Source organism: Crotalus tigris, unplaced genomic scaffold (genome assembly GCF_016545835.1).
Source record: "Crotalus tigris isolate CLP2741 ecotype Arizona unplaced genomic scaffold, ASM1654583v1 scf7180000024439.5362192, whole genome shotgun sequence".
NCBI classification, from domain to species: domain Eukaryota; kingdom Metazoa; phylum Chordata; class Lepidosauria; order Squamata; family Viperidae; genus Crotalus; species Crotalus tigris.
Genome location: NW_024100609.1, coordinates 664,744 through 808,922, shown reverse-complemented (window position 1 = coordinate 808,922; position 144,179 = coordinate 664,744). Strand labels below are relative to the sequence as shown.

Here is a 144,179-nt window from a genome sequence, read left to right as displayed (position 1 = left end):
TTTATTCCAGTTCAGTCATATTAGAAGATCTCCTTTATTTATTTATTTTTATTTATTAAATTTATATGCCCCCCCATCTCATCTAGAAATGACTCTAGGCGTCCGCAAAGCATGGGCCACAGCCCACACAGCCCCATTTGTGTGAGCGGCGGCACTAGCGCTTGCAGCCTCACTCTTATGAGCAGTGGGCACGCTCACCCGCCTCTCACACAAATGAAGCTATGCTTGCGCATGCCTGTGCCTGCCCCTCACGCAAAACCATCCCCTCCCCCCAACATACTGAACTGAACTGCCATCCTGGAAAGGTTGGGGAACACTGCTCTAAGCAGCTTATAACCAAGTAAAAGAAAGAAGATTAAAATAATAAATATTAACAAGATTAATATTGATAATATTTAATATTAATGCTTGACATCACTTCACCCTATCATAATATCCAGGCACAACTGTTCTGATTTTTTGTAATGTTTGACATAGGCTATTTCCACCCCAGAAAGTGGTTTTCTTTGAGTTTGGCTTAACTAGTTATGTGAACATAGATATTCCATAGATAAATTGTAAATCCCAATTTATGATGTTTTTTTCATGTAAACCCCATCAGCAGCAAGTTATTTGATAAATCATGACTGATCAAGTGAAGGCTTAGCTCAGTGGCTAAATCCAGCCATTAACTTCAAGTACTCTTAAAACAGTAGATGAACTTGCTGTCAATATCTTGGCTTTCATGTTTCTTGAAATGCATTGTATGTTAGTCATGTTTCATTGACTGTGTCTTAAAGTTACTTGTGCAGCTTCAGCATTTACAATCCTTCAGTAAAAACATCTGCATGACTTAAGAGAAACAATCTGCCAAAGGAGAGGTGCTGCGTAGCAAGTTCTAACGAAAGTTGATGACATCCTTTTTAAAAGCAAAAAGAGAAAGACAAATTCAAAATATGTTAAACCTGTGCATTTGTTACATTATTCTCCCTGGCAAGGTGCTATGTGCCAGTGGCTGTTAAACATGCTCCTGCCAAGGCTCTGCAAAAGCATCTAATTGGTGGTCTTAGCCTAACACTCTGTTTATATGTTAATGAATCAGGTAGCTAAATTACATGCATGAGAACCTGCAGACTCATATTTGAGACAGGTCAGGTGACAGCCATTACCACTGCAATTCACTTTGCCAGTTATATTAAGAAATGAACATTGCCTCTGAAGTAGTGTTGTATATTCCCTGTTCCTGAGGTTAGACAAAGTTGGGTGAATACTGGCTGCAAACACAAGACACGTTTTCTATGACTTCCCTCTGGAAACTCATTAGCAATAATAACATCAGCATATTCTTCTTCTAAATGAAGTATTGCTTCAGGGTCCTACAAGGCTCTTGCAAGCACCAGCAGCTTTGGTTTATCTGCTCTGATCCTTCCCCCCCCCTCCCAAAAAAAATAAAATACAGATAGTCCTTGACTTGTGACCACAATTAGGACAGGCGAACTCGTTGTTAAATAGTGCAATTGTTAGGTGAGGCATCACATGATTGTGGATTTTAGAACCTTTTTGCTGCAATTGTTAAGGGAGTCAGCCCATGATCCTGACTTGTGACTTTCCCTGCCAGCTTCCCAATTGACTTTATCTGCCAGAAGCAGGCTAGACAGCTCACAAATGGGCAATCACATGACTGCAGGATACCACAAACCTCGTAAATGTGCAATGGTTGCCCAGTGGCCAGTCTATGATCACATAGTTGTAGAAGTGCCGCAGTGGTTAGAAGTGTGAGCACCATCCATGAATCAATTTTTCCCACACCATTGTAACTTCAAATGATACCTAAACAAATGGTCATAAGTCAAGGACTACCTGTATGAAGAGAAGGGAAACTTGAGATGAGCTTCACTGAGAATACAGTGGAGAAAGAGGCTTCGGTGGAGATGCTATGGACCAGATACAGCACTCTAAATAACTCAATACATTCAGTTAAGTGGAAGTTGTCTCCATATTAAGCACATTGCAATCATGTAGATCAGGAGTAGGCAACCTTGGCTCTTTTATGACTCGTGGACTTCAACTCCCAGAATTCCTGAGCCAGCCAGCTCAGGAATTCTGAGAGTTGAAGTCCACGAGTCATAAAAGAGCCAAGGTTGCCTACCCCTGATCTAGATCATAGGTGTCAAACTCGCCATGTCACATGACATGTCACGACGTATAACAATGTTTTTTTACATTACCAGAGTAGGGGTGGGCGCAGTCTCTGTATGATGCAACTGGCCCGCGGGCTGGCAGTTTTGACAGCCCTGATCTAGATGGGAAGTTACCAGCACTTGAACAATTATAGCTAGACTGCATCTCTGCAGGAAAGAGTGCATCTGAAATACTGATCAAAAATGACAATATGCACACCTAGCCATGGAAGCCACTTAGGCCTCCAAAAAGAATTATCATTCTTGAAGTATCAACAGAAGCATCAAACTACATATCTGTTCTTCTGCCTCATTTAGATGGGCAAACTCCCCAGTTTCCAAATACAAAAAAGTTTCTGTCTTGAAGGGATTCAGGTACAATGTATTGGATCTCATCCATGTAGTGATACAGGAAGTAAATAGCTGTTCCTGATTGAGCAGTTTTGAAGAAATAGACTGGAAAGTCATTTGCATGCTAGCGCCATAACTTCCAAACAAGTCCAAGCATTTTCATGTAACAAATGTCCAGAGCACGGCTGCCAAGGAGAGAGTAATCCAATTCTCTGAGCCCATCCCTGCAAGTAGTAGTGGCATGTGTACAACATAGTGCTCCAAATTTCCAACTTATAACAATGGTCCAAAATACAATGGTTAGTGATATTGAAAGCTATTGAGGGATTAAGCAGGTTTGATAGAATTACATTCTCTCTTTCTTCCTATAGACTAGCCAAAGCAAACATAGCTGATTATGTCCCCAAACCAGGCCTCAATCCAGACTGAAAGGGATCAGGATAATTGGTGTTCTCCCATTCCAGTACCTAGTCTCTCAAAAGGAATATCTGTTACTTGATAGTCATTAACAACAGTGAGACTTTCTTCCAGAGTTGATGAATTACTGCCTCTTTAAAGAGGATGGCACTACCCTATGGTGCATAGCTTGGGACTAGGATATTTGCTAGGGCTGTTCCCAGTTACATCTACCCAGTCCATCACAGCAGGAAGGCAGGACACATTGTGTATCCCTTCAATTAAGAAAGTATACCTGATGGGACCTAGAAGGGCCTTCTCTGTAGTGGCATTTTCCCTTTGGAGCACCATTCCCTGAGAAATAAGATTGGCCCCATTTCCCAGAAGGTCCTGAAGACATGGCTTTGTCAGTGGGCCAAGGGGCCCCAAGTTGATTTGGAACCGATCAAGTGGCTTATTTGATTGCGTTTTCCACTGCCGTGAGAGGTACGGGTTTCTGGAGTTTTTATATTGTTGATTTTTAATGCTGTACATCAGCATTCCCCAACCTTTCTGGCTGGGTGGACCGGTAGAGGTGGCAGAGGCAGCGGGGGGGGGGGGAGAGGATTGCTTCACAAATGCAATTTCATGCCCGCCCACACGTCTACACACACACACACACACACACACACACACACACTCACCTGCCACTTTCGTGGCCTGGTTCCAAATGGGCTGCAGCCAGGCACCGGATCACAGACCAGGAGTTGGGGACCCCTGCTGTACACCATTGGGAATCACCATGTGTGAGTTGGGCTGCCATATAAATTGTTTTAATATATAAATGAATGAATAAATATATATTCATCATTCCCTGGATCCATCCAATCAATCCCCCCCCCCTTCCCTTTAGAAAGCCAAGATGGGAGGCATCAAGAGAGCATAGCCATATTCTCAGGCCTGATCAATTGAAAGCTGGACTGGTCACTGTATTGAATACCATACCATACAGATGTGCAATATGCGAATCTAAAGCAAGGAAGATGCTTTGGATCTGGCATGGACACCTTGGTTACACCATCAGCTGCTTCCTAAAGGAGCCATGCTTTTTCCTGGCTCACACAGAAGCTGCATGAACTCAGAACAATATATGTTTGAATTCAGGAGGTGACGACAGGACCGTATATTATATCAAAAGCACTGTTCGCATCAGCACAAATCTGAGAGATTTATCTTAAAGTGAATGGAAAATCTGTAGGGATGGGATTTGGGGGATGGAAAGGGATTTTATTTATGAGTTAGTTTTATAGACCCCATTTTCTACAAGACCTGAAGGTGGTGTTCATAGTTTTTCATCCTTCACATTTTCCCCCAGAGTAATAACCCTTTATGAACTGAGAATATTTGCCCCAAATTCACCCAGTGATTTTCTGTGGTAGTCAGTACACTTAAACCTAGGTCTGCCTAGTCCTAGTCCAACCATTACTTGCTAACTGCACTCACACACACACACACAAAATACCTGTCTGTCCATCCTGATGTTGCAGTTCCTAGAATCCTAATGCAATGTTTTGACGAAGAGTTTGCATATCTCCATATAATTCTAGTTCTGGATGATTTTCATTAAACAATTGTGGGTTTTTGTCCCCTTGCACTTTTGCCTATGGTTTGAAGTGATTCCCTTCCTAGGAAAGTCCTGTATTTTTGATAAGATGGAAATGCAAGATCAGCATGTGAAAGTTCTGAGAATTATATTCTACTGATCATTAACAATGTTTCTGTGGATGACACATTGATCCAGCCCAATTTAAAAAAAAATATTTTGAATTTCAGTATTTAAACTGTATTCCAAAACACTGGATCTCAAAAAATGCACTAATGAATAGAAGAGGAAAAACTCAGCTGGCTGAGATTATAAATAAAACTCAAATAATTCAAAATACTGAGAAAAATCTAAAAATAAAATTTGAACTGAAACCATACATATTTTTATTATGTGCAATACCCAAATATATATAGAGAAAAAAATCACAGTTCACTAAGATTCAAGTTAATAACTGCAAGATTAAAGTTGGTCCAATATTGGAAAAAAGAAACTTTCCCATTAATATAAAATTGGATTAAATATAAGATTAATTCTAATTCAAATGGTGATTTTCCATACAGCTTCAGATCATCCATGGAAGGAAGGTGAGATAGCCTGGTAGATATTTTTGATGTTTGCTAGCCGTGGTCTGATTTGTTCAATATTGTTGGCAGAGGAATCAATGCAATGACAAACAGTAGTGGTCATAGTGAGTCTCCGTAAAAGATTCTTGTGTTGATATTAACCTTTCCCAGTTTATCATCATTGACCAGCAACTGCATCATCCATTGTATTATTGATATTTGCACAAAGTTTCTGATGTTTCTATTGACTCCTGTTACTTCTAGCCACTTGACTATCCAATCATGTGGCAGGGAATCAAATGCCTCCCTGTAATCAATGCAAATTACATACAGGTTGTAAATAATTCCAAAATTATCTGTCAATTAGGAGCTGATCTTTTGTTCATCATTACATTGTTTATCATTACAGTTGGCTGAACAGTCAGCCAAATTATTATGATTATTAATAGAATACAATGTTCTGAATATAAGAGAAACCTCCAGAACAAATCTCTAGATCAGACATGTCAAACTCATGATGTCACATGACGTTGCGCAACATATCAGAGCTTTTTCTCCATTGCCAACAATGGGGTGGGCGTGGCTTCCGGATGATGCATCCGGCCCACAGGCCGGCAGTTTGACACCCCTGCTCTAAATCATTTCTTACAGTGATATATCTATTTTCTTATTTTTCAGATGTACCTTATCTGAAACAGTGAGTATCACCTGTAGAGGAGGAAAGGTGACCAGTAAATCTTTAGAACCGCTTTTATTTAACTTGAATTGATTGAAAGATGAACTAAAGGTTCTTGCATATTAAAATATGAACTATTTCACTTGCTCTAATTTCTGAGACTGGTTGCTCTACTGAAATCGTGTTACTGAAATTGCATATTTATTTCAGTGTAAAAATATTTTAAACTTACACTTCTGGGTCTGGGCTGCAAAAATCCGAAGAACCACAAGATGCTAGCTTTGGTGTCTCCTTGATGTCATCTAGGAATTATCTGAAATTGTGTACCCTACATCTAATTAAAAGGCAGATGATTAAGTAACTAAATTGTTTAACTGGTGAACTCCATTTATTCAAGTGAATGCAAAAGCTTGCAATGTATTTCTTTGATTACTCTACTACTCACTGATGATAGAAGCATACACACAAGTGTGTGTGTGTGTGTGTGTGTGTGTGTGTGTGTGTGTGTGTGAAAAACTGACTTTCATATTCATTATTCCCTTGGTAAAGGTGTTGGTGGAGATTGAGGCTCAACTCTTGGATTTAAAAGCAGAGCCAAATTCCCTTCAGGGTTTTCTAGAAATATTGGCTTCTCAAGACTTCAAGAAAATTGGGTTCTAATGTGTTTTTCTTTCACAGGGATAGCTATTTTGGCATGAATGAGCTTAAATACATAACCAAACTTCTTCTTTTTTTTATTCATCATAGAACAGATACTGTGAAACAGAAACAAATGTTCTGTGATGCACTCTTAGGTTATTTAGGATTATTAGTTATCAAGCCTCAGAAATAAATCTGCACAAATGTCTTTTGTTTAAAGGGACATGGAACTGCACAAAACAAAGCAAAACAAAATGCCTCATTAAAATTTGAGTCACAACTCCTTTTTGCAGAAAATCTATGCACAGCCATCTGGCCCTTGTTTTAACATGATCAGGGCAAAGATGAGAAGTGGAAATTAAAAGCCTTCGAGGAAAGTTCATCTCAGGAAGCATTTTAAGTTAAAGTCAATTGTGGGGTTGACTGTACTAATATTAGCAGAAAATAAATCTGAACAAATTCATTGATTATGGTCCAATGTCACTTTTTTATGTCTTCACATAAGAAAATTTACAATTATATTTTGTTTTCTCTATAGAACTAGTTTTCTTTAAAAAAAAAAAAGTATTTCCAGGCCACATCAGCTAACCAAACTATTTAGGAAAAGATAGAAGGATCAGAAATAAAACTACGGTATTCATATACAAAACACATTACAATAATACACCCATTACAGAATTAAAAAGTACTCCCCTTACAAATACTTCACAATTAAGAAGCTGGTCTATTTGCATATTTTAAATACTTGCAAAATAAAATATTTAGACTGACTGGGGGAAAAAACAAGTAATGCTAGCACTAAGGATTGCAAAACCAAATTCTTTGGAATACCTGCTGTTTGCATGGGATCGGGTCCCAAACCATAAATCAAAATAATGGAATACAGAAGCAGTGCCTACATCAGCACTTTTGTATAAACATGTGTCTAAACAAGACGGTTATGCAAAAGATGACCAGGTTAGGAGCCAACTGAATCTCCCAGAGTAAGCTATTCCACAATGATGGGAGACCACTCAGAAGGTCTGCTTCAGGTGTTGCTGGCTTTACCTCATCTCAGGGGAGGATGCTAGTATCTTCTTCTGGTATGACCACATAGGATGGACAAAGTCCATCTGGAGCAGACATCCCAAAGCTAACATAGGCTTTATAGGTTAATGTCAACACCAGCAGCTAGGTCAATGTATTCCAAATCAACTGCAGCTTTCAAGTTGTCTTCAGAAATGGGCCCAACCATTCCAGAATTTAATCATCTTATGATAAAGTCATGAGTTATTATTCTAAGGGCTTTCTGGTCTTAAAAAGACTGCAGTTGATTGGCAGTTGACTGTCAGCTTGAGCTGCTCTCTTAGCTGGGAGTGAAACCATCATAAAATAATGATCCCAAACTCCAAACTTTGCATGTGGCCTAAGTGGTTATCATATCTGATGGTATTGAGCACCATTGAGAGATCTCTCCATCCATGTCCTGATGAAATTTATTCAAGAAGGCAACCAATGCGCTTTGGTCCCAAACCCAAATTTGAACCTGGATAGGAAAGGATACAGATACACACTTGATCTAGCTCCTTTTATAATTGATGACATATTCACCTTGGCCAGCTATCCAGAAACTGACCAGAGAGTGATCTGATCACAGCAAAAGTGTAATTAGATTTTATTCCAGATCAGGTGATATCTTTTCTGATGTTCACATGGCATCAGTGTCCCAGAATTCATATAGCCAGCTTCTAGCAACTGGGTAGGGATGACCAGGATACACTAGTCCATGCTCTGCTAAATTTCCATTTGGAATACCGCAACACAAAATATAATTTGAAAATAATCTGGAAACTGTAGTTAGTGTAGAATATGGCATCAGAACTATTATTTGGAAAATCTTTTCAGAGATCACATTCTGCTTGCCCTAAAAGAACAAACCAGTTGTCTAAGATAGTAGCTAATAGACTTCAAGATTTTAATAATGCTGCTGAAGGCCCTAAGTTTACAACACCAATATTTGAGGAAGTATCTCTCCCACTACTGATCTGCAGGAAGGCTGGCAGAGGAGAAAATTCTTGGTTGTGAGGATGCCTTTCCTCTGGATACTTGTCAGGCAATGCTATTCTCTCACTTTTAGCATCTGTTGAAAATTTGGATTCTTTTATTCTTACACTTGGAAGTTAGTGTTAACAGCTAATTATGCCTTTTGTCTTTTAATCATAATCATATTATGTTTATCAATGTTATGTACAAGTTATTATTTGCAAACTTTTCCTTATGGATTGTCTACCATGAAATTGTCAGGTCTATAAATAAATAAACAAAGAAACAAACAAACAAATATTCATGTTTTTGTGACTCAGTGTCAGGCTAGAAAAACCAAGAAAGACACACTCAGATTTTTCTAAGCAGATTTCTTTATTGTGCCTCACCTATAGATTGAAATCTTTACAAACTAAAGCAATGAAAAGTGTAGATGTTCAGAATATTAGGTTGCATTAATGTCCTGTAAGATTGTTTTGCAGTCCTGGATATACTTTTTATGGATAAGCAGGACAGAAACATTGAAAAAAAAATAAACACTGCAAATGTACAAATGATACTAAAAGTTATTTATTGAAACTAGCTGCAGAAAAGTTAGCATGCTTTCAGTGAAGTGCCTTTGTGCAAAGAAAATTCAAAGTGCAGCATCAGTTTTAAAATAAAAAAGCATAGTAAAAATTGCAACAGTTCCTCTCCAGTCTTATGTGTCAGGTGAACAGATTTTATAAGATCATGTCACTCCACATTTTGAAAAAAAAGCCCTAATGAAAGTTATTAACCAAGGCAACTAATGAACATCTATAGAATTGGAAATATTATTTCTGAATCCAATAACTGCTTTTGATATTTTTTTTTCCAGAAAAGAAATATAAACCATGGGGAAAGTGTCTGTCAAATCACTTTCTAATTAAATGCATATATGTGTTGCCATTTTTAAAATGGCCACATTGTCCATCTGCCCAGGCAAAATGTTTAATATTTCCAGCCAAGCTCTTCAAACAAAACAACACACCTCACAAGCATGATATTTGATTACTGAAATAACATAGACTGCATAACGAGATGTCTATCAAGATTTTTGTTTTTAAAAAGTGCATACAACTATGATGCAATTCCATTGTTTTAAATAAAGTAAGGATAATTTTATCCCCCCAAAAAATGGTAAAGAAAGAAGATGCAGAAAGAAATAAGCATGAAAAATATTCAAGAAAGAGTGAGTAATGTTATCTGAAATGTATTCAAGCTTAAGTATGCATTGGTTTATCAGTCATTGCCTTATGAAAGATTTCCAGACCAGGGCCAGTGGAGAGTGGACTAAGAAACCAAGAGGGCAATTATGGTCAGTTTACTGCTCCAGATTTCTTGTACAGGTAGTCTTCAACTTAACAACCATTTGTTTAGTGACTGTTTGAAGTTACAATGGTATAGAAAAAAGTGACTTATGACCAGTTTTCACCCTTGTGACCGTTGCTTCATCCCCATGATCACGTGCTCAAAATTCAGGTGCTTGGAAACTGATATGTGTTTATGACAGTTGCACATTTCACATGGTGGTATTCAAGATGTAATCAACAGATGACCCCGCATCTTAAATTACAAAAATCATGTGGCTCATTTTTGAATAGTATATACATCATGAATAAAATGGCATGGCATGGCATGGCATGGCATGGCATGGCATGGCATAGCATAGCATAGCATAGCATAGCATAGCATAGAATAGAATAGAATAGAAGCTGGAAGGACTTCTAGTCCAGCCCCCTGCTTAAGCAGAAGAACCTATATCATTTCAGACAAATGGCTATCCAATCTCTTCTTAAAAACTTCCAGTGCTGGAGCATTCACAACTTCTGGAGGCAAGTTGTTCCACTGATTAATTGGTCTAACTGTCAGGAAATTTCTCCTTAGTTTTAGGTTGCTTCTCTCCTTGATTAATCTCCATCCATTGCTTCTTGTCCTGCCTTCAGGTGCTTTGGAGAATAGCTTGACTCCCTCTTCTTTGTGGCATCCCTCTAACTATGAATCCCTCTAGCTCAGGGGTGTCAAACTTGCAACATCATGTGACGTGTCATGACGTATTGCAACTTTTTTGCCATTGCCGGCAATGGGGTGGATGCGGTTTTGCTATGATGCATCTGGCCGGCGGGCTGGCAGTTTGACACCCCTACTCTAGCTATTCAGAGTTAATACCAGACCCAACTATCTCAAGCATCACCAAGTCATTATAATCCCCCAAATTATGGAAACCTGAGATAGGATTCACAGAATGATCCAGAGGTAACCAGGACTTCTGGATACAGCCCTTTTTAAAAAGCTGACGTTTTAAGGATCAGCTGTTTGAGAGGACTTAGAGGTAAGATGAATGCAATTCTCTGAACTGCCAATTGGTGGATTTTACATTCATTTAAATTTCAGAGCCTTTACACCAGGGATAGGCATGGTTGGCTAAGGAATTCTGGGAGTTGAAGTCCAGAATCCTAAAGGAACCATATTTGCTCACCTTTGCCCACTGTCTGCAGCTATAAAGCACTGCTCAGCCCTCTAGATTTTGCAAAGAGTGCATGCTGTAGTCAGGGTGTCAAACTTGCAACATCATGTGACATGCTGCGACATAGCGCAACTTTTTTGCCATTGCCGGCAATGGGGTTTCGCTATGATGCATCCGGCCCACAGGCTGGCAGTTTGACACCCCTTCTCTAGGTTCTCTCTATTAAATCATGTTTATATCATGCCTTCTCTGTGGAACAGATTCCCTCTGGAGATCCAGATGGCCCTGATCCTTTTAGCCTTTCATAAGACTCTAAACATTTGGCAATTTCCTCAGATGCATGGACAAGGAGGTTAAGCTAGCCTTATTGTCAATGCATTTTTATAATTGGAAGGCATTATACAGGTAGTCCTCAACTTATGACCACAATTGAGCCCAAAATTTCTGTTGTTAAGTAAGACATTTGTTAAGTGAGTTTTGCCCCATTTTACAACCTTTCTTGCCTCAGTCGTTAAGTGAATCACTACAGTTGATAAGTTAGTAACAAGGTTGTTAAGTGAATCTGGCTTCCCCCTTGATTTTGCTTGTCAGAAGATCGCAAAAAGGGATCTCAAGATCCCAGGACACTGCACCCGTCATAAATATGAGTCAGTTGCCAAGCATCTGAATTTTAATCACATGACCATGGGGTCGTAACTGTGGTCATAATTGTGAAAAATGGTCATAAGTCAGTTTTTTCTCCGCCATTGTAATTTTGAATGGTCACTAAATGAACTATTGTAAGTCGAGGACTACCTGTATACCTCAGGAATCATGGATTATCATTTTCATTGTTGAGTTTTAACCTTTGCACACTGCCTAAACTCACTATTGTGAGATGGACAGCTACATAAATTATTTTAAAAAATAAAATAAATACTCCCCTGATGTAGAAGGCATAGAGAGGGGCATTGGAGGACAGGAAGAAGAAGCCACCACCAAGACAACAGTCAGATCAGAAAGGTCTAAGGCCAGGCCAAGAAAATAACCTGTTTCAGACAAGAAGGTAAGGTAAAGTGAAGGAGAAGGAAGGAGAAGGAAGCACATTCAGACTTATTTTGTTACTATAACTATTACAATAAAAGTAGTATTGGCCTACATGACATTGGTTCCTTAGTCTGGTCTACTTTCTCAGAACTGCAGTAAATGTATCCACTTGCTTCTCCCTCTGCAACAAGAAAGGTCAATAATCTTGTACAAAAGCAAAGAAATCAGAAGGAACAGTAGGATGGATAAACCAGGAGAAACTGAAGAGAGTCTGCATGTCCACTCTGGTGTGTGTGTGTGTGTGCGTGCGCGCACGTGTAGAAATTATTTGGCTATCTCAGGTTGTAGTTTAAGTCCTGTGCGCATACAAGTATGTTCCTTGAAGGGTATCTATAGCTGTCCCTCCCCAGATTTACATGCAGCCCTTGGACCCAAACCTTGCCTACTTAGCCTGTTTTAGAGAGTTGTGGATTTTAGTTGATGATTCAGAAGCAGCCAGTGGGGGGATCCTGAAGAGCTGCTGTCAATTAAGAGTAAGCCTTTTGAGTTACAAGGACTTGCATTTGCACATTACACTAAATCATATTTTGTCTGTGGGCTTTCGGCTTAGTTCCTGCATAGTAGTAAGCATAAAGATGGCTGCCAAAATCTTAATAGCTGAGAACCCACCAATCGCACTAATCCAGAACAAAGCAAACCATATAATAGCTTAGCATTATGCTTGAATTCAGGCACAGCCTGATCTGGCATAAGGCAGGCAGGGCCATAATTATGTGTGCAGCACCTGCCTGTGGATACAATTCCCCATCCCGCTAAATATGCGCGCACACACAAAGAAATCTGCTGCTGCATTTGTATAGTTCTTTGTTGAATGGTGGCACATGTGGTTTGCTAGACTTAAGGAAGCATAGGGCACAACTTACCTTCAGCTAGCAATCACTTGTATCTCCCAAGATGTTATGTTTACTGAACAATTGTTTGTTTTGAGCATTCAACTCCCACTCGTCAACCCACAAACAGGTTTTCAGAAAAGACTCATGAGAATTTACAACAATAAGAGAAACACAAAACACATTAAAAATATCAGAGCAGGAGCAGATCATACTTTAAATAGTAACATTTGGTAAGGTTACTAGATGTGGCCTGCAACAATCCAGACACCTGCTGGAGAATAGCAAAAAGCAAAGTTTTCTTTATTATCTTTTATTTACTACCATATTATGTCATCAGGAGCCCACATCCCGAGGCTCCAGTATTTAGGAAAGTAAGAGGAACCAATATAAACTCTCAAAGTAAGAGGAACCAATATAAACTAAATACTTTACACTCAATTTCTTATGCAAAATAAGAATGCATTTGTTTAGAAAAACAAATAAAATTCAGAAGCATATTGGAAAGTGAGGCAAGCTGAGTTTTATGTTTAGGCTGCTATGTCCTCCTACCCTTCCCTATTTATTTTAAAAAAAATATTTATTAAACAAATGTATATGGCTGTATTAGATCATTTTCTTAAATCCAGGGATATAGAGTTAATGATTTATTTAATTCCTAGAAATGATTGATTCTTCACCTAAACAGCAGGTCGGAAGACAACATGCAGTCATATCAAAAACATAGCTAAAGATAAATGTATTACTGACAGTAACAAAGATTAGGAACAGCAAAAATAACACTAGCTACAACATTGCACATCAACAGGGGAGCAACAAATGAAAACACTGGGGGGAGGGGACAATAATTAAGATTAAGATAACCATTATTATATTTTTTTTACTGTGAGCACACTGGCACACATTAAAAATGAAATTCTGTTGCCTGCTCTCAAAAGAAACTATGTTATCTACCCCTGCACATACATAGCACACATATGCACTTGCTATATACATATAGATATATACATACACACGTACATACATATATACATACACCCATATATACACATACACATATACATAGTCTGTACTCGTCCCTGTTTTTAAACATTTTATATGCAAAAATAAAATTATCTCTGCATCTTGGATATCTCTTGCTCACACTATATATTTTAAGCTATACAAGTAGTCTTCATTTAGCAATCGCCATTGGAAGCAGCAATTTGGTTGTTAAGCAAATTGGTCGTTAAGTGAAATGGAGATCGGTGCTTATGATCTTATTTCAGCTTTCCTTTGCTTTACAAATCTGCAAAGGTCAACCAAGTAAGAATTTGTCATGAAGTTACTTTTTCATCACTGTTGTTAACTGCTAAGTGAGGCAGTTGCTAAATGAGGCCTGCTTGTACAGGTAGCCCTTGATTTATGACTAGGTCAGGGATTACCTCTCCATTTTGGTCATAAGATGTGATGGTCTTAAAGCAGGTCAACATGTGACCAGGCCCATTTTGATGACCTTCTTTGTGCTCGTCATTAAGTTAATGCCATGGTTGTAAAGTGAGCACTACAACTATAAAGTGAATCCATTGATTGCTATGGGCTGTTTTGTCGAAAATCAGACATAAAAACCAGTTTTCAGCAAAAATGGAAAATATGGTAATGTAATCCTATGATGCTGCAAATGGCCGTAAATGCAAGCCTGTTGTTGGTCATCTGACATGTGATCACATGACCCACAGGGAGCAGGGCCAGCCATCAGAACTTCAGAACCAGGTTGTAAGTACGCTAAACGATCCATCATAAATCATGGATTATCTGTATGGGTAGTCCTCCACTTTACGACCACAAATTTCCATTGCTAAGGAAGGCTGTGGCTAACTGAGTTTTGCCTCTTTTTATAACCTTTTGCCAGAGTTGTTAAGCAAATCACTCCAGTTGTTAAGTGAACCATGCAGTTATTTTAAGTGAATTTGGCTTCCCTCACTGACTTTGCTTGTTGGCTGGGAAGGTTACAAATAGTGATCCCATAAATCCGGGATGGTGCAATTGTCCTAAATGCATGTCAGTTGCCTAGCGCCCAAATTTTGATCACGTTACCATGTGGAACAGTTGTAAGTATGAAAAACAGTCATAGGTGACTTTTTTCCAGTGCTATTGGAACTTCAGTCACTAAACAAATGGTAGTAAGTCAAGGACTACCTGTAATAAACGAAGCCTCAGTTTGTTCTACTGTCAAGGCTCCCCCCAAAAGATCCAGTGTTTTGCTTTTTTGAGGGAAGGATCCCTTGATTATAGTTCTGTTCAGAATCATTCCATTAGTGGAGGACTAGAAACATATCGGGGGGGGGGGACATTTTGTGGCACCCAAGAGTCACAGCGAGCATACTCAGAGATGCCATGTCACTGAAGTAAGGAGAATAACATTTGTGGTTTTTTTTTTACTCTTTCTGGGACAGTTGAGGATTATTAGAATAAAAAACAAGTGCCTTAAGTCTTGCTGTGGCTGAATGCACTTTTCTCTTAATCTATTACCCATGGGGGAAAAAAATCTGTCCTTTTGCATAGCATTTGGGGACTGTAAGAGGGGAAATGGGCCATGACTGTGCTGAGGAAAAAAAGTGCAGTTGCTGGACAATAATACTGCAGGCTGCCCATCATTTGTTGAGGAATCAGAAGTCTCCCCTCCAGCTATCCTGCTCAAGATGGTAGGGAAAAGATAAAATTAAGAAATCCCTGGGGGTCTCTGACAGCCAGACAAAGCAAGACTGCAGATGAATATTCACTAGCCCCTCCTAATAACATGACATATATTTGCACTTCCAAAGAACTGTATGGTATACAATTACTCCTCGACTTACAGCCATAATTATGATCGGAATCCATTGTTGAGCAGTTGATAGTCATTAAGTAAGTCAGACCTGATTTTACAGCCTATTTTGCCACAGTCATTTAAGTGAATCATGTAGTTATTAAGTGAATCTAGCTTCCTCCGTTGATTTTTGCTTGGGGACTGGGAAGGCCACCAACAGAGATCACGTGATCCCAGGAAGGCCCGTAATGATCGTAAATACATGCCAGTTGCCAATTTTGATCACAGGGACATTGCAATGGTCATAAGTGTGAGAATTGCTGATGGGTCATTGTTTTTTTCCAGTGCTGCCATAATTTTGAACAGTTGTTAAATGAAAGGTTGTAAGCCAAAAGCTACTGCACCTGTTGAGAAGCCAGGTTAGAAACCAAAAGATTCTGACTTCTACACCTGCCTGAGTCATAAAGCCAGTGGAGTGACCTTGAGCCAGTCACTCTCTCTCAGCCCTAGGCAGCAGGTAATGGCAAACCACTTCCCAAATAGCAAATCATGAGCCCCCACCCACCCAACCCCACTTCTCTGTCACCTGAGCTTTCAATGGGACCAGAAGCACCAAGCAGAAGCAGGACATATACTGTATCTGCATTTAGCCCTCTGCAGTTTACTTTCGTCACCACCAGTGCCGCCACCCTCTACATATGGTTGGAACATATAAAGATACAGGTGGCTGCTGCTTTTGTGTTCTACAGTTGCATCTAAGAGCCGTGGTGGCACAATGGTTAGAATGCAGTACTGCAGTAGTGCAGTACCCCTGGACTGCAAGGCGATCAAACCAGTCAGTCCTAGAGGAGATCAACTCTGACTGCTCTTTAGGAGGCCAGATCCTGAAGTTGAAACTCAAGTACTTTGGCCAGCTAATGAGAAGGAAGGACTCACTGAAGAAGAGCCTAATGCTGGGAAAGATTGAGGGCAATAGATGAAGGGGACGACAGAGAATGAGGTGGCTGGATGGAATCACTGAAGCAGTAGGCGTGAACTTAAATGGACTCCAGAAGATGGTAGAGGACAGGAAGGCCTGGAGGAACATTGTCCATGGGATCACGATGGGTTGGACACAACTTCGCAACTAACAACAACTGCAGGCTACTTCTGCTGACTGCCAGCAGTTTGGCAATTCGAGTCTCACCAGCTCAAGGTTGACTCAGCCTTCCATCCTTCTGAGGTCGGTAAAATGAGGACCCTGATTGTTGGGGGCAATAGGCTAACTCTGTAAACCTCTTAGAGAGGGCTGTTAAGCACTATGGGGCAGTATATAAGTCTGAGTGCTATTGCTATCTTTTGGACACAAACATCCTTAAGCAAAAGTTTGATTAGAATCAATAAAGAGCAACTCATATATCCCTAAGTTTAATTCTTATGAACTAAGATATAGCTTAATAGGAAAAAAAATCTAGGCAGTAAATCTTCCAGCTATCTGACTAAAGCCTAATCCTATTGCCAGCAGCTCTCCAAGTTTTACTAAAACTGTTTTTTGGATCACCTGCTATTTGACTTTTTTAAAAAAAAAAAACAAAGTAGTATCAAATACTGAATTTGTAGCTTTCAGCAATAAGGCATGAATTCTGCCACTGAACTGGAGTCTGTTGTACAGTTAATCCAGTCCTGTATTGGGTTTGCAGCTCCAGAATTCTGGGCCATCAAGGCCAATGGCATAGAATTTTGGAAGTGTTGGACCTAACATACCCATCTACAACAGTAAGACGGAGGCGTATATGTTTAATTAATTAATAAATTGTATGTCTATGGGGTAGAAATAGAAAATATTACTTCTCTCCCCCATTGCATCATAAACTTTACTTAGCGCTTTCAGATAGTCACCCGCTTTTAGAGCCCTGGTGGCGCAGTGGTTAGAATGCAGTATTGCAGGCTACATCTGCTGACTCCCAGCTGCCAGCAGTTTGGCAGTTTGAGTCTCACCAGCTCAAGGTTGACTCAGCCTTCCATCCTTACAAGGTCTGTAAAATAAGGTCCCAGATTGTTGGGGGCAACAGGCTGACTCTGTAAACTGCTTAGAGAGGTCTGCAAAGCACTATGAAGCGGTATATAAGTCTAAGTGCTATTGCTATTTTAAGAGTTGCAACTATGCTTATAATCAAATCAGAACTCACCCATTTCTCCTCAGCTTCTCCATGGTAGAATGCCCATATCTCAGCTGCAAAATGTTAAGTGACCATTAGGTGGCAGCAAACAGCTTCAGAAAATTATAGTTCTTTGCTGCCATCTAGTTATAGGCCAGATATGACAGTCCTTTTCCATGAGTTTTTAAATTAAAAAAAGGGGAGATGATTGGCCTGGAAAGCTATTGTTGAAAGTCTGATTACAAGAAATAAGGTGGCAGACTGCAGAAGCTGTGACAGAATGAGCAACAGACTCCTCGCAGACTATGCCAGCTGGCAGCTTTTTCAAGTGTGAAGGCAGATATTATACCAAATACTCATCCTGATGCTCAGAAACCATACATGCCACACATATTCTCCTCGGATCATTCTTCCATAGTGCTATGAACTGGTTGATGATGCAGTGTGCATGTATGTGTGTGCGTGTCACATCCGTTTGTGATAATCAGCTTAATTATGCTACTTTGAAGGAAGGGCTATCTGATTTAATGGTTGCTTTAAGGGAATGCTTGAATAATACATACCATTTTAATGCCACTGTAATACATAAGTGTGCTGAATTAACGACATCAGCAGGCAAACCTTCCAATTTTAACTCGGTCAAAAGTTAAGATTCTCAAAGAGAAAGGGAAGTCAATAGGCAATGGATGATTTGATATGGCTTGAGGCATAATGATCAGGTTACACTTAGTACAATTGTGGTAAAGGGCTTTACAAACAGTTCAGGTCACAGCTATCAAATAGATACCATACATGATTTGCAAATAGCATGAGTGCATGATCCAAACTAAGGTGTTGCTGTGAAAAATGATTTAGTCAAGACCTTCTAAATAGGAGCTCTGAATCTGAGAAAAGAATCCACATCCTATTTGATTGTTGCCTTTATAAGAGGGTGAGAGACAGGTACCCCAGTCTATATACCAAACAAATGACCCATTGGGATCCTCATATCAAAACAACTTATCTTATGTCCAGCCAGAATCTGAAAATAATATTTAACACAGCACAGTACTTAAGCAAAATGGTTCAGTTGAGACTGCATATGTGGGGCTGATTGAGGTAGATTGCAGGGGTGACACCGAAATATAATTTTATCATATTTTATCTATATTTTAAATTATTGTATTCTATTCCAATTTCATTTTAGACTGTATTTTATCTAATTCCTTTTTAAATTGCTTTTATCAAATTTTAGTAATAATTTGTTTCTGGAAGTTTGCACTTTGATATGGCCCAAGGGATAATCAATCAATCAATAAATAAATACAAGTAAAACAAGGAGAAAAGAATCCAAAGCAAAGCATGACTGAAGCTGATGGTAGTTTGAATTCAATGACATCCGGTCAAGGTTCTCTTTGACTCCAATCTACACAAAAGGGTAAAAAACTTCTATAGCACGGCCTGTCATTATAACTGAGAAAGGAAATAAAAAGGGTCACTTCCTTATCCCCTAATGGAAGATATGGAAAAGGAAAAGAAAAGATGGCAAGAACAAGAAGGAAGGAGCTCTCAACAGAACATTTAGAGGAGAATCAACCAGTTGGAGGGAGGAGGGATGCATGAATATAGATAGCTAGGTAGATAGGGGTAGGGAGAGAAAGAGGAAAAAATAGATAGATAGATAGATAGATAGATAGATAGATAGATAGATAGATAGATAGATAGATAGATAGATAGATAGATAGATAGATAGATAGATAGATATAAAGGGGGGGGAGAGAGAGAGAGATGTTATTCTCATCTTTATACAGGATCACAAGAGGAGGATAGGTTAGCTGAAAGGTACATAAATCACAGGCATTCCAACTTCCCACAGCAGCCAGGAATGTGCAGGTGGTATCTGTCTGTTGAATGACCCTCCTGTATGGATCATCAGACATCCGTACTCTCCCACAAAAGACTTATTATAGCAGACTCAGATCTACCATAATACACAAGACATGCTGAAAGGAAATTGAGTAGATGCTTAGTTAGACAAGAAGCAACTTGAAGAAGGAGCCGGGTCTATAAATTATTGAAAGGGACTAAATTCCCTTTAGAGAACAAGATTCATTCCCCAGGATTAAAATAGGAGTTCTCCATTATTCATCATATTAGAGGCCCATGGACTGAAGTAAAATGGCTAGAATGTTCCTGAAATGTCCATGCTGAATGGATGATCCCTATTCTAACAGTAAATAAGAAGATGAGAGACTGAGATTGTTTGGGACTTTGGCTTTTTTAAGACAAGGTACAAAACATTCCTTGTGTAAGAGACAAAACCCCAAACTGAAAGAAAAACAATTTATGTTTAAACTATATATGTGGTGTGCTCTGCAGGCTGTTACCTTATAAATTATAATTTGTTAACAAAATTCTAAAGTCTCTGTGGATGTCCTCTATAGAATGCAGATTTGGAACGTCAGATTCTGCATACTTTTTAAGGTATACGTATGTCAGTCTTCAATACCTTGCAGCCCACCAACACAAACAACCTGTCCACTGTGCCTGGTATTCCAGAACTTCAGGATAATGTTATAAACGAGGAATAGGAAACGTGTAGTCCACCTGATGTTGCTGAACTCCACAGTTCCCAACATCTTCCCTACCCTACTGTAGTTTCTGGTATGTTATGACATTATATCAAGGAGCAAGTGAATACTAGGCATTGTTAAGGCTATCAAAATCAATTGCATGAAGAATACCAAGTCACACACACACACACACACACACACACACACACACACACACACCAAAAATCCAAATGGAAGTAGAAATTTTATGCTACTTGTAATCTGTTTGTAATCGAGAAATGATCGTAATGTAATTGGAATTTTGCTGAGCTTTTGAATAATAAACTAAAAATAAGCTAGAAATTTTTAAAAAATCTTGTGTTGCTCACTTCCAAAATGAAACAAGTATTAGGATTGAAGAGATTGGGCCTGGTCTGAATTGGAATCTAAGCTAGAAACCCACTCTGCTCCCACCAGCAAGCAATGCAGTAGCTAAAGCAGTAATCACAGAAGAGACAGTAAGAAGATGGGGAAATTACCTTGCCCTTCCTGGTACCTGGAGGAACTTAACTTTCCAAGATCCTGAGATATAATAGCCAACCATTGAAATTATTAGTCGTGATCCTACTGTAGCAACTTACCAGTAAGCTCAAAAATAGTAAGACAATATGAAGTCTTTTCTTTGCGGTTGCTCTTCTGCTACTAAGTTGAAAACTGGAGTAAGGTGAGGCTTGAGAAAACTGTAGGAAGTATTTGAGCAATTCCTTTCATGAAAATGTATGTCTTCTCTTGAGCATCAGCAGCTGTTTCTGGGACTGAGAATTATCCAATGTGATTTTGATTGTTAAAAAGAAATCAAGCAGTGATAAAGAAAAAAAAACTTAGCTTCACATTTGCTGCAGGGGAATATGATGAAGGAAAAAAGAAATGAATAAACATAAGGAAAACAAGCTTTGGTTTAAAAAGTACCTTCATGGCTTTTATACAGGTAGGTCTTGTCGCATTAACCTTATCTTATAAACATATGAAGAACAGTTGCAGGAATTGGGCCGTTCTAGTTTAATTAACAGAAGGATTAGGGGTGACATGCTAGCAGTGTTTTAATATCTCAGGGGCTGCCACAAAGAAGAGGGGGTCAACCTATTCTCCAAAGCACCAGAAGGCAGGAGAAGAAACAATGAATGGAAACTAATCAAGGAGAGAAGCAACCTGGAATTAAGGAGAAACTTCCTAACAATGAGAACAATTTACCAGTGGAACAGTTTGCCTTCAGAAGTTGTGGGTGCTTCAACACCAGTGGTGGGATTCAGATATGTGAAAACCGGTTCTCTGTGAGGATGCTGCCTCCGGAAGTGCATTCTGGGCCTGGACAACAAAAAATTAGTTACCGGTTCTGCAGAAGTGGTACGAACCAGCTGAATCCCACCACTGTTCAACACCGGAGATTTTCAAGAAGAGATTGGATAGCCATTTGTCTGAAATTGTACAGGGTCTCCTGCTTGAGCAGGGGGTTGGACTGTAAGACCTCCAAAGTCCCTTCTAGCTCCATTCTTATTGACTGACCTCACTAACTTTTCCTCCCTAAACATATCTCAGTAAACTAACTAGAGATTTTTTAAGAACACATAGGGAAGGATGAGCAATATATATATTGTATTGTTGGATTTTGAAAAAGTCCTTGATAAAGTCTTTCACCAAAGACTCTGAAAAAATTCAGCTGCCATGAGACTAGAGGAGAGGTGCTTTCATGGATGGACAAGTAGCTTAAATGCAGAATTTAGTAGAAATAAAGGGGCAATTTTCAGAGTGGAGAAATGGACAAAAGATCCCCCAGTGGTGCTTTTTAAATTTCTATATAAAGGTTAGGGCTGAGCATTGAAGAAGGGGAAAAAAAGGATCTAAGCTAGTAGTGACTGACCCAAAATGCAACTACGAAGTCACAGTGGACAGCTTGATGAAAATGTCAAGCCAGTGTAGAGCTGCTGTAAAAAACGACAAACTGCTGGCAGCAAATTCCAGAGTTTAATTATGTGCTGGGTGAAAAAGTATTTCCTTCTGTCAGGCCTGACTCTCCTCGCATTTAGCTGGAATGATGCCCTCCAGTCGAGGCTTGCAAGCTTCCCAAATGGCCCCTGCCTGACCTGCAATGTTGGGCTATGTTGGTTTATGGCCTGATTCACAGAGCCCTTCTTAACCATGAAAATACAGGGTGAATTGGTTCTCAAATACATTACTAGACTCGGAGGGAAGCAGGATTATCAGATGGAAAGAATGGAAGCAACAGGATTGCTGAGTCAAAATGAGAGATGCTTCTTCCTTTCTTCCACCTTTTTTGCAGCTCTTTTCAATTCTCTTGAGTAGCTGTCCAAATGCATTTGATATTATAAATTATTTTCTTGCCTTTAAAAATCTCTATTTGCTCTGTTGATTTTTATTTGTCAAAGAGATTTTTTCTCACAGAAATAGATGTAATTTTTTTCTTGATAAAGCTATTTGGTAAAGCTACTATTTCAAAAATGGTTGTTGAATGGATGAGGGAAATACTACAGAAATAGCAAAGACTTCTCTCTGATAAGAATTCCTGAAGTGCAGAGGAGGCCTGTTAAGAATAAAGCATTTGGAATCATTGTTCATTGTATGCTGTTTGGCGATGCTACACTCCATGACATTCATCATGTAAAGGATAAGAGCAGGACCACATCATTCATTCATTCATTCATTCATTCATTCCAATTCATTCCAATTCAATTCAATTCAAATATAGGTAGTCCTCAACTTACAACTGGCTATTTAATGATCATTCAAAGTTACGACAGCTATGAAATAGTTGCTTTACACTCAGAAAACACCTCCAGATGTTATAAATGTTTGTGTTATCTGTCTTGGGGTCATGGGACCACATTTCAGGGAGAACAGCTTTACAACTGAGATACCTGGTAATGTCCAGATGTTTTTGCATTCAATTCTTTCCAGCCCAATAGATCTGTTGTATTCCAAAATATTTCCATGAAAATGGAAAATGCCTACCTGAAGACTCTTCCATTTCCATTTTTTTCCTGCATTCTTTCTGTTTTGGAACCAACTCACATTCTGCAAAAATATGAAAACATAATAGCCATAGCAGCAGCAACAATGACAGGAATAGAATTGCACCAAGAATTGCAAATGATGGCACCATGAATAGAAATATAACAGATAGTAATTTGATAATGGTTTTTTAGTTGTTGTACATTTTTTTAATATTTGCAGGGAGATACCTGTACATTGTGATTCTTTGTGTTTAGTATGATATATTACTCCATTTATATGACATGATAGCTTTTGACTACATATAGAAAAATGTATGCAACCATTAATATTCAGGAAGCATCCATGCTGGCACAGAAATGGAGCATATTATTTTGAGTTCCTGGAAATAAGTGGTGCTAAGTAGTAATTTGAAATGTACATTCAGTGAAACTTTATTTCAGTGGATAAATTGGGGAGAGGAGTATCCATTGCCCCTAAAGTCCATTAAATGCCAATGTATATCACTGCAGTGATTTATGTCATTTGCATAATGACATCACTATACAAATGATATAAATCACTGCAGATGTTTTAAAATTAAATTGAAATTAACACAATATACATGTAATTGCCTTGTCCATACCATACTACTTTGGATATAGCAGAATTGCCTAGTGTTTCAGGCAATACCCAGGCATAAATTTGGTCCGTTGTATCTAAAGTTTGCTAAATGGCCCAGCCAATAAACATTTCACTATAGTAGCACAATACCGCACCCTAGCCATTCATTTCAACATCTAAAAGCAACTAATTGGCTAAGTCAGAAATGGTATCTCCCAGCTACTCAAGCCTCCCTTGTCAGTCCCCAAGACTGGCCCTCAAGAAAAGATCAAGAAAAAAACCAGAGTCACCTTGTGGCAAGATGGGCAGCAAACAAATTTAATAAAATGCGAACAAATTAAAACAAAAGCACAAAAAAAATAGCATCTTACTCTGGAGTATAAGGATGCATTTGTGGTATTAGGGAGAGATATAAAAGTTTATGCCTCTAATATTCAAAATTTCTGACCAAAAGATTTTTATTGATGGAAGTTATCTATTAAAATGATTTTAATGGAGTTAAGAAATGGAGTTCAAGTGAGAATGAAAAAATCTTAATACTGTCAGGTTGATGTTTTAACCATCACTAGTAGTCACGCTGTCCAAAAAAGTGCAATATTTTTCCACTTGAAAACAACAGTACAAAATTGAATGAATTTCTTTGTATTAAAAAAAAACCTGGAAAATGGACAATAAAGCAAAACTAGACCCTTCCTGAGGAAGACGTTATGTGCCGTTTCAGAAAACATTCCATAAAGATACCTTATATTATTATTATTATCGATCATCGCACAGTCAGCCAGATGTTCAGACTGGATTTGGCATTTTGTCTACCTATCGAGTCCTTACCCAGGACCTGGGATAGGCAGATGTGGATGTTTGATGGTATTACAGATATCGTCGCAGGATGGAAGCAGTTCCTAGTAAGGCCGCCTTTTGCAATTGACTAATAGCGAATTTGTCAATGCCAATGGTGTTCAAGTGGTGCTCCAGTTGTTTTGGAATTGCACCCAAGGAGCCTATGACTATTGTTATTATTATTATTATTATTATTATTATTATTATTATTATTATTATTATTTAAAAAACATAATTACTGAAGGATGTTAGAGGGTAGGGGCTGTAGATGACTGACACATTGAACATCCAAGTGTCCAGAACTATGTTGAACAGGCCGGATTCCTCCCATCTGCTGTCTCCTGCTTCATTGACCATTTAAAGCAGATGTTAATTTGACTTCATTTAATTACTTCTCTTGGTTTAAGCATCTTCCTTTTAGGGCCCATTAAAAGTCTCACTTTGGGGACTATTTGGGGAAGGACCCTGGAACAGCAACACCGGTTTTTCAGGGGACTGCAGGTTGCCTTGTGGCCACAGGTTTTGGATGCCGTAATCAGTCTGCTATCCATTCATTCTTTTAAATTCCTTGCCTTGGAAGCTAGGGAAGCCAGAAGAAATTCTGCCAAGGAAGCAGATGAAAGGAGAACAGTGCATCAATCTAGAGGAATAAAAGCAAAGAAACTTCTTTAATAATCTGAGTTTCTCACAAGGCTGGCATCCTTGTAGACCAGGGAGTAAGGGTGGGGTACCGGGCTTCTCCAGATTTCCCAAGAAATAGTTCAGAGTGGGTTTTTATGGGGTCATAAATGTAAATTTGGTTTGACATGCCCTTGAATTGTATTTGCGATAGCCTCTGAAAAGACATGTTATCCTCTGTTCCAAATATGTGAGAAAATACTCTCCCGGTTTCACATTTTTTAGTGCTGCCTCATTTGTATGGTGTGCTGTTGATTCATCTGGTGCAGTTAAACCTTTTCTCAAAAGCCACCTGTTGATAACAGCTACCTTTGCAACTATCTACCAACTCAAATTTCCTGTTACTCATTATCTGATCTGAGCTATTCACCTCTCCCTTAGCCTCTGTCTCTCACGCCCTTTCCCTTCTCCTGATCTTTGCTTTTTGGTTCTCAAACACACACTCACACACACAAACACACATACACTCATATTGGTTCTCAAAAACAGGCACACTCTGCCTTAATTTCCTCTCTACGCAACCTCTCTGAGTCTGCTGGGTTAAAGGGGGGGGGGGGAGAGAAGAGGAAAAATGGAGAAGAAACTAGAGCAGACCAAACCACCAGGCCTATATTTACTAAGGCAATAAAGAGGCTGAGTCATCCTTGGCTTCTGATTTAGTCCCTCTTCTCACACATCTTTGGAGGAAAGCAATCTCATGAATCATGAACAAAAATCAGCCTCAGGGAATCCAAAGCAGAAGCTTTAAAGACAGGCATCACTGTTCAGAGAGGGTGCCCTTTGGCAAAGATTTGGATAAAGAAGGGCCTCTGGAAAAAAAACAGCCTTGTGGCTTTTGAAAAGGAAATGACCATCCATTAACAGCAATTTGGTGAGCCCCCAGATAAATATATCAGGAGATTCACTGGTATAGTTGAGATAGCTCTTGCTTTGGCTGTTGTCTTCAAATCTGATTTTATCTTCCCTCCGCAAAGCTACAGTATTTGACTTTCTGACTCACTGACAGCACTTAGAACTTGTGACCTGGCCAAGGGCTAGAATCTAGATGCCACCAAAACACTGACAGATCTTTTAGTTTATTGTCATTCAATTCTCTGATGGCTTAAGGAACCTACTGATGGGGTTGAGATAATATAGCAAATGCAAATAAAATGTTCTTGTGATTCTGAAGAGCAGGGAAACAGTTTGCTGACTGCTAATTTCCTTCTTGACCAAGAAATCCATCCTACAGGATATGGAAACCTTACCATTTTGAGATAGTGTGTTGTGCAAACAAGCACACTGTAGCAATAAACAATATAAATAATAAACCATTGTTAATATAATATTGGTCACACAGACTTAATAAAAAATATAAGGGAGGCTTTAATAAATAATCCAATTAAGATCAAAGCCTCTGATATATAACAAATATTTTGATGCATTTTGATCTTTTTCAATGTTATAATCAACTTTAGATGAAAAGACTAAAAAAATATGCTTGTAATATTGCCGTCCTAAATTGTAATTAACATTGAGGGATTTTTTTCCTGTTTATTATTCTCAACATTCTAAGCTATTTCAATAATAGAATGTTATTGTTTGCATGTTAATAATTTTTAAACATATTATACAACAATACAATGTACTAAGATTTATAAAAACAGAACAAAAAGGAAAAAAATGAATTTTAAACAATGCCTCTAGCATTAGGTTTAAGTGCAGCCAATGTGTTACACTTTTGTTCTGATTGTTCTGTTTCTTTTTATTCAGCTGATGTATTGTACTGAGTTGTGCTTATTTTATAATGGGCTCTCTTGATGTAGATGTGGGTGTGGGTGTGTTTCTTTTTTTAAATTACAGCAGCTTTTAGACAAAGCTTCCCTAAAGCAATTTTTAAGGTTTTTTTTTTAAAACAAAACAAAACAATAAAATATAGGATACACATTAAAGAAGTAGCATAAAACATTTAAAGTATCAGTATTCATTTATTCAAAAGCAGCCCCATATAAAAATTGTCATGCAAACATCTCAGCTAAGGAGATTGTGCTAGTATTGATACTGGCAGACAAAATATGCATTAGTTTAATGGGTTAATTAAACATATGCTTTGGTTTTATAAGTGAAACAGAAATTGCAAATCTGAGTTTTTGAGAAGCCCCAAGGAAAAAAATTAAAAGTGGCAGAGATCTACTGGCTATGCATTTCCAGCTTATTTGTACATTGCTAAATCAACAGGGGGGAAAAACTGAGACTGTATCTTAATAAAACCATTATTTGATCTTTGTTCAGCCCCAGATTTCCCACAATGGAACTGATGGGGAATTTATCATGGGGATACTAGTAGTAACATAATGTCTAGACCAACTCATAACTTCATTGAAGTGATGCCCCATAGTCCAACAAGGAGAAGTATGACTCAAAAACAGCCACCAAGGGAGAAAAAACATGCAGGAAATATGAAACCTGTACTTATTTAATATTGTCTTCCTATGCACACTTATCAGGAATAAACCCTGTGGACCTTATTAGACTTCTGTTTTGAATATCTCTCCTATGAAGGAAAGCTAAACCAGCCACATTTTCTCACAACCAATTGCCAAACAGTTGCCTATTAGAAACTCACCAGTGGTTCAAGTGTACTGGAGATGAAGATAATTAATTAAATTTTTATATCGCTTAAATCTCAAGTCTCTGGATGGCTTACAATAATCAAATAAAAAAATACAATGAAATGGATAAAAGATGGCAAGTATAATAAAGTGGGGGTATCCCTCTCCCTCAAGGAAGGCCTAAATTCTTCTAACTAGCAGAGGGAGGCTATCCAGATGTTGGGGGCAACCTTGTTCGGAAGGACAGGTGCTACTATGAAGGTCTGAATAGATGACATTGTTTAATAAAAGGAATCTGGAGTACACCAACCCTCTTGGATCAAATTGACCAGGCAAATGCTATGAGTGACAGATGGTCCGCCTAGTAACCAGTGTTATGCCATGTAGAGCTTTATAGATAATGACAAGCACCTTGAATCGCACCCAAAAGCAAACTGGCAGCTGGTTGAGCTTGCAAATTACAGGTGTTACACGGGCCTACCAAGGTATGCCAATTGTGTTGCCGTAGTCAAACCGGAGGGTGACTAGGTCAAGAATGGCAGTCCCAAGCACCCCTCACCCCAATCCAGGAAAAGGAGCAACTAGCACACCAGGTGGACTTGGGCAAAAACCTTCCTAGCCACATCAGGAAGCTGCTCTTCAAGCAAGAACTGTGAGTTCAAGAAGATCCCCAGATTATGCACCAGCCTTGAAAGGGAAGGTTCTATCCCATCGGAGGTCAATGATAGGATATGCCTAGATCTGCGTGCCTCAGAGCCACAGCTCTTTATTTTCGTAGGATTGAATTAGACTGACAAACCCACACAACTTCCAGGCATTCATATAGAACCTCGAAAGCTTCATTGGTGGCCTGCGGTTGAAAGATATAGTGGATTTTATCAACATGCTGATGATATCAAGGTCATCCACTCATTCGGTGGTTTCATATAGATCAGCTGGCTGGGGAATTCTGGGAATTGTAGTCCACAACTCTTAAAATTGCCATAGTTGGACACCCTGATATAGATAGTGAAAAGGAAAGGAGAAACAGTAGAACCCTGTGGTACCCCACATAGAAGGGGCCTCTGGAGTGGTCCCTTTTTCCTAACTAGCACCTACTGGAACCATCCCTGGAAAAAGAAGAGAATCAACATAAGACAGTGCTTCCAAGACAGTGCTGAAGAGTATCATGGTTAACAATATCAAAAACCACTGAGAGATCAAGAATGGATATAGCACTTCCACCATATTTCATCAAGAAGTATGACTGAGGCTGTCTCAATACTAAATCCCATCTTAAAACCCAACTGAAATGGGTTTAGATAATCCGTTTTTTTCTCATCAGCTGCAGACCAACCACTTTGGTCTGGCTGGCAGCAAGGTTACTACAATGTTTTTTAATCAGCAAGGTTATTACAATGGCTTTTAATCATGATAGCTGCATTCCCAGGTTCAGACCTAGGGCACTTCTGAACACTAGCCACTTGGGGATATGAACTGCAGAGAGGAAGCCATTCTAAAGCTACCAGATCTGGGCTGCTAAAATCCAGCAGTTGTTGAAGGACATTAGGAAAATCCATTACCAAAACAGCAATCAAACCAGGCAGCTTGAGTCTCTATATGGACGCTGCTTCCGGAAGTCCATTCTGGGCCTGGGCAACAAAAAATTAGCAACCGGTTCTGCTGAACTGGTGCGAACTGGCTGAATCCCACCATTGCCTTAAGTGCATTCCAATAAACTACTCTGAAGAAATGCCTTAGGACCGCTCTAATTCACACAAAAATAAAAGAGGGAAGAAGGGAAGCACATTCAGATTTGAAAAATTCTGTTATTATAGCTGTACTAATGAAATAACTTTTAGACCTATGTAGTATTGGTTTCTTAATTTGGTTTGGCCAGAATTGCTTGATTATGAGATGGGTGGCATGTACATTTAATACATAAATAAATAAATTATAGGGTTGGCAGCAGCAAAGAGAGTTTTCCTTATGTCCTTGTTGCCTAGTGGTTATTGAATTTTCAGATGTCACCTAGGCCTGGGAAATATAGCCACCATGACTAGAAACCATTGAAGCCTTATCCTCTACAAATTAGCTTAATTTCTTTTTAAAGCTGACCATGTTAGCAGTGATCACAGCACTGTGAAGTGTTGGATTCTGTAGATTAACTGCAATATAAAATGCTTTCTTTTATCTTGAACCATGTTCTTGATACCGTGCATAATTATATTTCTCTTTCTGATCCTCACTTGTTGTTTTTTTTCTAAGTAAAAAAGCTCTAAACTTTTTCTTATGGGGAGTTTCTCCAATTCTTGGTCATTTTTTTTTACATGTGCATTCTTTTAAAAGTATGCCTATGGGAAAATGTTGAGCAGTGAATTAGTTATCTTTGTTTTATATATTCAAGTTAATGAAGCCCATTTAATTTTTGAATCTAATCCACATCTGATGAGAATTCAGTTCATTACTTCTGGCTTTGCCCTAGATTTTTCAGGAAATCCTAAGCTTCTTGCTCAAGATCTTACACTACATCAAACAAAATAAAAGAAAATGGCATTATAATCTCATCTTGGCTACTCATATGAATCATAATATGAAATTCAAGTTGAGTTTTTAAAAGACGTTCTGTCCTTCTGCTTACTCAGAAGCCAACCTGTCCATCTGGATAGCCTAAATCTGCTGTTTTCTATGGAGAGAACCGTCTCTACCTCGCTCCACCGGTGGTCTCTGTGAAAATGTGATCTTGGTCATCTGTTTAATTGAATGGTGAAATGAGATGTCTTAACAATAACAGAAACACAGGGCACCCTTAAAATAAAACAAGAAGGGAGAACAGTTCCAATTAAAAATTGTTGATTAAATCCTATGACTTTTAACCTACTGTTAATGAATTAGCCAAGCTGATTAATGAATTGACGTTTTGAGGCTATACTTTCTTATCTGGCTATCTGTGGATGATGTCAGCACATTCACAGTTCAAATAGCTTCAGTCTATTTCTAGTTCAAGAAAATGTCATCTGTCTTTAGAGATGGATCGTATGATCAATTCAATATAGCACACTGCATGCTTATTCATAAATCAGATTCTCCATCCTGTTTCCACAATAAATGTGACATTCATAAACAATTTTAGTGCATTTTACTTACAAAATGCCTAGCTGTATATTGTATATTGTACTCATTTCTTTATTTATTAATGTTTTGACGCACTTTTGTGAATTGGTTTAAAAAGGAAGCTCTTTGTAAAATTCAAACATATATAAAAAACAATGGATAATTATACTGCAATCAGCATGGCAGTCTAGTCAGTGAAGAACAGGTCAACTCCCATTGATAATCATAACATTTAATTCTTCAAGCAATTTGCATTACCAGCATAGGTAAGTATGGGATACAAAATATATGGAATGGATAATAACAGTGATCAATGATGAGAGCTGTGGTTTTCAGAAGTTATCTTTCCTTAATATAACAATTTTATTATAATTAAACAATTTATAATAATTTATGTTCACTTTGATCCATAAATTACAAAGGAACAGAAAATATGATAAGGATTGCTCTAGTTTTTCAGAGTCAGTTTCAATTTCATGTAATGTCAGGGGCACCTGAATTTTAAAAATAAATAAACTAATTAAAACTTTTTAGACATCTCAAGAGATCTTATATATTCTCCCCTGAAATCTCACACCATCTTTGGTAAGAGTATAAAGAGTATACAGAATTTACAAGAATTATCTGGCTTATGAATTATTCTTTTTTGATGTTCAGTCAAGTCATATCTCTTCATGACCCCATGGACCATAAAACACCAACCCTCTGTCCTCCACTGTCCCCTGGAGTTTGTCAAACTCATGTTCATTGCATCGATAATACTATCTAACCAGCTCATCTAAACATCTCATCCTCCACCGTCCCCTTCACCTTTTGCCCTCAATCGTTCCCAACATCAGGGTCTTTTCCAATGAGTCCTCTCTTCTCATTTGGTGGCTAAAGTACTTGAGCTTCAGCTTCAGCATCAGTCCTTCCAAAGAAGAATCAGGGTTGATTTCCTTTAGGATTGACTGATTTGATCTCCTTAGGGACTCTCAAGAGTTTTCTCCAGCACCACAATTCAAAAGCATCAATTCATCAGTGCTCAGCCTTCCTTAGGATCCAACTCTCATAGCCATTTTTATTCTTACTCTTATGTGGGAGGGGGGAGCTACCCACTAATGTTGAGGATGCGATGGGGATGGAATGGGACTTTGCCAGCCTCCAAAACATCAAGTAGTGTCAGCCCTTTAAGGCAGCCTAGACTAGAAGCCCAAACTATGAGTCATTTTTCTATTTATTTATTTAATTTTATTTAATTTTATTTATATTTTTACAGTATCTTATTCCACAATAACAGCATCTTGCATGACCAAATATTTTTCTCTCCTCCCTTACTTTTACTTTCAAGGAAACTAGAATGGATACCTTCTGAAATGCTTTCTACATCAGTTTTCTTCCTGTGGGCTGAGATTCTCTTGCATGATGGTTGTCTAATTTGTGGCTCTTTCTCCTGTCTCTGAAGGTCATTCCTACATGTAGCAAAATTAAATCACCATCACATCAGTGCCTTTTTATCAGATCTATGGAAATATCTAAATGACATAAGAAAACCAGTATGTAATCAACACTGTAAACATTTCAGATCGTGGGAAGAAGACTTTATTCTGTTTTAAAGCTAGACTATGATAAGTAAGTTCCATATAGCTCAGAAAAAGCTTGTTGGAAATATTGGCTGCTTTGGCCTCTGTTCCATTCAACCTTTGCCTGTGATGAATGTCTTTAAATAGTAACACTTTGGATGGATAAAGATTTCTAGAAGAGTAAGGAGGAAAAACTGCCATGTATTACAGAAATAGAACGTTGAATAGAAGGTCCAAAGTAACAAAAATAATACTTTTTCTTTATATGCCAAACCACCCAATGAATCAACATTTCAAATGCCTTCTCTTAGTGATCTGTTCCAGCAAGAATAATCTATCATTCCCCCACTGCTCTCCATGCTATGAAGAACAGAGTGGGGGAAAAGAGAAAAATTGAGGATGGGGATATCCACATGGGGTTCTCGTAGTGCACTATTATCAACAGATTACATTTAAGTTTTGTGGTTTTTAAAGGGGAAAAATGCTATTCTATATGGACATCAAAAAAGCTGATCACTTGATAAAGATCTATTTTTATTAAGCTTTCCTTCTGAATTTTTCAGACCTCCTTCAACTGGAGATTGACATTGTTAAAGGATTTTTGACAAGCTTTTTGTGATAATAATATAGATCACAATGAAAACAGCTTGAGACTGGACAAAATAAATGTTTTTTTAAATCTCTTCAATTTTCTAAAGATAGATTATATGATAATTTCAACCACTATATTGTGGTCTTTCACTTCACAGGACAAAGACCAAAGTTTAAGGTTGAAGTGATTGTTGTTGTTGTTGTTGTTAGTTGTGAAGTCGTGTCTGACACATCGCGATCCCATGGACAACATTCCTCCAGGCCTTCCTGTCCTCTACCATCTTCTGGAGTCCATTTAAACTCACGCCTACTGCTTCAGTGATTCTATCCAGCCACCTCATTCTCTGTCGTCCCCTTCTTCTATTGCCCTCAATCTTTCCCAGCATTAGGCTCTTCTCCAATGAGTCCTTCCTTCTCATTAGGTGGCCAAAGTACTTGAGTGTCAACTTCAGGATCTGGCCTTCTAAAGAGCAGTCAGGGTTGATCTCCTCTAGGACTGACCGGTTTGATTGCCTTGCAGTCCAGAAGACCCAGGGGTCTTCTCCAGCACCATAGTTCAAAAGCCTCAATTCTTTTGCGCTCAAGCCTTTCTTATGGTCCAACTTTCACAGCCATACATTGCAACTGGGAAAAACCATGGCCTTGACTATATGTACTTTTGTTGATAGGGTGATGTTTCTGCTTTTTAGTATGCTGTCTAGATTTGCCGTAGCTTTCCTCCCCAGGAGCAAATGTCTTTTAATTTCTTGGCTGCAGTCCCCCTCTGTGGTGATCTTGGAGCCCAGGAAGATAAAATCTGTCACTACTTCCATTTCTTCCCCATCTATTTGCCAGAAATTGAGAGGGCCGGATGCCATGATCTTGGTTTGAAGTAATTACAGATGTTAAAATCAGTAGGTTTAAATTACCTTACTTGGATAAAACATATTTACATATCTATTTTGCCATAAAATAGTGGTTTGAGAAGACTTAAAGGTATACAAATAGACTTTATTCAAAATAGCATCAAGGGTCTAACACTAACATTAAAAAGCATCAATACTATTTCTATCATTTTCTGCTAAAGTCCAACTTTTGCTTCCATAAACTGTCATAGTAAGTACCACTGCCTTTACTATTCTGATCTTTGTAAATCACATCACATCATATCACATCATCTGAGTATATTTTCCAAGGTCTACATGACTACTCTACCAGCTAGTCCGAAGCATTTTTTTTTTACTGCTTGTTCCTTTATTCTGGGTGGAATATATTGAATTTTAGTGTCATTTTTTTCTTTATGCTCCTTGATGTTTCTTACTAGAGCTTGCAATCCTTTGCATTTTCAACTAAATAGAGTACTGTCATCAACCTAGCATAGGCCCATCTTCTTCCAACCCTGTTTTCCTTAATATATACTCAGTATATAGGTTGAATGAATAAGGAGCCAGGTATATAGTCCTGTGTCAGTCATTTGCTAACCTGGAACCAGTTAGTTTCACCAAGTTCTTCTCTGACTGTGTCTTCCTGGTTTTGCATCAAGACTAAGAGATTCTGGGATTCTTATTTTCTTAAACACATTCCACAGTTTAACATGATCTTCATAAATGCCTTTTTATCATAAAGGCCTTTTTATCATCTTCATAAAGGCCTTTTTATTATCAATACCTACTAACTTCTTTTTGGTATTCTTTGTCTTTTTCCAATATCCAGCATGTATCAGCAGTAATGCCTCATATTTTGCAACCTTCACAGGGCTAAAAGGTGCAACTACCATAGGTCTGAGGGCCATGCCAGGAATTTTGTGTCTGGCAGAGGCTACATTGATCAGGAATTTGATGCTATGTCAACATTCTTTGAAAGAAATGAGGTGGAAGGAATTGATTGGAATTTGTACCAAAAATGCAATGCTGGATTCATAATCAGGTTTGTTTGCTTGTTTCTGGGGGAAAAAAATTAAAAGAAAACTCATCTCTTTTTGGAAGCTAAAGCATCACTCGCTACAAAATGTTAGTTTCCAAAATTCTGCCCATTGATCTACAAGAAGACTTCCAAATTGTAATTAGAGAAGTAAGTTAGATGAAAAGGAGTACAAAAAACCTGAGGATATTTGAGAACCTCTGAATATTTGAGATCAGTCACAGAGTTCTTCAATTCTTCACTGCGGTTCAATGGTTGTCAAAAAGGAAATGTTTTGAATTCTTTATAAGCTGAAGGGAGAACTCACCATTTTTGAAATATTATGGAAGTGATAACTTTCACTGAAGACTGGCATACCTTACAGATATTACTTAAACTGTTGAACACATAGAATCTGAAAGGACAAGCATTTCTAGCCAAACTAGAAGTTGCTATTAAAAAATACATCTTCATTTTCTTGACTTGATGAAGCTGTTAAAGACAAACCTCTGGAAAATAATCTCAGGTAAAAATTAGATCTTGTCAGGAAGATGAATTCAGATAATGTTTCCCAGATGTTGTGGCTGAAAATCCCATTTACAAACTTGTAAAGGAGCTTTTATCTCTCATATTTAGTCCTTGCCAGAGAATCTCCAAGAGGAGTTTTTGGAACTCCAACTTGATTAAGCTGCCAAATATAACTTCCAACAAATTACTTTGAAGATTTTTTTTAAATTAAAATACTTATCCTAAACAAATTAGTAGGCTCTATGTGTCATCGTTCTACTTTCATCAACATACATTTGCAACACTCTTTCCCCTCCCTTCTCCTGTGCTTATGGCTAGAAAAACAAAGCAGCACTACAGGCCTGACAATGAAAGTGCACTACGTTATGCTGTGTGCAGCTTCCGCACTTAGCAGAATTCAAAAGCTTGTGGCAAGCAAACAGCCTCAGGGTTCAGAGTCATCACAACATAAGCAAATTATGTTTGATTGGATTTTTTTTTATGAAGATCAAAGTACTTTATTCTAAATTTACAAATTGTTTGCTTTGATTTTGGTCATGAGATTTCATTCATTCTGAAATTACAAATGCCACTATTGAAGGAAGTGGGTTTGAAGGGAGCGTGACATTTTTAAGCCGTTGCAAAGAAGAGTCATGAATTAAGAAGGTGTTGAGAAACACTGGCCTAGATGGACAAATTGCAAATCCTTGTCAGCAGGCTGTAGAAACTGAGAGTTTTGGAATTGGCTGGTGAGTTGGGCAGCTACGGTAGGAGTGGAATCAAACTCCCAGCTATAATGCAAGCCTATATGGATGCAAGGTTTTCCTGAGCCTCATTTCTTAACCACTTTTGGTTGAACCCACTTTGTCAAGGACTTTCCAGTTGAATGGTAAGAGGCATTTTTGGGAAGAAAAGGACTACTAAATTCAGGCTCAGATAAGGCCAGCTTAACAGAACCTGTAGAGACACTGTTAAGCCAAAAGAAATTATAGAACATTCAACATTTGACTTTTTTTAGAAATATTTAATAAAGTATTTAGAAAACATATATTTAGAAATATTTAGTAAAATATTCTGCTGTCTGGTGTACCACTTTGGTATTCTCATCTTAAACGAACCAGTCCTGAATTCTACCCTCCTTCTCCCAATATTGTTTTTAAACTGTTGCTTTCTATTATTTGACTTTTTAGAAAGTACACTTCAAATGGACTACTTATTTTATATAGCAATTGTAGTTATATTTTTTTGGCCACACAATAAGCCTTAAGATGTGAAAAAGAATTTCTGTTCCCTTTTCTTTCTGGGTAGGTCTTTAATGTATGGCTTCTAATTTTTTTAAATTATTTAAATCACAAGAACTTAATTTTGTGTTTCTAACAAATTATAATGGTGATTGATTAATTGATTGATTGGATTGGATTGTTTGATTGATTCAGAATATGTAGTGGAATGTTATAGTTACTACACAATCCAATAATATATTCTTCAGTTTTCAAAAGTTCCAAACTTTGTATGCACGATGAAGTCCCTCAAAGTAGCACAGAGTCAATTTAATAAGGGTATCTGAGATGCCAGGAAAACAATTCTATAAAGACACAATTTTCTTAACTGTCTTTTGAGAGTTATTATATACAAATTAAATCTGTAAATCACATCTTTCACCTACAAAGAACTCAGGAATGGATATTTATTGATTCATACTTACAGATGCAGACACGTACATGCAGAGGAAACTATTATAATGCAACCAAATAACACAATAGTAAGACATATTTTTTTAAAAATTTTCAAAGCAATGTTATACAAAGAACAACCAAATTATTGGCCTTATCTCAAAAATCAGATTAGCTTTTACATTGCTTGACATGTCAGAAAGATGAAAATAGAAAAAAAAAATACTTGGCATCTTTCTCAGTCTTATATCATCAAATATATCATCAGCTGAGCTCTGTCTTCTCTGAGAAGCAATCATAACAGGATTTCAGTGAAATGGACCTCAATTTTTTTATAATAAAACTATGCAGGTCTCAGCATCCCAGTGTATTAAATCTTATAATTAACATGACAATATTAAAAATATCAACTTACTCCTGGATTCATAAAACTCCTTGTCACGATTCAAAACATATTCTCTTAACATTATCTTCATCGTCTGCATGTGCTAGAATGATTCATCTAACCAAATCCCTTTGCAGCCATTAGTTTATGAACACATAGAACTACTGGGAGAATGTGCAGTATTAACTCTGCTGCCTTAATGACAGCAATTTTCTCAAGTTAATATGCAAGAGGCTTGAATCCTGAAGGCTGGTAGTTCAAATACAGGCTTCTCCACACAGCTTAGGAAAGCCCGGCCAACTGCTGATTCCCATCAATCCATCCCTAGGGAATGATAAACTGGTCCTCCAGGTCCTTCAGATATCTATGAAGAAGGTTTCAGTTGGAGTCTGTTTCTTTTTCTGAAATAATAATATTATATGTTTTAGCCTCCAGTCCCCTAATCATCTTTGTTGCTCTTCTCTGTACTCTTTCTAGAGTCTCAACATCTTTTTTACATTGTGGTGACCAAAACTGGATGCAGTATTCCAAGTGTGGCCTTACCAAGGCATTGAAGAGTGGTATTAATACTTCATGTGATCTTGATTCTATCCCTCTGTTAATGCAGCCTAGCACTGTGTTGGCCTTTTTGGCAGCTGCAGCACACTGCTGGCTCATATTTAAGTGATTGTCCACTAGGACAATGCAGCAGAAAACTGAGGAGTTACGAATGCACAGCGCAGAGGCAGAATCAGATTTATGGCATGGTGGCAGAACCACCTTAGTAAAACTGTTCTTTCTTCAAAGTGAACAATGTGAGTCTTCAATAATGTGCATGCATATACAGATACACCCACACACACACAGAAAAAGAGAGAGAGAGCAAAAACCACCAAAGTTGTACAAATACTTTGAGAGAAGTTCTATGCAACCTAGGAGAGCATGTAGAGGTAGTCCTTGATTTACAACCATTCGTTTAGTGACCATTCAAAGTTATAACAGCATTGAAAAAAAAGTGACTTATGACCATTTTTCACATTTATGACTGTTACAGCATTCCCATGGTCACCTGATCAAAATTCGGACTGTTGGCAACTGGCTCATATTTATGATGGCTGCAGTGTCCCGGGGTCACATAATCCCCTTTTGCGACCTTCTGACCAGCAAAGTCAATGGGGAAGCCAGATTCACTTAACAACTGTGTTGCTAACTTACCAACTGCAGTGATTCACTTAATAACTGTGGCAAGAAAAGTTGTAAAATGGGGCAAAACTCACGTAACAGTCTCACTTAGCCACAGAAATTTGTAGTGGTAAACCGAGGACTACCTGTACTTAGCATCTCTGGACTGAGAGCCAGTTTGAGAGCGAGAAGCCAGGCAACTGGAAGTTCTAGTCCCGCCTAGGCATAAAAGCTGGCTGGGTGTCTTTGGGCTGGCCATGCTCTCTCAGGCCCAACTCACATCAGAGAGACATTGACGTGGGGAAAATAGAAGGAGGGAAGAATATTAGGTATAGTATGTTAGCTGCCTTGAGTTACTTAATAATAAAGGCAGGAAATAAATAAATAATATAATAATTCTCGCTTCAAATCACATCAACATCTACTAGGCTATAATGACCTGGGGAGGGGGGAAGGAGGAAGTTATCATCTGCTTGAGGGATTTGGATGCTGGCAACAGGGTCTTTTTATAACAGGAATGACAATGGGGTGTATGTGTGCAAAAACAGAGATCAATTCACAGAGAAAAGAAGAGGAGACAGCTAGGAGCAGCCACGCAGCCTGGCAGATGCTGATGTGATTTGAAGAGAGATGGTGAATACATGCTCTCCTATGTTCCATGGTACAGTACTTCTTTCAAAGTACAACCTTCATAGTTTCTGCTATGGGTGGGTGCCTGTATATGCCTAATTCGGATAAAGCATGGCCAAAGGGATGGAACTTGTGCAAGATCAATCTCAACTGAAGCTGGTGACCCAAGATTAGCAAGATAGAAATCTAAGCAGAGCCAAGAATTTTTGCCTATTATTTTTCCTGGCTACTCTTTAAAAAAAAGTGGGGGGTTTCGTCTAAATTCAGGCTCTTCTTTCAATAAAATAGAGCAATATAAATGAATTTGGCTAGATTAAAGCTTGATCCCTGTCAAATAAAATCCCCTATTCTGAAGGCATAGTTTCTCTAACTAGGGTATTTATATATTGTCCTTAAATGCTTTGTTTGTTTGTTTCTGGAATCACACAGTGAGTCAAAAAGCTACTTGTAAAGCACGGATGGGGAACGATGGCCCTTTTATGAGTTGTGGACTTCAACTCCCAGAATTCCGAGCCAGCCATGTTGACTCAGGAATTCTAGAAGTTGAAGTCCACAAGTCATAAAGGAGCCATCCTTCCCCACTTCTGATGTAAAGGTTCATAGAGCACAGCAGTTTTTCAGAACCACGAAAGACATCTAAGACACATTTCATTGTTATCACCACCGCCACTGGCCACCACCACAGTGTTTCTTCCATTACACAATATCAGCTGACATTATCTTCTTAAGGCCTTTAAATACAGTTGGCCTTTACTGGCAGGAAATTTACAGCACATTCCAAATGCCTGGCCATGTGGAGTGAGGTCTGTGTTAACAGATTCTGGAGAGAGATCTGAGAAATTAAACTAATAAACTAATCCACCCAAGAGAAGACATCCAACAAGAACTGAGAACTGCTGCTCTAAAACAGTGGGAAGAGCTGCCTTAAATTGCCTCAAGCTACTCCTTTAATTGCAACCTGGATAGTATTGTCCTAGATATGCAAAAGTTTGAAGGAGAGGTATTGTTTCCTTTCAATAAATCCCTCTGTCAAGAGAGCCAGTGAAAACAAAATAATCATGTCAATGGCAGAAAGTCATCCTTTTTTTGGGGGGGGGGTGAGTTGATTAAACAGAATCTACTGAATTATATGCCACAGATATTATAGCGTACAGGAACATGGAATATATTCAGAAGAGTTTTTCTAATAGCTCTGTTGACAGTCATGTTTGGCAGCCATTGTGCTGTTTCGTGAACTGTTTTCTTTTCCTGGTGATCCATCTATGAGTGGATTCCCAGTGATACAAGAAATGTTCCCATGTATATCTCCACTTATTACAAACAATGATCACCCCACAAACAAAGCACAGAAGCATGTGCAAATTGTATCTGATTCCCAGAAACTGCTTGGACAAGTCCCTGCAGTTTTCTTGGCAAGGTTTTTCAGAAGTGGTTTGCATTTGCCTCCTTCCTAGGGCTAAGAGAAAGTGACTGGCCCAAGGTCACCCAGCTGGCTTTGTGCCTATGGCAGGACTAGTGCTCACAGTCTCCTGGTTTCTGGTCACTCTAGGGCACAGGTGTCAAACTCGCTGCATCACATGACATGTCATGATATATGGTGACTTTTTTCCGCATTGCCAGAGCTGAGGTGAGCGTAGCCTTGGCATGAGGCAAATGGCCCGCAGGCCGGGAGTTTGACATCCCTGCTCTAGGGTAGCTCTTTTTTACAGTGAGAAGACCACCATGTAGCGTTGTTTTCACCATGCACAGCTATAGGAGAGGAGATGGGTCGTCATCTGATATTCATCTAGTGGGTGGTGCCAATTTGGGGAAGATTTCCACTGAGGTTGTTTTCTTGTTTTAAGATGCTAAACTTCTCTAAGGATTCAGTGCAACTTATTCTTTATGTGCCTTCTAGAAGCTGAAAAGAAATTATTTTGGGCGGAGGCTACAAAATAAAAGTGATTGTGGCCACTTGTAGCCCATAGGTTATGGGTTGCATGTCAAGAGAAATGGATACTTGTGATCTTTGTTATTGTCATCTGATAGCTTGGCTTTTGGAAGCTTCCATGATGAGGCAGATTTTTAATTTTTTATCCCAGATTTATTGCTTTATAATTAACTTAAGATGGTGAACTTCCTCCTATTTTCCCCATAACAACAGTCCTTTCAGGTGGGTCGGGCTGAGACAGAGTCAGGACTAGAACTCAAAGTCTCCTGGTTTCTAGGCCAACTGCTTAACCAGTGCACAAATGGACTCTGTTTTTTTCCCCAAAAATGTTCTAGAAGCAATAGGCCTCAATAGGACAAAAGCTTGATTGTGTCAGATTATCCTAAGCTTTTCACTAGAAATGGGCAGATACTAGGGAGTACAAAAGCTGGCTTGGTGACTTTGGGCCTGACATTCTTTCTCTTGGCCCAAACCACCTCACAGGTTTGTTGTGTGGAAAAGGAGGAAGAGAAAGGAGTTTTATGTGTGTTCACTGCCTTGAGGCTTATAAATTAATAAAAGTAGGATTAAAATCTAATGAGAGAGTGAGAGAGAAAGAGAGAGAGAGAGAGAGAGGTGTGGGGGGGGAAACCTATTCCTTCATATAGCAGGATAATTCACATGGAATATTATATACAAAATGTGTTTCTTTTAAGTTTTCATACAGCATAGCAAACCAGATCAAGAGCCCCCTAATATTTTCCTTCATCCCCTGGTTTTGCTTTTAAACTGGAAGAAAATGAAGGCAGAGAGTTAAGATGCAACCATCTGCCCAGCCTTTAGGGCTCCCAATAAGATGTCAATACTGCATTGTCTTCCTCACCTGCCACTACTTAAGAAGCAGGAAGGAGACTTGGGAGGCTAGTTCAATTCCAAACCTCAAGAAAATGAGTACAGCTGTTATACAGTAGAGCACTCCCCAAAAATGTTGACTGCAGCCATTCAGAATTTCCTTCTGCCATAACTTTAGTAGGTGGCAAGCCACTGCCTCAGTTTCTCTCCCATTCCAAACTCCAGCATTTAGAATAAAATGGTTTCTTCTACAGGCTTTTAGCATATCAGTGATGGCTTACACAAGGCAAGGTTACTTAATGCAAAAAAAGAAAAAAAACAAAACCTGGCACAAACAGTATAATGTTGTAGCCATGAATTGTGTGCAAATCTGCTTACATTTTTCTTTCTCCTTTTCTTGGAAGAGGATCAGCTTTGGTCACATATGGAGACGATGCACACATTTGTTCCTCCAAAGGCAGGTCATCCGAATCACTGTGCTAAGCACGGGATAGATGATGTAAGCAGTAAATAGAAGAGAGGAGAAAAATCAAGCCATGCTCTAAAATGCATTTTTCCTTCTCAAACTGTTTTGAGGACTTGATGCAAACTGCCAGGCTGTGGAGGTGATGTTTAAGGGCTCTCTACTAGGTTCAATTTCCCCCTGCTTTTATTATCCTGCTGTTGCAATTCACTACCCAGTCCTGACTGATAGCTTTCCTGCCATCTGTCTTACCATCTTCCTTATACTTGACCCCCTGGAATAATGTATCTCAAAGTGTCATCTTTTATTTTGTATCTGAGGTTTAAATAACTAACTCCCAGTTGGATTTCTGTGAAAGACAACTGTGGTGTATAATTCTTTCTGAAACCTCTCCCTGAGTGGTGTAAGATACTTGGAGAGCCACATTTCACGATATTTTGATTAGAAGCCATGGCATTGTTCTAGAGTTGCAAGGCCCACTTGCCCAATGCCATGGAAAAGCTAAAATTCATCATGAAGTGGCATCTCTCTTTCCCCCAAAAGCCCAGATTTTATATACGAATTCTCTATGAAAAATGGCTGAAGTAAATATGTTAACTACTGGGGTACTTTTTTGGAACGATGAAGGACGCAGTCAAAAATCTAACCCTTATAGCCCTCATTAATTTTGGTGGCAGATATAGATCTGTGAAATGTGATTGTCTTCTGGGATCCAATTGGAATGAAAAGGTCCAATATTTCTAGCTCATAATCATACTTCCAGAGGTATATTTTACTCAAGCAAAACCAAAACTGAATGTGCAGAAGCAAATTGGAAAGCTAACTTGCACTTTTGAATATGCCAGCAGCTTGTCACTTTATTTTTTTTTAAAGGAATGTAAAATTCTTGACACAAATCAGACAAGCAGACGCATCACTGCTTGTCCTTTTGGCAGACAACGGACACAATCTGTTCAAAAATTCACTACAAGCCTTGCAGAATGGACTGGAATCCACAAATAAGCTGCCTCAGAAATGGCAGCTATGCCTGTGCTTTGTAATCCTTTGGAGTTTCACTGTGTTCTGTGCTTCTCTCCTGAAGAAACACTCAGATAAACTTGAACCTATGAATATGACAGGGATAAGGCTCAGTTAGGCCATCTTGTGCTCTCTTCATGTTCTGTTCTTGGGCTTCCATCAGCCCTACCAATGTAGCCAATTGTGGGAACTCTGTCCAGGATCATAAGTGAAGCCATCTGGACCCAATTTCAATTTATTATGATTGGCCAAAGCCATCTGGGCCCCAAGGCAAACCTTTCCAGTGAGGACATATATAGCAAAATTGGTTACTAGGAAAGATGTTAATGGCTACAAACATGCTACTCTTTGGATGGAATAATGCAGCAGAAATTTGAGGCTGCTCTTTGACTCATGGTATAATGTTGTAGCAGGCATTCTGGATGATGATGAAGGAGGAGGAGGATAGATGAGAAAGAGAGAGAAAAAGAGACATACAGACAGATAATAACTACTAGTAATCACTCTAGTCTATAGACTTTGAGGCCCTGTCTCACTCCATTCCCAGCCCTAATGCTACATTAAGGAAATATGTAGTTCCTCTCTGCCTGTACACTGTCTAGTAGCAAACCTGGTTGGTTGGTTTAAATACTGAAGACTTATGGGCCCCAAGACAGGCATCACAAATAGGCATTGTCCCTGTATTGATTATATTGATGCCCTCACTGTAGACCAAAACAATTGGAGGTGCCAAGTTGCCTCTTCCTGAGAATTAATAGGACTTGGAGAAACTAGATCACTTGATTAATATATTATGGCCCTTGTTGGGCAAGAAATGTGGGAAGAGAACAGCAATAGCCATGAATGCAACCTCCCCAAATCTTTTTCCTCTTCCTTACAAAATAGCTTTTCAGTAAAATTGGTTGCTGAGTTGGAACTCATCTCACTCTTCAAACTGAACATAAATCTCTTGCCTTATAATGGATGAGTGACTATAAAGCTTTTTTACCACCATGAGCTAACCGCATTCCCGAATGTGTCCTATGGGAATTTCACAGAGTAAAATGCTTTGTAAAACATTATGATGTATGGAAGCAAACATACCTCAGAAGCTGAAGCAACCACACATGAGTCAGCCTTCCGGTTTTATGATGCAGGATCATAAGTATTGAACCCTCTAGCCTTGGGAAAGAGGTTTCAGGTCATATGCCCTGCACACAGTTGAGATATATCTAGTCAGTTTTTCTTGCATAAGAAATAAATCATAATAAATCAGAATCAAAAATAAAAAAAAACAGAATGTTTAATCAGAATTAAAATGATACAATATTCTTTCAACACAATTAGGGAACAACTGAGAATGAGAAGAGTAATTCAACCCTTCAAAGAAAAGAACCTACAGCATTGGACAAAATAATAAAACTAGATAAACTATAAAAAATACAAGTACAGCCAACTCTAAATGCAATAAAAAGAACATAATGCATAATTAAAAGAAAAGAAAAAACTAACCGCAGCACCTTTAAGGGCAGTTTCATGTATAGCGGGGTGTTATATTTAAAAGCCACTCTTGAATTTTAGTTAAATGAGACTCAACCTTTCTATCATGCATTGAGAGAATTTGACAGAAAATGAGCAGGTCTTTGACATTCAGTGCAGACATGCATCTTGGCTGTATTAGTCATGGGTCCAGGTGTAGGAAAGGGATCTCCATTTTCATTCTTATTAGAGAACCTGTGTCCCTCCTTACACTGGGGTAGCCTATCCCCATGCACCTGCATGCAAGTGTAAGAGGGCAGACTACCCCATACATTTGATTGCAAGTGGGTGATATCCAATCCAAAGGAAAGAAGCATTCATGCAACAAAGCTTTCTCTTTTCCATCTCCCTGAAGTCTAAGTCAGTGGTTCTCAACCTTTTTATACGGCGACCCCGGTCATAAGCAGGCGGCGCGCATGCGCGGCACCGCCCCCTGCGCAGCACGCATGTGTGACGCCACCCCCTGCGCAACACGCATGCGTGGCACCGCCCCCCACGCAGCGTGCATGCGCGGCACCGCCCCATGCGCTGGTGCATGCGCAGCGCACATGCGCGCCGGTGCCCCCTGCACCGGCTGGCGGAAAAAAATGGCGGATCGCGTTGTTTGGCGACCCCCGTGAAATGGTTGTTCGACCCCAAATGCTCTAGGTCACTCGCTTAAAGGCCTCTCAGGAAGGTTGGGTAGAAGTAGACTCATCTTTAAAGGACAGAGGAATGGCCTTGAAGGACCTTTACCAAGGCAGCAATCACATAAGTGTGTCTTTAGCCTAAGCCAGAGGTAGGCAACCTCAGCTCTTTTATGACACATGGACTTCAACTCCCAGAATTCCTGAGTCAGCCATGCTGACTCAGGAATTCTGGGAGTTGAAGTCCATGAGTCATAAAAGAGCTGAGGTTGCCTACCGCTGGCCTAAGCCAAGAAAATAACTTCTGAAAATGTCTCAGACAAGTTCCTTCCTAGTTCACACAAAAATAAAAGGAAGGAGGGGAAAACTTATTTAGACTTGCAAGGTTCTATTACTATAATTATTACAATAAAAGTAGTCCTGGCCTAGGAGGCAGTGTCTTCCTATAGGACTTCTAGGCCTGACATAATTTGACATTGTTAGGTATGTCTTAGAAAACTTCATGGAAAGGGAATTGGGAAATAGCCTTTCACAATATTAGATAGTCGTGGTTATGTAATATTCAATAGATCCCTCTAGACTCTTTGACAGGCCTTTGGCAAGATGTTACATGAAATGGTCATTAAGTTAATGTTTTCTTCTGTTCTTGGTGACTTTATGGATACCACCATGCAGTTTTCTTCACAACAATAACAAAATGACTTGACAAATGCTTTCTTCCAGAATGCTTTCTGACTTCTCAGTCTAATCTATTGCTCAGAGATTTTTGGTTGATCTCTCATTCAAGTTCTAGACCAGTGGTTCTCAACCTGTGGGTCGGGACCCCATTTGGGGTCGAACGACCATTTCACGTGGGTCGCCAAACAATTCAGTCCGCCATTTTTTTCCCCCTTTTCCTTAGCTGTGCTACTCCCTTTTATTCTTTTGGCTTTTGAAAGCCAATAGAATAGACTCTCTTGAATAGAGTCTAATTCTATTGGCTTTCAAAAGCCAATTGGAATTGTCCAGGCTGTCTCTGCCCTGCTGAGCCTACCAAAAGTCCCATTCTGCAAACGGTGCTGCACCAGTTGAGCAATCCTCGACTTACGACCGGTTGAGTAGTCCTCGACTTACGACCAGTTGGGGGTCACGGCATTAAAAAGGTTGAGAACCACTGTTCTAGACAGACCCATCATGCTCAGTTTCCAAGTCCAAAGAAAGTTGGCCAAATGCTCCTTTGTTAGAATTATATTTGTTGTTAATTATCGCTTTGAAACAAACACTGCCTAATAGGTTAAAAACAATAATAATTAATACTCAGCAAGTATGTGGTTGCTTCTTTGCTCAGTGCTGAGATGGAGATGCTTCCTGTCTCTACTTTTACTCTTTTGCCTTTACAAACATGACACGGACAGCTTGCTCTAATCTCTCCTTCCTCAAAAGCTAAATAAATGGCAATATTTGCATAAAATGGAACTGGTCTAAAAAAATAACATCCGTGCTTGCTTCCTTTCTGTGCTTTTCTGGCTAGATACAGCTTAGGCCTGGCTGTTAACATTTGTAATTTCCACCAGAACTGTAGCCCAAAGGCAGGCTTAAAAAAAAAAAAACGTTCATTAAATGACCTACCCACTTTATAATTTCCACTGGACAACAGTGTCTTTTGAAAATTCGGCTTGCAATGCCAGCCTCTGAATATGCCATCCAGGTAGCCAGAATCAATGTTTGTCTAAATAAAAAAACAGGGCTTTCAATGCAAGGAAGGTTACTTTTTAAGGCTGGAGAAAACATTGAATGTTTGGAAGGACAACTCAAGGTCTTTCTAAACACTAATTTCTTTATGGCCCTTTATGGACAGAGCATGTTGCATAAGGACTGCTCAGTTAGTCTACTGGAAGCTAATCTTAAATAGGTTCAGACTGAACAGGCTGTTAATTTTATGAAAAGTTTTAAAAAAAATGATATTCTAGGTGGCCCAGGAACAGGGAGACTGCCTTAGTAGAAAGAGTTTGGGAATTGTTTTGTCCTAATATCCTCATTCCAGTTCATGGAGTCCTGAATAGTCCCAGCAAGCTTGGTGGAGAGGTGAATAAACCTTTCAGCTTTCTTAGTCCAAATGTTCTTGCTCAAAAACTCAATCCTTATAGTTGGAGATGACCAGCAGCAGTAGGGAGGATGGAAGGATGGAGAAGTCTCCTGGAAATGACTGAAGTAAGAACCTCTTCAGAATTTGTGGCATTGTAAGGGTAAATGCCCATATTAGAATTTGTGGTGGGATCACAGTCCCATAAAAGTTGAAAGAAGCAGTTTATTTCTCATTAAGGAGCTCTTGCACTTATTAAGTTGATTATATTCAGGGACACCGTCTGCCTTTCTTCCTGAAAATGTGTCAACTGAATTGTGAAAGAGCCTAAACAGTTAGAAGCTGCTTTCTATTCTCAGATCATTGATTTAAACAGCTTCATCCTGTCCAAATCAGAGATACAAAATATGAGTCTTTATTTTCTCTGTTTACCTCACGTCTATATTCACATTTCGCAGCTATTCTACAGGTTCAATGCCCATTGAATTGCTTTTATTATCTTTTAAGATTTTTCATTATCTCTCTTTCTCTCTCACACACACACACACACACACACATTTATATGAGTATCCAGGATGCCATTAAACAAAATCAAGATGGAGGTCATGGTTATATAATCAAAGAATACTTTTTTTATATGTGTTGCTTAGGTGATGGAGATGAAAAGGGACAGAGCTGATTGCTTAGTCACAACTATGATCTTGATTTTTTTTAACTACCCTGCAGACACTTCTCTGTACATTATTACAGTTAGTTGCACAGTCAGTCAAATGTTTAGACTGAATTTGGCATTTTTATTCACCTATTGAGTTCTTCCCAAGTACCTGGGATAAGCAGATGTTGTTTGATGGTGTTAGAGGTGTTGTTTTCTGTTTGATGCGGCATTGAAGAGGCAGCAGGTGAAAAAACCACTTTCTTTATTAAAGATCAAAACAGAAACTAACAACCATTTGCTCCACCCCTACTTATACACTCAGCCTAAAGGCGGCAGCCAATAGGAACACAGTATTCTCCCACTTAAATGCACGTGGCCTGCTAACCGTTATTACACAGTTCTCAACGACTCAATTCTCAGACTTTACTCAATACATTACAAGAGGAATCTTTGCAGGACGTAAGCTGTTTCGAGTAAAACTGCCTTTTGCAACTGATCACTGGTGATTTTGTCAAGGCTGGTGGTGTTCAAATTGTACTCCAGCTGTTTTGGGATTGCACCCATGGTGCCTATTACTATTGGTACTACCTTTGCTTTCTTTTACCGTAGCTGTTCTATTTCTGTTTGCAAGTCTTTGTATTTTATTGTCTTTTCTAGTTCTTTTCTTTTATTCTGCTGCCTCCAGCTACTGCCATGTTCACAATGCAGGAACTTCTGTCTTTCTTATCAATAATTGCTAAGTCTGGGTTATTATGTGGCAGGTGCTGTCTGTTTGAATTCTAAAGTCCCACACCATTTTAGCTTCTTCATTTTCTGTTACTATGTCTATTTTGTGGTCCCACCGGTTCTTGCATGGAAGTAAGTGGTATTTCTTGCAGATATTCAAATGTACCATTGTGGCTACTCTGTCATGTTGTTGTTTGTAATCAAACTTTCTTGCAACAGCTACTGTGTTTTCCTCAAACTAAGACCTGGTCTTACTTTTTTTTTTTTTTTTTGCCTCCAAAAGAGGCACCATGTCTTATTTTTTGGGGGGGGTGTCTTTTCCACTCACTTTGCTGCAGCGGCCCTGACAGCTTCGCCCAGCCAGCCCACTTCTTCTGCAGCCAAAGGAGCAGCTTCATTCTGCAACTGAGAATGGAGCTCAGGCCTGCATTTTGCCATCAGAGGCCTTTCCAAAAGGCCACTGCAGCCAAGAACTGAGCTACAGATGGAATCCATAGCTCGGTTCTCGGCTACAGAGGCCTTCCCGAAAGACCTCTGACAGTGAAATGCAGGCCGAGCTTCATTCTCAGTTGCAGAATGAAACTGTTCCTTTGGCCGCAGAAGAAGTTGGCCAGTGAAGCAAGTGTCGATCCATGGGAGGCCTGGCTGCAATGATAAGCTCCATCCCCACCCTACCTTGATTTTTAGGCATGCCCCTTGCCCCAAAATTAGGGCTTATATTAGGCCCACCCCCAAAAATCAAGCTAGCACTTATTTTCAGGGTAGGTCTTTCAGGGAAACACGGTAACTAGATGACTTACTGTTTCTTCAGCTTCTTTGCAGAGGCACCATTTGCTGTCTGCTGCTATTTTCTCTATTCTGACTTTGTATGCATTTATTCTTGAGGCTTAGTCTTGAGCAGCCAGAATTAGCTCCTCTCTCTCTTTCTTCAATGTTTTTGCTCAATCATTACCAGGTTGTGTTCTGATCTGTTTTGTCTGCTATTTTTTTTTTTTTTTTTATGTATTGGCAATGTAATACTTTGCCTTGTCATGTCTCTTTTCTGTTCTTCACTTGGTCTTTCTTATAGGCTATTTGGTGTCTTCGGTATTCAGTAAGCCTTTATGGCCTACTACCTTCTATGCATCTTCTTTGCTGTCCTTCAGATATTCTCCCAGTGCCACTCCCATCTAATGAAGGTATGAGAAGGAAAGTCAAAACAGGTCAAAGAGGGATACATTATATTCTTTAAAAATAACGTGAAAGCAAAGTCATGCTTCTGACAATGAATCACCCTGGAAGATTATAATAATTCACATTAAATATGAATTAATTAATTAATTAATTACATATTAATAATAATAGATGAAGATTTTTTCACTGAAGATAAGATAAGATACCCTTTATTGTCATTTTTTTTTACTGTGGGCACAACGGCACACATCAAAAATGAAATTAAGTTGCCCGCTCTCAAAGTGAAACATATATGACACACATCTAAACATACTATGAACAACATATGTATAGACCCACACCCCTACATATACGTAGCAAATAAATATTAAATACTGTCCATCTTGAATATATAACGGAAAGAGGAAGCTTGAGAGTTCACAAGGTTAATGCTATATGGAATGAAACTATGGCTGAATCTGGATGTTCTGCTACGGATACCACAAAGCCTCCTCCCAGAAAGTAACAAGGAAAACAGGTCGTGAAGAGGATGTGTATTGTCCCAAATAATCTTACGGACCTTGCTCAAACAACGCTTCTGTGCTATGTCATGGATGGGAGGGAGGGAACTGCCAATGATCTTTTCGATCATTCTCACCACTCTCTGCACTGAAGGTTATAGATTATAGGTTATATATAATCTATCAAACTGATCTACTGCAGGTTGATAGATAGACCTTTTTTGATTTCCCAGTCTAAGGCTGAGAGAGAGAGAAACTGATATAAAACCTCACAGTTGGCTTCTTTGCCTATATGTATATGCAATATACATATATACATACATACAGGTAGCCCTTGACTTATGAATAAAAGGTGGTTCAAAGTCATGTTGGCCTTGAAAAAAGTGACTTTTGACATGTATTTGCACTTACAGCCATCACATTACCCCAGCAGACACGTGGTTTGTGACCTGTTTTGACAATTTCCAGCAAAAAAAATGACCAAAAACAAGTCCATTGGGGAAGCCGGATTTGCCTCAACATAGTGAGTCACTTAATGACCGTCATAAAAATTGTTGTAAAATTGACCAAAACAAACTATGATTGAAATTCCTGCCCCATTTCCCATTGTGGTTACAAGTTGATACTGTACTGTATTGCATTGCATTATATTGCCTTGCCTTGCCTTGCTTTGCATTGTATTGTATTATACTGTATTGCATTATGTTATTTTATGTTGTTATGTTACGTTACGTTACATTGTGATATGATACTATACAGTATTATTCTATTCTATTCTATTCTATTCTATTCTATTCTATTCTATTGTTTTGCCTGTGCACAGACAAATACATAATTTTCAAGTTCTTCTGAGCCTGCTAAAAGCTTTCTGATGTATGCTGATATATATAACTCTAAGAGATGCTGCATTATTATGGGTAGGATGATAATTATACAAAAGCCACAGCTATGGTTTATAATCCATATGATAACAAAACCGAATGATACAGGTTTCATCTTGTGTCTTGCAAGTTGCATTTCATTCTTAGCCTGGCATTTAGCTGTTCACCTTTGCCACCCCCTCAGCATTTAGGCTGAGGGGGTGGAGAATAAAGCACCCCTCCTGCTCAGCTCTCTGTGTCAATGAGACCAATTGCTAGATTGGTACTGGTTGGCCTCCTTTTTCCACGTATGGACTTACACATTAAAACTGTAATAATGTAATAGAAAAGGAAGCATTTCTCTTTGTTTTCAATCTCTCTTGTTCTCCAGAAGCAGAACACCACCATGTCCTAAGGAAACTAAAGGTATTTGGGAAGGGGATGGGAAGAGAGAGGAAGGAGGGGAGAGATGGGCTTGAGATCTGATTGTCAATGAAAAGGGCAATTTTCGAAAGAGCACCAAGATCATTTGAACCTCTGGGGACTTGATTATGTGAAGCATCTCTTTTATAGCCTGTTCTTACCCACCGCCTGTCTGCTAGTGCCCCTGATTGTGACAATAACTGTTCCACTGACATTACTCTAATTAGGACTAAATTCTACCCAGTGAGATTACCTGTCTCTCTGGTGAGACAGCTGAGGAAAAACATGCTTAAATTACTGTTATCTATTTCTTCCTGCCCCCATCTGTTTGCTTTACTCACCATTATGTCATTGCTGAAGTGATAGCATGATACATGAGCTTACAAACACTGGCTATTTTGATGAAGCTCCTGCTTAATATGTATTTTAGAAAAACAGGAGAGTTGGGGTTTCATCCTGCTTGTAAATTCCTCGTTGTGGCCCAGGGTTCAATCCATTATTCCCAGACTCCTTTTCTTTACACAGCCTCTTATAAGGATTTTTACTAGACTTACCAGGACAATGAATCGTTGTAAATTCATTTATAAATACCAAGCTGCTGTAATAGCAAAGAGTATTTGTCCTCAATGTATACATAAAATGAAGTTCCAGCTATTCCATATCATTGTTTCACACAACCCACTGCAGCCTTTTTCTACAGCTAGGAATTGCCATTTTAAATTTCCCCCAAGCCCCACTGCACATTGTTTGTTTATTTTATTTTCAGTCTGCTATATTGTTGGAGACCTATAAGACAAGCAAAAAACCCTAGCAATTAATATAGATAAGATAAAAGCTACTGACAATAGCCAGTTTGTTCTAGTGGTTAAAGGCACCAGGCTAGAAAATAGAAGACTGTGTGTTCAAGTCCCACCTTAACTATGAAAGGCAACTGGATGGCCTTGGACCAGTTACTCTCTCAGCCAAACTCACTTCACAGGACTGTTGTGGAGAAAATAGGAGGAGGAAAGAGTGTTGGAGATGTTCACTGCCTTGAATTATTTGTAAAAATAATAAAGGTGGGAGGGACATAAATAAACAAACAAATAAACAATAAATTAAAATGCTAAAAGACAAAGATGGCTGGCTGCTGGCTGGGTGGAGCTGATGCAATGAGATGGGAGGGGAGGGGAAAGGAGGGGACAAGACAAGACAAGACATAACACACATATACACATTATATATCCATCAATCCATATATACATATAAACATACAGACAGATACAAAGTAAATATGTATGTGATGCATTGAGGGTCAGTCAGAACTAGAATCAAAAGCCCTTCATGTTATATCTATAATGGCAGAGAACTATGCCACATTTACAGTGAAAAAAGCATCAGATCAGACTGAGATCAGTTCAAACATTTGCTGATAAAGGGGGAGATTAGAATTCTGAGCACCAGGTGTGCTTCATGGGGCAGCTCAGGTGCAATAGCCTCACCCTGAAGTCATGCTGGGAAAGGGATCCTATTAAATGCCTGCTCCATGCACTTTGGAGGTAGAGTGTCAGAGCTCTGCAGGATGAAAGCCCTTCTATGTGTGGCAGAGAGATTTGGGAACGGTATCTTGAGTGTTGGGAAAAACAATGCAGGGGTGGTGTGAGGCTCTGTTGTGCTGTAGGATTGAATTAAATACACTTGGCTTGGCTTCAGCCATGGCTTTAGGTAATCCCATCATAAACATAAGGTGCAGTGAGCATTCAGCAATTATTTGCCTTTTCCAAGGGGAGGTGAATTTGTCAGCCAGGATAAGCTGAACTAAGCACCCTCTTCTTTTCCCCACTACAACTTGTTTCAGCAGTATTTCAGCCATTCTTCTGGTTGCTGCTGAAGAGAAATGCATTTGTCCCTGAGGGAAGATGCGCAGAACAGGGCTCTCAGAAATTAGACTGAATTCAGTCTAATGTAGATAGCTCTTCATAAGTGTACAGCCAAGCACAGTTAAGAAGGAGGATTCACATTTTGGCTTTTAAACTTCTTCTGGAAATAATTGTGCTCTTGTAGCTTGCAAATTCAGTTATTACTTTGGTGAATTTTTGCCATTGAATGGAGAGTTGTTGATTTAGGGTTTTCACAAAGTGGAAGAAGATGCGTAGATATTTCAAGGCCTGAACAGTTTGGTAGTTGTTAATTTTTCAACTTTGTGGGCTTGTACTTTGACACTTGGAAAATGCAACCACTTTTGTTTTGAAATAATTGATTTCTGGCTCCAAAAACAGCACCTTGAATTGCATCCAGAGGAAACTGGCAACCAGTTCATGGAGCAGAGGTGTAACATGTATCATTCTGGGGACATACATAATTGCCTGTGCTGCTGCCTTTTGCACCAGCTGAATTTCTGGATGTTTTACAAGGGCAGTGTGAAGTGTGTTATAGTAGTATAAATGTGGGAATTGTTTTGTGTGCCGGAATCAGGGATGAAATGCCCATGTGGTGAAGATCTGTACAATGTCATTGATATGAAAGTTAAATATAAAGAGAATCGGAAGGAAGCCTGCTTGATTCCTTTCTGTGCAGGAATAGAGGTCATCAGCCTGCCATTTTGTCTATATTTGGTATATATATTTACTCTATTCTTACACTCAAATATATTTAGAATATATTTAATCTGCACAGAGTTGCCTACATGGATCATTATTATCAGCCAAAGGACAGGGAAGCCTGAAGATAAAGGAATGTGGTCCAAGGCAGCCTTCACATTGACCAAGATCACCTAAAGCAGCGGTTCTCAACCTATGGGTCGCGACCCCATTTGGGGTCAAACGACCACTTTACGGGGGTCGCCAAACAACGCGATCCACCATTTTCCCCCCTCGGGGTGCCGCTGCGCATGCGCACTGCACATGGGGCCGCGCATGGGGGTCGCGCCGCGCATGGGGGCGCACACGCATGCGCGGCGTGTCCGTGTGATAAGGGGTCGCCGTATAAAAAGGTTGAGAACCACTGGCCTAAAGTATTTCTTGATCAGATGGAATAGCTTTTAACACTAGTTTGCCTTTGAATAGCCTATCTGAAGCCAGCTTGTTTTATGGCTAAAAGTCTCTCTTGGATCATCCAATCCAGAAGTTTGTAACAACAATGTTTGGCATATAATTTGTTGAGCAATAGTTGTTGCCTTATGAAATAGCTCAATTCTTTGAGCATCAGGAAGCAACTATCATTTTGAATAATGGGGAATAGGCTCTACCATTATGCAGAGACTGGCTAAGAAGATTTATGGGATATAATAAGGGTGGCCATCACCATACAGGATAGTGCTTCCACTCACAAAGTGATTGTCAGCTAATGGAAACCTTGCAGAATTCCTTTTACTGTTTTTCACAAATATGTTCCCTTGAAGCTAATCCCCACACAAGTTCAACTCTGCCAATTGTACAGTTTAGCTTTTTTTCATAACTATGTGCTCTATTCTGTGCGTTGGTAAGGCATTGAGACGAGGCAAGAGTAACAATAGTTGCTCTTTATTCAAGCTTCAACAGAACCAACACAAAATGGCGCAGATCCCTTTTATACCCTTTTGCAGGGACAGCGTCAGCCAATAAATGCAACGTATTTTCCCACTTTGCACGTGCACAATAGGCTGGAGACAGCCTGTCTGGCCCGGGCACCTACGTGGTCTGCCTGGGTCTCTCTGCAGCTTCTGCACCTGCTCTGTCAATCACAGGCCCAGGACATAACACTATGGGCATCCTGTGGCCTCCAGATCTGAGATGCAGCCCACTGTGTGTATCTGCAACATCTTCTGCACCTGCCACTGGTTGTTTATGTTGGCTGTGGCTGATACATCTGTTGTCACCATGCTTTCTACGCAGCTTTCCTTATTTTTCTGCTCCTCCCTAATTGTCACTGCAAGCTTCCACCACCACCACCAATGGTCTGTCAATATTCCCTTGACAAATTGACATATACTCAATATTCAAATTCAGAACGAGGAGTGCATCTTTCTTTTCACTGTAAACTGACATCCTCAGCACAGTTTAAACCAGCTGGGCTGAGAGAGAGTGACTGACCCAAAGTCACCCAGCAAATTTTCATCCTGAAGAGAGGCCTAGAACTCCCTGTCTCCTAGTTTCTAGGCCAGCACCTTCACCACTACACCAAATAACCTTTCTGATATATGTCATTTCACAATGCAAATTTTATATTTAAATTGAATGCTGGCCATCTTTGTCTTCTCTTGATGCCAATACAATAGAGTTTCTTTCCATGTCTACTTCAGCTCCATTCTTCTTGGTCCTTACACTGATCCTTAACACTGCGCACAGCAGCATATACCAGGGTGGGGGCATGGGGAGTATCAAAAAAGATATATGATTTCCATGCTAATTTTTTTGACTCTCTCATTGCAGACAATGTTGCTATGCATGTCTTTAAAAAATTAGCACAAAGTCATACATATCCTCCTATGTTCCCCAACTAGACCAGATGAAACCAATATGACTATATATATAAATCCATATATAAAGATACATGACAGCACAGTTTTATTCTTTGATATTAAAGATTATGAAGCTTCTATGCACATTAAACTGAAACTGGAGAAAGCTGGATCTGAAAGAAACTCAGATGCAATCTGAAAACCCAAGCCCCCTCCCCCCAAAAAACCATTTTGTATAAAATGCATCTCCTGCTTCCTATCTTTTTCCCCAAGCCAGTGAAAAAGAAAGAAAATTGACATATTTCCTAATAACTCCTTTTTTAATGATATATAAATAATTAAGAAATAATAGACATCTGTCTGCACTTGGGAACACCAAATTAAGCAATAAACTAGTGTGAAAAAGTAGAATTGCTTGTCTCAGGGCAGGCAAACCCTTCTGTTTCCAAGCCCCTAAAAATGGTAAAGGATTAAAAGAAGCAAATATTGATAAAGTTAACATTTCAGATTCAGCAAATGAGACAGAATCAAGTTGTGGTCTTTTTATTTTCCCTGCACAGGTCTATAAAATTGCTAGTTAAATCCTGCCTGGCTGGAGTGGGCATATCTTCAAGCACCATGTTGTGAACAAATCCAAACTGAAATATTAAAGATTTAAAAAGTAGGTCAGATGTAACAAATGCATTCTAAGACATCCAGACTTTAAAATTAAATCATAACACAAAATGGATAAATTTTCTGCTCTGTGCCAGTAACCACAGATTTACTTGGGTGCTTTTATTATGTAAAAAAATCTTGTTCGCACAGAAAAAGGTTTATGGACATTTACATAAAAAAGGACAAGAGAGGATCAGCAAAATTAAACCACCTCTTCAATATGGAATGTGCATAAAGAACCTAGGCAGCAAGCTGAGATTCATCAGAGCAATAAACACTTATCTGGGTTGTGCACAACCTCAGACAGTCAACAGTCTTGTCAAAGTGGATGTGTTCAAATGGAAGCTGGGCAGTCAAATATCTGGGGTGCTTTTGCTGATCCAAAAGTTAGACTTAATTCCCCTTCCAACTCTTCAGTGCAGTGATTCTGGCATCATCTGCTCATATTGTTTTAGCAAGAGATGCTAATTAGCTGGCCTTTGCTGGTGGACTGGATTTGTTAGTGGCTCACACTACCTGCCCTAGGTGTGCAAGGAAAGAGGTCTGATCACAGCAAAAATGTATTATTTACCTGCTCTAACGGTCAAAATGATTTGGAACTAGAAGATATGCGGTTTAAGATCTACAGTATGCCTATCACCAGGAACAATTTTTGTGAACTTCCTTAGCACAGTGGGGAACTCATGGGTCTCTGTGGGGTCCTTGATGCTCTCTGAGCTTGACTGTTTTCTTCAAAATGTTTCATTACCCAACTAGGTGGTATGATCAGTACAGAAGGGAGTGGGGCTAGCTTTCTTTTTATACAGTATACCAGTGGCTTGCCCTGTCAGTGTTGCTGGGAGTGTTCTTGGTGGTTCCCTGATTAGGCTGTTGTTTGTTGTTAGAGTTATGGGTTTCCAGAAGTTGCTGAGGTACAACTCTCAGAAATACGGACAACGTTAAGAAGCTGTTGTTCTACAGAGGCACTAGTTCACCATTCTTACTCTGTAGAGTGGTTCTTTAGATCTTCCTCTTTTCCACAAAGGCTGCGGTTATCTATTGTCTGTGCTAAATTATCAGCTGGACGTTTTGTAGGCAGATCAAAATCTTACATCCTGCAACTAGAGGATTGTACCCGGATACTATTTGGGAAAAGAGATAAGAAAATTCAAAGTGTTAAGAACTGTTCAAACACTCCAGATCATTTTATTTGCTGTAGTTCTTTTGTCAGCAGTTATGAGAATCTTCGGGAGATGGTAACCATCGATAGGGCTATCATTAAGCATATCTGACTTTCAGCCACATGCAGAATAGGAAATGGTAGGTGCTAGGCAGAATAGGAAATGGTAGGTGCTAAGTGTACAACTGTGTTGTGCTTAGGTTCACATTACATGGTTTTATCAGGTGATACACCAGGCTAGTAGGATGGTATTAGAAGTATTAGAAGTATCACACTGAGCTCAGAAAGCACAATTGCCATTCAAAGAATCATTAATAACAAAGGAGTGTTAGAGGAACATCTTGTGTTGTCATTACACTACAAGGCTGGCTGCAGTTCAAATTAGCTTCCTTACAGAGTGTGAATCAAAATGACATGTAATCTGAATGTTAATGAATTTTTCCCACTCTTGCTTAAAGCTTCATACCCCACCTAGAAAGTTGTCATCTGGAGGACAGTATCTTTCTTTTCTGGTATTAAGAATACCAGGAATGTCAGCAAGTTTGTGCAGAACTCACCTGCCCAAGATATTGGCAAAAGTTATTGACTTAATTAATTCCATGATATCAGAGAACTGTGTCTCCCATCAGGAGACACAGTCCCATATAAAATGGTTTGTGATACTAACAACTATGGATTCAGAAGAGCAGTAAGCTTAATGCAATATTAGCAGTAAGCTTAAGACAGTAAGCTTAATGAATAAGCAAACTGAATACAGGCTCTTAAATCTATATCAAGTGATACTATATATTTATATATAGAAATAAATACAAAAAAAGAGGGACAATAGCTACTTGATTAAAATATTGCTTGTAAAATAGAGTTCTTTTACAGTAAATGTCAAGAAAAGGTTAGTTGAAGGTTGAAAGGGAATGTGCTATATAAACAAGACACTGAGCACAAAAAGGTTAAGGTAAAGGTATCCCCGTGGGTTTTACCCTGCTAATTTGTGACTGACTTCAGGGAAGCTCATTTCCGTTTCTTAAATCAAGGAGCCAGTGTTGTCAGGAGACGTTTCTGCAGTCATGTGGCCAGCATGACATCACGCCACAGCACAAAGCATACATGGGATGCTGTTACCTTCCTGCATGCCTATATGCAATAGCCAGGGCTTTTTTTCTCATAGAACGGCCAGAACGGAGTTCCAGCACCTTTTTGGGATGAAACCTTGTAGGGTAGGCAAGGCGGGCTGTATGACGTGTGTGAGTTCAGGCACCTTTTTTTTTTTTTTAAGAAAAAAAAGCACTGACAATAGCTATTCATCTATTTTCATTTACATGTTTTCAGACTGCTAGGTTGGCAAGAGCTGGGATAAGTGATGGCAGCTTACTCATTCTCATGCAAATGGAGTTGCAAATTTAGAGCCTTTCCATACTTGTACCCTATCTCTACACAGGCATTATCTCCATCTATCTATCTATCAATCTACCTATCTATCTATCTATCTATCTATCTATCTATCTATCTATCTATCTACCATATCTATTTACTCTATCTATTTACTGTATCTATCTATCTATCTATCTATCTATCTATCTATCTATCTATCTATCTATCATCTATCTATCTTTATTAAATTTACTGTGTTTCCCCGAAAGTCAGACCCTGTCTTACTTTCTTTTGGGCTCTGAAATAAGTAGAAGGTCTTACTTTCGGGGAGGGCTTACTTTTTACCAGTACCAGCACCAGAAAGCTGCGAGCACACAGGGGTGGGGCGGGCATGTGCATCGGGTAGAGAAGCAATGTGGCGGTGAGAGCGTGGTGGCGGACCAGGTATGGTACTGGTGTGGTTGTGGTGAGCAGCGGCAGAAAGGTGCCGAGCCTAGCACTGGGCGAGTCAGCCCAAATCTTCCGTGTGACCACCGGAGCAACTCCCCACCGCCAGCCTGCCAGGGCCCTTCACCAGCAGCAGGCAAGGAGGTGGTGGGGCAGAGAGGGCGGGGCCACCGGTGGCCACTGGCGAAGGGCCCTGGCAGGCCAGTGGGGGGGGCGCTCCAACAGCTGCATGGAAGATCTAGGCCGACTCGCCCCACCCTACGCTAGGGCTTACTATCAGGGGAAGGCTTATATTAGGCTCACCCCCTGAAAATCAGCTGGGGCTTACTTTTTGAGTAGGGTTTACTTTCGAGAAAACATGGTATATGCCACCCATCTCATTGTGAAGTGACTCTAGGTAGCATGTCCTGGCAATTTTTTTTTCCCGGCAGCATCCCCATAATATTGTCTTTACCTTCTACTTAGTTGAAAATAAATTATAAGACTTGATCACTAGAGGCATCCACAGGTGAGTGCAGTGACTGGGAACAGAAGAAGAATAAGAATGAGGAGGAGGAGGAGGAGGAGGAGGAGGTGGTGGTGGTGGTGGTGGAGGTGGAGGAGGAGGAGGAGATGGTGGAGGTAGAGGAGGAGAAGGAGGAGGAGGAGGAGGAGGAGGTGGAGGTGGTGGTGGAGGTGGAAGTGGAGGTGGAGGTGGAGGAGGAATGGGGACAATAAATTTTACTCAGGTATAGTTTTTGACAACTCAAGGGTGAATAGATAAACAATTCCTTCCTGCAGTGGGAAAAGGCTTTAGGTTTGTATTTGTGGGATTTTAGTTACGGTACATCTTCAGATTCTTGGAGGAAATTAACCCTCCACTTATAATTTTGGGATGGATATCTTGCCAGTGCAATCCCAGCAATCTTAGCTTAACTCTGAGATAGTCCAGATGGAAAAAGTATGTGACTGAAGAGGTCAAATATTTAATATATTGGGAGTAAGTATAACAATAGTTTTTAATTATTTGCTTCACAATGCTTACATATTTCCAGCTCATATGATCCAGGTAGTTTACAATAATAATAACAATAAAAATACAAAACTCAGTCGTTTCTAGCCCATTCTCAGCAATAAATATATATACCACAAAAATGAGGCAGGATAAATCAACACCATCAATAACAAAACATATTTTTAAAGAATGATGAAATGCCCAACAAATAAAAAAATAAAATTGGCTATATCCTTGTTCAGTAGCTACAGAAAGTGAGCATAGAAAAAAAAACAATACTTTGGAAGATGTTCCAAAGGATGGGGCTGCCATATAGACGAACTCTCTATCTTCTCCAAGTCCACATCTCTTTGATCTGATGCAAGAAGCTGACCCTAAACCTTCGCTTTAGACAGGCACAGACCGGCTGGGCAGATTTCTTTTGGAGATGGTCCCCATGCATTTAAGTCAAACCTCAACTTTGAATTGGATTTGGAAACCTGTCAGATGTCAATAAACCTAATGTCCTGGGGACTGGTTTTGTACCAATTCTTCCTCATTTTCAAAGGCAGCCCTTTCTACTGTGCTCTTGCTCTTCTTTGGATTGCAAAACAATATCTCTGCCAGTGTGGTACATCTAGCTATGAATCATTGGCAGTTGCAAAAGAAAAGCAGAAGGGAATGGAGCAGAATTGCCCATCCCTGGTATCCAGGGAATCTAGATGAGCAAATTATGGGCCAGCCCAACAGCTAGGAAAGGAGTGTATACAATTATAACTCACTTCACACTTGGGCAAAATGTCACAGCAGAAATATTGAGAAGCCTTTGGAAACCAAATTGGCCACATCAACTGTCAAACAAGAGAATTAGTTAAACTCTAAAGGCTAAAATGCAGGTACAGTAACCCTCTTAATAGCAATGTCTTCTCTAGCCTCATTTTTCTATTTTCCATTCAGCGCTGAAGGAAAATAAATTGAACATTTATTTTCCAGACAAGAATCAGTGGGAATAGATTAACTCACAGCATTGGAACCTTCATTTATGAAGAACTGAATACAGATGTTTTAATTTATAATTTAGTCAAGCAACTCTGCAGTAATCTTTTCAGGAAGCAGATTGGCAGATTCTGGCATTGAGGGAAAGAATAAATCTTTAACACAAGTATACACAGTACCTTTAAAAATGCAGGCTGAGCTGCCCTCACAAAGCAGAATGAGGCCTGCTACCAGTGGGAAATAATTAAAGCATTTGTCACAATCATACTACATTGTAAACATTACAAACAGGCTCTTTGGAAGACTTCTAATTTGTGTAATTGTGCATTTTCAGAAAGAGTAATTTGGAGAGAGAGAGAGAGAGAGAGAGAGAGAGAGAGAGAGAGAGAGAGAGAGAGACATGAAATACATGTTTGTAACAGTTAAACTATAGGATGGCTTGTGGAAACTTTTCTAATTTTCTTTCTTTCTTCGATACTTGTTTACTACTAGGCTGTGCAAATCTTTGGGCACACCTTCAGATTACTCCTTAGCTTCAGATTCAGACTGTTTATCAACTGGTTTTGAAGGAGGTTCTTCTTGTTCCCAGCCCATAATAGATGATTTTGGTTTTTCTGAATTTAAGAAAAAGTGCCAACTTCTACTGGCAGAAATCCGGCTAATTGCATGATGATGCAACAATGCTGGCAATTGAATGGATGATGCAACAATGGGTGATTTGAAGTATGCAAACACCTCCCTCCCTTCCAGTTTTCTCTAGCAGTTAGTGAGTAATATCAGCAGGTTACTCAGAGCATGACTGCATGAAGTCATTTTTGCTGTCTTCCCTCAAATCCTTTGCATAGCATGTCAGCAGACCACAGAACTTTCACATTTTAGCCAACTACCCCCTACAGCCAGCCACTCCAATGAGACCTTCTCCTGCTTCTTGAGGTGGTGTCACTGCAGGCAACAGATTGTAGACTTGATGACATGCCACAAGGGAGATTCCAGGAAAATAAAAGAGGAAAAGTTGCAGAGATCCATCACTGGAAGGAGCTTCCTAGTAAAGCAAGAGCAGAAGCTCCTCTTCTCCCACCTTGCAGATCTGGTTCTGGCAGAGTTAAACCCACCACTTCAGGATCTACCCCATCTCCACATTGTCAAAGCCTTAGCACAGTAAGAGCTGTTCACCCATTTCCACACCATTTTTCTTGTGTGAGGCAGCATTGAGCAAAAACAGGCTTCATTCCAGATTGTGCCTTTTACCCCTGCTGAGTCTTAAATCACTTTAGCATCATCAATATGGGCATTTGCCCCATCTATAAATCAAATTTAAAAGCTACAATGACTAGAACATACATTTTTTTAATAAAAAATCAATGTTTACGTGGATAATTATACAAGGTACAGTCTACCGATGGACGCCACAGCAACAAGTAATTCCATGAAACAAAATTTTGCAGATCATTTGGAACTGAGTTTTCATATAATGAGCATCAGTAATTGGAGCATTATTTCAGCTGGGTTACCCATCAAACCTATAACTCCTAGTTGGAGAGAAAGGGAGTGTGTGTGTGTGTGTGTGTGTGTGTGTGACAGAGAGAGAGAGAGAGAGAGAGAGAGAGAGAGAGAGAGATGCACACATACACATGTGGATGAGCAATCTGGGGTCCCTTGTGACGCACTTGGAACTCCCTCGAAATATAATGCTGAAGCTTTGCAAGCATTTGTAAAGGATGCACTCCTCCTTAAAGTGTCAAAACTGCTGCCTCTTCAGTATGGCTGATTCAAAGGCTTTCCCCAACTGTCTGAGTATGTATACATAGAGAAAAACACTTCCACTGGGATTGCCAGACCAGACATGATCAAGCCACTTTCAAAGCCACTACACAAAGCCACTACATTTCTAGAGGACCTCACTATTCGTTACACTTTGAGGAGGAATGCTATACAGATAGTCCTCATTTAGTGAACATCGTTGGGATCAGCAACTTGGTTATGAAGTGAAGTGGTAGTGAAACCATGACTGGGCTTACAATCTTACTTCAGCTTACCTTCTCTTTACAAATCTGCAAAAACGATAAATGTGAAGTTATTTTTTTCATCATGTTGTAATTACAAGTGGTTGCTAAGTGATGCGGTTGCTAAACGAGGACTAGCTGTATTCATGATCACATGGTTTGCAAAAGTGTCCCCTTGGATACTTTGTCCAGCCCTGATAATGAGATTCTGAGGGAGGCTCAAAAGCCCTATGAAAGGTGGAATTTTCAAGAACTTTATAGAATTACAGCAATATTTTTTCTCATAATAGCTGACTTTTCTTTGCTTTACTTTGGGAAGCATATTCATAACTAGGCATTAGCATTCTCAACACACACAAACAATGCAGGATTTTCTGCAAGGAATTTAGTGTTTTTACATTGCCTCACTTATAACCCATTTCTTCACGTTACCTTTTTATGTATTATTTTCCTTGCTGTGGCCAAATTTTGTTATTCTGTATGCAAAATTAGGGCAGATTGTAACTGCTCACCGATAATCCACCACTAATCATAATATTATTTTGTCTGTTTTCTATTTTTATTTTTTATTGTTTTAATGCTTTTATTTATAATGCTGGTCTGTGACTATAATAAAAACAGATTGTATTATTTTCCCTGCTAAAACAGACACGGTCAACAGTACATACTACTTCTAATAATGTATAGTATGTTTGAAAAAAATAATGTCCATGTTCATTAATGAAAGTTCATTTATTTGCTTATTCATTTGCCAAGCTAAGTGAGTCTCTGTTCCCTATATTACCTTGGGGAAGGGGGAGGGTTGAGGCAATGGTGCTGATATTCTCCTCAGCAACACCATTTTATTTAGGCAGCTGCTGGAAAAAGGTTTGAGTAAGGAAAGTATATGATGGGTTTTACATAAATGAGATCATGCACACACCCCTTCAGATTCATTCATACTTATTCAGTATGAGGTTGGATTCATAACAGATATAAATCAAACCAAAGAGACCCTTAATGTGTGCTAAAAATCATATCTCCATTTTAATGGATTTGTAGACCAAATTGGAAACTGTGCAGGTCCAGTTTGAATTAGCAGTGAAACAGCCAAATGTGGTTACAGTACTTGCACTCTACTGTACAATCACATGTATGCAATAATATGAAATGTATTTAAATAAAATCAAGCACAGAATATACATGATTCATATAATAATAATTTACTGCAATTAACTCCTTGCAAATCTTTATTGTAGGTTGAAGATAACATTTTAATGTTCTATGACTGAACACAAGAATATACACTTGAATCTTCAATTATAAATCAAAATAAATTTTAAAACCAAGATGTGTGCTTTGATACACTAGAGATGCAGGTTACAGTATGTGGAAGTTTGTAGAGATTCTGCTGTAAGATAAAAGAAGTCTATAAAAATTTCCCTGCAGGCTTTCTTTCCTTGCCTCAGAACCTTTCTTTTGGCCTGAGATTCTGACAAGGGACCTCAAATCTGTTTAAGAAACACATTCCATAGCTTGGAAGAACTATTTATCATGTAAGGCCCTTCTTTAAATTCAGCTACACCCTCTTCTGACCCACCAACCTGTCAGCCAGGGTACTTTAGAATATGGGAATGTTGATTTCTTGAAAACCAGCATTCCCCTTGTCCAAAATCCCCATATTTGTTCAGGCAATTTGAAAGGCAGCTAAATTTTCCATCTCACTTTCCCAGCCATGCTACAAGTTACAGAAAATCACTAGTGAGTTGATTTTCCTGACCACAGAGGTTACCGAATGGGAGGGAAAAGCAAACTGGAAACTCCACAATTGCTGCCCTGAAATATATCAAATCTGTGAGAATGGTATTACTCACCAGTCTTAGAGCTTAGCTACATGGGCAATTCCACTTATTCCAGTTACTTACTTTTTTTACTTACCGTATATGCTGGCGTATTAGGCGACCCGGCGTATAAGATGACCCCCGTCTTTATCGCCGAGTCGCCTTCCTAGAACGTCGTCTTATACGTCGGAAACTACCAGTATTTCTGGCGTATAAGACGACTCGGTGTATAAGATGACCCCCATCTTTGGCGCCGAGTTTAGCGCTTCCGGAAGTCGTCTTATACGCTGGCATATACGGTACTTGATGCCAGAGCGGGCACAATGGCTCAGCAGTTAAATATGGTAGCTTGTCAGCTGGAAAGTTGACAACCTGGGTTTGAGACCTGAGTGCTGTGCAACAGGTTGAGCTTCTGTTCCTGCCCCAGCTCCTGCCCACCTAGCAGTTCAAAAGCACGCAAATACAAGTAGATTAATAGGTACAACTTCGATGGGAAAGTAACAGCATTCTATAGCTGTTACTTTCCCATCGAAAGTTATGGGAACGTAACTGGTCATGTGGCCAGCGTATAGTTATGCTGGCCACATGGCCACATGACCACGGAAATGTCTTCAGAGAATGCTGGCTCCCTTAGCTCAGAAACTGAGATGAGCACCGCCCCCTAGAGTTAGAAACAACTGGACAGGGGGAACCTTTACCTATTTGCCAGAAACCAGCCTTTCCTTCCAATTTCCAGCAAAAACACCATTGCGGACAATGGATTTGCTTAATGACTGCTGCATTCACTTAATGATCACAGTGATTTACTTAACGACGGCTGCAAAAAAGGTAATAAAATCAGGTGTGGTCTCAGGGTGCCCCAGTTAACAACTAGCATGACACACAGCCATAATTCCAAGCCAGGTTACCAACGTAAGTCATGGATTATCTATACACTTAGACCAACTGGACCATAAAGTCTTGGCTAACTGAAGTATTGAATATAGTGTATATCAGTTATATCATGGTTTCATTTACCAGGTATACAGTAATTCCCAAGCAATTCATTCTTATGGAATAAGAACTCTATAGTTCTATAGAGTCTATAGGAACTCTAATTACAGATCTTTCACAAGAAGTACATAATCTTTACATATATGTTTTTGTTTTCTTTTTTTTGCTTTTGACAAAGAAGATGAGTGATTGTTTCATAATTTTTTACAGAAATTCTAACTTGTTAGGCAAAGAGAATGTAAAGATATTTTAGTCAAGGAAAAAGAGTTATAACATCCTGCTTTTTTAAAAAAAATAGTAGTTTGACACTATTTCATCAGAATGATAATAGCCGAACAGAGAGTTAACTTTGGTCAAGAGTGGTTTCTTCTTTATTGGCTGTAGTGACTGAAAAATGAGTGGAATAAAGAACAAGTTCCTGCCTAGTAATTTCACCAAATGAAGCTTATTCTTTTACATTTATTTTATACATTTATATCCTATTCTTTTTCTGAAGTGTTTAACACGTCTCCCATATGGATTCTTAAGTAGTGTCCTGCCTAATCTAACTTACCTCCATAGTTGGTACTGCACATGTCAGGCCATTTTCTAGGCCATTTATGAAATTTTTCTGTGTTCCTTTACCATTTAAAATATCACTTTTCATCTCCTCTTAACCTTTACCACAAATCCTACAAAAGGATTTTTTTTTTTTTTTTTTGTAGCCCAGTTCGATGTATGGGGTGATAAGTATGAGAAAGTGGGATTCGACAAAGCTCAGACCAACCTTGCATCATAAGTAAATACCTCCACTTAATCAGAGCCATGAGTAAGAGTTGAAGGTCAGTTTACCCTCCAAAGCTAAGATTTACTAGCCCATAATTGCCCATGGCAGTCACTGTTCACAGGGCCTTCCAAGTGACTATGTGTAAATATAAAGTTCCTGTCAGCAAATTCAGATGACTGATTTAACTGTAGAATTAGCTGCCTTGCCTTGCCTTTCCCCTTTTTCTCTTTTTCCTTTCCTTTCCTTTTTCTTTCCTCCTTCCTCCTTTCCCCCTTTTCTCTTTTTCCTTTCCAGCTCTGGTTTTAGTTGTGTTCAGTCTTGATCCTTCCGCTTCTGATTACAGCTACAGCTAAGCACACACAGTTTAGGTAAAGGGGGTCATTGGTTTAATGACAGACATATAAGCATTGCTTCATGTCAATAAGAGCCTATTGATCTAAATTCCTCTCTTGTATGCCTCAGTAGTTTAGGAGAAGCTGCGCTAGTACTAGAATGCAGGGACTTCTGTTTTAAAGCAATAAAACAAGCAGGCCCTGAAAATGACCAACTATAGATTGCTTTTCCCTTTTAATGACCTGCTCTTAAAGCAATTTCTTTTGAGAGTAAATGCATATGCTTGGTCTTTGTTTGCCTGGATCAAAAGATAATGCTTCTCACATTGTAGGAACTCAGTTTCAAAGACTGGTTACCAGAGCCTGCACAGGCTCTGCACTCTCAGTGCCAGGAGTGAGACACTGTGCTCTGAAAATATGGCACACTGTGTGAGAAGCTGCTGAATCGTGGAAGTAAAACACCCAACACTTCAGGAAATCAGGAGACAGAGTTTGGTCTTAGTTTTGTAAGGAAGCGCTTCATTGAGGTGGGGAGGAAGATTTGTGAGTGTTTTAATCCCAATCAAAAACGCTTTTACTTTTCCTCCCATTTCAGGGAATGAAATAGCTATTTTTTTCCAAAGTCATTGGGTGTTTATATTTTTTGTTGTTAATTATGATAGTGAAGCCTAGTGGATGTATCGATGGTATGGAGAAGATGTCGCCCCCTGCTTTTTCCTTCAAAAGTGTATTTTGTTGCAGGTTCCCTCTTTGGGAAAATTGGAATGATTTGGGGTTAACAGAATTTTTGTTGTGGTTGGTGTTCTTTTACAAATAAATCAATAAAAGGGGGGATTAGATCCTCAGCTGGGTTTTGTCCTGATCTAGAGTCTTCCTCTTTCTCTATCAAGGTACCATTTGTTGTTGAGAACCATCACAAAAACTCACGGCATCTAGCATATCCAGAGAAATCTCATGTTGGAAAGCTTCACCCCATATTCAATCCCTGCCTTCTTCAGGTAGGACTGGTAGAACAGGGTTTCTCAACTTTGGCAATTTGAAGACATGTGGACTTCAGCTCCCAGAATTCCCCAGCCAGGGGCATTTATTTTAAAAAGTAGCAATCTATACACTACCAAAACCTTGACCTTTAACTGGGTGAAATGGTGTGTCATATTTTTGAGGCACCATTTCACCCAAGTTTTGAACTAAGGTACTTCAGTGGTACAACCTACAGAATGTGTCCCAAATCCAGGACTCATGATTCCCATGGGAATGAAAATTGGGAAAGTTGTGGCTGCTTCAGAGCTACTGGCAGCTACTGGGCTGCTGCTGCAGTCATGTGACCTTTGTTTTCAAGTGTTCCATAACAGTTTCCCAGCCAGTCTTACAATCCTTCGTTCCCTCCCGCAACCCAGCAGCCACCACTTAACTGCTTGTTGGGAAGGGAAGGGAAATGAAAGAAGATTTCTGATGTTCCCTGTCAATTTCCAAAAGGAAACTCAATAGGGAAACTGGCAAAAAGTTGGAAGTCCGTTCTGCTCCAACTGCTTTTTTGCCCACAAGTGGTTATTCTGTTTCTCTGTTTAGGTAAGCAAATATCCCTGAAATGATGACTCAGCAGGGTATCTAGTTTTCTTCTAAAGACAGAGAGTAGGGGGCCCACACAAAAAAGGTTCATAAATTGCCTAGCCTGAGAGTAATGCAAGAGAAGGTCCTTTCTGATACACCTGACAGAGGAGCCCCTGAAAATTAGGCATCTTTATAACAGCTTCCCCTGAAGATGCCCAGAAAAATTTTCAACACACAACATTGTATATATCTCCTAATTTTCTTTTTTTTTTTTTGCAAGCTAAGGAAAAGCAGGTATGATACGAGAACACACAGTTTTCTATAGCAAATAGAATTAAAGGCTCAAATCATTCCTAATCTTGAATAAATTAGTCATCATTTCTACCCAATCAGCAATCAAAGGATTGAAAGGGTGGGAAAAATATTCTGTAATGCAAGCAGTATCCTAGATGTACAGAATCAGATCTTGTCCTATTCTTCTTTATACTGAGTATGTTTATTTAAATGAGCTTCTTGGTTCATACTCCATTCTCTGGGTTATTACACAAATATTTTATGCTTTCGTCATTTTACAAATGCATTAGCTCTTAGGAAGTATAGTGGTTTTATTAGGGTTCCATACAATGGTGATAAAAAAAAAGCCACCAGAGAGATTTAAATTTTATATTTTCAGTTGCACTAATTATTCTCGAGAGAATTAATTAGGGAAACATTTTCTAGCTTTTCAACAAGTTTGTACTCACATTCAAGACTGATTTAAGAATCAGTTTGAACTGTAATTACATAGATATTCTCTTCTACCCACTCAAAAAAAATCTACTCTTATTTCTATACTTATAAACTGATGATAAGAGAGTATAGGTATCTTTTTTAAAGTTTACCTATTGACACATAAAGAAAAAGCCCATAAAGAAATATTCTCATACATTTGTCTAACGTTCTTTAAAAAAAAAAAAGACAGATAAGCATTTTGTGAATAAGATTACCATATCCATGGCCAGAATTCTTTGTGAAATATTTCATTTAAGTATGCCAGGTTAATTCAGGGTGATTCCAGCACAAAGTTCCTTGAAGTATGTATGTAAATATTTTTTTAAAAAATATCCTCCATATGGTTAATTAAGTTAAGGTAACTAAAGCAGTTGGGCAGTTCTGTTTCCAAGAAAAGCTGTGAATACTTAACTATTTCTCTGCTAAGCCAAATTCTCAGTCTAAATCATCTCTCATCTGTTATACGCCTTCATCTCCTCAGTTTCAAATTCAGTTGTACCCTTACTATACCATTAGCAGTGAAATGAAATTAATTATGGTCCTAAGGGCAAAGATGAATACTATTGATCTAATCAGTTAATGAAATTGAAAACTCTGAGCGAGGAGGCCTTTGACCATTCCAGCAGTGGTTGTCAAGGGTACCTATTCTTCTGTTCTGCTGTTCTTACTTCAGACTGAAGTGTATTCTTCTGAAGATTTGGACTCTGCTCACAGAATATATTTCTATTTCCACTTGCAATCTAGGCTATTTTCATATTTATTATTCCCACTGTTAAACGTAAAGAAACAAGCAGTAATCTAGGTTAGGATCCTAAGAGTTAAATTTTTTGACTGATAGACCTTCCTCTTCCCACTAAACTAGGATTTGGAGACAGCCCTAAAAAGAACTGCACAAAGAAATCTAAGAGTTATGTCTGAACCAAAGAGCAATCCACAGAGAGGGTTATCTGAAAATGGGCTAGAGGAAGAACAAATTAAACATTTGTTAGTAAAATCTTGTTGCTTCAGTCAACTTTCTCTGAACAAGGAATATATGTCTTCCTGCTCCTAAGAATCCAATGATCAGTTTATTTTCTTCTTATAAACTGGGGGGATGACCAGGAGAGCTATTTACCATCCAGTCATTTCCGCAGAAAATACTTTTAGGGACAATTTAAATAAAGAAGATAATTCAACATTTTTATATTAGATATAAGTTTATGATGACATCAAATATATGCATGCCTGATAAAAAGTAAATTATTTTGAAATCTGTAAAGCACATAGAAAGGAAAGAGACCTACTCTTGGTCCTTTCTTTCCCTTTCTTTCATGAGCTAATGAGGAAAACCAAGAAGCTACTTTTATTAACTCATACATAATTAAGAATCATAAAGAAAAGTTGGTTAAAAGAAACAAATATTAAAAGAAGCAATTAAAATTATAGTATAATATTAGCCTGGTTACACTGTTAAAGATTTTCAATAGAACACAAAGCACTAGTCCTACTATACAGGGATTATATGCATCATGCAATTTCTGCAAAAAGATGAGAGAGAGAGGGAGGGAGGGAAGGAGAGAGGGAGGAAGGAAGGAAAGAAAGAAAGAAAGAAAGAAAGAAAGAAAGAAAGAAAGAAAGAAAGAAAGAAAGAAAATGCCAGCACATTGTAAAGGGAAAGGGTAAAAATTGCTACCACAATGCATTATAACCATCACAAGATGAGTTTTGAGTCTGATTGCTTTTTACCTTTGCCAGCATTTTGATTAAGATTGAAACTTTCATGCAAACAAGGTTATTCTAAGTTTGTGGGCATTTTCTTATTCCCTGAACAGACTGGTTTTCAAGCCTACTGTCTTCCAGCTCTATTTTCCATCAGTTTGGCCAAAAAAAAAAAAAACCCAACAAAAAACCCTGAATACAAATCTTGCTTATGTAACATCACGATACAGAGAAGGTTTGAGGGGCTTCGCAGTACTGATAATTGCTGATAATTTCATAAAAAGATCCTCTTGGTAACACTAAGCTGTGGATTCACAGGGAATGCTGCCTGCCATCTTGATTGATAGAAGACTTTTATACCTGACTTCCAGTTTGCCATTGCAGCCACCACAGCCGCTGGAAGGCAAGCTCCATCTTCCGTGTTTGATTTTGTTGTGCTGGGGGACCCTGGAATGGGTCGAAAGTCACTCTGTAGGGGCAATGAGCAAGGAGGGGATCCCGACTTGATTGCGGGAGGGTGGCAATCCTTTTGCTTGATCTGGGGCAGCCCTCCAAACCAGCGGATGCAAGACCAGCCATAGCAATATGGCTCGACACTAGGCTGCAGACAGCCAAAGTCAAGCTTACCACCAGGCACTTCTAAAGCAGCGCAGAAGAGACTGGGTGAGATCCAATCTTCTCTCTAAGATCCTAAATTTTTTTTTCTGTAAAAGCTGCCCAAAATATCTTTCTATCCCACCCTCTAAGAATAGCGGTGACTGACTACCCAGGAGGGTTTAAAGCACTAAAAGAATAACTTTAATCTAATTGGATTTATATATTTCTGAAACTTGAGGACCAAAAGTTTTCTTATTTTCACCAAAGACCTTTGTTTTTATCTATAAAAAAAGAAATAAAATTGGAAAAAGGACTATAAAAATTTTGGACTTAAAAAATCTTAAGCGGCATTGGTGACATCTTGAGGCAAAGCTTGGTATTACAACTTGTTATTGTTATTGCCTAAAGGAGACTTGGCTTGAAGCCCAGACTACAGATAAGACTCTTTTAACTTTGATAAACACCACCTGTGAGGAGTTCAGCTGTAAAGAGAACTTCTGGGTGGCATGGCTGGCCTCCTTGAACTATGAATGTAAACCTTTATTGATTTTTAGAGCTGTATGTGGGAAATTACCTTCCTACTTTTTATCTGAGGAATATTGGTCATTATTTGAGATGATGAAATACCTTGGATTATAAAATCTGACTTGACAAATGACTTTTACTATAAAGACAACCTACAAACATGTGAAATAAATGTCCCATACCCAGCTATAAAAATATTTTCATCATCTGATTTCAAGTCCTCAACTTAACGTACCATTAAGAGAAGATGGATGGAGACCAGGAAAAGTTTCTTTCCATGTTGAAAGCAATACATGAAACCATCCTTTCAGCTTGTGACAAAATAAGATGTTACAGAAAAGAACAAGATGTCAGCTTAGATATACAAACCCAAATTCGACTACAACTAAAGAACTAACAATGCAGAAGGTAACAGAAAAAGTGGAGCAATCAAATACTAAGACAGAGTACTATATTGACCAACAAGTACAGTCAATGGAATATCCTGAAAAGGGACTGACAACACTGAAAATGGAAAAGACTTTCTATATAAATCAGAAGAAATTTGTGTGAGGGGCAGGCGCACACGCATGCACAGCTTCATTTGTGTGAGCAGTGGGTGCACACACATGCTGATCGCACAAGTGGAACTGTGAGTGACGGCACCCACCACTCACCAAGTGGGGCTACGAGCACCAGCACCTGCTGCTCATTTGAGTGGAGCAGCTAACGCCGGCACCCACCACTCACATAAGTGGGGCTCTGCAGGTGCACCAGCCTGCCACTCATGTGGCCCAGTTGCAAATAGGCCACAGCCCAGTAGTGGGCCACGGCCCCCAGGTTGGGGACCCTGATCTACAGGATACGTTCCATATATTTTGCAACTTCTTTCAGTGGGGAGAAGCATGCATTGACAAAGCATTAGTGCAAAACTATGTGAAGTCCTTCAAATATGTCATACTGCAATTTCCCAAGTTGGCTTTGTGGGGTAGAAATTCACATTTGCAGATGAATTTTGGCTCTAGCACTGTAGACCATGTTGCTATAAGAGCCGTATGAAATGTGGGAGATGTATATGCTTTATGCACAAAAGGAAAGAACTGTGTCTAAGTAGTCCCATGAATAATAGGTAATTGTGAACAGTTGCTGGAATATGCCAGATTATATGTACAGGGATATAGGGAAGCATGAAAAATTGAATTAGAACGCCAAGTGCATGAATACCACTTTTGCACTGATATATCATATATCTAGATTCAAACATAATTAAATGAACAAAAAAAATAGTTTGCAAAAATTGCATGTCTATCCTTTTAAGGAAAAAATTGATATGTTCAGATAATTGTTGGACACATAGCACTCCAAATGCAACAGTTCCTACAGTTTGGAAACTAATAGAAAGATTTTAAAAATTGGATATTCTGATTGCAAAGAGATTGATGCTATATAATTAGAATTACATCCACTCTCTATCTTGTCTGGAAAGTTCTCTTGTCTTTCATTATCGGAATGAATAGGAATTCTAGTTTGGGCACTATTTAAAAATGTAGATTACTTACACTGGGCAATATGTTAATTTCTTTCTTTTTCTTCTCCTTACTGGTCTTGAATGCTAATAATATAATTGTCCAGCATAACATGAATATAGATATAGAATAGCCTGAATTTTGCCTGAATTCTTTCTTTCTTCATATTATAAAAATAAAATTAAATTAGGAAGGCATTGTAGTTTTTTTTAAATGAAATCTTTTTATCCTACAAAGCCCACATGCACTTAAAAAATATATCCTGAGAAAAATATATACTAGAGTACGACCACACATTTCTGAATTCTGATAGGAAAGAAAAGACATAGAAAACATGAAGAAGACCCTGAGCCATCACATATTCGCAGTGACTGTTGTTCTCTGATTTAATAGAGTTCAAAAAAGTCTGTTCAGACACTTAATCAAAACAGTCTTACCTTAGTCCTACCTAGTGAAATGGAATGGGAAATTTAGCTCCTTTCTAAATTGTCATAATAGCACAAGAAAAAGAATTTGAAAGGCCTACCACTCCAGGATAAGTCCTGGCAGACAGGTACATAATTGCCTAAATGGGTAATTTCAAATAATCTTCCAGTAGTTCAGCCATTCAGTTTGACTACTGAAGAGTGCCATTGCCGCTGGTCCTTTCCTTGCTCTCGCAAAGTTTCCATTAATTTTTTTTTCTTATCTTCCACTGGTGACATTTTTCAAATATGAGTAGCGAAGAAAGGACATGAACCTAGAGAGAGATAGAGAAAAGGTGAGGGAAAGATGAGAGGCAATAGATTTTATTAGACTAACTAGTTGTTTTAAAGTAGCAAAATTTCCAGCTTGGCATTTGAAGATTTTTGCAGTTGGGATGAACACTTCATCCAGATGTTCTTAAAACAACTTTAAGTTATCTCTCAGAGATTCTTTGCAATAACTGGAAATTGAGCCATGGAACTGGACTTATTTTGTTGTTGATTTGAGAGTCCTTTTGCTGCTTACCCAAATAGCTTCTTCAATCTGAACAAGTTGGTAGGGGAATCTGAGTAGGCAGAGAGTCATTGGAATATACCAACTCCTAAAATTCTTAGAGGTATTCCCACACCAACCTCAGGGTTTCTTCCTCCAAATGCATGGCAATATGTTGATGAACGTCTACCCGGAAGACTGAGAATCTTCACTGACAGTTCTTTGCAATGTTTATTTTCCTTGAAAGACTCTTAGCTCTGCTAAAGATTAACTCCCAAGTAAGGAGGCATCTGGGCTGGGCTTTCTAAATAGGCAGCAACGGTCCTCTGAATTAGATTATTTTAGAAAAAAAGAGGTAGCCTATTTCCTGAATACAGGTTTCAGGGAAATCAGAGAAACATCAGTGTGTAAACATGATGTTGACTCTCTGTATGCTAGATAGCATTGCATAGAGAGTAGTTCAAAAACTAACAGGGAAGGCGGCGGCGGGGGAGGGGGTGAACTGACATTGAAGTGTTACAGCAAAGCTTTTATTCTGTAGGATTATTTTGCACTGAGAGGAGTCTAACTCAGTCTTGGCCTAAAATTTAGGCCAAGTTAAAGCATTTCTGTTTGACAGCACTCCCATGTGGAAGCCAGATTAGAATGTTAGAATAGCTACCACATATATTACCCCCTCAGTGCTGACCAAGGTCAAGCAATCCTGGGGTTGGGAATTAAGAACATATGGTGCCACTCTGATTCAGGGACTTTCAGGCTTACATAGAGTGCCACAAATTTTGGTGGCTTCCATATGGCCACCATAATGTGTAACTTATCTGTGAGATCTGCTGAAAGTCTGGGTAAAGAGCATTCTTGTTTTCATATTTGTGTGATCCACCATTAAGCCTACATATGGGGTTGCTGTTTTAAAAATTAAACACATGCCACCAACCCCTTAAAAAGATTACATCATCTTCCCCCTATCCTCAATTTCAATTCTATATATCTCCCACATCGTCTCCCACAGCCCTCCCTTTGAATATTTCAATCTTCCATTAATTTCCAATAACTCTTTTTTGGAGCTGCCAAAGCAGGTTCAGTTTAAGCTTTAAAATGTATTGTCGTACTTCAGAAGAAGTATTCATGCAGACTGACTCTCTTTTTATCTGAGATCGCCAATGACTACATTAATTACAACAGAAACCATCTCTAAAAAGATAAAGATTTTGTAAATTAGCAACAGTGATTTTGTTATGGATTCTACTGTCAAATCAATACCTTTGAAATAGAGAGATTTCAATGAAAATTCACCCAGGGATCTATCTTACAGAATTCTCTGACTAAATAAAGCAATAATATTTTTATACCACATATTTTAGCTGCTGATTTAATATACTCTTCTGCAGTGGTTATTTGCTTTTTGTTTTAAATAGATGAGGGTTATTGGCTGAAAGTCCTCTCCAAACCACTCTTTGATTTTCAAGGCTTCTGGAAGATTTGGGTTTTATTTGCACAAATTGTGATCCATTAAGGTGACCACCTTTTTTACAATGAAAAGGAGGACACAAATAAATTGAAGAAAAATTTTATTCATTGCAACAATAATACAGACAACTTGCATGTGCAAAGTTTGCCAGCCGGGTGTTTTGGCATGCTCAGCAGCAATTCCTATTGGCTTTCAAAAGCCAATAGTGGGAGTAGCACAGCTCATGCAAAAGTTGAAAAAAAAAACCATCAAAAAAAGGTGCCGGAACGCTGTTCTGAGCGTTCTGTGAGGGGAAAAAAAGCCCTGCAGATTAGTCTTCAAATATCAAAAAGGAGGACATGAAAGAGGACACTTTTCAAGGGAGGACAGAACTTACAAAAGGAGGACTGTCCTCCCTAAAGGAGGACGGTTGGTCACTTTAGATCCATGTCTTCAGTGGACAGTACTAAAACACTGAGGATGAATATCCACTTTTTTAAAATGATGTGTTTGTGGGTTTTTTTAAGATTTTCTAGGCCAGGGGCTCAGAATTCCTGAGTCTATGCTGACTCAGGAATTCTGAGAGTTGAAGTCCATGAGTCATAAAAGAGCCAAGGTTGCCTACCCCTGTTCTAGGCCAATAGATGCTCAGTGACAATGTGTAACTCAGTCCCTGGAGTTTGATGACAGTAAAACAGGTGTTACGATAACTAGGAATGCATGAAAAAAGATGTCTCCCACAAGTGAATATGCACTTTGCACCCTACCATCTAGGAGTCACCTCATCTTTAGCTGCTTATTGTCATGGTATCCAGTTCCTTCCAAAGTCTCAAGGTTCACATTCCCCACCACCACCATTTCCCCCCCAGGGAAGTCTTAAGCCCAATGGGGTTCATTGCTGAGCAGGAATTTTGGAGCCAAAGTTAACAGTTAGCATTTAGTCCTACATAAATATTTTCTGGGAGCTAAAATTCAGCATCCAAATAAGAAGGCTGTTCTGTAATCTCACACATGGCCAGCCTTTTCATCAGTAATTAGCGATAAGATAGCAATGTATGAAGGAGAAATGGGAAACATAAATAAAAGTTTCATAAAATTTTGCTTAACTCAAGCCTAAGTTTCTCTCAGAGTTAGCTTTTTTGCGTGAATTATAGGATCTAAACTGAATCTTAAAAGCATAATATTGCTTTCTAAAATCCTAAAATGTCAAGGTTTTAAAACTGGAAAACAATAAGAGATAAATCTAGGACAAGGACAACAGCAATCAGACACAGCAGCATAGATTCAGTTAAAATCCTGGTGTTAAACATTCGGCATTAAGCCCATTTTCGTTGAAATAATGAATTAAGGCTGCAGACTCTTTTTGCTAGAGAGGCTCCTCGTTTTTAAAAGAGGTTTGGCAAGGCAAAGTTGTTTTCTCCATGCTGGGAAGCATAGCTGAGTTTCCCTGAAAATTTCTTCAGAAACAGGACAGAAAAAAAACTTGGTGGTTTTTCTTTTTTTCAAACCCACCAAATGTAAATGTCAGCAAAGTGATGGATTGCTCCATTTCTGTTCACATTACTCACATATACAGCTTACCTACTAAAACCTGATTTCAACGTTTTCTTGTTCATAAACCTAAAAATGCACTTGTATAGTAAAAAGGCTTTCCTTTTGCACTAATGGAGGGAATGCTACTGTTAAACCTCTGAGACTTTTTAAGTTAGTTATAAAATAACATCTTTAATAGCAAGACTTCGCAGGGATGAACTTCATGACTCTGTGAGACAAGGCTGAGATCTTCTAGATAAGCATGGTTTAGCTCATACGACTTCCATATATCATTCAGGAAAGCACTCTTTGTGTGTTTATTAATTACTATAGTATTAACCCCAAATCCTGCAGCATTTCACTTTTTTTTTTAGATATATGGCATTTTTAATCTGACCACAGGGAGTGCTTGTATTAAAAATACAGTCCTCCAAGACAGTGTTTTTTTAAACTTGGCAATTTTAAGTTGTGTAGACTTCAACTCCCAGAATTTCCCAGCCAGCCCAGCTGCTCAGGGAAGATGAGTTTGTCAATACCTGTTGAAGAGAAGGTGGGAAGTCACTATATTTCCTAACTTTAGTTTTCTTTTTCTTTTCCTCTCTCTTTTTGATCTTTTTCTTTAGATTTGTCTTTTACTTTATGTGAGATCCTTAATAAGTATAAATTAAAAAAAGAAGAAAAACACTGTTCTAAGATAGGAATCCCCGACCCCCGGTGCCACACTCACTATTGGACTGTGGCCCATTAGGGACTGGGCCGCGGAAGCAATGGCTGAGCACATGCACATGCAACTCCACTTGCACAAGCAGCGGGCAAAGCTCTATTTGTGCATGTGGTAGGCACATGTGCCTGCTGCTTGCACAAATGGAACTGCACACGCACGCACATGTGCCTGCCGCTCATGCATAACCATTCCCTCTCCCTCCCCCCTCTATCAGTCCACAAAGCTGGAAAGATTGGGGATTGTTGTTCTAAGAGACCTTAAGGTACTTTAAAAGGTGAGGGAGAGGGAGAATGAGAAAGAGAGGGAGAGCGAACTTAAGGTACCCATTTGTAAAAGCTCAGCCTGGATACTTCCATTTTTTGTCCCTAACAAAATTTCCACCAGATTAGTGGAAGACTGGTATTTTTTTGAGAGGCAAGGGCTTCCCTTGTCCAGTCACAATAGAGGAGCAACAGCCTTATTGCCTTGCTGAATGGTATGCCGTTTTGTTTTCTTTGTCTGCGTACATCATTACTCTTGACTCTTTCCCCAAGCCAAGTACTGTGGAAATGAGCAGGATTCTAACCCAGAACAGAGGGGGGAAAATGAGCAGTAATGCTTTTTAAAATAGTTTCCTCAGAATTTGGTGTTCTTTCCCGTGTCTATCCTTTATGTGATCCTGTGTATTTTCTATTTTTTACTTATTTATTTATTAAATTTATTTGCCACCCATCTCGTTTTGGAGCGACTCTGGGCGGCTTGACTGTTAACTTATATTAATGCAAATACTAATACAGGTGAATTCCTTTTAATTCATTACCAAGTAGAGCAAGGTATGTGTGTATATGTATGTACCTATATATACACAGTACCTATATGTACACAAACCAAAAGAAAAAAATAACAGAAAACTGTGAGAAAAGAAAAAGGGAAAGAAAACCAAAGTTTAAAATCATGACTTCTTACCTTCTTTTCAGATAATTACATTTTTATTGTCTCTCTTCCCTCTTTAGTCTTTTTATACCTTCACTTGGGCATCATCTTTCTTCGTTTTCCAATCCATGAATCTTGTTCTTCTTCTTTCAGCAAAAAAAACCATATAAGGCTTCTAGTCTTTCAAAAAAAACCACCTTTTTGTTATTTGTTCTTTGACCAAACTGTTGCTTCTCATTATAGAAGAACAACTGGGCTGAAAGGCTTAGAAAGCCATATTATTCTGGTAGGGAGTTAGCCAGTAGTCCCTCATTTCACTGGTATGATGTTTGATTGTCTATGGCGTGATTCATGGTTTAAGTTCTGCAGACCGTATGTTTATTGCATGTTTGCAACTAGAGAAAAGGGTGATGGGTATTCCAATCTATTCTATTGGGGTGAATGGCACTGGCCTGAATGTTCTGAAAAGCAATTATACTGGAAGAAAAAGTGTGAGAAGAAGGAGCAAACAGTTGGTGGGGGGAGGGGAACCCTCTGAAATATAATAAATATTGGTGATGTTTATTTGCTTTGTAAGCACTCTAACGATACGTCATTATACCAGCCAAACATGAAAGAGTGTCTCAATCTATTTTCAGTTTTCCCACAGAGACTGTCTTAGAAGGATAGAAAAAATAGGCTTCAGCAAGTAATTCTCAGATTATATGTGTAATCACATCCTTTTGTAAAAGTTCAAAAGTCGATTTAGAGGATTTCAAAATGCCTATTCATGGTACAATACTTTCCTTAGGTCCTTTTTAGGGAAATTATTAGAGGGGATCTTATGATGAAGCACTGTTGTTGATCTCAAGTCAAGCTATGGCTCTCTCAGCCAACCAGCGCAATCACTAAATCATGTGTCCATAGTTTGTTTAGCATTAAGCAAGTTGTCAGGGTGCAGATTATGCTTACCTAGAACTAATCAGAAAGGTAGACATGATTTTTTTCAGGTTTGTTTATTGCCACGTTCTCTGGCAATCCCTAGTAGACATGGCCTTAGCTCATACTCCAAATTTATTCTGCATAAACTGCAGTCAGATGATTGCCAGCCATGTCATTCGGGGGAGGAAACCATCAGTTACAAGCTGGTATTCACATTAATCAAGACATAAGGTTCAGCATAGTTCTTTCTAACCTGGATACCTGTAAATATCTGTGAGGAAGTAAGAAGGACAGAGACATCCTCTATACCAGAGGTCTTCAAACTTAGCCCTTTTATGACTTGTGGATTTCAACTCCCAGAATTCCTCAGCCAGGCATGCTGGCTGAGGAATTCTGGGAGTTGAAGTCCACAAGTCATAAAAGGGCCAAGTTTGAAGACCCCTGCTCTACAAAATGTCATCACATTGCACATGATATTATTGTGGACATGCACGGGATGAGAGAGACCCTCCATACAGGTGGGCTTTTCCAAATCCTCACATTGATGATTTATACCTTCATTCCGGGCTTTTTTTCTCATAGAACACCCAGAACGGAGTTCCAGCACCTTTTTTGGATGGAACCTTGTAGGATAGGCAAGGCGGGTTGTATGACGTGTGTAAGTTCCGGCACCTTTTTTTTTTTTTTTTTTAGAAAAAAAGCACTGCCTGAACTTCCTCCACCATTGAGGCAGAAAAAAATAAGCCCTTATTTCCCCCAACTCCTATCCACTGCATGGATTGCCTATAGCATCCACTGCCCAGGATTAGAATGGTGGAGCTGGTGGAAGATGATAGTAAGTAAAGCATGCAGTGAGTAGGGGCCTGAAGGCAGGGTGTGCAGCAAGAATTTGTCAGTAGAGCTATTTCTCAGAACTTCAGTTATTCTGCCTTCCTAGAAGATCTGAGAGGGAAGGGCAAGACAATTAGAAAACATATGAACTCTGCCCTTTCTAACACCTGCAGATTAATAAAGGGGAGAGTAAACATGACTCCAAACCCTTGTATTCTTCCCTCTTGATCCCCCATAGTGTACCAGAGGATAACATGGAGGCAATATAGTTAGTCATCAACTTACAACAGTTCATTTAGGGTCCATTCGAAATTACAACAGCACTGAAAAAAGTGACTTATGACCATTTTTTACATTTACAACCAGTACAGCATCCCCATGGTGATGGGATCAAAATTCAGATGGTTGGACTTCCGGTTCCAGATCATGGCGCCTCTAGTCGCACAAAGAGACTTGTCTCCTCATCAGCTAGTTTCCCTCCACCGGTAGACCCTTATGCGGGTCGAAAGTCGCCCTGGAGGGTGCGACTTCCATCAAAGAGGCTTTGCTAGGCTGTGGAGGAGCGGCGGCTCCTCCAGCTGTCCGGGCCAACTCTGAGGGCCGACGGAGAAGAAAGACCAGCCAGTAAAATGGCCGTTCACCTAGCCACTAGAAACCGCAAGTCAAGGTACATCTAAGCTTGAAAACCCACCATGGTGTATCCGGGTGAGACTTTTTTCTTTGCTCTTCTTTTTATTCTACTTTGTTTTCTTTCTTTCTTTCTTTCTTTCTTTCTTTCTTTCTTTTTGCCTGTAAGAGCCCTGTTGGTATTATTTCCCTGGCTTGGAGAAGCAGCTTCTACTTGTTTGGGAAGAAAGGCATTGAACAAAAGAATAAAACAAAATTTTAAAGACTACATCTTTTTTATACATGTTTTGGGGTACTGAAAAAAAATATTTTCTTAAGAGCTGTATTATCAGTTTTTGCTGTTGTTCTTTTGTTGTTGTTGTTGTTGTTGAGAGGTACTATTATTTTATATTGGAAGAGTATTTCTTTTTCCACTTTTTCCTTAAAAAAATAGAAAGGGGAAAAAATAATTCTTGAAAAAGATTTTTTAGCTTACTGAGGACATCTACTGGCCAAAAGCTAATATTGTAATTCTTGACTATTTGGAGATGAGATGTTTGGCCTTCAAACTGGTTTTTTGAGAGAAAGATAACCTGATTCAGCTGAATAACTTTTAAAATGGAGCCGTATTCACACTTAAATTGTAAACTTATTCTGGAAAAGATTTATGAGGCTAAAGAAGAAATATGTGCTACAATGAAAGAGTTTACTACAGAATTAAGATACAGAATCTCTCCTTTAAACTTCAAAATTGACTCTCAGACTACTTCTGATTATTCTATAAAACAGACTACACAAGAAGAGGACTTAACTGAGAATAAAGAGAAATTGACTTTGTCTGATAAGCAATTTACTTATGGTTTTGAGGACCAGGAAAAGCAAAGACTGAGATTTGAAATATCAAAGTGACAAAATTTTATGGTTAAGAGAATCAGAGGGCCAATGCAAAGGCCAAGATGGTTTACATGGATCCAAATGATACTGCAAGCAACAAAGAGTTGCTTGCAGTATGGAAGGGAAGCCCTGTTATGGAAACCTATCTGGCAGAAGAAGAAGCCCAGAATAAGACTGAAAAGAAGTGAAATTTAAAATTTTATGTAATGAATTAAAGGCAATTTAAAATTATGGACTGATTTAAGGACTAAGATTATGAGCAAGATGTAAGAGAAATGGGCGATTAATGGAAAATATATATTAAATTGACTAAGAATGTACTTTTTAAATTGATGGGTTTATCGATATGAAAATTATTATGTTTAATAAGTTGATTTGTTTGTTTGATGTCCAATGGATTGAAATGATTTAAGGTTTGATATTATCTTCTCAGCTTAAAAAGTAATAGAAAAGGGGGTGATTGATGGAATATATATATTAAATTGATTAAGAATGTGTTTTTTTGTTTTTTGTTTTTTTAGAATGATAGGTTTATTTGTAAGAAAATTATCTAATAAGATGATTTGTTTGTTTGATAATATGGATGTTATTAGTTATTAAAATTAACTGGATGAAATTTGAATTCTGTCAAATGGATTAAAATGATTTAAGGTTGGACTTTATTTTGTCAGTTTAAAGAGATTGATTGATTGATGGATTAGATACGTACAGGATGGATTAATATTTTATTTTAAATAAGGGATATTAGTGGAAGAAGAAATAAATAAGATCTATGATAACATTAAGGAATTAGAATATATTTGGAAGGGATACCCGAACTGATAATGCTTGTACTTATAGTTATTTTGACTATGGTAGTGTAAATTTATAAAGCTTTAAAAACAGGTTTAGGTTTAATTTAAGGGAAAAAGAGAGGGAATATTTGATGTATTGATTGAATTATGTATATATGTTTTGTCTGCGGATGTTTGACCACCCTAACACCACGGTGTGTCTTGAGTACTTTGTTTTAAAAATCAAAAAACCAATAAAACTTGTCTTTAAAAAAAAATCAGATGGTTGGCAACTGACTCATATTTATGACGGTTGCAATGTCCCTGGCTCATGCGATCACCTTTTGCAACCTTCTGACCAGCAAAGTCAACGGGGAAGTCAGATTCACTTCAGAACTGTGTTACTAACTTAACAACTGCAGCGATTCACTTAACAACTGTGGCAAGAAAGGTCGGAAAATAGGGTAAAATTTATTTAACAACTGTCTTGCCCAGCAGCAGAAATTTTGGGCCCAATCGTGGTTGTAAGTTGAGGACTACCTGTACTGGCTGAAGCAAGAGTACCAATAGTCCCCAACACATCCGGTCAATACTCCTATCAATAGGATGCAGACCATTGGGATGGGAGACCAAACTTCAGAGACATGATATCCTTTCATCCAGATGCTGAAAGAAGTAAATTTACTGTCAAATATAAGTCACATGAAGATCTGAGATGGGAGAATAAACATCAAATAAACATCAAAGATACTCAAATTACTTGAAATAATGTTATTATCTAGTATGCCCTATGAGAAGTCAGTATCCACCATTACTTGCAGATGTAGAAGGGCAAAAGGCCAACCAACAGTGACTCCAGGTCCTGCTTCATCAACTTGGTCTCTGCTAAAGCACCAGGCAATGTGCAATTAGCATATTTGTGGTCAGAAGTAGATGAAGAACATTACTTCCACTTCTGATCAGATAAATCAAAAGTTAGCTGAGATAATATGATATTGAATTATGTACTGAAATGTTAGTATATGACTTTACTAGGAATTATAGTTGCATTGAGCATTGGGGGGGGGATTATACTGAGAAATTCTATCTGTTTTGGAGAAGGAAATGTTTTTTTTTTTCCTAATGAGAGGATGAAGCAATATGTACTACTATGGCATAGATTTTATGATATTTTGCAATAATGTTTTGAATTTGTTTATACCATGGGGAAAAAAGGAAACGAAATCTACCTTGTACAGTGTATTATGTTTATCAAAACTCACTAGATTTCTTTTTCTTTCTTTTTTCCCAAATGCTTTTCTTTTTTCTGTTTCTATTTTTTTTAAGTTTAAAGATTGTTTTGTTAATTGTGTAGGGGGTTTAAAGCATATTTACATGGTTTGTCTATTTCTTTTGTAATTTGTAAATAAACGTAAAAATAAATGGAGGTTTTTTTAGAAGTTTGAATAAAAATATCTTGTCCCTAGAATCCAAAATGTATGCAGCCTTCTTTTAAATATTCTCTTGAACAAATTTGCCAAAAATTGCTAAAAATGTAAATGTCACGCCTCTAAATTATGACAGCTATGGAGACATCTTTGAGTGAGTTCTAAGATGGCGGCGCCTGGATCAGCTGCGGCTGCATTGGCTCTCGAAGATGAAATGTTTTGGGAGGGATATAAGGGATATAGGCCACATGATCGGGAAGGTTTTAATGGGTTTGAGCAATGTGGTGGAACTAAGGTAACATACGACCGACAATCTTTGCTGGCATGGCGTGTTTCTAGCTGTTTCGGAACTGTTGGTGAGACCGTTAAAAGTCGTTGGCACTGTTAGAATTTGTTCTGCCGACAGAAAGATCTGACTGCTGGCCTAGCGACGGATTCTATTGCAAATCAGGGCTGTTTCCAAGGGAGGCTGAGGAGGAGAGGTCCCAGGGCTTATGGAGCAAAGGAACTGGATGAGGCTGTCGGCAGGTCCAGAGGAAGAGGAAGAGGCTTTTGGAAAAGTTGGTGGTGGTGGCAAATTGCTCCAAGGGCGAAAAAAAGCAAGGCCTCTTTAAGGAAAAGGTGGAAGAGCCAGGATCAGAAAAAGGAAAGGAGACAAGGTTGTCATGCAGGAATACAATCTAATTTGAGGACTAATCCACACAGAGCTCCATGTCCTGTTTGCCATCATTCGCTCCCTAGAAATTAAAATGGACAATCTGAAACTTCAGCTGGAAGCCACGAACAAGGGGTGTATATCGGAGGTGGTGGCCCTTTGAGAGTTGTATTCCACAACATTTCATTTTGGTGTATGCCAATTGGTTGATTGAGTCAAAGTGACAATAAAGTTGTTGTTATTGTTATTATTGTTATATCGAATGCACGTATCCATTAACGGCTTAGTACTAGTAAGAAGCTATTTAAGACTGTGGTCCTAGAGAACTAGGACCATTCTTTTTGGGTTGCAAAAATCTGAATATCTGCTAATTGCCAGTCAAGAGACAGAGAAAATCCTAACATTTTGCTTCCATCTAGTGGTGACCTGGAGTTTTGCTGCTCACCTGAGCTAGCACATGTTATATGGAATGGCACAGGAAAGCTAGAATAAATAAGGAAGACTAAATAAAAGTAGTTCCCTTGCTTTTGGAGAAAGAGAATATTTTTCCCACTGATGCAAAACCTGTACCTTGATTTGAAATTTCTGCATGACAAAGGCTGAAAAAGAAGAGTAGCTGCAGATCAGGACACAGAAGATGCATAATTAGCTCAGGATTTTGTCATCAGGTTAAACTGAGGAGGTGAACACAATTTAAAAGTGCATTCGAAGATTTATTTTAAAAGAACAGTTGAATGAGCAAGCTATTTCCTGCATTAATTTCCCAACTAATGTAATTATATAGCCACAAGCTTTGGCGCCTGATCAGTTAATAGAACAGCCAGAAACAAAAAGCAAGATAAAAAAGGAGTCTGAGCATACCACATTAATACCATATTAATCATCCGCATCTGATAGGAGTAAATGAGCTTTATTGTGGTTTCTGTTTTGCAAATCAAATTTGTAGCCACAACTGATGCAGCTACACTCTGGTCCTCAAAATATACATGTTTTGTATTAGTATTTCTGTATTTTGTATGGAGATATTAGATATTTGCAGAAGAAGCCTTGTTAAATTTATTTATTTCCCTCCCTCTCTCCCCCCACCCACCTTTGCATTATTCTCTGTTTCTGGTATTGTTTTAAACTGTCATTTTATACAGAATGAAAATCATCCAGCTTTGGAATAGTTTAGTGGTAGTTTCCCTTCTTGCCTCGTAAGAAAATCAGTATAATTGTTTTTTTCCCCAGCAAGCTTTAAACAAGCATAGGTTTTTTTTTGTACCTATGATACCACGAAGGACAGGTTTTTCAAACTATTGTCCCTTGTATTCATGAAAGAAATTACAAATCCACATATTGTGCTCTTTGCACAATTTCAGGATAAGTGTGTAGTCAAGAAAATGAGACCAATGATGAGGAAAAAAATTGGTTATATTGAAAAACGTATGGATTGATTGGCAACAAGGGTGAATTGGCTCAACAGATGCAGTAGTTCATTCTCCACACTCTTGGCATAACTATACTAGAAACAAGCCTTAGGAATGAGGAAGAACCAAGATATATTCACATATGCAGACTCTTAGGTAAAGTGACAGAGTATTGTCATGAGAGCTGTCATTCATACTTTCAAGTCAAGAAGTTTAATTATCCAGTCAGTAGCACATCTTACAAAAGCAATGGTCCCATAACTACCTAAATAGGCCTTGATTTATTTATATAACCAGGCAGGTAGTAATTTACAAACTCCAAAAATTCATCCAGCCAAAACTGAAACTCTTTTAAGTCAGGGATTTGCTCTAAGCAACAACTATGAAGAAGAAACTTGCCAAGATACATTACAGGTAGTCCTCGACTTACAACAGTTTGTTTAGTGACAATTCAAAGTCATAACAGCACTGAAAAAAGCGACTTTTGATTGTTTTTCATACTTACAACCATTGCAGCGTCCCCATGGTCACGTGATCAAAATTCAGATGGTTGGCAACTGATTCGTATTTATGACAGTGGCAGTGTCCCAGGGTCATGTGATCACCTTTTGCAACCTTCTGACAAGCAAGGTCAATGAGGAAGCCAGATTCACTTAATAACCATGTTACTAACTTAACAACTGCAGTGATTCACTTAACAACCATGGCAAGAAAGGTCATAAAATATCGCAAAATTGACTTAACAAAGGTATCACTTAGCAACAGAAATTCTGAACTCAATTGTGGTCATAAGTCAAGGACTACCTATATTTTAATTGCTATTAGTACAATCACAGATCTCTTGAACAAGAAACCTATATAGACCGGTGCTTCAAGAAATATATGTTCACATTAACTATTTGGTTGAAACTCATCACTTTATGTTCAATTACACAACCAAACAAGAAAAACAGTTCATGCTCTGAAAGTTTTGTTAGAACCACATCTCCCAGAATTCCTTGGCCAGTGACTAAGAATTCTGGGAGCTGCTGTTCTAACCTATATCTGGGGAGTACAAGATTGGAAGAAGTTTGCATTATTATGTGTACAGGATAGTCCTCAGGGGAAAAAAAAGGCTTCATGGTTATCTATAAGATGTATAAAAGATGATCCTCCACGTTTCTCCCCCTTTCATATAAAAGTGTTTAATTTAATAAGGTCTAGGATTTAAAGAGCAACTTCCACGTGATATTTTCTGTCTTTTGAAAGTCTGGAAAACAAGTCCCTGAGGCATGCGACATTTTTAAAAAAATGCCATGGAAATCCTGTTCAAAAGCAGCAAGCTTTATGAGATGAAAATACTTCCAGGCCAGTCTTCTGCCTTTATTCAATAAAATCATGAGAATACTACTTCAAAATTTACAAAGCTATAAGCAATATTAGGTTAAAACTGGTAGGTGGCAGGAAAGAGTTAGAATTCTCTGTATTTCTTTGCTGCCATTTGGTGAATGTCCAGACTTTTCTAATCTAGATCTGATCACCCTAAACACTAAATATTAAACCAGCCTTCTTCAATCTAGAGGGTGGGCAAATATATGGATTTTAAATCCCACAAGCAACCAGCCAGCACAATTTCAGAATTGTGGAAGCTTAAGTCCTCACACCTGGAAGATGCCCCCTGGGTTACTGTAGGGGAAACTGTTTTAAACATGCTTATTAATCATCTCTGCCTTCTTGTTTTTGTATAAAGCACTATTACTACAATGAATTTTGAAAAAGTGCATTCATTTGTACACACAAGTGCATTCATTTGTACACACCAATTCATTTGTAGGTTTAAACAGTTGCCATGCAGAGCTGAGTCTAAGGGTATATGGCAAAAAAAACAAAATGATATTATAAATTAATGTTTGAAGATTATCTCTAAATTTTAAAAACTCATGAACTCTATGTTAAATAAAGAAAATTAAATTCTTGAATGCAGTATATAAAGTCAGTGACAATGAGGAATACATCAACATTAATCTGTGTTCAATGAAGCTGCTGTGTATAATATACTTTGGCACTTGAGTTGTAAAATTTATTGATTGATTAAATTGAACAGCACCCAGAATCCCTCTCTGAGAGAGATGGGTAGTTAAGAAATAGGAAATAAATAAATAAACAAACAAACAGCCCAACATCAAGAGTAGAATGTCCTTGTAACTTAAGGAGCCAGTGACTTACTCTGTGGTAGTTTTTCCATGCTAACTTATAAAGCTGACTTGAAGGTTTTGAAAGGCAAGAACAGTGTCTGCCCCATCTCCTTCATCACCTCCTCCCACTCAGCTTTCTTTCTGCCTCCCTCTGGCAAAGGTTTTGGAGAGTCTTTTCTTTAAATGAGTCAAACAATAGCCTCATTAACATGAAAAGTTAACGTAAAGCATGTACAGGCTTTTTTCCACTCTGGAGGCTACCCATACACTCTATGAAACCAAAAGTTTTCTTGACTGTCCCCTTGGCCTCTGTGCCAGTCCAATGCAAGCAAGCATCATTTCCATAAGCAGGGATCACACGATCACGTTGAACCCACACCCTAACTACCAAAAAGGCAGCAAAGTAAAGGTACATATCTAATATGACAAATTAAGCATGCCGGACATGAACTTTTGGTCTTAATTTCACTAGGTCCTACTAAAAGATGAATGGTTAATTCTGCAAAACAATCCTAGAGATTTCAGATTGAGGTACTTCCCCACTGCAAATTAGGGGTCCAATGACCTATATCAGTGGTGGCGAACCTATGGCACGGGAGCCAGAGGTGGCATTCAGAGTGCTCTCTGTGGGCACGCATGCCGTCGCCCCAGTCCTAGGCCTTAAGCTGGGTTTTATAAAACCTTTTCGCTTTAGGCCTCCACTGCCATGTACAAAAAAAAAGGTTCAATCAATCAGTCAATTTCAACTTCTTGCGGGGAAAAAAAAGATCTTGCAAAGTTGGAATTGATTGATTGAACTTTTTAGTCCCACCCAGTCTGCTGTTACCACTGCAGCCATGTCCAGCCAATGGGCCACACCCACCCGGCACCCAACAATGCATAAGTGGGTTTTGGGTTGAAGTTTGGGCACTTGGTCTCTAAAAGGTTTGTCATCACTGACCTAGTTCAATTTTAAAAGACCTTCAGGTCAATAACTCTGAACTTAGATGATGTGTGAAAAAGCATAGTTCACTCATTCTGAAAGTAACTTTTGTCTATGTCTGGGTGCCATTTTTAAAGATTTTAATTTCTATCCAGGAACTGTGAGTAGGGTGGGGATGAAATCTTAAGGGAAAAAAAACTGTAAGAGCCCAGAAGGATTTTAAAAAAAATTGTTCTGACTCACATTTTGGCTTATGCTGCTTCATGATTGCCATAAATCCTAGCTCTGAAAGAACACTAATTTGAACATAATTTGCCTCTTCATCTTACAGAGTATATGGCTTTTAAATGCAGATGTTGCATTTGACAACTGAATAAGCAAAATGTAATCTTGTGCATTGTGGATCTCAATCTTCTATTTGCGAAAAACATTGGAAACTCTGAATGCTGGCTGACCATCCTGCCTTCTTCTAACCAATTCCATATGGAAAATGCTGAAGAACTACATGAAGACTCCCCTTTTGTCCAGCAAACAGGCCCCCTCTGGGGAAAATGTTTTCCTGGCTGGAGACAGGTTTCAGCACAAGATATAGCAATAATATCATTACTAGGACTTGTAAGAGTTTTACAGGCAACAAGGGCAGTTCCATTTTTTTTAAAAAAAAAACTCAACCAACATCATTTCTATTTTTCAAAATCCCACAATGTTATTTTCTAAAAGAAGGAGCTAGTAATAACAAAATCAGTAGCTTCCCTGCAGAAGTTTGGATTGCATAAAGAAGAGTAAAAACCCTCCCACTCCTTTTGGTTTCTCCTTACTGATCATGAAGGCTTCAGGAAGCCATACTGAATGTTCGTTCACCTGAATGAGCTTACCAGTTGCTCTCCGATCCACGCCTTGGCCAGATCTAAGTTTTCTTCCAAGAAGTGTAATTGGCCCCCATGCAATTTACTGTTTAAATGCCAACAGAAGACATATCTGAAGAGCCGAGGTGGCGCAGCAGTTAGAGTGCAGTATTGCAGGCCACTTTAGCTGACTGTGTTCAGCAGGTCAGCGGTTCAAATCTCACCGGTTCAAGGTTGACTCAGCCTTCCATCCTTCCGGGGTAGGTAAAATGAGGACCCAGATTGTTGGGGGCAATGTAAATATATATACATTGCTCACTGGTGTACACCACTTAGAGAGTGCTTGCACTTAAAGCGGTATATAAGTCTCATAAATAAATAAATAAATAAATAAATAAATAAATAAATAAATATCTGTTCTACTCTGCATTCTTAGGGAACAAGTGTCCCGAGTAAGCTGGTGGCCTTCTCGATTGACATTTAATTGCCAATAAAACTACATGGATGTGTCCATGAACTCACCAGGAGTTGACATGGTCCATTGGGACCCTTCTCTTTTATCTTTAAATGAACTCTGTTGAAAATGGTTGTGTTGCATTGCTTTATGGTAGCTCCTTTGTTGTCACTGTTTTTATCTTTTTGCTATTATTAAAGTAATACTGTGATATCACTGGAAGGGGCCAGATGAAACGTCATGGCCTCTTAAGAATGGGAGTAGTTTGACTCCCGCTGCCATGCTCCTTTTCTTCCCTTTCTCTTTTTCAGAAACATAATTTCAGGGTTGGCAGAGCTACAAATTGCCTAATCCTGGTTAGGACCAGAGTAATCATAAAGTGAGAATTTGACTTACAATCAACAGCCTAAATCCAGAAGCATCTAAGCTATGCTTTGCATTCACTTCTATTGAGACAGAAGCCTACAACTTTCCCCATAACTAGGGAATCTGCTTATGCAATAAGGACCACAAAAATGAGACAAACATCTAAGCCACTAAATATATAGACACTTAAGTTAAGGATGATTGAGTAAATGTGCCATTCTTCTCTCTTTGTGGTAGAGATGTTAGACTCACACTGGAAGGACTGAAGGTCCTATCTCAAACCTGAGTGCAAAGGTAGGGAGTGATTCTCAGCCACTCATCCATCAATCAAGTCAACCAAATCTACCAAATTTGGTATCACACTCTGATAATAGGATTGGAAGACTACTTGAACTGAGCTTTCAGCATGAGAGAGCAGTGCTATCAAGGAGACTTTATTTCGACAGATTTCAATATTTTCTTAACAATTAACATTCTCTTGAAAATATCAGCTCGAATTCTTGGAGCTTATCTTAAGATAGCAGATTTTGAATATGCCTCCTCTCACAGCACTTTTTGATATCTGAACATTTCATATTAAATCATTCACATCAAAACTCTTTTTAAAAGTTGTGGGAATTGTGGACCAACTCGTGTGACTTTTGTGATCCCACCCATTTTTCATTATTGTTCATCTACTGTGGCTTTAATGTGAGATGCAGCTTAAACTGTCCCAAAGCTGTTCTATCTGGTGGGTGTGAAGTATTAGCCCAGTCTACTGACTTAGATGGACCAATGCTCTGCTCAGCTCCTGAAGCACACGCCCTGCCTAAACCAGGTTCGGTTACATTCATGTATTTCACTTACCAGATGGTTCTTGGCTAGCTTCCTGCAACAAGCTCAGTTCCTCAGAAAGTTGCTTTAATTTAATTTCTACTTAGAAATAAAGAACTGAGGTTTATGTTCCATGGCAAAACTGCTGCTGAAATGAAGGATATTCTCAAAAGCAGGAAGAAGTCGCTGAGCTAATCTGATGTTACTCGAGTTTTTCAGTAGGTCTAAAATAGCCAGTTTTATCCTTGCCAATATAGTCCCTAGTTAGATAAACACAAGTAATTTGAGTGGTAGAGTGTGACTTTTCTTAGCAATAAAATGAGAAGTAGCATTAGAAGTGAGGCCTGCCCATTTCAGTTTGTTGTACATAAAATGAACTGCTTCATCATTAATGGTCTTGGTCACAACATGCCACCCCAAGAATGGAAAAATCAGTCTCTTAATTCCCAATGGCAAAATACCAATCAGTGGGCTGTAAACCAGGGAATATGGTCATTTTTTTATTTATTTCATAAGCAGAGTTCTAAATTAGATGATTCCTGGGGGACAATTAGAAACTAGCCATATGACTTTTCTTCCCATGGAAACGCTATTAAGCTTATTACACAAATTCCTTCCAGGCTTTAGGAACAGAGGCTATACTTGACAGAGTCAGGAACTTTCCTCCCAAAGCCGTTTACTCTGTTTTAATGAGGCTTGTGAGCTCAGAGAGTTTGATTAGCCTGACAGGAGATTTTTTTTTTTTCATCACTTTCCCTTTAGCAATTTTATCAGGAGAGGAGAGTTCCTGGTCATAGAGTAGCCGAAGCATTGACAAACAGAGAAGCCAGCACAGGATTGGGAATTTGGATGGAAGAACATTATTTCTAGTAGAGAGCAAGTAATTCCAAGCCAAATATCCTCCAATTTGTATCTGTAATTTTTACCTGTGTTATGGGAAAAAATAGAAGGAGAAAGGAGTATTAGATATGTTCACCTCCTTGAGTTGTATATAGAAAAAATAATAAAGTTGGGATGAAAAATAAATATCCAGTCCTCCATTTCACAAGGCCTAGATGGAGAAAGCTCCTAAGGGAAGGTGGTAACTAATATAAAGAATCAACATCAAACACAATTTTGAACTGTGACCTCAGCTACCTGCTCTCTAGGTCTGAAAAGCCCCAGGGGATGTCATGCGAGTGGCTTCAAGTGGTGGTTAATTCTTTGAGTGAAGAGGTTGTTTCTTTATCTCTTAAAGAGGACTAGTTTTGCCCCCTCTTCAAGAAGCCACCACTGGATGCCACCATACTGGAAAATTTTCATCCAATATCTAACCTCCCCGTTTCAGATAAGATAGTTGAGAAGGTGTTTGTTCAACTGATTCAGAGGGCCTTGAATGAAGTAGTTTATCTGGAACCTTTTCAGTCATGGTTTACACCCAGGTATGGGACAGAAACAGCATTGATTGTATTTTTCGAAGATCTATGGCATGGGTGAGATGACATTGTGCATCAGTTACTCAATACCATTGACCATGCTATCCATCCACTAGCACTGTTGTACTAGTTTGTCCACTTTCCCTGGGGTCAGTTCCAGTCAGTGGCGATTTGGAAGGGAAGACTATGCCCTTGACTTCCTACTATGTGGTGCCACAAAGTTCATACTCTTAATTCTCCTGTTTCATGTCTACCTAAAGCCATTGGGAGAGCACATTCATCACCCTAGGAAAGGGTATCATCAATACATTGATGACACCAACTGTATATCTCTGCCCCTAGCAAATGAAGCAATGCTGTGAATGGAATGCCTGGAGAGTGGAAAAGTCTGGATGAGGCGCAATAGGGTTCAAGACTGGCAAGACTGAGTGGCTTTAAATGGGTCCTACCATTTCCAGCACTATGCCATCTGGGGTGCTGGATGAAGTACCATTGCTACAGTCAGACCAAGTGTGCAATATGGAGGGCTTCCTAGACTCACAACTCCTGCTAGAAGAGCAAGTGGCAGTTGTAGCTAGGACAGCTCCTTCCTGAATTGAGAAGTTCTGCTCACAGTCATTTATGCTCTGGTCATCTCCAGATTGGAGTATTGTAATGCACTCTACATGGGGCTGCCCTTGAAGAGTATCCAGAATCTTGAATAGATGCAGGATAAAGCAGCATGAGCAGTTGTGTGCTCCTAGAAAAATACATATTACACCTCTGCTCTGTAAGCTACATTGGTTGCCAGTTTGCTTCAAGATCCAGTTCAAGCTGCTGGTAGTTTGATTTTTAAAGCTCTCCCCAATTATATCAGCCCATCCCAATAGATCTGTCAAGGGAGGCATGTTATGAATTTTATCAACCAAGGATTTGCATTTTGTGGGACCCAAGAGGCAGGACTCCTCTGTCATGGTGCCCAACCTTCTCCCCTCTGAAGTTAGGCTTGTTCCTTCTCTGCTATTGTTTAAGAAAGTCCCTCAACACCAGGATATATCATAAGGCCTTGGAATCTTTGGGAACTGGAGACATTCCTAGAAGCTCAACTGTGATTGATATTCTTCCTCTCTCCCTGGCGTTTGTATAGTTTAATTTTTTTGACGTAGTTCTTCTTTTAATAATCACTTTTTATTCTTTTATAATTATTTTTTCATTCAGTTTTTGTATGTTGCCCAGAGTCACTTTGTGCGAGATGCTTGGCCATATAAATATGACTAATAAATTAAATAAATAATGCTTTTATATGTCTAGTTATAAAACAAAACATTTTGCAGGGTTTTTGTTTTTTTTTTAGAAAATGTGAAATAAACTAAAAATGCAAGGAAACAAGTTATTTGCCTGAAATGTCTGGTTTTTGTCTTATCTTTTCAAAGACACACACAGTACTGCTTATGTGAATCATCTGTAGCTAGGATTTGTCACATATATTAACACACATTTTATGATACATTTATAACCAATCCCAAGCTGCAGTTAAGACATCTTTTGTGGCCTGGATGAATTGTAATATAATAGAAATTCAGAATGTGTGAATTTCCTGCTAATCATTGCATAAATGGGACCCAATTGCAGCCAGAAATTATGTTCAAAATTACATGGCAGAAATGTACAGCTTTTCACACCAAAGCAATACCCTCAAAATGGCTTTTGTACAATTATCTCAAAGAGCTTGTCTTTCCTTCCTGTAGGGCACCATTCAGAGGCTGTCTTCTTTCTCTTAAATAAAAAAAGCAAGAACAGAGGGAGGGAGAGAAGGAAGGGGCAAAAAAATATATTCTGGCTCAGAACAGCTGAATAGGTTTGAAAGACCACTGTAGCTGGCCAGTGATAGTTATTCCCTTACTGAGCTCGGAGACAAAGCCATTAGCCACAGGTATTCTCCTTTTCAAGATTTTTCTTTCCAGATGAGAAAGCATGGGATATGACAGCATCACATTGGATTTACCGGGGCAAGCAGGCAGGCAGGCAAGCAGGAAAACGATCCAGACAAAGGCAAAAGAAAGTAACAATACCGTAACTTTTTAAAATGCTCACCCCTAACCACAGGAGTTTTGATGGGGTGAGAAACAAAGGAGATAATCAGAGAAGTATACATCTATTTCTTGGAACAGAACTTCTTGGAAAATAGAGAGCAAGCAGTATTTCAGCATTAAAGAATGACTGCATAAATTTAATGAATTTCGGGAAATAGGGGTATCTTTACATAGATAAGGCCACCCAGCTGGCCTCCTGAAGAGAGACGTGGCTTTCTGATCCCATTCAATGCATAGCTTAATCGTCATAAACAATATTTTGAACGTATTAATACAATAATGGCTATTTTTGATTTTGATTTAATTAAAATAGGTAAAAACGAACTTATTTCTTGTGTATCACTTTTCAGCACCTCTGTTGCGGCATGAGAATGTCCCATCACGATGGAGCTGTGAATTTTGAGAATAAATCTTAAAGTGAATAGGTATCAACTTGTGTCCAATTACAATTTACTGACTAGGATATATTCTTAGCTTCATCGTGGAACATCATCACTACCTTTTATTCACTTTCTTATTGTGTTTCTGCCCTTTTTCCTGACTTGTAGGTCATTTTTCTTTGTGCCCTACTGCACAAAGTATTTTAGGAAGCTTGAATTAACTGGTTTCTAAAGTTCACTATTAAATTTCATGTTTTTCCAGGTTCTGTAGCAACCCTAATTATTTCAGTGACCACAATGGTATCTTACCCAGTGCCAAAGGATAAAATGAACCACATTAATAATAAGTGCCAGGTGAAGATCCTATCATTTGTCTAAGTTTTTAATGAATAGCAAGTCTTACTTTATTTTCGTGATTGCTTGCTTATTTGATCTTTGTACCTATTGCTTTGTGCAGTTTTTCTACCATTCAATTTTTTTTATCTGCCATTGTATTATTATCTTCTGATGGTTCCTCCTAATACTGTTATTTGTCATTATTCTTGCTTATACTATTTCTGTTTAATTGTCTAGAATGTGTTAAAGATGGAAAAGGTTCGACATTGTTTATATAATTGTAATTATTGTTGGAGATGGCTTGAAGGCAAAAGACACTGCTGAATGCAAAAAAAGAAAAGAAAATGGCTGTTTAATCTGGTCCAGGGAGTTTTCTTGCCTCAGTGCGCAAACCATTCTGATCTCTGAAACTATCATTTCAAAGTTTAATTGTATTTCTGCTCTTTGACAACAGAGTTTATAGCAAGAGACATCAGTGAATGACCTGGCCTTACAGCTAAGACATAAGCTATTTTCCCCAACAATGCTAATTGTAATGTAATATTTGCAAAATCTTTTACTGGCAAATGCATTTGGAACCAACTTTAAGCTGGAATCATTACACAAAACCTTGCCAAATTTTTGGACATCTATTTCTTCCTCATTATTATGATTATTGTTGTCATCGTTGTCATCATCGTCATCTTATCCCCATTATCTTGATATAGTGAGTCGTAGAGAGACCGAAATTTTGCACATACTTTCATGTCATTTTGGGTATTCTGAACAAGGGAACAATCCTGCTATGTTTTTAGAAGTCTTTTTATTATTGACCATCCAGGATCAAAGATACAACAAGGATATGCAGAGGAGCTGGATGATGCTGATACTCCAGGCCTACTTTTGAGAGCTAAAAAAAAAAAAAAAAAAACAAGTACTGTAACTTTGTTTGTCGAGCTTGATCTACCAGAGGAGAGGTGAGGCAAAGTCTGAACCTTGTTATGGGAAAGAAATATCAGAGGATGCAGCTTGCTCCATCATCAGCTGGAACAAATGAAAATGGCAGGAGGGATTTGCTCTCTCTGGTCCTTTTACTGTGTTTGCCCCAAAATAAGACCCAGTCTTTTATTTATTTATTTATTTATTTATTGGCTCCAAAAGACGCCATAGGGCTTATTTTCGGGGAATACCAATATCAGGGTGATCACCCTGGCAGTGGGACGAAATGGTGGTGTATCGGGATCGCCTGCCTCCCCCCCCCCATCCCTCTGCCTCCACCTGCCGCCAGAGCCACCACGCAAGCCTCCCACAAGCCAGGCAGCCACGCAGCACGTCTGGATCACCTGCCTGACACACACACACCATGCCTCTGGCCTGGTGGTCACAGAGCTCGGATTTACCTGTGCTGCATGGGCTGTGGCTGCTGCCGGATATTGTCAGCTCCCACTTGCTCACTGCCTACTGTGCTGGCCATGCCCACCCACCCCCAGGCTTATTTTGGGGATAGGACTTATATTAGGAGCATGCTAAAATAAACAGGCTAGGGCTTATTTTCTGGTTGTGTCTTATTTTCGGGAAAACACAGTATATGCTTGCAGTTGTCCGATAAAGTTTGGCTACCTGACCTTGCCACTGAGGGTTGAGGAGAACTCCAGGACTTAGAGGTAAAGAGCATGCTTTGGCTAGAATCCTGCTCAAATATTTTTCTCGATGGGCACTTAAGCAGGGAAGAAAGTATCTAAGAAACTGGTTGCGAGTATTGCACACTGAATGACAGTGCTAGAAGTGCATCTTGCAAAATAAAGGCAGGATTGAATAATCTTTTCCCAATGTTTGACTGAGAACTAAATGGCTCATAGAAATGTGTACCTTTATTGGGAAAGGAGAGATCTTGCTCCTGGAAAAAACCTGCACAATTATAAATCACCTTGTTGTACTGGGAAAATATCAAAATGGGAAGAAATTGGTTCTTGACAATGGGTTATACCTAAGTAACTGCAAAAGAATCTGAGTGGTCAGTTTTGAAGATCTTATTGCTTTAATCTTCCCAGTCTGGTACCAGAGACTTTTGAAAGTGTTGAAATGGTAATTGGGAGGAAAATATCTCAGATATAGAGACTTAAAACAAATTACAAACTGAAGGATCATTCCTAAAGTGGGAGACTGGATTAGCAAAACCAGGAAGGCAGATTCATGCTTTGTTAGACTTGAGAGAGTGGTTTTATGGAAAAGCAGACAAGCACCAGGGAAGATGTTCAAAAGAATAAATAGGAATTGATTGTCTGGTGAATGGATTAGATTTAGCACTGGCTCTCAAGAGTTTTGCCTGGCAAAATTCTTTCACTGCTAGTGTTATTATGGAAATGGTTGGATAAATTCGCAGAACAGGCAATTCCAAAATTCAGATAGAGAATAGACCTGATCTTCCAGACCCAAATTCAGGCACATCAGTTATACCAGCTAGCATAGCCAATTCCCCCCTCTGCTTTCAGTGAGATGGAAAAGTATAAGAATAAAATACTATAAGTCATCCATTCACACTTCTTTCTTGACATGTAATAGGATATGAGTTCTCACTTTCTTAGCTCCACTGAGAATTGCTCTATCTACTAGTATTAATTTATCTGAAAGAAGAACCTTGTTGAGATTTGTACTGAATATTTGAATGCTTATAAATAAAGCTACATTTATAATATAAGGTTTTCCAGTATGGAAGTAATGTATTTCTTGCATATTTTAATTGCTTGTCTCCTAACAGAATTTTGGAACCAACCTCCTGAATTTAACCAACAACCTAAAATAATATTGGCATGTAATCGTAAAGATATCTAAGGGACTGGTTTGGACAAAACTCAGCAGCACTTTTTCGTGCGGCTACTGATAAAAACAGGATCGCCAACATCCGATAATGGATATAGCACAACAAGAAGAAGAATCCTAAAGATAAGTTTGAAAAGGCTAAACTTGAAACATTGTATATTTATAGCCACCAGATTATGCAAGTGGCCAAATACATTTGATGTTTAGATCTCTCAACAGAAAAATATAATTTAAAATATTGTGATCTTATAAAAAATAACTCTGTAAAATATCATTGAACCATAGATGAATAAGGTTTTGTCAAAACACGGACTTTATTTGCAATATTTTGGAATAGCAAATATCTGGACAATACTTAACCACATGCCTTCCATGTTATATTTTGTTCCTGCTATTAAGTTAGGTTGCCTTACTTTCCTGGAAAAAAATGGGCTCACAGCAGCTACTCTGTGCCGGTTTCTTTGCATATATGCAATTATTTTTTATATTAGTTTACATTTATATGAAAATGCAGCAAAGAAAACAATCCAAACCAAAAGGTGAATCATGATTATTGCTAGAATATGTCTACTTTCTTGCATGGCTGTGCAGAGTCCATTAAAGCTAGGTTTTCATTGTGAGCCCTCTGGTTACCAAAGATTTTGAAAAGATCAATAATGTAGTTTAGTTCAGTGATGCAGCTAAATCATCTTTGCTCAGTCGTTGTATGAGTTCTAAAGGCTGGGACAAAGCAGAGTCATCAAGGTGAATCTGCTTCTTGGGACATAAATCTGAAGTGCTGTAGACATAATTGCAGGTATATTTACCCACTTTCTCCATGACTGCACAAGGGTGAAAGATTTTATGTCTGAATTTTTGTGTCCTGATAGTACGTATATTGGAATGCAAATTTTTAGTAAAAAAAAAAAAAAAGCTAAATTTGATGGAAAAACAATTATTGACTCAGATTCAAAATAATAAAGATTGCAGGAGCATTCTTTAGGTTCAATAATCACAGATTTATTTTCAGTAAAAATGGAACTCATTGTGGTACAAGTAGAGAAATATTATAGAGTCCCCTAGCATTTGCCTAAAAAAAATCAGTATTTTTCCATCCCCAAAAAGTATTTGTTAGATCATCACTTGTAGAACAATAGGAATACCAGATGGAGGGTAGAAAAATCAAGATGACCAGTAGATAGCAGTAGACTATTTTGTATCTCTTTCCCACTGTCCAGTGATTGTCCATATTTATAAAGACTCAAGGTGCCCTAATCTAGAAATTAAAATATATCATGTAAAGTAATATCAACCAAAATGAGATTAATCTGAATTGATCTTCATTCTCAGAAGACACTGAAATGCTATGTTAGTACAACTCACTAATTTCTTGTTTGTAAGCTTGAACTTATGTTACATACCATAATGATGTAAGGATGAACTATAGCTTTTGTTATTGCAGACGCGGCTGTTGCCATAATCACTTATACCCAGCTGTTATACCTCTTGTCTCTCAGTCCATCTTTTATTCATAGGGGAATAAATTATTATGGAATTAGTTAATCAATCTTGACACTTATCTGAAAGAATTAATCAATCAGTTCCAGGTCTGTTTACCAGGATGTTCTCTCCAAGGGACCAATAAATTATACATAAATACCTGACAGCAATTATTGGGAAGAGGTAGAGTTACCAGACTCAACAGAGGACAGACTTCTGTGCCTTTAATTGTCCTGTTCCGTATTGGAGTTGGCAACAAACAATACTCTGCTTGGAATTAAATCTACCTGTCTTATCAAGTCAAGATGCCAGGTTCTCCAAGGAAGTGTATTCTGGGCATGCACACATATGCACAGATTTAAAAAGGACCATAAACCAGATGATCTGTGCCTTCAACTGTCTATACACACACAAAACAAACACACCTGGTCATACCTTATATAACACCTGGTGAGCAGAAGGATCATGTGCACACTGTTTCTGATATAATTAGGGGTTATTAAAACTCAGATATAGAGAATTAAGGTGCCCTGTTCCATTAAACAAGTCCCAGTTTTCCTTCATTTACTTGCAAGTGATATGGAAAATCCTGTTGCAGGCCTGCATCAAGACCATAAAATTATGAATTAAGTTTCATTGTAGGCATTCACAGAAGATGTGTAAGTATTTCACCACCCAAAACATTTAATGAAATAGAGATGTCTTTGAACTTTCTATTAAGCTGTCTTCCAAAATGTATTTCAAATACTGGCTCAATCCTCTAGGACAGTATTTCTCAACCATGGCAATTTAAAGAAGTGTAGACTTCAACTCCCAGAATTCCTCAGCCAGCCATGATTCAAAAGATTTCAGAAGACTCTCACAGAAGCCACACCAAGTTTTTCAACAGCTTTATACCCCAAAGTCAAAAACTCTGTGTGCATTTAATCTTTTCTGATTAGAAATGAGAGATACACCACAATCTTATTTTAAATGTTACATTATTTAATGTAATGTTTAATGTTAGGTATCTACTTTAAACATAAATAAATGGACAATATTTCTATTTCATGAAAATGACACATTTATCAATGTATTGTGACTCTGTGTATTGCAAGTAGGGTTTCCTATCCATTTGATAAAATGCCTGAAATTGATAGAGCCTTATTCACTTCCTTCTATCTCCCAAAAAGGAGACAGAGATTTCTCTCTCTTATACCGAAGGATCTAGAGGGTGCTTGAAAATAAGTGGTGCTACTTTAAAACTTATTTTCCTTTCTCATCCTAAGTTATGATTCTGGGATTTTGTTCAATACTAATATTAATTTCAAGGCAAATATATCTTTCTGGTCTGGTAAGCTATTGTAACAGTACTGCTGTAATAATTTATACCTTGAAATAGTCTTTAAGGTTTTTTGTATTAAGATTGGAAAATCTTAGATGTTTTCAAGCCCAAGGATAATGGAAAACTTCTCATTTGGGAATATTTGTACTCTTATTATAAATTTACCTGAAAGCACAGTCCTTTAAAAACCTCCTGTACCTATATAATCTATGCCTATAAATAAGTAACATGCCAGCTAGCTTGTCATCTGCATCTACATTCTACAAATCACAGATAAGGAAGAGAGAGACTTACCATATAATTTGTTATGATAATGAAGGCAGAGACTAGTCAGTTATTACTGGTAAATAAGTAGTGATCCTTTCATCTGCTGTCAAGCATAGTGGCATGAATTATGGCCCAGAAACCTGCTATCAGCTCAATCATTTCCTGCCTCAGACAATTTTTTTTTAAGTGTGTAGGGTGTGTATGTGGGGAAAAGATGCCTCTGGAACTGATAGGTGTCTGATCAAAGGGCCCAAAGCTGTCAGAAGCCAGCAAGACTTACCAGCCCAGTTGCCTTTGATCTCTGCCTAGTCTAAGCCAAATAGTCTATTTGTCTGAAAGCATGAATGAACTGACGTTGCAATCTGAAAGGGAACAAAATAGCTTTTCAGATGGTCCTGTTTTGGGAGAAGCTTAATTCTTGCTGAGCACAGCAAAAAGAAATTCTGGAAAATGTATTAAAGATTATTTCCATAAATATCTATCCCCAGACTCCACCTGGAAAAGTTTGTTTTTTCCCACCTTAGAGGAAATGAGTAAACAGGAATGAAAAACAAGGTAGGACATGCAACCGTTAAACTAAATATCTGCAGTAGAGTGTTTAAAAAAATAAGGAAAAATGTAATATTTCTAGGGAAAATATATTCACAACATTTGCTATACTCATATGGTTTGATGTTTCTGTGAAAAGGACAATGGAGTTTTATTTTTATTTTATTTTTTTTGGAAATATTAAGTGTTTCAAACTGAATGTTTTTCACAAGACTAATATGGTCTATTTTGTTCCTGATGTTACAGAGACACCAACTTTATTATGTAGTCAAAATGATGAAGAATTGTAGGGTCATATAAATTTTATAGCTAAGAACCAAGAGCCTATTCCAGGAAACTTATTAACACACAACCAAGATTGTTAGGAACATTATAGAGTCTTTGGACTTCAGTATGGTGCTGTAAATGTCTTATCAAAACCTTTCCATCAATGAGTTAATTCTGATAAGTCTTCTCCAGACATAATCAGAGGTACCAGGGTCACATTCTGGGAACTGCATGCAGAATATTCCACCACATTGGAGAGAAAGCAGTTGCCAATTTTCTGTTGACCAAAATGCTACCAAGTGTAGCGTATATTTTTTAAACTTCCTTCCTTCCTTCCTTCCTTCCTCCCTCCCTCCCTCCCTCCCTTCCTTCATATTCTTCATACAATAAATAAATAAATAATCACACTAAAGACAGCAGACTCTTACTTTTGCCCATGAAGACAAAATAATTCAGTTAGACCATTAAATTGGAAGGCAGCTAGTAAATAAGACTCAGCTCAAGATTTCCTTATTCCTAAAGAAAACATTCCAAGGTTGTTGTCTCACATGTAAAAGCCGATCTATCCATAGCATAAAACCAAATTATGGTTATATAGGTTTGGGCTTACTCTTTCATATAAAGCCAGAAAAGCATGGTTTGTGAACCATGGATTATTGTTGAATCCATGAGTGAACCCAGGCATTGTGGCTGATCTGGGATTAAAGCAAATTATTGCTTAGTGTGATTTAATGCACCTAGCCACAGAATCAGGAGTGAAAGAATCCAACAAAAACTGTAACATATGATTCTGCTGAGCATGTATTTCAATCTCCTATTTGTATTTATTAAGGATTTATTCCTTCCGATGCCCAAACCGTCGTGTTCACTTACTATCATGAATATGATATCTATTTTCCTCACAAATAATATTATATACAACTGTACATGTAAGTAGGTGTGATCAGATTATGAATTATTAATATTGTTGTATTTATCAGCTAGTCAGCCCAGGGTACAGAATTTGTAGTTATCACAGTCAACAACAGAAAGATTCACACATTAATCAATATTATTATTGCCTTCCCATATATCATCTTTCCTTGCCAACAGTTGTACAAAGTTTCTTTCAATATTTTGGTTACATTGGGATCCAATTGATAGCTAATACCAATAACTGTATTTTTTTCTTCATGCATCAAATATAAAATGTATGGAAAAATACACAAGAGAAGGAGAAGCAATCATGCTTAGTTATCAACACACATTTTATTTTATTTATATATCAAATTTAGAAACTGCCCATCTCACTCACAAATCAAGTTATTGAGAAAGTGGTTATTACAAGTTTTCATGTAAAGCTTCTTATCTCATCCTGCCACAGAAAAATGTTATTCAATATCTTTAAGAATAAATTATGAGTCATGACAAATTTTAAGAAAATTACTGTCTGTATCTCATATTTGGATTTCCACAGATTTTAATTGAGGCAGAGGGGTTAGTTTAGACCCTTCTTTCTTCCTTGTAAAAGGAACACTATTTTCAGTCATTATATTAGATTATTGTCCACTTGAATTCTAGTCTTAAAAAAGTGATTCAAAGAAAGTTAAGAGATAATTAAGACAGAGGAGAAATTATACTTCAAAATGGAGATAGTAGCTTGCTGTTTTTTTCTTTGAAAAAAATAATGAAACCTCTGGAACCGTTTTAACAACTAAAAAGTGAGATGAATATATACAAATCAATTTCAAAAGCTTTTTTTAAAAAATTGTTGTCAGGTTTTTTTTTTCTTTTGAATAAAAAGATAGATTTCAGCTTACCCATTCTAGGGGTTAGAACTGTATTGGAGATGTGGTGTGGAAGCCAAGCCTCGTTCTATGTTCCAACATGTCCCAAAGCCTCTGAAGTTGAGCAGGATTGTCTGCGGGAATTGTAAACATACATAGCTGAACTCCCTCACAAATACTTGCAAGCTTTTGCAGTGAACATGTGAGATTACAAAGATAAGAAGTATACAAGTGGATACAAATAAATAAATAGCACGCATATGAGGATGTAATATTATAGGAGTGGCCTGTGCATATTAGTCACAATAGATCAAGTGTGCAACTTAATCACTTGCATAAAGCTTTTGTCTCCAGCCAAAACTGAAATTCTATTGATTCTAACAGAAAATAAAAATATATCTTTTTTTACAGTTTGGGACCATAATACATATATCTTACCCTATGTGTTGTGTATTTTCAGATAATGTGAAAGCATTTTTCTATTTTTTTAAACACTATTATTAAAATATGTGAAAAGGGAAAGAAGAGCATCAGACTAACAATATAATCTTACACATGTCTCATCAGAAGTAAGCCTTACTGAGATCAGTGCATCTTGCTCTCAGGAAACTGGGTGTACAATTGCAGTTTAAAAAAAAAAAACTTTTTAAAAAAACCCCAAGCATGGAACAGATGAGGTTGATGTGATTATTCATGGAATAATTGACCTCGAGGTAACTCATTCCAGAGCTGACTCTTAAATTAAAAGATAAAATCAGACTGTACTCAGTAACTAAACTCAACATTCAAGGCCAAATTACTGGATTCTATCCCAGCCAAGAGACATCCATGGTCACCCAGGCAGTGCCAGGACCAGAAATGACTGATGGAGACTTCACATCTGGCCAAAATAGTCAGAGGGGTTGGATCAGCATACTGTATAAGGCCAAATAAAAAGGTTTCTCTGTGTGTGGCAGGACACACAGGCATGAACAGCTGGTTAATGAAGGACTAAAACAGGAAATTACTTGATGGTGCAATGATGGCGCCACCTAGAGGAATGCAGAATTTTTTTTGTCCTCTGTGCCAGGTTCTGTACAAAGATACCTTAAAACATCATACAAAGTTCATGGGGTGAAAAACAAACAACAAACAGCCAATTGAGTTACCCAAACGTATATGAAACTTCCACTACAAACTAAAGAGTTTGTAGCCCCCCCCCCTCTCTCAATTTCCAGTGAGGCAGCATAATTCACAGAACAATATTTTATATTCATAGGATACTGTAGTTTTGCAGCAAAAAACTGTTTTTCAGTTAGATTGCAGAGATCTTATGCAGGAAACATATCAAGGAGAAGGTTCAAAGATACCAGAAGATATTGGGTGCTAAACTACATGGGCTCACCTTTATAATCAGGCCAAGATGTAGCTGCTTCATTCCACTGTTCCTGTTACATTGAACTGATGCTTTTCTAAAATGGTTCACCCTAGGATTCATAAAAATTATCTGCAACTGTTGTTTGCATATATAGGAGCTTTGGAGGCAAGCTCATCTAATATGCATGCTTTGTGCTTTTTACTGCAAATTTTCCTAAGCAATACATATATAAATTTATCCAACATTTTTCAAAAATATATATTTTCTCAACTATGGTACATGCTCTTACAGAACTCTTCCAAATACATATTTTCCTCATTTTTCATAAACAAATACGGACTCTTTGATGCTGATTCTGAGTAGAATAGTTTTTGTTCAGTGCTGTGTTTTCAATTCATTTTAGTAATGCTTACAAAAATTTTTCCCAGAGAGATTTATTTTTATATCTTTAATGTAGATTGTACAGAGGCACAAGCCATGTATATAGAGACCCTTACATGCAATATATATTTTCAGAATGCACAGATAAGGTATGGTATGTGTTTTTTTTCAGTTGCAGTCTGACCAGAAGTGATCACAACAGATCCTTTTGGTTTTCTTTTCTGCCACCACCTCCACCACACCCTTACAGTATTATCATTGTTCTGAGGCTACAGTCATCATTCCTGCATTCAGGATGTAGTGAGTGACCTGTAAAAGTAGCAGCCCAAACAGATCTGTCCTAAGGTAGATCCCAGGTCTGGAAAGATTGAAGGCTATTATCATAATATGCCACTTTACAGAAAGAGCCAAACGTATGCATTTGAGTTTGCTGAAATCATTTCTCACTAAAATTATATAGATGTGATGGTGATAAAGGATCTGCCTTCTTTGAAATACTGTGAATACAATTCTCCAGAAAACTACCACATCAAATTTTAAAAACCATAATTTGGCCTAATAAATACTTAGAAGAATAAGAGCTTCTTGTGTTTGAAGGCAAATGCTAAATTGTAACTAGACCTTTCTGCTGAATTTCTGCGTATATATTACTTTGGGCTATGTTTTCCTTCCTGCTTTGGCACCAAGGGTACTAACTTGAGTCTAACAACTAGAATATGAATATAGATATGTATGTCTCTCTCTCTGTGTGTACGTATATATGTATGTATGTGTATATATGTATGTATGTGTGTGTGTGTGTGTGTGTGTGTGTATCCATAACATGTCTTTAGTTTTCAAAGAAAAACCCAGGAGGGAGAGGGAAACTGTACTGCTGTGTGCACAGGTGTGCTCAGACCAACTAGAAAATTGAAATCCAATTTTAAAAGGCAATATTTGAAACAATTTAAACAGGTTCTGATGCTGCTACGGCTGAAATAGCACAAGAAATGACTTCAAGAGCTATCTGCATTTTCACTTCAATCTGTTCAGCACAAACTATCAATATGGACTGAAGTGGAAAAAAACAAACTCACGGGTTATGTCATTTCAGTCCTAACAAATGCTAAGATTATTTCCAAGTATGCTATTTAAATAAAACATTATTTTCTAAGAGAGAGAGAGAGAGAGAGAGAGAGAGAGAGAGAGAGAGAGAGAGAGAGAGAGAGAGAATCAGAAGTAGAAGCAGAAGCAGAAGCAGAAGCAGAAGCAAACTTACTATATTCATTTACGCCATGTCTCAGCTGTGGCTCTCCATGTGATGGCAAATACTGCTTAGCCATATCAGGTTTGCAAAGCGCCAGAGTCTAAAAATCAGTCTGGGATTTATCAAATATTCAGAAGAAGATAAAGGCATCAGATTTAGTCAGTAAACCAGAATTGGTTTCCAAAATCTGTCTGGAGGTTTATGAAACAATGTTTCAGCAGGTCAGTTGAAAGGCACAAGCAAGCCCAGATATTCTACATAATATAGAGGCATGTTTCCAGCATAAACACTTCTGAAATGAGGTTTTACAAAGCCGGAGCTCCTAAAAGCATACCAAACTGAGGACCAGCATGAAAAGATTGCTATTTTATCTCAGGCCTTAAAAAAAAAATCCAATGAAATATTTTCTTGTGGAATAAGAATGTGGGAAGATAAGGTATTTAATTATTGTTATTTACTCCCCTATTTTTTTCCTATTAATTTGTCAGAGGAAGAGCGTTAACTGTACAAGTAGTCCTTGGTTAACGACAGTAATTGAGACTAGGAACTCTGTTGCTAAGCAATGCCATCTTGAAGCTCATTGTTACATGATTTCTCCAACTTACAACTGCAGTGCCGGCAGTTCCAGTTGTGGTTGTTAGGCTAATCTCTCATGGGTTGTTAGGTGGCTATATCACATGATCACCCTTTGCAACCTTAACTTTTTGCTTGTCAGAAGTTGGCAGCGAAGGCACAAATGACAATCACATGACTGCAGGATGCTGCAACAGCTGCAACTTCAAGGACCAGCTATAAGAATCCTCATTGAGCACTGTTGTAACTTGGAACAGTTGCTGAATGAATAGTTCTTAATTGAGGACTACCCGTGGTGTCAAAGGAATAGCCCTTCTGTACACTGAGAAGTAAGAGACCTGGCCCCTTCAATTTCCATTTCTAAGATAAATTAAAACATGAAATTTTCACGGCTGAAAAAAGTAAGAGTCTACATTTAGGCACAGGTACAGTATAAATGGTACCTTGCTCAATAGTAGCAATTGTGAGAGGGATCTCGGAGTCCTAGTGGACAATCACTTATATATGAGCCAGCAGTGTGCTGCAGCTGCCAAAAAAGCCAACACAGTGCTAGGCTGCATTAACAGAGAGATAGAATCAAGATCACGTGAAGTGTTAATACCACTTTATAATCCTTGCTAAGAACACTCTTGAAATACTGCGTCCAGTTTTGGTCACCACAATGTAAAAAAGATGTTGAGCCTCTAGTCTAGAAAGAGTACAGAGAAGAGCAACAAAAATGATCAGGGGATTGGAGGCTAAAACATATAAAGAATGGTTTCTGGAATTGGGTATGTCTAGTTTAATGAAGAGAAGGATGAGGGGGGACATGATAGCAGTGTTCCAATATCTCAGGGGTTGCCACAAAGAAGAGGGAGTCAAGCTATTCTCCAAAGTACCTGAGGGCAGGACAAGACGCAATGGATGGAAACTAATCAAGGAGAAAAACAACCTAGAACTAAGAAGAAATTTCCTGTTAGAATAATTAATCAGTAGAACAACTTGCCTCCAGACATTGTGAATGCTCCAACACTGGAAATTATTAAGAAGAGACTGGACAGCCATTTGTCCGAAATGGTATAGGGTTTCCTGCCTGAGTGGGGGGTTGGACTAGAAGACCTCCAAGGTCTCTTCCAACTATATTATTCTATTCCATTCTATTCTATTCTATTCTATTCTATTCTATTCTATTCTGTTCTGTTCTGTTCTGTTCTGTTCTACTCTACTGTACTCTACTCTACTTCAAAGTAGATTCAATTAGTATCAATTACTTTTCCTTTCACACATTACCTCTATGAGTCAGAGGTACCACAATATGAATATCAAAATCAGTAAAAAAAAATCTGGCATGTTTTAAACCCTGCCCTGTTTTTCAGGCAATATTCAGATCACTACATTATTTTTTAAAATGTAGCAAATTTTGTAATTGTTAATATTTGTAATAGTTCCTAATATATGGCACCTACTATTTAACTTCATCAAATGCATAGAACTGTTAGTGTAAAATTTTAAAAAAAACATTAACCTATACCAGATAAATGTCCTGGTATAGAGTTCTTTAATATAAATCTTCCCAAATAAGCTTGTATATGCATATGCATGTGTATGTTTCTGTATGTTTTGATTGGTGTAGAAAGAACAATATCAAATTTTGCTTTGAAGTTACCATCTGTGTTACTGCAAAATTATGAAGCAGTATGAAATCGACTTCCAATGGAACCCATGGCAAAAAATCTTTTACATTCCTAAGCATAAATCTGTCTTATTAAAAAAAACTTTCAAAATAAAGCAGTCATTTCAAGTTTAGAGGTAAACGAATGCATACTTTATTTCTAGTTATTAAAGCATCTGTGTTCAATTATAAGGTGCCAAAAGAGGAACGTTCTCCTTGGTTCATTCCTTTAATTCCTGCTTGGATTGCAACCCATAATGGGAAATGCCCTGAATACCATGTGCAAGATTGGAAAAGAGCCCATTCTTGTTTGTGCTCAAAATTTCAGAAGCACAGATGTCTGAATCTAATCCTAGATGAGCAGATAAATTTAAAAAAAAAAAAACAGTCTTCAATGCACCTCCTCTCTCCATTTTTGCACAATGTGTCCCAAGTAGCTGAACTACCAAAGTGTGTGCCCATCTCCTCTTTACTAAATTTTCTCAAGAATATTTAGAATAGCATTGCCTAATCCCTAATTTTAAGAAGTTCTTTACTTTCCATGAAAGAGGCTTTTAAAAAAACTTCACGGAGAGTGGAGGAATTTATTTAAAAATTCATGTGGGAGAGAGTAGGAGAGGCTGTATTTACCTTAAGGGATAAAGTAGTTCTGGATTCCTCTTTTAAGTTAACACTCTTTTAAGTATCCCATATATTTGCATTAGGGCAAGATCTAGTCCTACAATTTAAAAGTTAATGGCACTTCTAGGAGTAGTTTAATGACCAAGGTTGCAGGTACACTACAAATAGTTTTGAAATGGGGGGGGGGGAATTGTGCATGAAGCACAAGCATTTCTTTCTTGAACTATCCTGAAATATTGCTTCTTACAGGATAATTTCCTGAAAGAAGCACTCATCATTTTCTTTCCCTGTTTATCATCTGGAAAACATCATAAACAACTAACACTCTTTTCTAAAAAAAAAATAAAAATAAAAAAATGCTACCAAGCTAAAGGAAAGAGAAAATCAGTATTTTTCTGCACAGCATTAGCCTCAACTTTTTAAAGAAAGTTCCAAAAGTAATACAGAATTAGGGAAGAAAGTATTTTACTACCTTTGAGGGAGTCTATCTAACAACCCTTTTCCTAGCCTAGTGGTCTCCAACGGGGTTGGTCCTGACAGCCTTGCCAATTGGAAATTCTAAAACTCTAAAACTGACTTTGTGACATATGTATGATACTAGAGGAATGATAAAAAAAATACCACTTTTCTAATGCAGATCGTTTGTAGTACAGATAATATGGGGGAAAATCCATAAGCAAAAGGACATATTCCCTTAATTAATAGAGTGTGGGTGAAGGGTGAAGGGACAGAATATAGCAGTGATGGTGAACCTTTTAGAGACCGAGTGCCCAAAAACTGCTCCGTCCCCACTCCACCCCCTGCCCCAACCCTGTTCCACCCCCCCCATCTACCACAGGGCCACTCACCGCCTCCAGGACCCGTCGCAGATTGCCCAGGCAGCCCAGCAGTGCTATGGCAGTCGCGCCCTCTGCCCGCGCCCTGCAGCATCAACTGTGCATGATGGGGTGTGAGGACAGAGTCTTGTCTATGCTTCCTGGCTGCCAGGTCCTTGGCTGTGCTGCTCCATGTGGGTCACGCTCAGGGTAAATCTCCTTCAGGGGGGCTGCTGGAGAGGAGGGGAGGCAAGGCTGGGGCAACAGCACATGTGCCCACAGAGAGGGCTCTGAGTGCCGCTTCTGGCACCCGTGCCATAGGTTCACCACCACTGGAATATAGTGTGCCAGAGAAGTCAAGTGGTGTCATCTCTGCTTAAATATACCCAAACTCTAGACCAGGAGTGCCTTTTGCTTTCTGCCTTGGCAAAAAATAAACTACACAATAAAAATGAGGGGTGAGCAAGAGATGAACCAAGACTTATGTGGCTTGATTCTTTTCTAAAGTTTAACTCAGCAAGAAATGTTATATTTGTTTAACTCAGCAAGAAATGTTATATTTGATGCAATGCTGAAAACGGTGAAGGCAGCAGCGGTTTTAGCCGACCAGGCAATTCGTGTCAATTGAAGGATTATATTCTGGTTCTGCAGATTTTGCAGTGCCAAAACCGAGTCTTTCCAGGAATTCTGCAAGCTTTTAAAAAATTAATCATGAAGCAAAGGCCGGGTGATGGGGGGGGGCACATTGGCAAAGGTGGAAATAAAGAATATGTTTCCCATTATCTTCCTTCTGAGTGTGAAATATGCTTGAATTAAGATGACAAGCATAATATTGCTTTCTTATCTATGACAAAACAGTATTAGACTGCAAGTTTTATTTGAGAGGATGGATGCAGGCTTGTAGCATAGAATATAATAAAAATCACCCTCTTAACAGTGCAAATAAGAAGCCCATTCTTTCTCATATTTCTTTGACTAAAGTTATAACAAGGTACAAACTAAGTAAGTATGCATGCTTATACACACACAAACACACACACACACACACGAGAGAGAGAGAGAGAGAGAAAGAGAGAGAGAAATCTCATGGCAACTTTGATATACTCGTAGAGCAAGCACAAACTCTCTAATAATTTTGTGAGAAAACACAAGTTTCACTCAAACTTGTCACATTTCTAAATAAATGTTATTTATGTAAAAATGTGACAGGTTGGAATGAAATTTTTAATGCTATGTATTTATTTATTTACTATTGTTCAATAACAGAGATGACACCACTTGACTTCTCTGGCATACTATATTCCAGTGGTGGAGAACCTATGGCACGGGTGCCAGAAGCGGCATTCGGAGCCCTCTCTGTGGGCACATTTACTATTATATTTATATACTGACAGGTTCAGCCAAAATTATTCCTAATGGCCTGCACTATTTAAAAAAACACAAAAAATAGAATAAAAAAATAAATCCAGTTAAGTCTCTACTACATTGACTTAAAAAGTAAAGTGAATGTGGTGAGTGAGAGAGTCCTTCTTATGGCAAAATAACAGGGTGATTCTGTAAAAAGATTGCAAGAATGATTTAGACAACTAATGAAGAATCTAAATCATGTCGGTAGTTAATTTATAGTGAGGTAAATTATAACCATCAAATGGAAGTAACTAAAATGTAGATAACTATAACTTACAGATTAGATTTCACTCACAACGTGTATCGTAACTGTACATCTTTCAAGCTCATTTTCAGAAATATCTTTCATTCGGAAATGCTGAAATCTCCAAATCACATAGACACAGGAACAAATATGGAAATCTGATCTTTTAAAAAATATGGTATGGAATTTTCCATTTTTCTCCACCTTTAACTGGATAAAACAGAATAAATTTAAATCTTGTAGATCAATACACTCAGCAGAGGCAGGTTTTGATTGGAGATGTAGAATTTATCATTTTAAGTTAACAAGATTGTACACACTGCTTTCTTTTATATACATATAGGTTGAGCTTAATACTTCAGCAGATCCTCAAAATCATTCCTTTAGAAGCAGAGAGAATTTTTCTGCTATTGACCATGCTGAGTGGGAATTGTGGGATATATAGTACAAGACATGGGGGAACATCTGATAAATGTTCCTGTATCCCAAGCATTTGGTTACTGATTTAATTCTTGTGGAAATGTTGCTCCAATATTTGACCTAACAAAGAATATGCATGAATCAAAACTTAGCTAAATCAACCTCTGCTAAGGCCTAGCAGAACAGAGTACAATTTGATGCAGTTCATTACAACAGCAATCTGAATTAGCACAAAGGATGCTAAAACCTGCAATCAATTCCTGGTGCTGCATTGCATACAACTCTTTTTTAGGACTTCAACAATGTCAAAGGAATTAGAATTTCAACTTTCATGGACTACTGCATGATGGATCTGCCCTTTTTTTAACAAATAATATGCTTCTTGCTATATCTCCACTCACACAGACACATTTAGAATAAATACAGTATCCTTGTCAACACCTCATTTTGCAAAAAAAAAGCCAGCTTGATGAGATGAAATGTCCTAGTGCCAAGTCCCTAGTGTCATTTAGTTCTGTAGAGTTAGCAATGTGGGGAACCAAATTATAAAACACAGAAGGGGGGCATTTGGCCCAACATCTGCTAGACGAACACCACTAAACCATGGCATGTGAAGCATTCATTAAGAGCAGTGTTAGTAGCATGGTGTCTGAACCGTGGCTTCTTTATTGACCCATATCCAGGAAAAAAATGTTCAATTTATAAGTTTGGGTGAATAAGCAACATTCAAATCCTCTTTTAAAATGTTTACCTCGTTAGGAGATAAAAAAAATGGGCAACTCAGCTAACAAAGAAAAGGAACAAAAGCACTGTGAAGAAGTGATCCTATAACTTCAGTGATTACCTGCCATGAGATATTTACAACCCCACTAATAACACTAAAGCAGACACTTTAACCTTGCTTACTTCAGAGTGACAATTCATAGCACCATCAACTGCATTTCTCTTTGCATCAGGCTGAGGGTCGATATCCTGCATTTAGAAGTCCCACTGAAAGAGATTGAATGAACACACAGACCAAACATTTGCACTCCAGTATAAATATGAAAATATGGAATTGCCATCCAGTATTAGATATACATTTATACTTTGCATGCTTTTTTACATTAGATTTATTTAGTTCCTTCTGTTTATATCTCAACTTTCATAAAAATCCAAGGATAGTCAACCATTTGAAAAGATCCAAGACAAAAGATCATTTAAAAATCAATAAAAACTATTCATGTAGAGAAAAATGATACAATCATACACATTGCAGGGCTCATTACAAGTTCATAAAATTTAGAACAGAACAGAACAGAACAGAACAGAATAGAATAGAATAGAATAGAATAGAATAGAATACCCTTTATTGGCCAAGTGTGACTGGACACACAAGGAATTAATCTCTGGTGTATAATAGTAATACAACTATACTATGTGGTAAAAATACTTAGGCATAAGACAGTATTGTGGTAATTAGGTGTTCAGAGAGTGATGGCACAAGAGAAAAAACTTTTTCTGTGTCTAGATGTTTTCCTATTCAATGCCCTATTAGTGGTGTCCTGAATGGAGGAGTTGAAATAGTTTATGTCCAGGATATGAGGGGAGTGTAAATATTTTCACAGCCCTTTTTCTGGCTTGTTGCCAAGACACTTCCAATATGACGGGAGAAAACCTGAATAACCAAAGACCTACATACAAACACCCGCGAAAACCTCAGAAAATGCACACACACACACACACACACACACACACACACACACACACACACACACATATATATATATATATATATATATATATATATATATATATATATATATATATATATATACACATACACACACATACACCTGAGTTCCTAGAAATAAAGCAATACATTATCCTTCATTATTTGTCAATTACTGTTTTGGTAGCGATCAAAGACAAAAAAGCATTTCAACAATCCATCACATTTTCCTCTAGTACACTTTCTCATGTCTCATCTATTTCTTTCATATTATAGTGCTTCCCTTATCAAATACCTTGTTCCTTTAAATACATCTCATGGTTATAAAACCATGCTCCTGAAAAAGACTTAATTTCCATGGAAGCTTAACAGGAGAATAACAGTGGTTGAAAAAATGCCATGTACTCTATATGAATTGTGCTTGCAATGATGTGCATTGCCATGAATGCAAACCTTAGCAACCTACTAGCAGCTATCAGATTCTTGACAATAAGCTCTTGATTCCAGTACTAGATGAACTGAGCAAAGGTGTTATCAACACTTCTCTTCTCTTCACTGGTTTGAGCATTAAGCCCACGGGCTGTAATGGAATATCCTTTACTTCTTTTTCTGCCACTCTTTGCCTGCCTTTTAAAAGCTTTGCTGACAGACTTGGCATATTAATAACCTGGCTCTGGCCTCTTGCAACTGATGCAGTCATCATGCCTAGAATCTTTGCAATTAGGTGTGCCCCCACACAAGACACCCATTCGTAGCACAAGTTACTCTGGGATTCTTTAGCTGCTACCATTGTCTGCTTTCTCTCCTCTTGTCATTCTTGAGTTCTTTGAGCAGAGGAAGGCTGCATGCCCTTCTTCCCAATGGTGATCCAATGTCAGAGGGGCCATCAGAGGACACCCTTCTTCCTGGTGACATCCTTCATTTGAAGGGCAGTTTAACCAGAGTCCAGAATCACCATGGGTGAACTCTTAACGTATAGAGCACTAGATAGGCCATCTTGAGCACTTGGATGAGAGGTAGAATATACATCTAAAACTTAAATAATATAAAACAAAATATATACAATTAATCAGAGAGAGAGAGAGAGAGAGAGAGAGAGAGAGAGAGAGAGAGAGAGAGAGAGAGAGAGAGAGAGAGAGAGAGAGAGATCTGTTTGGAATACTCCTGCCTTGTTGATAAAGAGAAATAAGCAAAAAAAAAAAACAGGGTCGAAAGTGTACCATTAACTTGCAGCAGCCAAGCCTGAAACTTTTATTCATTGAAATCACAAGATAAATTATGCCTTATGAATTATTCATGCTTCTATTTGTGTCCTATTCTCTGGATGAAAGCAAGGCTGTTCACACCCTGCTTTGGCTATTCCTTGCCTTACTTCAGGAGGCACCTTTGGATGACACATCTTTCACAAATCTGACAAGCCATATTTCTTTCAAATAAAATTCAAAAAGCAGACCAGTTGCTTTTCCTGCCCATCCTTGACAACCAGATGAATTAACAAATGTTCTGATCTTCGTGATGATGGGAATGGGATTTGTGTTGGCATTTCATATTGTATCATTTATTATACTTACCAACAGAAAAAAAAATACACTGATCTGGAAAAATAACTCTAAGAGACAAAGAGAAAAGGAATCCAAATAACTGTTTATGTGTGCGTGTGTGCACGTGTTACAAAAAGAAAAGTAATAGTAGAAATAGAAGAATTTTAGTGAGAGGAAGATACCTGATGAATCTCTAGCTTCCGTGCAGCTGTTTAAAATCAGGAATTCAATGCCTACTTGAAATACTGTAATATAGTGATTTTATAACTAGATACCAGTTTGACCACTGAGAAATAATACAATATGCTGAAAATCACATATTGTTTGTCACAGGGAAAGAAGCCACTCGTGGTTTTTATATTTAGCACTGCTTTTTCATTAGCATTTTATCTTACATTTTGCACTGTTCTATTTGTACATGAGAAAATTTGAAACCTTTCTGTTTGTGGCCTTTATTTTTGATTGTTTCCAAATGTATAACTCACTTCTCCTTGCTAACTGAATCCCAAAGTCAATCCCATTCATCTCTAGCTTAATTTCCTGACAAACTGGTTTCAAAACAAAGTAAAACAAATCAACCGGTATTTCTACTCTCACTGTTATTCTTCCCTACTTCTTCATTTCTAAAGGAGAATGCTAGTTACAATCACAACATTCCCTTGGCCATGTAGCTGCTCTGTGAAAGGTGGGTTAGATATACATTCCTCCTTAGGAAACAAGAAATGGTCTTATCCCAGTCACTTTAGCCCTTCTGCCAAGCAGTATTTGACTGAACAAACATCTCCTGGTCCTGAAGAAGATCAGATTTCACACATGCAGTCTTTCCCTCGGTGTGGATAAAGAGATATGCTCCACCAACACCTCAGTTTTCAGAAAAACTCCATGATATGAAATGGCAGAAGAGATCCTGGAGCACCAGAGGAGGAAGACAAAGAGCTGACCTGGGGAGACACAGTCTTTCTTAAGGATTCACCTCAGGGCAATAAAAGCAGCAAAACATCATTATTTTTCCACTGTTATATTGTCTGAAGTTTGGCAGTCTTCCTCAGGGTGACCTGGTCACTCCTAAGTAGGAAAGTAGTCTATAAGGCTGCTATGAGGACTATTTGAGAAATCTGCCAAATAAAATTGCTTAGATGTGCTCTGAATTGGTTGCATGGAGCTGACTGAGGAATAGTCTGATTTGTTTAATTGAGAGGAATTTGAGGCTATTGGTCCTGAGAATGTATACAAAGTCCTCAATGCTCTGAGCATGACCACCTATCATCTCCGTCCATCGTCATCCAATGAAACAAAGTCCAGGCACGTGGGTACAAGGTTTAATCCCAGCAAACGAAAAGTCAGCACTGGGAGTGGTTTGCTCCAGTGCTTTACATAGCTGTGCCCCGCCCTACAGACCCACCCCCAGCAGCAAACCAGCAGCCGCCTAGAGCATGTAAAACCCCCAGGTAGTTTCTGTAGCACCTGTTGCACTAGATGGACGTGCTTCTCCAGGGTGGTGGTGTAGATCAGAATATCATCCAAACAGACGAGAACCCCGCGGTAGAGATGTTCATGCAATACTCCCACGGGTGAATGGCAAGCCCTGAAGGGCTTGATACCACCTATGTTAGTGATGGCGAACCTTTTAGAGACCGAGTGCCCAAACTGCAACCCAAAACCCACTTATGCATCATTGGGTGATGGGTGGGTGTGGCCAATTGGGTGGGCCTGGCTGTGGTGGTAACGGCAGACTGGGTGGGACTAAGTGCTCAGGTAAATCTTTGTTGTGCTCAGATTTACCTGAGCACAACAAAGCCCCCACCCAAACAGACCACTCCCCCAATCAATCAGAGCACAGCCAACCCCCCATCCAATCAGAGCACAGCCAAGCTCCCAACAAATCAGAACACACCTCCATCCAATCAGAACACAGCCAAACTCTCATCCAATCAGTTCATAGCCCCACTGGCAGTTAAAAGGAAGAAACAGCCACGATCACACATTGCTCCTAGAAGCACGAAGCCGAAAGCACCAGCCTGAAGATGACGAATGAGACTTCGTCGAAACGTTGCCAAGACACTTCCAATTTGATGCGGGAGAAAACCCGAATAACCAAAGACCTACATATATATAAATCATAAGATACAAACAAACAAGTGATAAATTATAAGATACCAATAGGAGAAGGTAGTAGGAAAGATGAGAAAGTGAGAAAGACGAGAAGTTGAAAAAGATGAGAAAATGACAAGGATAATAGCAAAATAGCCTACTATGAAGTTTGAATTCTTTATTGGCCAAGTGTGATTGAACACACAAGGAATCTCTCTCTGATGCATAAGCTGTACATACAAGCAACAAGTAATAAATTATGATCTTAATCATAAAATATATTCATCATAAATCATAAGATATTTATCTCATCCTATTCTATCCTATCCTATCCTACCCTAACCTAACCTACCCCTATCTTATTTTTGAAATAGTCTCCAGATATTTTCATTCTGTAAGTGGGAAGAATTGATCGTGCAAGGCAGGAATAGAGCCAGAAATGTGGCCGGCATTGGAACGTTGTTATTCATTATTTTTCTTCTCCAGTGGAGGAAGAACCAAACTGGATACTGTTTTCAATAAGAACAGAGATTCTTATTAGAAAAATGATAATATTGCTAGCATGGCATGCTTGCTCATGTTGGCCACCGCTAATAGAAAGGGACTCATTTCACCTTTCAGGATCAGAGAGATTGCACATAGACATCATGCTGTTGTTCATAGCATCGTTACATGGAGATAGTATCTGTATGAAATGATCCACAGCCCATGGAGGCTCTCCCTGATTATAACTGGCTTTCTATGATGGCTTTCTGCTTTCCTCGTGCCAAGTGCAACACTAATAACCTTTCTCCTCCTGCTCTCCTTTCTCCTATGCAGACTTTGCTAAAGTCCTAATGACCAAATGGGCTTTCTTGTTTCAACTATCAAACCGGAGCTGGGAATCCTCTCCAGCCCCTGAAGCTGAAAAATGCAGTACAAGGAAAGTTTGTCTCAGACAGAAGCCAGAGGAGGTGAGGCCACTGTTGTAATTGCTGAGGGAGGCCTGTACTCATGGTCACCAACAAAATAGGCTCTATTCTGGAAAAGCCAAGGTCAAAAATGTATAATTATGCCAAGTCAAATTTAAGCAGATCCAAGGCAGTCCTAAATCCCAGTCTGGGTAACATGCTGAGTCAAACACCAAAAATATCTAGGAAAAAAAGAAAGTTGAGGACAGAGGGAAGAAATATGAGACCAAGTAAGATGGCTAGGATTTTCGGTATCCTTTCCCTACCACAAACACACACTCACACTCACATACAGAGAGAGAGAGAGAGAGAGAGAGAGAGAGAGAGAGAGAGAGAGAGAGAGAGAGAGAGAGAGAGAGAGAGACTCATATTTACTTTATGATACAGCAAGTGACATGAAGCAAACCATGCGTGTTTATCATCTCTTCTTGCAGTGACACACTTTCCACTCTCTCAGCTTTGCTTTTAAATAAAAGCCTTTACGTTTTTCTTATTTGTTTTCCTACATTCAGCTTTGATCCATTAAATGCCAAACACAGTCCTTTTGTTAAGGGAAATGCAACATTTGTATTGCATTATACACACATTTATTTGATCACTCCGCTGCCAATTTGCCTTCCATACTCTGCTGTTGTTGGCTCTACATTTTTGAGCAATGTACCACATGAGGAATAAGATCAGAAGGCACTGTAACTGAAGCATTACTTCACTACAATATGCATTACTTAACCTGCCCTTCTTGAAAAGTCTGCTTTATATTAGATGGCCTATATCAGCAGTTTTAGCTTCTAGCGTCTAGGGAATCATGCAAAAGAACTTAATGGCACCCAGAACAGCAAATCCTGACACTGTTCTTCATTACCTAACTGCTTAGTAGGAAACGTTCAGCAACAAATCTTTGAATCAATTGAGAAACTGCATTTCTCCAAGCATAAATACTGAAATTTTATCTCTTTTAGATCAGTATTTGCGGCATGATAGGAAAGTGGGGAAAAGCTCAGTTTTTCAGTGAGTATAATTTTAAAATCATCTCACGTTTCTTGTTTTCTCTCTGCATCTTCATAGTAATATGATATTAAGAGGGATCAGATGACTCAATGTAATATATATTACAGCACTCCAAGTCAGTCTTCAGAGGAGGTTACCTCTGAAAAAGGTTGTGCTGAAAAAGAAGTTTCCAAAATAATATTTTTTTTAAAAAAATATTACAAATTGCAGAGGAAATCAGGCATAATTGAATGGAAGAGAAAAAAAAGTTAGATATGCCATTTGGGCATGGAACTCAAACTGAACACTAAATGCTGAAAATATTTTTTTAAAGTTTCATATAATAGAACTGAACGTGCACAAACAAAATCTGGAAAATAATTTATCAACTAATCACTGAGATTCATATATTTATTAGAGATACATTTTATCTTTTTTAGATTAGTATTTGCGGCATGATAGAAAAGTGGGGAAAAATCCAGTTTTTCAGTGAGTATAATTTTAAAGTCATCTCATCTGGAAAATAATTTATCAACCAATTAGTGAGATTCATATATTTATTAGATATATATATTTATCTTATTGAAATCAAGAAAAAACCTTTTATTTGTTTTACTAAATTCAATAAATCCAAATCCAGCCCACTAGTTTCAAGCATATGCAATACTCCAAAGTCAGATGATGAAAACATTGCAAGGAGCAATGACCTAATGAAATGAAAATTAGACCAAACAAAAAAGATTCACATAGTTGTTTTTAAACCATCTGATCAGGTCAACAAAATAAATACCTTAAAATTAATTTCAGAGCAATATTCATCAGCCAAGGCAATGTTAACACCACCTATTAAGAAATTATATTTATTCTAATTTATCAACCATTTAAGAATTCCAAGCCCCAATTCCTTGCTTCTTTTTTTCTGTTCACTTTTTTCCTCCCTTTTTTTTCCCCTGTAGAGTTGCAAAGCACATATCTTTCTCTCTCTTTCAATCCCAGGCAACGGAACTATATGAATTGATTTACAATCAATCAAAGTCACCTTCGTTTATAGGCATTGGTAAACCTATATGGTTATAATCCTGCATTACTTTGCAATCTTAAAAATCATAATAAAAGTTACATTAATTGACAAATACTATTTCCCCACATTTTAAATGTAAAAGAGCCATTTCAGCCCACTGATGAAAGTACCAGGATAAAAACCAGGAGACGGTGAATTCTAGTCCTGCCTGAGCCCTTCACCCGTAGTTTTCTGATCTGCATGGGACTATACTAGAGAACATGTTCCTCACAGTAAAGATCTTGGTTTCAATCTCCAGTGGAGACCATTTCCAATCAAAAAATATTTATTTAAACAATGTATATAGCTGCCCATCTCTCAAAGTGACACTAGGTGGCACACAAAGAGTTAAAAACCTACCCCTACTACCATCACCTCTGCTACAATATAATATAGTAGGCAACAGCCAGCTATATATTTATAAATATTTGAATGTAGTTGATTTCAAAGATGGAGACAAACCCCACTTGATTCACCCGGATTCATCAGCTGCATATTTCCCCTTCTAAGGAATATGCTGCACTATCTCTGCTGATTCCTACTTAAAAACTAAGCCATCCTCCTGAACAAGGATTCTTACATGATATCCCAGATTTTTTTTTCTTAAAAAAAAATAAAAATTGAACCTTTTGTTTTCCAGTCTCTCTGCAACCAAGCAAACACATCCATTGCATCACGCTCACAATCCCTTCCTTTGTGACAAGGTAATAGGATATTTCCCTCAGGTCCAAAGTATTCCAATGTCAGAAGTGGTAAACAAAAAACCAGCAGGCCAAGGTAAATTTTCACTGTGATCCACTGGGAGTGAAGCAGACAACTCATTATTTACAAGCCCGGCACCCTTTTCTCAGCACACAGATCTAAGAACACAGCCACATGTTCTCTTGCGTAAGGGCAAGTTGCCAAAAGCCAGAAATTAATGCTTTGCAGCAGCTCAGCAAGCTCTACGATAGGCCTATATGATTGGCAAGTGAAACATCTCAGGTGGAAAGCAGTTTTAGCTCCTCTAAATTTGAAAGAGGAACCAATAGGAAGAAAACATTGTGTGTACTTGAGGCCAATGTGTGTGTATGAGCGTATGTTCCTTGAGATAAATGAGCAAAAAAAAAAAATGTGGGGGAAAAATATGGGCATCTGCAACTATATTGCACATGAGTAAAGGCAGAGGTGTTCATAACCTAATTTCGGATTGGTGGATAGGCTTCGGTGAGACAGCAGTGAATGTCTCTAGACACATGAAACAGTGAAACCTTTACTCCATTCGAAGGGTAATGCAATCCTCAAAGGTTATATACAAGTTTGGCAGATCAACCTCCTAAACTATCCAAACATGATATATGTCAGGTTCAATTCCTTCTGCCAACACATCACAATCTGTTTTGATAGAAAAAGGATCCCAATTATTTGTTTTAATCCAACACCTCACATAACATATGGTATACTCATCAAGTTCCTTTTGCTTCTGCTGATGCAAGTGGATCCCTAACCCTAAATTATGATTTATAACATTTTAAAGAGGCAATTTGACCCTAATGCTATTTCTTATTATTTTATTCAGAAATACCTCTACTTTATCAAATTGTTTTCCTGTCACCCGCTCCATTTTGACAGAGAAATTAGATACACAGACAAACAGATATAGTCATATCCATGAAAGCAGAGATGGATAGTCTGTTTTGGCTACAGGAACATCTGACATTTGCAAGGAACACTTTGACCTAAACTCTGTCTAGTGGGTGGTAATGGGAAAAGGACAGGGCTAAGAAAAAACTAAATTTAAATTTAGTTTAATTAAAGATGTAGAAAAATAACTTAAATCGTATGATTACTGATGTATTAATCATTTACCTTATGTCAAATTCACAATATAATAGTAATTTACTGGCAAAATCTACTCAAGAAGTATAGTTCACTTCAACCATTAAGCCAAATAACATACAGAACTGAAACTGTGAGGTTAGTTAATATGTAAAGATTTAAATCATAATTAAACAGGGAGTCCTCACTTAATGACTAGTCATTTTATGACTGTTTGAAGTTACAAGAGCTGCAGAATGCCATTGTAAATGGTGGAATGACTGCATGTTGGGCAGATCAACTTTATGACCCCTCATGATGCTCACATGACTTTGATTTGCAATGTTTTTTGCTGGTATCCGGTAAAAAACATTCATTCAGATGAATAGGTTTGCTTAACAACTATTGCATTTACTTAATGACTACCATGTTCTCTTAACAATGCTGATGCTCACTTAATGATCCCTGCAAAAAAAGGCCAAAAAATTACTTCCAGTCATATGGGTGCCTTGACATATAACTGAAATGACTTATAATTACAGTCGTAAGTTGGAATACCTGTAAAACATGAAAACTTACAGAATCAGTTATTATATTATGCACTCTTTAGTGAAGAGGTAACAAAATGAGTTGCATCAACTTGAACAACCCGAAAATATGAGAGACAATTGATTCAGCCTTTCTTCTTTTTCCTTTCAGTCATGTCTGACTCTTATAGACCGACACAAGTCCCTGCAATTTTCTTGGCAAGGTTTTTCAGAAGCCAATAAAACCTGGGCTTAATAGTCACCCTTTATATGTGTGCATGTGTATGTGTATGTGTGTATGCATGCTGTCATGGTTCCGACAGACAGAGACAAATAAAGCAGAACTCTGAGACTTAGAAATTCCTCAAAGAACATGTTTATTAGTTACAAAGTATCGGCATGATCAAAAGTGAAACCAAGTCTGAATTTCCAATTAAAAATTACCCATTTACAAAGTAACCTGCATTTTCTGTGTCGCATGAGAAAAGCACATCTTCCTTCCCCTGTCCTTACCATTTTCTACAGGGGGACAATTGAGAGTATCCCGTCATACAGCATCACAGTCTGGTTTGGAAGCATCACTGCTTCAGACAGGAAGGCGGTGCAGAGAGTGGTAAGGATGGCAGAAAAGATCACTGACAGTTCCCTCCAGGACATAGAATATAAGCATTGCTTGAGCAGGGTGTGCAAGATTGTCTGGGACACTACACATCTTCTTCCCAACCTGTTTTCCTTGTTACCTTGTGGGAGGAGGCTCCGTGGTATTCAAAGCAGAACATCCAGATTCAGTCATATTTTTTTTCCATACAGTATTAACCTTGTGAACTCTAAAGCTTCCTCCTTCCGTTATGTATTCAAGATAGACAGTGATTAATATTTATATGTTACTTATATGTAAGGGTGTAGGTCTATATATATGTTGTACATGGGATGCTTAAATGTGTGTTAGGTATGTGTACAATTTGAGAGCAAGCAACTAAATTTCATTTTTAATGTGTGCCATTGTGCCCACAGTAAAAAAATGACAATAAAGGTTATCTATCTATAATGTCCCATCCACAAAACTATGCAATCAACTATGTTCCCCAATATATTCATTTGGTGGGCTTTTTTATACAACATCCAGTCTCTGATTGTGGGAGCAGCAGATGATCTTGGTTCCCATGGGACAGAAGATTATTTTGACTTGTGAAGCACCTAGGCAAGCTCCCCTCCCTCTGATCAATGTGGCAACCGAGAATGAAGAGAACAATGGCTACAGCCATGCTCATTTGTAGAATTGATACATGCCTTTGAACAGTGGTGGGATTCAAATCTGTGAACAACCAGTTCTCTTCGCTTCCGGAAGTCCATTTTGGGCCTGGGCAACAAAAAATTAGCTACCGGTTCTGCCAAACTGGTGCAAACTGGCTGAATCCCACCACTGCCTTTGAATCAGTGTTTACTCCTGGCAACTGCCTGGACAAGTCCCTGCAGTTTCCTTTGCAAGGTTTTTCAGCGGTAGCTTGCCATTACCTCCTTGTGAGGGCAGAGAAAAAGTGACTGAGCCAAGGTCTCCCAGCTGATTATGCACCTAAGGCAGAACTAGAACTCACAGTCACCCAATTTCTAGCCTGATGCCTTAACCACTAAATCAAACTAGCTCTCAACTTTTATTACATTATAGTATATCAATGTTGCTATCGATCTATTTATTTATATTATTAGTACAAGAGCACAACTGATCAATATTTTCTTTTGAAACATGCCCTGACATCTAGCTTTTCTTTAGTATTCTACATTAAGGCAGAATTAATTGGCTAATATTTTATCAAACAGGACCAATGGCATGATTTTCCCCCCTGCTAGCTAGAAAAACCTCTCTCCAACCCCTGGAATGCACCATGTAAATAGCTTGTAAAAATAAACACTTTCAGCTAAGGAAAAGGCAGAGCATTTAGACATGCAACCAGCTTCCATTTCAAGGTTAGATAAAAGAAAACCTAGAGATTAGGTCACAAGAATGCAGCTTTGGGAGCTGCTAGGCACATTTGGAATTTTGAGAGCAGATTACATGGGCCTCTTTCAAAAATGGATACAGGTAGTCCTCATTTAGAGACACAGTTGGGATTGGCAACTCAGTCATTAGCAAAGCAGTTACTGAGTGAGACCATAATGGTGTTTATGATTTTACTTTAGCTTTCCTTTGCTTTACAGATCTCCAAAGATTGTAAATGTGAGGATTGATAATAAAATTACTTTTTCATCATGGTCATAACTTTGAACAGTTGCTAAACGATGCCATTGCTAATAGCTGCCCTCTACAGCAACTGTTCAAAGTTATAATGATGCTGAAGAACTAACTTTATGACTGGTCTTCACACTTAAAATTGTTGCAACATTCTGTACTAAAGTGATCAACATTTTCATGCTCTTCAGCCAGCTTTGGACAAGCAAAATCAATTTAGAAAGCTGGCAATAAAACCACAAATTGTGGTCACATGGTGTCTCACTTAATGACTGTGTTATATAGTGACAGAGTTACTGTTGTGTCCTGAGCCTGCAAGAGCTGAAAGCAGGCTCAGAATTGTTGCAATTGGTCCCGGGCAATCCAAAAGCTGCCTGGGACCAGACAGAGTGGCACCAGCCTTGTGCATATGCGCAAGGCGCAAAAATGGTCAAATCTTATTGGTTCACACTGTCAGGGTTTCAGGCACTATAAAAGGCCTGCGTGCCTTTTGCTGTTTGCTTGGTTGTAGGAGAGAGAAATAAAGAGCTTGTTGTTTTCACCATGGGTCTTTGTCAATTGCCAACGAACCGTAAACACAACAGTTACTGTATCTAATTGTGGTTGTTAAGCATGGAGTACCTGAACCATAATAAGCCTGTTACCTGCCACCCTTTCTACAGTGATGGGATTCAAATCTGTGAACAATCGTTTCTCTGTGTGGATGCCACTTCCGGAAGTCCATTCTGAGCCTGGGCGACAAAAAATTAGCTACCGGTTCTGCCGAACTGGTGCGAACTGGCTGAATCCCACTACTGCCTTTATAGAAGATTTTTAGGAGAATGCTTGCTTATTTATTTCCTGTAGCTATCCCAAAGAATACTGGACAGTTTTACAGAAGTATACAAACCACAGTCCACTGAAAAATTAGTAAAAACTTTAGCAAAGCCTAGACTTCAAAACACAGGCTTCCTTTTCAAGTGCCTTCTTGAATAACTCTGTTTTCAACTGCTGCTGGAAGGAAACTGAGATCAGAACTAGTCTGAGGTCCAGAAAGAGGCCAGTTCAAAAGGCTGGAACTATTCCAGAAAAACAGCTTCCCCAAGCCTTATCTGATACCTCCTTAAAGTGGGGAATCTCTAGTTGCTTTTCCCAACAAAATTGAAATGATCAGATCCATTATAGAGAGCAAACATAGTTCTAAAGGGCTTTGTGGGTTAAAATGAACATCTTCAACTGAAACTGAAAGCCTACTGGAAGCAAATTCTGGGCCTCTAGCACAGACATGTCAAACACAAGGCCCGGGGGCCAGATGCAATCCCCGAAGTGGTTTCATGTGGCCCACAAAGCCATCTGGAAACAGTGAGGGAACAGCCCCCGCTGCCTTGGCCCTGGCCCAGGCCGGCCGGGAGCCAATGTACAATTTTGTGGTGGCCAGCTATGCTGAAACGCATTCAGTCTTAGCTCCACAAGGCTGTCTAGAAACAGTGAGGAACCAGCCCCTGCTGTGTCGGCCCTGCCCCCTGGGTGCATGCTGGGGAGGTGTCACCGTTTGTGAGGAATGAAGAAATGGACCATGCCTTGGTGCTTGCCCCGGTCCCACCCCCTTCTGCCAGAGACCCTCAGATCTGTCCCACTCCGGCCCAGGCCCCCACAGGCACGAACGATGTAGAGCTGTCCATGCCCACCCAGTAGGCTACACCCACTTCATTCACGCCCACCCAATAGGCCGCACCCACCCGGCTCCCCGAGGGCAACCGCAATTCTGCTGCAGCCCTCAATGAAATTGAGTTTGATACCCCTGCTCTAGCACAAGTGTAATGTGCTCCCACATCAAGCACCAGAAAATAACTGGGCTGTTCCATTTTGGACCAGTTAAGTCTTCCAAGTGGTTCTTAAAGGTGACCCCACGTAGAGCATGTTGCAATAGTTTAAACAACATTAAGCAAACCCCTGTACTTAAGATTAGTCAGTTATGTCTCCAGTCTCGTTTCAAGTAGTGAGAGTGGCAAAGTTAAAAAAAAATCTAGAGGAAACTGTGAGGGAGACAATGCCAGAGCAGCCCTGTAGAAACACAACCAGGTCTTTTTTTTTTCTTTTTTCTTTAATGAACACTGTTGCAAAAATTAAAGTCAGGATATCAGTTAATTAAAAAAATGGAAGAAAACCAGGCACTTGTACAGTGACTCACACAGCTGTGAAATACTTGGAAACAACCGATGATTATTGGATGCTAGTGCAGAGTATAATCTTAAAACCCTCCTCCTTCCAAACTCTTAGCTGTATTATTCCTATTACACTTCTCATTTTCAAATGGACAGTCATCTTTCTGGAACAAATTTGCAGTTGGGAAAGGGACTTTGAGAGTTGGGACCCAGGGGTTAGGCCCCCAAAAAGGAAGCATCTTACTTGCTCCTTAGGCCCTCCTATACTCTGTACAGGGCACCCACTAAAAAGAGTGGGGGGGGAGGTGTGATAGGGTACCAGTTTCAAAACCAGAGTGTGGCGCTTTAAACATCATGATCTCCTAAGAAGGGAATGGGGACTTAAATAAGAGTCAGTCCCAAATCCACATAAAAGTTCACTTCCAGCTCCTCTTCCCCTCCATAGGGTCAGTCCTGTTCTTCAACAGATTTCCCTCTACTTGCTCTAGTTTTTTGCTCAGTCCTGATTTGAGAGCCAGTCCCACTTCAGCTCTGTGCTCCAGATTTATACTTGGTCTGTTCCTTTCAGACTGCTGCTCAGCTCTGAAAAGAACAGATATTTATTAATTTTCAGAAGAAAACTGATCTCTCCCATTCCCTCTTTTCAAACAGTGTGAGAGTAGTTAGGCTGCAGTAGAGCATTCTTCCCCGTGAAAAAAATAGCTGTAATCTAAATAAAATTTATCCCAAACTTTTAACTGATTCTATTTATTTTCTTACATATGTTGAATTTTCATTTTCAAACTTTTGGGCACTTCCGCAGTACAACTGGTTTATAAGATGCACACTAGATTAGATGAAATTAAAAGCTAACTCTCAAGAAAATGAATATATGTATACACACACACACACACACACACACACACACACACACACACACACTACTACCAGTCCCCTGTATTAACATTCTAATAATACGTGAACTGAGATAAAAGCATTCCACAAATTACAATGTTTATTTTATATAACTGATGTGCTTTATAGTGCTAAATTTATAAACCACCATTATCACATCCTGGTTTTCTCAGAAATCATTTCTCTCTAATTCTCTCTCTCTTTCTTTCTCTCCATTATTCCCCAGGATCTGTTAGATATGTCAGCAAATTAAGCCAGAATCAAAATGTTGTCAGTGATTAAGAGAGATCTTCTTTTCCTGAAAGGATAAGGATCCAGTGCCACTTAGCTATAAAGTCCCTGAGCAACATCACCACCTGCTGGGCAAACAGCTAACAACTGTAAATTGATTCTAACATGGATCTTCCTGAGTTGATGGAGAACTCAGTTGCCGGTTAAGAGCCATAAATATTGTTGTTGTTAATTGCGAAGTCGTGTCTGACCCATCGCGACCCCATGGACAATGTTCCTCCAGGTCTTCCTGTCCTCTACCATCTTCTGGAGTCATTTAAGCTCACGCCTACTGCTTCAGTGACTCCATCCAGCCACCTCATTCTCTGTCATCCCCTTCTTCTATTGCCCTCAATCTTTCCCAGCATTAGGCCCTTCTCCAGTGAGTCCTTCCTTCTCATTAGGTGGCCAAAGTACTTGAGTGTCAACTTCAGGATCTGCCTTCTAAAGAGCAGTCGGGGTTGATCTCTTCCAGGGCTGACCGGTTTGAGCGCCTTGCAGTCCAAGGGACTTGCAGGAGTCTTCTCCAGCACCATAGTTCAAACGCCTCAATTCTTTGTCGCTCAGCCTTTCTTATGGTCCAACTTTCACATCCATACATTGCAACTGCGAAAACCATGGCCTTGACTATACGCACTTATGTTGGCCATAAATATCAGCCACAATTTTTTTTACCAAAATGCTGCAATAATAAAGAATATTTCCAACTTACTTTTCTTTTAAAAAAAAACTTGATACAATCTGTTAAAGCTTTGGAATTCCTAGGGGAAAATAGAGTAAAGCTTTGAGTGATCTTCATTTCTAAAAGCAAAAAGAATTGTTAAAAGTGTAGCATTAACCCCTCAGAGGCCACCAAAGCACAGGCCCTCCTAAACCTCCCCCTCTAGTCCTGCTCAATAGCTGCGCTCTTGACAGAATGTCCAGTTTCAGCGGGAGCTCACATGGAGTGAAGAGATGGCAAGTTCTTGTCGTCAGAGGGGGGGGGGGGTTGCAGGAACAAAGGTGACCGAAACCTAACCACAGCGGTCAGTGCATAACAGTATTTAACAGCCTCAGGCAGTCATAGCAATAATAGTCAATAGTCCGAAGCAGTTTGAGAAACAAGAGGGGATGTGTGGAAAGAACTCCCTGGATCCAAGCAGCAGCAGAAACCACAAGCAGGGATAATTGACACTCCACAGTCACTGCTCACTCTGCCAGGGCAATTCCTCACAATGTTTGCAGCATGCACAGGTGGTAGTGATTAACATTTGGATGGCCGCTGGTCTCCAAAGCAGTAGCGGATCGCCTCTTCTTCTCTTTTGTCGGGACCCATTGTCCCAGCTCTCTCTCTATACCAAATCCCCCATTTTCCTTTCTAGTTAAAACCTGGTTCAGCACTCCAGGCAACTTCCTCACTCTCACTCTCTCTCTTCCCCTTGCTTGGGATATCCTCTTGCAAAAGAAAGCAATAAACACCACCACCACCACCCTCTCTCTCTCTCTCTTCCTCTCCTTCCCACTACTCCAAAGGAGAGGAATCACCTAAAACTCCAATTCTCTTTGACTTCACCTGGTCTCTCCCTAAGAGCAACCACCACCACCACCACCACCCTTTCTCCTTCTCCCTTTCTTCCCTTCCCCCAGTCTACACCTGCCATGCCCAAACTGGCAGCAGCTGTCCGAGCTTTCCATTCTCCTCTCACCAGCCCGCTACAAAAGCAATTCAAAATTTTTAATTACAGAATGGAAGAAAGAATGTTTATAGAGGTTGATTACTGAGATTTGTGCTTCTTGCACCAATTTGTCCTCCGCGTTTCTCAGATTATTTTAAAATGAAGTGATTTTCAAACTTGAATCGAGAGCCAATTTTGTCTATCTTTTTTATGAATAAAACTAAAGTAAAGCAGAATGCTTTACCAATCTTACCAATCTGTTATGACCAGAAACAGAGATAACAAAACCAAGCCATTTCTCTGACAAATTCTTTGCTCACAAAAAATGAAATGACAACAATCAATTTATATTTTCTGTCACTTCTAAAGACCTTTTTTAATTTTTAAATGTTATAAGCTGCCTGGAGTCAACTAGGTGTGAGTTGGGAAGCTATATAAATTTGTTTAACAAATAAAATAAATAATAAATCAGAATTATCACTTAAAGCAGGGGTAGGCAACCGTGGCTCTTTTATGACTCATGGACTTCAACTCCTAGAATTCCTGAGCAAGCATGGCTCAACTTGGAAACCTCTCCCTTTCCCCTCAGCATGGCTGGCTCAGGAATTCTGGGAGTTGAAGTCTATGAGTCATAAAAGAGCCAAGGTTGCTTACCCCTGACTTAGAGGATGGAAGGATCAGTGGTATTCTAAAACCAGGTCCAGATAATCAGATTTAATAAATGTGAATTTATTAATGTTTCAAAAAAAAATCTCAGGGTGCTTTTCTCAATTTCAGTTTCAACATCAGTGGATTGTCTTGATTTCTGAAAAGCTGGAATATGCCCTTTATTAATATAAATATATACTTTTAGTCAAATCTTGGGGGAAGATATAATACTAACATCAAGTATTTTAAAGAATTGGCAGAAGCATATTCCTACCTAGACATTTTTAACAACCAGTGTGATTCCCTCTTTCACCCCTTTCTTTCTTTGTTTATTTGATTGATTGATTGATTCAGAGGCTACTGGATACAATCTGTTAAAGTTTTGGAATTCCTAAGGGAAAATGGAGTAAAGCTTTGAGTGATCTTCATTTCTAAAGGCAAAAAGATTCTGGGCGACTTATGGCAAAAAATGTAATAAAACTATACAACTATAAAAAAAAAATAGAAACCACATGTGTCCAAAAGACACAGTTCCTCAATAAAATAAATAAAAATCTTATAAAGATTCACCAACATCCTACTGAAGCCTTTGAGAACAGACAGGTTCTCAAGGATTTCGAGAACATCATCATAACAGGAGCCACATGTAAAATATCTGCAAGATCGATATATATTTCATTTAGGGCCTGATAACCATTTTAGACTTTGTAACAAGTTAGAAAAATGTTCAAAAATAAATATTTAAAACCACAAGTGGTTTTTTTTTAAGTCCTGGGGAACAGAAGAAATATAATTGTTCTCCCTCCCAATTCTATAGTCACCAAGCAGGCCCTTGCCTGCCAACTGCAGCATGCATACTTCTTTTCTAAACAACATGAGGTGCAATTTACAAATCTGCAGTAGGTTAAAGTGAAATCAGCTGAATTATGTAGTTATATCTATTAGATGATGGAATTAAGCCTCAAAAACCCAGTCCCTCTTTATATAGTTTAAAATCATTTTTTTTAGAGTACATTCCATCCTGGGATTGCTCTGCAGTCAATCCACTGGTGCCATCTTGGACAGACTTAAAATTACATATCTTGCAAATATCTATTTTTAAATTTTCATTTTCTACATGCTGGTTTTTCAATATCATTTTGGACACTTCAAAAGCCTACAAACCCTACCCTGTTAATCTGACTAGTCCTAACAAAAGCATGAACCAGCTATGAATTTCTATTATTTTTCTCAAGAACCAATATAAATACAGTTACTTCATACTATATAGATTAAAACTGTTTATATTGTCTAATAGAAAGAACATAAATCCCCAAAGCTGTAGTATATAGAGGGACTTTCTCAGTAGGGTTGCCATCATTCACTATAGTGAGAATCTTTCAATTACAGTGGGTTAAAAATAAATATATCAATTTAGAAAAGCCTTAAAAGCAGCTGTTCAGACCGATACTTATTTCCAATCTGTCATGAATATGCCAATTATTGTTGTACACCACCCACAGTTACTTGGTTGTGAGATGGGCAGCTGTATAAATTAGATAGATGAATAGATAAATAAATGATTTTTGTTATGGTAACATCTGATATGATTTAACGCATTTAAAGATAATTACTTTTGTATTATTTTTATACAATTCTAATTTTTATTTTAATCTATTTGATACCACTGTGAGACTATTTGGTAGGTAGGTCTGGATAGATTAGATAGATAGATAGATAGATAGATAGATAGATAGATAGATAGATAGGTACCCAAATTCCAAAAACTTGTTCAATGGCCATTCCCTGTGTATCCATCAAACATAGGCCAATACATTTAGAGAGCAACTGATCGGAGAACTGTTATTTTAGAGTCCATCAGCAATCCAGGTAAAGATAAATAAAAGATGAAATGTGATATATTACTTACCAGCATCAGGTAAGTCTGCTAAAGTCCATGTCTACTTAGCAAAAAGGCTTAAAAAGTAATCTTGGCTATCTCACTCTCCAGTTGAAATAAGGATGAAATAGGGGAGAGGGAAAATGGGAAATAAATAATGAATGTATTTATAAACAGTTCTGCATATATTATAAACAGTTGTCAAAATTATATGACACATTTATAATTTTGCAATATATAGATCACAGAACCAATTCCACAATATTAAAATATCATTAATACAAAGCACAAATGGATTGTGGCTACATTCAGGAGAAAAATATGACTCGGCCTTGAGATAAATGCATTCATTAAGATACATAGTACATTCAGAAAGAACATGTCTCTCTGTCCCCTCCCCCCCCCCCATACACATGCTTCTCTATCTGTGTGTGCTTCTCTTTCCACCACAAAAGATCCTCAGACTAAGACCCAAGTCAAGAGAACTGGCCATTCATGCAAATAAATTAATATGAATAAGAGATCATGCTGTCACTAGGTGGCGCTGTCATTTATTACCGGATTTGGACTTGGCTGATACTCTAATGCCAATCTGATTTAAAGACCTATCTAGCTATGAAAATTCATCCGAAACCTGATTTTTTTTCTTTTTTTTTTTCCTTTCCTTTTCTTCTTCAATTTTTACTTCCTTCTATTCTCTTTTCCCTTGTTAAATTTAGTTTGAATTAAATTTGACTATTAAAATCAAAATCTCTCTCTCTCTCTCTCTCTCTCTCACACACACACACACACACAGAGGGGGAGAGAGAGAGAGAGAGAGAGAGAGAGAGAGAGAGAGAGAGAGAGAATATATTTCACCCACGACAGTGTTACATATCCTCATGTCCCAATACAGATAGCTTTCTATTCTATATAGTTTTTCTGCAAACTATTTCAAAAGGTTCCGGTCTAGGAAATAAAAGTAATCATCATATAGATTTCTTATGCATTGTTCTGCAATATGTTTGTAATGTAATTTACATGACTATCCAAATGCAGGTCTTTTAAAATATATATATATCTAATCATGTCCCAGTACATGAATGATTGATCTGTGTGCTTATTTATACTGGATAGATTTCCCTAGTATAAGCTGTATTTTAATATGCCGTATTTCCACACTGGTTTTTAAACAGAAAGTCTATTAATGTATTTTCCAAGTTACACATATTTTTGAATGTACATTTAATTTTTGTACTGCAGCAAGATCTAGTGACTATTTTGGAAGGGAAAGCAAATGGTAAAATATTTATTTTATATATTCTTATTTTAAGGGATGACATTCTAATATTTTGCGACAATTGCCGCATCGTAATTTGATCATTTGCATCTTTCTTCTTACGGTATTCTCTAACATATGCAATACACTAGCTGCTAACACAAATTCATATACTTTCCTTTCTAAAAAAATCTGTGTGATTTGCCCCTTTGTTAGCTACAGTAGTAGAAAATAAAGTTCCTATTTTGTGCCAGTTATTTTGTAACATCCCTTCAATATAATCACCACTAGTCATTAGTATTACTGGGGGGAGGGAATGTGGAGAAGGAAGCAGAACTCAATTTATCACCAGTCCGTGAAGTGGCTTCTTAGCCTACTGTCATTAAATCCATTTCCAGCACCATCTTATGAGCCTAGAGCACAGTTTACAGAATAGATATTATATGTTATGAAAATGGAACAATTAATGATCCACTGCTGTTTTTTAAAAAACTAATCAAGTTTTAAATTATAATGGTTTAGAAATAACATTGAACATTTCTGAAATAAAGGCAGAAATAGAAGAAATATTCTGGATGGTATTAAAAGTACATTTCATGAGGAAGAAAGCTACTAGAGAGATTAATATTTATTTTAAATTATTTATTTTTAAATCCTAGTATGTGCTGAAATCTATTTCTGTCCCATTACAATGTTTATCTTGCCACGCACAATGACCGTGGCTATATAGGAAGTCACTTTCTTATCTGACCAAGCCACATTGGACCTTTTAGTACAGGGGTAGGCAACCTTGGCTCTTTTATGACTCGTGGACTTCAATTCCCAGAATTCCTGAGCCAGCCATGCTGAGGGGAAAGGAGAGGTTTCCAAGCTGAGCCATGCTGGCTCAGGAATTCTGGGAGTTGAAGTCCACAAGTCATAAAAGAGCCAAGGTTGCCTACCCCTGTTCTAGTACATCCATCAAGGTGGATGAAAAATTAAGTGAAACAGCACTCACTGAAATCAGAGGTGGCAACTATGGTAAGTTCTTCCTGAAGAACTCAAAATTGCAGTATAATATAAATTATAAATGAATCATGGCTTGATTTATCCTGAACTCTAGATTAGAAGATCCCTACATTCTGCTCTTCAGATTATACTTAAATGAATTACTATTGAAAAAAACAATAGAACTTTCTGAAAGGGTCTGCATAAATTGCTTGTTTATTTGGGCCAACATATCAAACGAGTATTTGCTAAACATTTTATATGTATAGCTCGACCTGATGGAAGCACTGAAAAAAAAATTTCTTAAGTACTTTGGAAAATGTGAAAAATTTGGAACAAAGTTGTAGTGAGAATATGATTACTATCCTCTCTAAAATGCTTCAGAGTTTATGCATCCAAATTATATAGAGTTCTTATGATTTGACCCATAGAAACCAGAAAGGTTTAAATTATTCCAAACTTTAGAAAAATTTATATCCTTCCTCGGCCTGCATCTCTAGAAATATTGTACTTCATAGACATCCAACTGATACATTTTTAAAAAAGGTTTAGCAGAGTTGTGAACGACTCATGAATGAAGGTCTTTATGTGATTTTATACCCACCTCAGATGTACGCGCAAGAGGAGAATGAATTTTAAAAGCTTAGTTTTGAACTTCAATAACATAAACTACATCCAATTACTTATATGCCTCAGGGTATCCTTAAGCTGTTACATGGGCAGTCTGACACATTAAATGCCCTGAGTGTTCCTTTCTTCCTTTCTTGGGGTTCTTAGCCCATAAATCTCTATATACATAATATCTTGGTGTCAGCTGAAGGCTATAGCCATTCAACCAGATAATTTGCAGGATTTATTTATTTATTTGATTCATCCCCACCACAGTAAAAATAGACTCGTATTGGTTTGTTTGTGGGCATCCAGCAACTTCAAATAGATATCAGGGTAATTTTGTACAACAGAACATTACAGAGAACACAACAGAGGTCTGGAGTTCCTGGAAAAAGAGCCAAAGTTGCATGATCTCTCTTTCAAAAAATCCTAATTCACCTACTGTTGTTCCTACACAAGATCAAAAGGCCAAGAATACAAATCAACCAGTTTCTCAAAAAAACTAGGATGGAGAGGCAAAGAAGTAAAGAAGGATCAGTCTAGAGTAGGGGTGTCAAACTGCCAGCCCATGGGCCGGTTGCATCATATGGAGGCTGTGCCCACCCCAGTTCTGGCAATGCAAAAAAAGTCACGATATGTTGTGACACCTCACATGATGCAGCGAGTTTGACACCTGTGGTCTAGAGGCCTTGAACCCAATGGTTCAAATTTTCTAAGGGGATTCAGAAAGCTCACATGATATCATATATGCCCCTTAGGACTTCCCATCCACACTATCTTATCTTTCCTGTTCCAGGGTTATCTTCATTAGCAGGACTGCACTAGCACATTAATTATGGAAGTCCTTGAAAGAAACAAAAGACTGTGAAAACAATTCAGGCAAAAACAGAAAATGGAGACAGAAAAAAATCATGGACTGCTGATCTTTGCTGAATCCATAAAATATCTCCTTTACTTTTCTTCAATACCAGTACTAATATAAAACATGCATTATAACTAATCTTTTGATTAAATTCCAATTTAGGGAATCACAAACTAGACACAACAGAAGCTACTGAGTCTAGAAAAAAAATTCAGACTCATTGATTTTGGATTTGAACTGCCTCCACAAAATCTAGGTTATGTTGTCGCTGAGGAGTGCTCAGTTTCAGAATTACATTAACCTTGGGCAGGAGACCTTGAAAGAAATGGGGTTTCTTGTTATATATGTATGCGTTTCTATTCTCAATTCATACTATTCTCCCACTCAATCTAAAATAAAAGACTATAAACTCCTATTCTGAGAGGACAAGCCTTTAGCACCATCACCACCACCCTTTTGGACTTCCAAGGAATATTTGAAATCACAGCTGGCCCATAACTGAGTTGCAGCTATTTGTAGGCAGAACCTGTTATGTTTGGTGATCGGTGAGGCATTGACGAGGCAGCAGGTGCAACAACAACTCTTTATTAAAGATTTAAACAGAAGCCTGGCTAACTGCCGCTCTACCCCTATTTATATATTTAGAAACAAGGTGGCAGCCAATAGGATTCAAGTATTAGTTCCCGCTTTAAACACAAGTTAATGAGCATGTAGACAGAAAGTCTGGCACTTAACTGACATAGTCTTATGACTGTTTTTTCAACATTTTCAAGCAATTCACATCAATTCATTACAGAACCAGTGAGGTAGAAAATAAAGTCTTCTAACTCTTTTCCAGATGAACAGACCATGAGGTTTCTGTAGCACCTAGAAGGAAACAAATTCCTATTTCCCAGCTTCAGTTCATTTCAATTTATGTTGTTGATGAAGGAAAGTTCAGAATGATTCCAAAGGATCGGCTACAGAGCTCAGCAAAAAGAACTAATAGAATTTATCTTTCAGATGGTCATATGATGATAAAGACATATTTCACCAAGGAGACTGTGGGAAATTAGGCAGATGGATGGTGAATAAAAGTCTATAACAAGATTTTATGCGAAATTACAAATAGATAATTTGTAGTCAAATTGTTGTACAAATCTACAAAGTCAAGTCTGGCATTCACAAGCAAAATTAACATCCTAGCTTCTACTGAATAACTAGCTTGAGCCAAATAGAATAATTCTTATGATTGTAGTAAATTACTGTAATTATTTGAAAAAAGTCAATAATAGTAGATGGCAGGATTTACGTAGTTAGACCCAGCTGACAATAGGAGGATGTCTAGGCTGCGCCTGTCTAACCATTTCTCTGCCTGGAACAAACTATAGAACTTTATTTCTATGATTGGTGGCATATAGCGGTTGTTGTTGTATTGTGTTAAAGATATTGTCACAGGAGGTAATGCTGCTAGAATTAACTCCTTTGTCTCTTTCTTCAACCTTCCGGTTCTTAACCACTGGTAGGTCTTGTTCTTATCTGCTTTGCCTGTTATTTTTTTAATGTACTGGTCATATAATACTTAATCTTCCCATGTCTCTTTTCTATTCTTCCTTTGGTCTTTCTTAGACCAACACTCAGTAAGCCTTCATGATGTTATTAGCTTTAGTGTGTCTTTTTCACTGTCCTTCAGATATTCTTCCAATGTCCTTTTTTCTTCTTCCTCTTTCTGGTATACTTGCAACATTCACGTCCACTATTTTTCTTGGTAAGTAGAGTCTGTCAACATCACTTCATGGATGAAGGACATAACTCATTGTCATTATTAATTTTCTGATCTTCATACACAGTGCTTTTAGTTCTGCATGAGTCCTGTCTACTATTCCAGTTGTTTATCTAATGACTGGAATTGCCCATGTGTTAATTTCTTCCATGGAATTTCCTCCATGGAGTTTAGACTTTAAGACCTTCATGCTCATATGTTCACTTCTTGACTTCAGTGTGCTTGATTTTGTCAGCTTGAAGAATACTCAGATGTTTATGGTGATCGTCATCCAAATTCTTGGTGTTATTTCCACCAATTTCCACTATTTCTCCCTGTTAAAGATGAAGGTGGCATATTTGCCCAGTCTAAACTCTTTGCATTATCATAGCTGAATATATGGACAGCAATTCTATTTCAGATGGTGTTTCCTTATACGGTTTCAGATAGTCCATATAAAAGAGGTGGGATAGCCTGGCATATGTTTTTGATGTTTGATAGCCATGGCCTGACTTGTTCAGTACTGTTGACAGGGGAATTAGTGCAGTGGCAAACAGTAGTGGTGATAGTGAATCTCCTTGAAAGATTCCTGTTTTGATATTAGCATCTCCTAGTCTATCACCGTTGACCAGCATTGACCAGCAGTCATGTTTTCCATTGTGCCACTGATCTTTGCACAAACATCTGGGGACAACTGGGTTACAGGACTCAGGAATGTTGGCTGAGCAACTAGGGCAGGATTCCTGGAAGAAAAGTTGTTTACCTGTCACAAACATTATTATTTATCATTGTCATTATAATTATTTACTTTGGCTATTTACTGTAAACTTGATCACCAAACTGCATCAAACACAACTTAAAAAATAAATGGTAAACCAGGCCTCAGTTCATAATAAACAATTCATAATAAAAAAGAGATATCAACCAACTTCTATAAACTGCTTAACTATAATTAAAAACTTGACACTATCTTTTAAAGATGAAACATTTCAAAGTAAGGAGCAATCCAAGTAACAATTGTTTCTCCTGCAATCACATTCTTTCTCAAAGTCTTATCCACATCAGATAGATGTACTTAAGGGCATCATTCATTTTATACTGTGAGTATGTAATATGATGGTTATTCTGTAGAACTACTGAATCCTTCATTCAAGTTCCTTATTTCTTTCTCTGTTTGATTCTTTTTGTTATTTCTTTTAAACTAAAATTTTTCTTCCTCTGCTATTTTAATCACTGCATGATGGAAACATTTGGATTTACTCTGTGAAAGTTCTAACTTCATAAACTGGAAAAATAGTGATGCATTTTTCCAACAGCCCATTGCAGTCAAAGTATTATGCATCTGGCTTTGGAGCCCATTTTGAGGGAGGGAGAGAAGGAGGGAGAGGAGAAAGGGAGGGAAGGAGAGGGAGAGAGAGAGAGAGAGGGAGAGGGAGGGAGGGAGGGAGGGAGGGAGGGAGAGAGAGAGAGAGAGAGAGACTTAGAACTAACAGAACTCACTCTATAAATATAACAGTTTGTAAAATTCCTATCTAAAATTCACCACCGCAATGCCAAGTATTTTAATGACTTCTTAGTTTTATATTTTTCTATGTAAAAGAGGAAAGGTCACACTGAAGATCCCTAGGAATATATAAAAAGTGTATTTGTAATTTAAGTGTTCATCCATAAAATTAATGTATGGCTTTATCAGAGCTTATTCCCTCCAGCCAACTGTTATTAACTATCATTAATAGTACCCTTTATAGGGGACAAGTATTACTCAGTGACAAATTACCTCATTTACAAGAGTCTCCAGAAGTTTTTTCAACTATAAAATATACAAATTCTACCAATTACTCATCTTGTTCTTATAACACCTTATAACATACAATTGTTCTCCACCCCCAAATGATTTTATTCAGCACAGCCATAGCAAGAGAGGAATTGTGAAATGTGGCTGCTCAAAATATTCAGGCACAACATATCAGAATCAGATGTTTAGGGGTCTATAATAGCTCAAGTGTACTCATTGCAACAAAAGCATGGACTGCCTTAGATCATGAGCAACCAGTTTTCTCTTTACTCTAAAGCTACAAAAATGGATTACATCCAAGCGCCTCCCCCTCAAAATTGGGAGAAAAGATGGACAATTGTTTTGCAAGTAGGTCCTAAGAGTTGTAGTCAAGCAAGCCGAATGAAAGGCCCATTTCTCCCTGTCAGATTCCCTTTATTAAAAGCAGAGAAGTTTCCCATGAATCATGGGAATGTGGGGTAGACAGAACCACCACCAGATGGATCCGCAGCTGGCTGACCGGCCGTACTCAGCGAGTGGTCCTCAATGGAACTGCATCTATATGGAGGGAAGTGTGTAGTGGGGTGCCCCAGGGCTCTGTTCTGGTCCCAGTACTCTTCAACATCTTCATCAACGATTTGGATGAAGGGATAGATGGGGAACTCATCACATTTGCAGACGACACCAAGCTGGCAGGAATAGCCAACACTCCAGAAGACAGGCTTAAGATACCGAAGGATCTGGACAGACTTGAACACTGGGCACTAACTAACAAAATGAAATTCAATGGTGAAAAAAGCAAGGTTCTACATTTAGGCAAGAAAACCAAATGCACAAGTACAGCATAGGTGGCACCATGCTCAATAGTAGTAACTGTGAGAGGGACCTCGGAGTCCTAGTAGACAATCACTTAAATATGAGCCAGCAGTGTGCTGCAGCTGCCAAAAAGGCCAACACAGTGCTAGGCTGCATTAACAGAGGGATAGAATCAAGATCACGTGAAGTATTAATACCACTCTTCAATGCCTTGGTAAGGCCACACTTGGAATACTGCATCCAGTTTGGGTCACCACGATGTAAAAAAGATGTTGAGACTCTAGAAAGAGTACAGAGAAGAGCAACAAAGATGATTAGGGGACTGGAGGCTAAAACAGATAAGGAACGGTTGCTAGAATTGGGTATGTCTAGTTTAACGAAGAGAAGGACAAGGGGGGACATGATAGCAGTGTTCCAATATCTCAGGGGCTGCCATAAAGAAGAGGGAATTAAGCTATTCCCCAAAGCACCTGAAGGCAGGACAAGAAGCAACGGGTGGAAACTAATCAAGGAGAGAAGCAACCTAGAACTAAGGAGAAACTTCCTGACAGTGAGAACAATTAATCAGTGGAACAGCTTGCCTCCAGAAGCAGTAAATGCTCCCACACTGGAAGTTTTTAAGAAGAGACTGGACAGCCATTTGTCCGAAATGGTGTAGGGTTTCCTGCCCGAGCAGGGGGTTGGACTAGATGACCTCCAAGGTCCCTTCCAACTTTACTACTATTATTATTATTATTGGAAAACAGTCCTCAAGAATATGTTCTCCATATTTGATATTCTCCAGAAAAGAGTGAAGCACTGAGCATGACCAACTAAAGATCATACATACTGCTTCCCCAACTTTTATTTCAAAAGAACAAGTAGAGGAGGTGGTCCCTTAGCACAT

General features: G+C 38.5%; 1 long non-coding RNA gene across 5 annotated transcripts; it reads right to left on the bottom strand.

Annotated features, from left to right (window-relative positions):
• Positions 1–31,368: 31,368 nt before the first annotated feature.
• On the bottom strand, positions 31,369–123,991 carry LOC120302874. 5 transcript variants are annotated; one of them, XR_005555254.1, is made up of 9 exons: positions 123,829–123,991; positions 106,181–106,281; positions 73,561–75,569; positions 50,097–50,465; positions 47,462–47,561; positions 44,793–44,899; positions 42,608–42,708; positions 37,708–38,078; positions 31,369–32,532 (listed from the first exon to the last, which is right to left on the bottom strand). It is a non-coding gene; the product is annotated as an uncharacterized LOC120302874 (long non-coding RNA). The 5 variants fall into 5 exon arrangements; XR_005555255.1 differs by lacking the exon at positions 31,369–32,532 and adding an exon at positions 115,769–115,852 and having other exon boundaries at positions 36,700–38,078; XR_005555253.1 differs by lacking the exon at positions 31,369–32,532 and having other exon boundaries at positions 36,700–38,078; positions 73,561–73,636; positions 75,357–75,569.
• Between the last annotated feature and the right edge of the window lie 20,188 nt (positions 123,992–144,179).